Here is a 119,854-nt window from a genome sequence, read left to right on the forward strand (position 1 = left end):
CAATGCTATGAGACTAGATATCAATTGCAAGGAAAAAAACTGTAAAAAATACAAACTCATGGAGATTAAACAACAGTTTCTAAATAACCAACAGGTTACTAAGAAATCAAAAGGGAAATAAAACCGTTTCTAGAAACAAATGACAATGAAAACACGACAACTCAAAACCTATGGGAAGCAGCAAAAGCGGTTCTAATAGGGAAGTTTATAGCAATACAGTCCTAACTCAAGAAACAAGAAAAACATTGAAAAGACAATCTAACTTTACAACTAAAACAACTGGAAAAGAAGAACAACAAAAAACCCCAAAATTATACAAGGAAAGAAATCATAAAAATCCAAGCAGAAATAAATGAAAAAGAAGTGAAAGAAACAATAGTAAAGATTAATAAAACTAAAAGCTAGTTCTTTGAGAAGATAAACAAAATTGACAAATCTTTAGCCAGACTCATCAAGAAAAAACACCAGAAGAGTCAAATCAACAAAATTAGAAATGAAAAAGGAGAGATTACCAATAGACAACGCAGAAATACAAAGGATTATAAGAGACTATTATGAACAACTATATGGCAATATAATGGATAACCTGGAAGAAATGGACAGATTCTTAGAAAAGTTCAGTCTTCAAAGACTTAACCAGGAAGAAATAGAAATTATGAACAACCCAATTACAAGCACTGAAATTGAAGCTGTGATCAAAAATCTCCCAAAAAACAAAAGCCCAGGACCAGATGGCTTCACAGGAGAATTCTATCAAACATTTAGAGAAGAGTTAATGCCTATCCTTCTAAAACTCTTTCAAAAATTTCAGAGGAAGGAACACTTCCAAACTCATGCTATGAAGCCACCATCACCCTGATACCAAAACCAGACAAAAATAACACACAAAAAGAGAACTACAGGCCAATATCATTGATGAACATAGATGAAAAAATCCTCAACAAAATTTTAGTGAACAGAATTCAGCAACACATCAAAAAGCTCACACCATGATCAAGTTGGGTTTATTCCAGGGATGCAAGCATTCTTCAATATATGCAAATTGATCAATGTGATATACTGTATCAACAAATTGAAAGATAAAAGCCATATGATAATCTCAATCACTTCAGTGCAGTTCAGTCGCTCAGTCGTGTCCGACTCTTTGTGAACCCATGAATCACAGCACGCCAGGCCTCCTTGTCCATCACCAACTCCCGCAGTGTACCAAAACTCATGTCCATTGAGTCGGTGATGCCATCCAGCCATCTCATCCTCTGTCAACCCCTTCTCCTCCTGCCCTCAATCCTTCCCAGCATTAGGGTCTTTTCCAGTGAGTCAACTCTTTGCATGAGGTGGCCAAAGTACTGGAGTTTCAGCTTCAACATCAGTCCTTCCAATGAACATCCAGGACTGATCTCCTTTAGGATGGACTGGTTGGATCTCCTTGCTGTCCAAGGGACTCCCAAGAGTCTTCTCCAGCACCACAGTTCAAAAGCATCAATGCTTCAGCGCTCAGCTTTCTTCACAGTCCAACTCTCACATCCATACATGACCACTGGAAAAACCATAGCCTTGACTAGACGGACCTTTGTTGGCAAAGTAATGTCTCTGCTTTTCAATATGCTATCTAGGTTGGTCATGAATTTCCTTCCAAGGAGTAAGCGTCTTTTAATTTCATGGTGCAATCACCATCTGCAGTGATTTTGGAGCCCGAAAGAATAAAGTCTGACACTGTTTCCATTGTTTCCCCATCTATTTCCCACGAAGTGATGGGACCAGATGCCGTGATCTTAGTTTTCTGAATGTTGAGCTTTAAGCCAGCTTTTTCACTCTCCTCTTTCACTTTCATCAAGAGGCTTTTTAGTTTCTCTTCACTTTCTGCCATAAGGGTGGTGTCATCTCCATATCTGAACTTATTGATATTTCTTGTGGCAATCTTGATTCCAGCTCGTGCTTCTTCCAGCCCAGCATTTCTCATGATGTACTCTGCATATAAGTTAAACAAGCAGGGTGACAATATATAGCCTTGAGGTACTCCTTTTCCTATTTGGAACCAGTCTGTTATTCCATGTCCAGTTCGAACTGTTGCTTCCTGATCTGCAAAAAGGTTTCTCAAGAGACAGGTCAGGTGGTCTGGTATTCCCATCTTTTTCAGAATTTCCCACAGTTTATTGTGATCCACACAGTCAAAGGCTTTGGCAGAGTCAATAAAGCAGAAATAGATGTTTTTCTGGAACTCTCTTCCTTTTTCAATGATCCAAGGGATGTTGGCAATTTGATCTCTGGTTCCTCTGCCTTTTCTAAAACCAGCTTGAACATCTGGAAGTTCACGGTTCACGTATTGCTGAAGCCTGGCTTGGAGAATTTTGAGCATTACTTTACTAGCGTGTGAGATGAGTGCAATTGTGCAGTATTCTCAGTGTTCTTTGGCATTGCCTTTCTTTGGGGTTGGAATGAAAACTGACATTTTCCAGTCCTGTGGCCACTGCTGAGTTTTCCAAATTTGCTGGCATGTCGAGTGCAGCACTCTCACAGCATTATCTTTCAGAATTTGAAATAGCTCAACTGGAATTCCATTACCTCCACTAGCTTTGTTCATAGTGATGCTTTCTAAGGCCCACTTGACTTCACATACCAGGATGTCTGGCTCTAGGTGAGTGATCACACCATCGTGATTATCTGGGTCATGAAGATCTTTTTTGTATAGTTCTTCTGTGTATTCTTGCCACCTTTCCTTAATATCTTCTACTTCTGTTAGGTATACACCATTTCTGTCCTTTATCGAGCCCATCTTTGCATGAAATGTTCCCTTGGTATCCCTAATTTTCTTGAAGAGATCTCTAGTCTTTCCCATTCTGTTGTTTTCCTCTATTTCTTTGCATTGATCACTGAGGAAGGCTTTCTTATCTCTCCTTGCTATTCTTTGGAACTCTGCATTCAAATGGGAATATCTTTCCTTTTCTCCCTTGCTTTTCGCTTCTCTTCTTTTCACAGCTATTTGTAAGGCCTCCTCAGACAGCCATTTTGCTTTTTTAAATTTCTTTTCCATGGGGATGGTCTTGATCCCTGTTTCCTGTACAATGTCACGAACCTCTGTCCATAGTTCATCAGGCACTCTGTCTATCAGATCTAGCCCCTTAAATCTATTTCTCACTTCCACTGAATAATCATAAGGGATTTGCGGCTGTGACAGATGGCGAAGAAGCGCAGCGGAGAGGAGCTACCCCACACCCAAGGTCAGGGGCGGTGGCTGAGAGCGCCAGGTTGCAACGGCGCAGGAGCGGCCAGAGGAACTACCCCTCGTCCGAGGTCAGGGGCGGCAGCTGGGAGGAGCAACCCCATGTCCAAGGAGCGGCGGCTGCATGGTTGCAGGTGGGCAGATAGGAGCTACTCTAGGTTCAAGGTCAGGAGGGGTGGTGGTGAGAAGATACCCGTCATCTAAGGTAAGAAGCAGAGACTGCACTTTGCTGGAGCAGCCATGAAGAGATAATTTCAATAGATGCAGAAAAAAGCCTTTGGAAAAATTCAGCATCCATTTATGATTAAAACTCTTCAAAAAATGGGCATAGAAGGAACTTACCTCAATATAGTAAAGGCCATATATGATAAGCCAACAGCAAACATTATTCTCAATGGTGAAAAACTGAAAGCATTGCTCCTAAGATTAGGAACAAGACAAGGGTGTCCACTTTCACCACTATTATTCAACAAAGTTTTAGAAGTCCTATCTATAGCAATCAGAGAAGAAAAAGAAATAAAATGAATCCAGATCAGAAAAGAAGAAGTAAAGCTCTTACTGTTTGCAGATGACATGATACTGTACATAGAAAACCCTAAAAATACTATCAGAAAATTACTCGAGCTAATCAGTGAATTTAGCAAAGTTGAAGAATACAAAATCAATACACAGAAATCATTTGCATTTCCATATACTAACAATGAAAAATCAGAAAGAGAAATTAAGGAATCAATCCCATTCTCCATTGCAACAAAAAGAATTAAATATCTAGGAATAAACTTACCTAAGGAGACAAAAGAAATGTACACAGAAAATTGTAAGACACTAATGAAAGAAATCAAAGACAACATAAACAGATGGAGAGATATTCCATGTTCCTGGGTAGGAAGAAACAACATTGTGAAAATGACAATACTACCAAATGTAATCTACAGATTCAATGTGATCCCTTTCAAATGACCAATGGCATTTTTCACAGAAATAGAACAAAAATTTCACAATTCATATGGAAACTCAAAAGACCCTGAATAGCCAAAGCATTTTTGAGAAAGAAGAATGGAGCTGGAGAAATCATCCTTTCTGACTTCAGCTTATACTACAAAGCTACGGTAATCAAGACAGTATGGCACTGGCACAAAAACAGAAATATAGACCAATGGAACAAGAGAGAAAGCCCAGAAATAAGCCCAAACACCTATGGGTACCTAATTTTTGAGAAAGGAGGCAAGAATATACAATGGGGCAAAGACAGCCTCTCAATAACTGTTGCTGGGAAAACTGGACAGCTACATATAAAACAATGAAATTTGAACACTTCCTAACACCATATGGTAAAAGCACCTGTTTGCAATGCAGGAGACCCAGGTTCGATCCCTGGGTCAGGAAGATCCCCTGGAGAAAAGAATGGCAACCCACTCCAGTACTCTTGCCTGGAAAATTCCATGGATGGAGGAACCTCGTAGGCTACAGTCCATGGGGTCGCAAACAGTCAGACACGATTGAGCAACTTCACTTTCACTTCATACAAGAAGATAAATTCAAAATGGATTAAAGACATAAATGTAAGACCAGAGACTGTAAAACTCTTAGAGGAAAATATAGGCAGAACACTCGATGACATAAATCAAAGCAAGATCCTCTATGACCCACCTTCTAGAGTAAGCGAAATAAAAACAAAAGTAAACAAGTGGGACCTGATTAAACTTAAAAGCTTTTGCATAGCAAAGGAAACTATAAGCAAAATGAAAAGACAATCCTCAGAATGGGAGAAAATAATAGCAAATGAAACAACTGACAAAGGATTAATTTCCAAAATATACAAGCAGCTCATACAGCTCAATACCAGAAAAACAAACAACCCAATCAAAAAGTGGGAAAAAGACTTAAACAGATATTTCTCCGAAAGAAGATGTACAGATGGCTAACAAATATATGAAAAGATGCTCAACATCACTCATTATGAGAGAAATGCAAATCAAAACTATAATGAGATATCACCTCACACCAGTCAGAATGGCCATCATCAAAATGTCTACAAAAAATAAATGCTGGAGAGGGTGTGGAGAAAAGGGAATGTTCTTGCACTGTTGGTGGGAATGTAAACTGATATAGCCACTATGGAAGACGGTGTGAAGATTCCTTTAAAAGCTAGGAATAAAACCACGATATGACCCAGCAATCCCACTCCTAGGCATATACCCTGAAGAAACCAAAATTGAAAAAGACACATGTATCCCACTGTTCACTGCAGCACTATTTACAATAGCTACAACATGGAAGCAACCTAGATGTCCACCGGCAGATGAATGGACCAAGAATTTGTGGTATATATATACAATGGAATATTGCTGCTAAGTCACCTCAGTCGTGTCCTACTCTGTGCGACCCCATAGACGGCAGCCCACCAGGCTCCCCCGTCCCTGGGATTCTCCAGGCAAGAACACTGGAGTGGGTCACCATTTCCTTCTCCAATGCATGAAGTGAAAAGTGAAAGTGAAGTTGCTCAGTCGTGTCCGACTCTTAGCGACTCCATGGACCGCAACCCTCCAGGCTCCTCTGTCCATGGGATTTTCCAGGCAAGAGGACTGGAGTGGGGTGCCATTGCCTTCTCCGAATGGAATATTACTCAGCCATAAAAAGGAATGCATTTGAGTCAGTTCTAATGATGTAGATGAACCTAAAACCTATTATATAGAGTGAAGTAAGTCAGAAAGAGAAAGATAAATATCGTATTCTAATCCATATATATGGAATTTAGAAAAATGGTACTGAAGAATTTATTTACAGGGCAGCAGTGAAGAAACAGACATAGAGAATAGACTTATGGACATGGGGAGAGGGGAGGAGAGGGTGCAATGTATGGAAAGAGTAACATGGAAACTTACATTACCATATTTAAAATAGATAGCCAACGGGAATTTGCTGTATGGCTCAGGAAACTCAAGCAGGGGCTCTGTGTCAACCAAGAGGGGTGGGATGAGGAGGGAGATGGGAGGGAGGTTCAAAAGGGAGGGGATATATGTATATCTATGGCTGATTCATGTCGAGGTTTGACAGAAAATAACAAAATTCTGTAAAGCCATTATCTTTCAATTAAAATATAAATACAATTTTTAAAAAAGTGTTTGCAAACCAAACAATTCTAAACACAAGAGAAATTAAGCTAAATGAACTAGGAAATAATAATACCAGGTATTAATGTTTGTTTATTGATAGAAATTTGTCAACAAGAAAAATAACTTGATGTGAAGAAACTTTTAATGAAAGAAAATGCAAATGAGATAAGAGATTCAGGTGAACTTTTAGAAATAATTAAATTTTGGGATCTCGCCAGATATTCAACAATTTGAAAGTTAGAATTGTGCTAAAGTAAGTTAAATGATGGAAAGTTTATGGATATTGGACCTCAAAAAAAGAGTTTTGTACATGATCAATCAGGATTGACTAAGTTTAAAATAAGTTTAGTTGAGTAAATGAACTTTAAAAGTAAACTGCTGTAAAACTTGAATTTGGCTTTTCTCTCTGTTAAAAAGACAAGTTTTCTTAAGATGTTGAACTGCCTTTGATAACAGTTTTTAAATTTCTTTTCCTTTTAAGTTATCTCTTCTGTATTTGCCTTTGAAATCTTTACTATCACTTTGGCTAAGTAAATAAACATTGTTTCACAGTCACTTATGATTCAATTGTGTTTTAAAACCCTTTTGATTTTTTTGAAGTCAAATTATAATGAAGTTCCTTTGACCTCTAGCTATCTTTAGGATGCTTCAAAGAGCCCCTAAAACACCCACAAAGGGAGATATTAAACTAATTAGGTCTACCTGGTATGTTAGATTACATACCAAGTGTTGTCAAATGAGTAATAAATCTTTTTAGATTATATTGTATGGTAAATGATACAGATATTCTTGAGATTATACGGAGCTCCTAAAATCTGATATGTCCTAGTAAAATAATATTTGAAGTGTGTTGTATGTAACAGCAGTAACTGAGTTATTAATACTTTGTTAGTTGCATTGTAATTAGATTTAAATATGACTTCTTAAGTCTTTTATCATTATAGACAGATATGGTTTCACTTTGATGCCTTTGTAAAAATGCCTCCTCTTCAAGAAGATTTATAAAAAGGACTTTTGGATAATACAAGTTTCTGACTTTGAGATCATAATGCTGAACTGGGTAAGAAATTGAAGAATTCTAATAGAAAAATCTGATGGCTTCATAAAGCTGTTAACTAAAGGATCAGTTACATAGCACTTAGTCAATCGGTAAACATGGTTATAATTTTTATGATTTCTATCTAAAAAAAATTTACTGGTTTAAATCTGTTTTCCAAGTGTAAGGAAAACCTTCCCCTTTAATTATGACTTAACAGTAATTGAGTAAATTATACCTTCATAAGCAGAATTGAAACATTTATACTTTTCTCTCTACCTGGTTGATTCTGCCAGTAGCACATGTTTGTCTCAAAGATTAAGCCATACATGTCTAAGTATGCACAGTGAAACTGTGGATAACTCATTAAATCAGTTATGGCTCCTTTGGTCCTCGATTATTGCAACTGGATTACTACTAGCCACACTAATCATTGTCTTAATTTATTCTTTGTTTTCAAATTGTCTGTGCTTTTGTGTCTCCCTGCTGTACTGTCTTTGTCAATGTTACTAGCTGCATTACTTATATCCTCTTAATTTATGAGATCATTGTCTCTTATAGTACCCAGTATGTAATAAGGCCTCCAACAAAACTTTTATAGCTAAGCATTTTGAGGAAATGGATCACATTTATAACATAAAATAATGGTAATAGTGTGATTCTATGTATAGGAAGAAGCAACAAGAGAAAATGTTTCCTGGGTCATAATTAGACATAGGATCCAGAAGATCTCTATCATCAGAAGTGAAAGTGAAGTTGCTCAGTCACGTCTGACTCTTTGCAACCCCATGGACCGTAGCCTACCAGGCTCCTCCGTCCATGGAATTTTCCAGGCAAGAGTACTGGAGTGGGGTGCCATTTTCTTCTCCAAATCCAAAAATTAACACTTGGATTAATATATCAAGAATTTTCACCTGATCTGGGGTGAGCCTCCCACTGCCACGGGACAAAATTTGATCACACAATGTCTTCCAAATATTGGTCAAATTCCTTATCAAGAGAGGAGGATCTGAGAAATGGAATGTTTTCTGACACTATAAGCCATCAGCGATTGCAGCCCTCCAATGTGAGCTGGTAAAACCTGAGGAAACTCAGGAAGGAGAATAATACCTGCCATCTAGCAGCCATCAGACTGCAGCCACTACCTATAGTGAACTCTGAGGAAACTCGGGATATGAGAATACCGGCCCCTAGATAGCTGAGGTGCATATCAAGGGGATGATTTCAGTGATCCCTGACACTTGCTTCTGTATGGGATACTGAAAAGTGCTAAATTCTTTAACTGAAATGCTGCCTCCTGGGTCTAAAGTCCTCAAAATTCCCACTGAATAAAACATAACTCTTAACTTTTAGGTTGTGAATATTTTTAAAGTCTACAGATGTAAAGTACACACTCTCCATACAGGAGCAAAAGAAGCAACATTTGGAACACTGGCACGGATGGCGGGACATTCCCAGAGAGATCCATCTGACAAGATACAACAGGAAGCAATTAGAACGGTCATCTCCCCCTTTTCCACAAGACTGTCAAATGGACACTGACAGTGGGGGATTGTTACAGGGAAGGGCTGACTCGGTGTTGAGTCTGTTTCTCTTGCCTTAACTTTTGCCTCCCATTGGTTTTGTTCAATGAAAAGATACTGTCCATACATAATGGCCTGCCTTGAGGAACCCTGCCTCTCTGCCTTAAAAGTTAAACAAAAGTGTGTTTGTTTAGGACTCTGTCTTCTAGTAGATGGCTATAGGGTGGAAGAAATTAACACATTCCCTCCCCAAGGCTGGTCATTCCCGGAGATATCTGCAAGACTTATGACCTTTTTACTTTCTCATCTCCTCTCCCTCTCTATTCTATAAAAGAACCTGGCATCCACACCGTGATGAGATGGTTTTCTGGAAACACTAGTATGCCATCTTCTAGGTCTGCTAGCTTTCCAAATAAAGTTAGATTCCTCGCCTCAACATCTTGTGTCTGATTCACTGACCTGTTGTGTGGTAAGCAGAGTGAACTTGGATTCAGTAACAGTTCAGTCCCTGGTCCAGGAAGATTCCACATCCTTCGGGGCAACTAAGTCCATGCTCCACAACTACTGAAGCCTCTACACCCTAGAGCCCATGCTCTGCAACAAGAGAAGCCACCACACGAGAAGCCCACACACCACAACTAGGGAGTAGCCCCTGCTCGTTGCAACAAAGACCCAGCACAACCAGAAATAAATAAAATAAATAAAAGAAAAATAATTTGATATACAAAAAGAAAGAATGGATAATCTAAGCCATATGCAGATGGGTCTTTCTTGGTAGTAAGCTGTCTCTGGAAAACAAAGTTTGGTAGGGGGATTACCTGCCACTGTTTTCTAGGAGCACAGGGCTCATGTAAAGATCAACAGTGTCAGTATGTTATACTTGAGATATTTGTGAGATCCCAAGTAGAGAGGACAAGCATGTGACTGGATATATGAGCCAGGAATCCAGGAGAGAGGTTCAAGTCTGGAAATACATATTTGAAAGTTCTCAGTGTTACAGATGATATTTAATATTAGGGGACTTGGTATGATCACTAAAGGAGAAATTGTATATAGAGAAAAGAGGGACCAAGATAGAGCTCCAAAGAACTATAACAATAAAGGTTAAGTAGAGGAGAAGGGCACAAAATGAAAGAGACATAACCATAATGTAGGAAACAGCAGAGTTTGGTATCACGGTGGCCAAGAGAGGAAAGTGTTTCAGGAAAGGGCAAGTGGAAAACTGCACTAAAAGATGCTGAGAATTAAAATCAGGGCAGTGATAACTAGAATTGATGAGGGAGTTAAAGGAAGGATTCTTTTCTTTGGAGATGAAAGATGCTTCTGAACTTTTAAAAAATATATATAAGAATGAAATACAATAGGAGAGAGGGGGAAAAAACTGGTAATACAAAAAAGGTGAGGGATGGATGTTTCTTGAGATAGGATCCTGGATACAAGTAGAAGTACTGGGCTGGAGGGGGCCCCTGGCCAATAGCACAGTAAGAGAAAGGGATTAAAAGCTGGAAGGACAGAAGTTTTGACCTTGGAGAGACAGCAGTGAGCAGTGGTTTGAAGTGAGATCTTAGTTCTTCCCTGCCCAGGAGTAGGACCTAGGTAGCCTGGATAAAAACCAGGAATCCTAACTGCCAGTCCAGCAGAGGCTAGAGACTGGAAGTAAAATTCCTCTGGCTCTTGCCTCTATTGAAAAATGCATTTCTCAAGGAGGCAAGACTGTAAAAGTAGGTACAAAGGCTATTGCTAGAGACACAGCACAAGTGGGAAAGCACACAGAGAAACAGTTAAGACAGAAGCAAGGCAAAGATAAGGATGGGGCATCCTCCCTAAGGAGAAGGGCAACAAACAGGCAGTTAAACCACTTTTATAGGGCAATTCTTCTGGGTCTTTACCTTTGGCCAGTTGTCTGTTTCTTTTTTCCACACCTGACCCACCCTAGAACCCTCCCCAACATGCGTGCACAAATTTTTTCCAAGGATTCCAGCCCGGAGGTCTACTATGGGGTCATGCCCCCTCCTTTTTGACCCTCAGGGGGCCTTCCTGGGCACATGAAACGTCTCTCTTGCCTCAAGGAAGGGAAATATGTGACCTCTTGATCTTTTACTCAAACAGGGATTAGCCCCTTTCTGTCCCCGCCAAAACTATTATCTCAAAGCGTCCGAAGGAAACAAAGCCTGGTTTTTTACCCTGTTTCTGCTGTTATTTCTACTTCACAGTGCAAACAGGAGGCTGACTCTAAATGCCAAACCTGGAGCTCACCTACCTCCTGTCTCAGGAAATGCAAACAGGGGCTAGTTTTAAGCATCTTGCCTAAAGCCCATCTATCTTCTGCCTCAGATTGAAGATTTCATGGGAGAAGAAAAGAAAGATGCCATTTATATTTGCAATGAAGTAGAGATGGAGGTAATTCACTGCGGAGGAGGAAGGGGAGTAAGTGCTTATAAAATGAAGTAGGTGTACTAGGAAATGGAATGGAAGAGCAAGCCCACTAGAGAAAAATAGGACGGGATTGTTGGGTAGTGTTAAGTTCCCATTTGAGCTCTGAGTTTCAGTCTAAAGTAAAATTACTCAACTCAGTTTTGAGCTTTTCTCTAGCAATGTTCAGCTACTTGGGTGCAGGCATGAAGAAGGTAGAGAGGATTTATTGAAAGGTTCTGTTTTTATTACTTACATATGACAGAGGAGAAAAGGGACTAGGCTGTTGCAGATATTTTTAAGAAAGTGATTATTTAACATATATAAATTAGACGGTGGGAATTTCACTCCTGACCATTGTCACGTGGGTGAAAATCTTAGGATGGTTCTCTTCAGTTTCATAAGTTGCTAGTAGGAAATAGGAATGGAGCTTAGGAATGTCTAGGGCCATGGAAGAGGAAGTCATCCAAATAGAGTAGTCCTGTGGGCTGAGCAGACTTACGGTACAGGTGATTGCCAACAGGCAATATGGAGAAGGCAGCTGCCTCTGAGACAGTCTCCCCCAACAAAGACAACTAATATACCTGTCCACACTGGCAACGTGTGGCATCCTCTGGTGCAGCAAAGAAGGAGTTTCTGCTTTAGGAATAAGGATAGAAATTGATATAGGAATACAGTTAAGGTTCCAGTTACTGTTAGGCTTACGGTTGGCGTTAGGGTTGGCTTTGTGGGTCTTCCTGGTGCCAGGCGGTCATACAGTTTTTTGGGGTAAACTCTTCTTTTTCTCCATGTAGTATCCAGAGGTCTAGGAAGCCCCAGGAGCTATCTTCCTGCCTCTCCCACTCCAAAATCTTGAAAACCCTTGATGCTCCATCTAGTGTTTTGCCAGTTATTTAATTAATAGTTTTTTTAAAATAATTATTTATTTCTTTTTGGTTGTGTTGGATCCTAGTTGTGGCACGCAGGATCCTCTTTGTGGCATGAGAGGTTCTCTCTAGTTGTGGCTCGTGAGCTCCAAAGCAAGTGCACTCAGCAGTTGCAGCATGAGGGCTTAGGTGCCAGGCAGTATGTGTGATCTTAGTTCCCCAACTGGGGATTGAACCTACATCGTCTGCACTGGAAGGTGGACTCAACTGCTGGACCACTGGGGAAGTCCTTAACTAACAGTTTATTGATTAAGCTTCATACACCACCTTTATATGTACAAAGCTTTGTTTTGTCTTCTTACAAATGAAAAGCTTTGAATTTATTATTGTGCTAAAAATGGACTTCAAGAGCCTGTTTTGGAAGTAACAATCCCAGACTTCCTGGTAGTAACAGGTGCTTTATGGTCTGCCAGTCTCGCTTGGATTTCTATAAGGAAGTGTGAAAAAATAAACACAAATAAATTTTTCAGATTTATATCATACAGCTGAGTGGGAAAAAAGATGTTAAGTGTATAAGTGGTATGCCATCGTTTGTGGGAAGAGAAAAGAAAACATATATGAATGTTTATATATGCAGCAAATGTCCTAGGGATTCACAAGAAATTTATAATTGTTATTTCTGAGTAAGGGTCAATGGTTACCTGAGGGACTGAGGAAGGGAGGTCTATTAAAAAAAATTTCCCACAACATTTAATTATGAAAAATGTTAAACATATAGACAAACTGAAAGATTTTACATAGAGGACACTAGTTAATCCATTCCAGATTCTGCCATTGACATTTTTTACTATAATTGCTTTGTCAACGTTTCTATGCAACCTTCAATCCATTTAATTTTTTGATACATTTCAAAGCAAATGGTAGACATAACTTCAGTTATCCTTACATTTTTCAGCCTGCATATCATTAACTAAACTCAAATGTTATTTATTGCTTTTTCTTTTGAATGAGATGCAAAAATCTTAATGGTACATTGGCTGGGTTTTGACAAATAAACAGTGGCAAAAATCTGCCTGCCAAGCAGGAGACATGGGGTTGATCCCTGGGTTGGGAAGATCCCCTGGCAGAGGAGGTGGCAATCCACTCCAGTATTCTTGCTTGGGAAATCCCACGGACAGAGGACCCTAACAGGCTACAGACCATGGAGTCACAAAGAGTCAGACATGGCTTAGTGCTTAAACAACAACACAATAACAATACACCTGAATAAACCAAATATCTACCACAATATAGAACATTACCCTAGGAAAGGGAAGGAAGCTTACTTTTAACTGCATTCCTTTTAGTACCGCCTGAATTTTATGTTATGTGATTGTGTTCTCTATCTTTAAATAAATTAAATATTCTAATATTTTAATAATGATAGTTTACAGAAGCTAAACTGGGTGAGGAAGAAAGTGAAAAAGGAGGGAATGATAGAAAACAAGGAGGTAGTGGGGTCAATGGAATGAAGCATTCATTTGAGGTCAGTCTGTAGCAGTGGGGTTGGCAGAGCAAGCAAGTTTGGAGAAAGGAATGTCTTGTTAGACAGTGGGATATTTGAAACTGAAAATTCAGAAGTAGTCAGAAGGTTCAGAGCATGATCACAGGAATAGTACAGGATAGTAGTCCCTTCCAAACCATACACTCGGAACTGCACATTGTATTTTACCCTTGTGGTATTTATCACAACTCCATTTCAGCAACATTTGATTTGTGTAACTATGCTTAATATCTAGCTCCCTTATTAGACTATAAGCTCCAAGAGGACAGAGGTCTTATCTGTCTCATTTAATCCTAGACTTCCACTGCTTAGTACATAAAAAGACACTTGAACAGGCATGCGATACTTAATTACTTAATAATGAATTCTTTAAGAAGGATCATTAATTCATGAACAAATTCTACTGTTATATTACAGTTTGTTGCCTAACGTTTTAATGGTACATAGTTATAATTTAATCAACTTACACTTTATAAGTAAACCAGTAGAGTTGGACTAGGGTTGAAGGCAACATCGTTTCACTGGAAAAGGGATCCACAATTATACAGAGTTTATTCTGGACCAGCCTTCTTGTCCGACCCAGTTGTGACCTTGACCAGAAAGAAGTTTCCATTTTCTCATCTGTAGAACAAAAATGATCTCTAAGAGTCATCTCTGTGTTGACAGGACATTACAGGCCTAGTGGCTCTAAATTCTTGTTCTACCATGTAGTCATCGTTTAATCATGCCTAAATTACTCTCTAATAAATCACTGTAAAACGTAGGCCACCTAGGTGGCATGATTGTGTTAATCTAATGACATAATACTAAAGCTTTCTAAATTACCCTTCTCATTCTATTCACTACAGAGTAGTCAGACCAATCATGTTGAAATGGGAGTCTGATCATACCACTCCTCTGTTCAAAAACCTGCAATGATTGCCCATCTCACTGAGAATAACAGCCAGTCTTGACTGTGGTCTACAAGGCCGTATAAGGCCTTATGCTCTTCTTACTCTCTCTACTCTAAACACACTAACCTTCTAACTGTTCCTCTGAAACTCTGGGCAACTTGCCACCTGTGCTCCCCCCTTTTGGGAATGCTCTCCTCCCAGATACATCCTGGCATTCTCCCTCACCGCTTTCAAGTCTTTTTGCTCAAATGCCATCTTCTCAGTGAGACCTGCTTGGATCCCTCTGTTTAAAACTGCAAACTGCATCCCTCTTCTCTGCTTTATTTTACTCTATAGCTCTAACTTATTTCTCACATATTATGTACGAATGAACAGTTTGGAAACGTGTAGGCTACAATACTAAGTATATTGTAGGTTCTACATATAAATTATATTCCCTTTATTTGGCCAGTGGTTTGAAGTCTGAAAGGATAAAGCTTAGGGGGCTTATGGTATAGGATCTTCTGGTATACCTGATCAACCTCTTAGAGGTTATTTCAGTGCCAGGCCCTCTTGAGTAGAAATAGTAATAGTTAACACGTTCGTGCATGGATTCATTGATTCAAGCAAACAAATATTTCTTGGGTCCCTTCTATGCGCCAGTTCCTGAAGGCAGCTATTACAAGCATTTCATTCCGGATCATGTCTTCTCCGCAAGCTCCCCCCAGCCCGCGGCGGCGGAGGGAGGAAGACACATACTCCTGCCAGCAGAGGGCGTCCCCCGCCCTCGCGGCGAGATCTCGGCCCGCGAGGCTTTCAGGCTCCCACGCTCGCTCCCGAGCGCGGCCCCGCCCGCCGCGTCACGTGACCCGGCCGCCGACCCAGAGCCGCCGGTCCCAAACCGAGCTAAATTCGCTGCCAGTGGCCTCTGCGGGTGCCACCACAGAGGCTCATCTGAAGGAGTGGGGAGGCTCGTGGAGCCGATGCTTCCTCTTCCGATTTCAGGTCGGCTCCTGTTCCCTCTCACCTTTCGCCGCTGCCGGCTCCCTGAGTGTTTGCATGAGCTCTCTCGTATGGGGAGGCCCCGGTGACCATGTAGGGAGGGAAGAGCGAGGAAGCTCCGGGAGTGAGGGACGAGGTCAGCGCTGTGTGTTCCCCGGCGCCCACCACATCTACAGTGCGGGCCCGGGTGCCCCTCGGCCCAGTTGGGAAACTCGGGCCTGCAGTAGTGGCCTGGCACGGAGCGCCACGAAATCTCGCGCGGTCTCGCGAGAGTCTAAGTTGAAGGAACATGGCGACGTCTAATCTGTTAAAGGTAAGACCCTCAGTCCGGCTTGGATTTCTACTCCGGGAGCGGTGGGTTCAGCTCTTAGAGAATGGCTCGGTCTTGGTTCAGCGGCGAAATGGGGGAGTGTTCAGGGGTTGTCTACCGGCAGGGAAGCCGGAGAGGCAGCCGCCGAGGAGCGGAACGCGGTTCTCCGGCCTTGGGGGTCGAGAGGCCCTGGTTGTCCCTGCTGCCGGTTGCCCGGCGTATGAAAGGCCCGGCCGAGGGCTGACGGCGGGCAGTGGTCTCGAGGGGCCGGCGCTGGCCCGGGAATCCAGAAGAAAGGTGGTGCCGCGTCCTGACGGATCGGTCAGTTAGTGTCCTTAGGGTCTCAGTTTCTTCTGAAGCGCGAGTCTTGAGACGCATCAAAAGAAAATCCCAGCAAATGTTGCTAACGGGTTTTAATGACTGGACCCCCACCTCCTCAGTTTCTCTTCTCGTTCTGTCCGCGCGGAATTCCAAGTCAGACAGCAGCGCCTGTCGCCCCCCTCCCTCTCTTAACTGCATGCTACACCTTCCCTTCTGTTCTTCCTTTCTTGAGTTCGTATTTTTACCCTTTTTAATTTAGGAAACTGTTGCTCAACCCCATTACAGCACACAACCAGATGACTACAGTGGAAGCACTGCCGTTGTTTTAGGGCTTAGGAAAGTTGCCGTATCAAAGAAAACGGTTAAAGTTAGTTTTATGTATTTGGGATAGCAAGGGGGACCTCGGCCCAGAGAGGCAGATTCTCTACCATCAGTTACAAAGTTTAGACAAGGAGGAAGACATGGCACTAGTTCTTCTAAGGTATGTCTGTCGTAGGCATCACTTCATACCTTAAAAAGTATTGACTGAAATGGGGGTAGTGGGTGAACTACTCCTCCCTCAAAAACCCTGTCAATTAAGCCTTCAGACAGTGTTGATAGAGAATAGAAACTATAGTAAAATATACTGTAACCTCACTCTTGTCTTCTTTAGACCATTGATACTCGAATTAAGTCCCTCTAATTTTTACTAATTTTAGAGGCAATATGTTTTCTTTTGGAGAAGGGAATGGCCACCCACTGCAGTGTTCTTGCCTGGAGAATTCCATGGATAGAGGAGCCTGGTGGGCTACAGTCGATGGGGTCGCAGAGTCTGACGCGACTGAGCAACTAACTCCTCCCCGCTCCCCCCGGTCTTTTAAAAGAGGGAGAGACCTAGAACTAGACCGGATTTCTGGTCCTTTGAATTTCTGCTCCATGACTTTGGGCAAGTTTCTAAATCTCTCCGTTCCTGAGTTTCCTCATCAATATAATTAAATTATCAATAGCGCTTATTTCATAGGAGCTTTGTGAAGATTGAGTTAATATATATATAATCTTAAAACAGCGACTGGATCTTAACTCGTATGCAATACACATAAATTACTACAGTTACTACTACTATTTCTCTAAGAAAACAAGTTCATGGGAGTTGAGTAACTCACTCTTCTTTTATGGCAGTATAGCAAAGTTCTAATATATTAATTCAGAAAGAAAACTTTAACTTGCAAAGACTCCTGTTAATGTATCCATGCATTTACATAACCAATAGTGTATGTTATTAATTGAAATGTGTTTTAAGAAGTAATTGTGAATTTTTGACTTATTGATAACGTGGATATAAAGCAAAGTCTTTTTTCCTCCCAGATTTGTGTTTCAGAAAAAAGTGAGTCACTTTATTCTACTCCATACAAAGCATTGTTTGGAGGAGATATAAGTCTGAAGCTCCTTCATTCAATACTCGTAAGTTGTTACCTTGTAGAGATTATGAATCTATATGTATAGCACACACCCACCTATAAAATGAAAAAGATACCTGAATGTATAGAAATAGGTGTTTAAGACTTAGGTTAAAAAGATCATAATTCGAACAGTTCTGTAACTCAAATAACTTTTATAAATAAAAGGAAAGTGATAATGTTTTGACAAAACTGGTAAAAGTCACAGTCTCTAGTGAATATGAAAAGATGACAGATACACTGGAAAATTTTCAATAAAGTTATTTAATGAAATGTTGAAAAGGGGGAAAAAAAATTTCTGAATATTTTATGTAGTATGTGATTTTAAATACATGCAACTAACAAAATGGATATTATAAGTAGACATTTGATTCTTTTATCCGTATCACCAAAAGTTTCCTTATTCACGTTGATCAGAAGACTTTTTTCCTTTTTTTCTCAGGGAATTCCCTGGTGGTCCAGTGGTTAGAACCCTGTGCTTCCACTGGTGGGGGCCTGGATTTAACACCTGGTCAGAGAACTAAGATTCCATAAGGCTAATAATGTGGCCAAAAAAAAAAAAAAGTACTGTTTAGTCTGAATTAAAATTTCATTCTCATAGCCAATCAAAGTGGCTGTTTTGCTGGCTTTAGATCTTGGCTATGGATTTGCCGAAAGGAAAAGGGAAGGGCATTTTCCTTAGGTTGGCTTGAGACAGCCTCTCTGAGGTGACACTGATCTTGAGACTTGAATGATCTGCTTTCTAGGCAAAGGTGTGAGGTGCAGTGGTGAGCTTGGCACATTTAAGTAACGCCCTTAAAACTGTGGTGTGGCTGAAACATAGAGAGAATTGCCAGTATTCAAATATATACTGTGGTTTTGCGGTTCTTTTGGTTAATGGGGATTGCAAACGTGGTTTTAAATCACATAACTGAGAGCAGTAGTGGCTTGTAGACGTTATGGGAACCCACACATTCAAATAGCTAGCCTCATAATTTACCCAAAAGCCCTAAAATATACAAATTTGTTTCCTTTTGAAAGTTATTAGAATGCCATCATTGGATATAATCCACATTCAGTAAACTAGGAACTTTTTTTTTTTGGCCACACTGCGTGGCATGCAGGATCTTAGTTCCCTGACCCGGGATCCAATCCATTGCCTTTTACAGTGGAAGCAGCGGGTCCTAACCACTGGACTACCAAGGAATTCTCAACTAGGAACTTCAAAGAGGAAACAAATACAAACCTTAAACAACTAAACTCCTTGTGTTGTGGTAAAAATGTTATAGGCATGAAAGAATACAGGTGACAAAAAATAATTGCTATCAATTGTGTGAATGTTATTATTTCTTGTCTGGCTTACAACTTCTCCTTAACTTTTGTTATATTTTTGTCATCCATGAAGATGTAGCAAGAAGACCTATAGCAATAATAATTACATTTTTTGTTTCCTTCTAAATATGCAACATTTGACATCATTATAAAATATTGTAACATTGTTTGCACAATTTGGTCGGGTTATGTATGTTTTGTCCTATATGTTGTATAGGGATTTTTGGACATTTTCAGGGCAAACTAATAGGTCAATGTTTGTATTATTTTGTTGGAAAGTGAGTGAGTAATTTAAAAATGACTGTTGGGGCTTCCCTGGTGATCCAGTGACTAAGACTGTGCTTCCAGGGCAGGGGGCTTGAATTCAGTCCCTGGTTAGGGAACTAAAACCCATATGCTGCAGCTAAGAGTTCACATGCTACAACTAAGGAACCTGCATGCCACCACGAAGATGGAAGATCCTGTGTGCCACAACTAAAAACCTGGCACAGCCAACTAAATTTTTAAAAAAATGACTCTGTTACTTTTAAAACATTTTGCAAGCCAGTCGGGTTTTCTGTTTTTCTTGTGTTTACTGAAGCACTCCTACTTCTTAGCATGATACAAATTTTATATTTGTACATAAGCAGTTATACATCTACTCTTTGTTGGGATTAAATAACATGGGATTGTAGTTGAACTCATTGCTTGAAAAGCAGTTGTGAATTTCAGTGGGAGGTGTGCAGATTTTTAAAGCGATGATATATTCTAGACGGATCTATAAAGCATCTTTCATTTCTGGCCTGTAACACCTCCACCCACTCCAGTGCATTACAAAAATTTATTTTTTCTGTAATTTATTTTCTGATGCTTGTTTGTTTGTTTGAAACAACCAGCAGGGCTATAAATAAGAGATTGTGGAACTTCATTGTCAATCTGTTTTAGAACTGATTTTTCTACTAGGCAGTATTTTTCAGGTAAAGCTAAATGTATTTAATTTGAGTCTGGGCAGCGAACATGCTGTATTGAGAGATCCTGATTTCTTTGTACTGATTAGAGCAGGGAAAGAGAGCTGAACCTTTGTTCACCTGTTTTTCTTTTCATCTTTCTTTTAGTGTTTTAATCCTCTGTCTTCTAATTGTTTGTGAGAAAGTTTGCACTGATTTTTTCCCCCCTCAGCCCTCAGGGAGAGATCTTAAGTAAAAAGCAGTTCAGTAGTAGATAAGCTTTTATCTTATTTAAAATAAAGAAGGGAGAACACAGGAAAAAGGAACACTAAGAGTTATAACTTCAGCATTTGCTTTTATTGGACAACATCCAAAATGGATCGCCACTTACAAACCTTCCAACTCAAATGCATTATTCTCCTGCCATTTCTTCTGTGGTCAGTGATCCCTCCAGCCATTCATTAAAGTCAGAGACACTGTACTAGAAAGTGAATTACTTGAGAACCTTTCATTTATGTGTCCCAGTGACTAGCATAATTCTTCATGTACAGTAGGCACTCAGATGTTTGTTGAATGAATTAAGTGTAATAATAAATTATGAAGAACCCCAATAAGTTCAAATTCTTTCATTAGTAGTTATCTTTTCCTCCTTAAAATTAGTTGTTTGGCTTTTTAAAAATATAGGCATCATCAGAATTTGTGTAAAATTTTTTTTTTGGCCTCTAAAAGAAACCTAAAAGCCTTTTTTCTTTTTTTGACTCCCCATTTATGGGTCAAAAGAAATGTAAAAGTTTTAAAGGGAAGCATAATGTGAAATTTTTCATTTCAATGGAAAAAAATTTTTAACTTTTTGGAAAATAGTGTCCTACTCCCCCACCAGGTTTAAAGAGAAATATGTCTTTTATGTTTTTATTTCATATGTTTTTATTTCCTAATTTATCCTCCCTGATACTTGTTTTAAAACATCTTTTGTTTCTGTGATGTTCATGCTTTCTACTATCTTTTTGTAAATGTGTGGAGTACATGTATAATAGCTGGTTTAACATCACTGTCTACTAAAACTGTCATCCATGTCATTTCTGGATCAGGTTCTGTGGTTTGGTTTTTCTCCTGATCGTGGGTTTATATTTTCCTGCTTCTTTGTCTGCTTGATAATTTTTTTTTTAACTTTTTTTTTTATATCGTAGCAGTGGTAAAGAATCACCTGCCAGTGCAGGAGACATAGGAGATGCAGGTTCAGTCCCTGAGTTGGGAAGATGCCCTGGAGGAGGAAATGGCAACCCACTCCAGTATTCTTGCCTGGACAATTCCCTGGACAGAGGAGCCTGGTAGGCTACAGTCCATGCATAGCCAGTTAATGATGTTGTGACAGTTACAGCAGCAAAGGGACTCAGCCATATGTATACATGTATCCATTCCCCCCTAAACTCCCCTCCCATCCAGGCTGCCACATAACATTGACCTGCTTAATTATTTTTGATTGGATGCCAGACATTGTGAGTTTTATGTTTTAGGAACTGGAGTTTTAAATTTTCCTTTAAATATTTTTAGATTTGGCTGTGACACAGTTAAGTTACTTGAAATCAGTTTGATCTTTCTGAAGCTTGCTTTTATTGGTGAGTTTTGTTAGAGTGGGTCTGAACAACACTGAAGGTAGGGGTACGTTGGTATTATAGATGCAGTACTTTTCTGAAGAGTGCTGGATACCTAGCATGTTAAGGAGTGTTTCCACTCTGGCTGGTGGAAATGTGACCTATTACTAGGCCTGTGTGGACTCTGGCGATTGTTCTGTTTCTTTCAAACAATTGTTTCCCCAGACTCCCATAGTTTTCTCACTCACACGTGTAGGTCAGTATGTAATAGTCAGAGGCTTGAAGGGACTCTACATATCTCCAGAGCTCCCTATCTGAACAGTTCCTTTTTCTGATACTCTGTGCCACACATTTTCATCCCTTTGGCCTCCCCAAACTCTGAACTCTTGTCTCCTAATCTTAGTAAAACCACCAGGCTATTTGGGTTCCCTCTGGTTATGCTCAGTCCTGAAAACTCTACTCATGGGTGGCATGCTTGGGCATTTGTAGGGCTCACCCCCGTTTGTTTCTCTTTTCAGGAAGTACTGTCCTGTAGTGCCCTTTGGCTTTCTGGTCGTTTAGGCAGGAGGGGAAGTCTGGCATTTGTTATTGCATCCTGGTTGGAAGCACAGGTCTCTGTCTTTCATCATCTTGTCCTTTCTCTTCCCCTTACCTACCCAGCCCAAGTTTTCTATTCAGTCATTATAATCACTCCCTGAAATACACTTTGACTCCTTTGCTCCTCTCCTGTTTCACTGGGGAAACCCACACCCTGGTTCAATCCATCTCTTTACCTTTCAGTGCCAGCCTCTATGCAGTTGAATGTTGCAGGACAAAAAGATCCACACCTGCTACTTTCACTTTAAATTCATAACCACAAATTATAATAGAGCCCAATCACACTACACTTCCACAGTCATTTATTCTTCCACTTCCCTAGATGTCTATTTCATATCTTTCCTGTCAAACTTTTGGCACCTCCCCCATCTTTCGAATTGTGGTGCTGGAAAAGAGTCTTGAGAGTTCCTTGGACTGCAAGGAGATCAAAACTGTCCATCCTAAAGGAAGCCAGCCCTGAATATTTATTGGAAGGACTGTTGCTGAAGCTGAAGCTCCAGTACTTTGGCTACCTGCTGCAAAGAAGTGACTCATTGGAAAAGACCCTGATGCTGGGAAAGATGCAAGGCAAAAGGAGAAGGGGGCGGCAGAGGATGAGATGGTTATATAGCATCACTGACTCAGTGGACAAGAATTTGAGCAAACTCCGGGAGATAGTAGAGGACAGAGGAGCCTGGCGTGCTGCAGTCCATGGGATCGCAGTCAGACACAGCTTAGTGACTGAACAACAAGAAGTCGGTTTCCAGAATACTACCCTCTTTATTTTCTTGCCACCTCTCTTTTCACCTCTCTTGCTTTCTTTTTCCTTTCCTAGGTCTTACCCTTCTCCCCAACTCTTAATATTAGGTACGTAAGGACTCAGGCCTGGTTCTTTATATTTACTCCCTTTGTAATCTCATCCAGTAGCAAATTTTAAAAACCTTCTGTTCTTAAATGTACTCTGATAACTTTCAAATTTTTGTTTGCTGGTCTGATCTTTCTTTTAAATTCTAGATTTACTTATTGAGCTGCCTAGTCAACATCTTCAAAAGACTGTTTGATACACACGTCAAATGTAACTCTGAAACTGAACCCCTGAGCTTTCCTTCTTAAGCCTGTTATATCTGCAGTTGATGACAATGCCGTACTTCTTGGACATGTCAAATCACAAAACTGAAACAGTTTAGTTTGACATCCTTCAGCCAAAGGAAAATAATCAGTGGATTAAAATAGTACAGTGCCTAACAAGCCGTGGAGTACTCTTCCTGAAGGATTTTTATGGAAGAGCGAGTTTTATGTAACGTTAGAAGAGGCAATACAGAAACAAGGCTGATTGACTAGGAGGTCAGGGATTTCCTTTTGAGGTAGGCTGGTGCTATTTTTTTAGATAAGATTAGCTAGATAAAGCTGAGTTGAAGGATTGTGATTGGCATTGTATTTTCTTGACTGTGAGATGTTTACAATTTGTGCAGGCTGATTTAGGTTTAGATTTGTGATGTGGTCTGGGCCAGTAGGGTGGCCTCCCATTTTGTGGGTCCCAATATACAAGTTTATCAGACAAAAACCTGAGTCGTGCTTTATTTCTTTCTCTCATCTCAGATACCTGCGGTCAGGAAATCTTGTTATCACTACCTTTAAAACATATACAAATCTAACTACTACTCCCCGCCTCCACTGCTGCCACCCTGGTCCATATCACTGATATTTCTAACTTTGCCCCCTATACACAGTTGTTAATACTTGTCCCTTATAATGTGTTCTCAACATAGCAATCAGGAGATTAAAAAATATAAATCAGTTCGTGTCACTTCTTGCTCAGAATCTTTAATGGTTCCCCATCTCACTTACAATAGAAGCCAGACTTTTTACAATGACCTTCAAGACCCTATAAGATCCAGCTCTGTGTTGGATCTCTCTGACCTCATCCATTCTCTCCTCTGTCCTTCCTTTTCTCTACCTTGAATATATCAGACATGTTTCTACTGTGGAATCTTTGCAATGATTGCTTCCTCTGCCTGGAAAATTCTTCTAGTTATCTCCCATCGGCTTCTCCATGACCCATCTGTCTGTTTGAGAAGAAGAGTGCCTCTGAGGGAGTTAGTTGTGTTGTAAGAAATGAAGGATAGAGGGATGCGGTTTTGGCAAATGTTGAAATCCTGTTGCTGAAAAGGAGCCAGTGGGTGAGAGAATCCTAGACTTAATAGCTATTCTGACTGTAATGAAAGAATTAAAACAGAAGAGACTTGTTGCACATCAGTAAAGGTGAGGCAGCCTTTAGTTAGCCATTGGAAACATTCATAAATCAGAGTTCATAGCTTGAAGGTGTCTTTGCTTATTAATATCTTTCGTAGATACTAGGTTTGGTGTCTGATGCTTAGCTATGATTTAATGATGTGCTCTTCAGTTTGACAGAGAATAGGTCAAGGAACTACTTGAGCATCATTTTTGGAATCTACTATAAAAGCTTGATAGGCAAATTCAATTATATAATTCCTCCTTTAACTGAGTATTAGAGGAAAATGTTTCTGTAGTTAATCTTGTATGTTTCATCAACTAGGAGACTGTTTCCTGTCTTTTTGCTGATAGATTTTCCTGTCATTTTGTCATAGCTGATAGATTTCAGAGCCTAACCAGTGTTTATCTTAGATACCTGTTTAGTCTTCTGTACCTTTTTGACTTTTAATTGCAGAATTTGTACTATGTTTAATTTTATAAGTTGCCAGAATTGCCTATGGAAATAGACTTAGTTGACATTATAAAATACTCTCTTATTAAGAGGGTATTATGAGTCTTCATGTCATAGTCAAGAAAAGATTTACATGTCCTTTCTGTGATTCTTCCATATTTGTTTATTTGCCCACCCTTCCCTTAAAGGGAAGAGTAAATGAAGAAATGATGGTTATAGGAAACTAATAACAGAAAAAATGAAGCCAGCCATAAGATTAGTACACCAAGTATATACCATAGGATCACAAATCTGACTGAATTTCTCATTAACCAGTACTAAGGAGAGCAAATAGCTGTGAAAAGAAGAGAAGCAAACAGCAAAGGAGAAAAGGAAAGATATTCCCATTTGAATGCAGAGTTCCAAACAATCAAGGAGAGATAAGAAAGCCTTCCTCAGCAATCAATGCAAAGAAATAGAGGGAAACAACAGAATGGGAAAGACTAGAGATCTCTTCAAGAAAATTAGAGATACCATGGGAACATTTCATGCAAAGATGGGCTTGATAAAGGACAGAAATGGTATGGACTTAACAGAAGCAGAAGATATTAAGAAGAGTTGGCAAGAATACACAGAAGAACTGTACAAAAAAGATCTTCATGACCCAGATAATCACAATGGTGTGATCACTCACCTAGAGCCAGACATCCTGGAATGTGAAGTCAAGTGGGCCTTGGGAAGCATCACTATGAACAAAGCTAGTGGAGGTAATGGAATTCCAGTTGAGCTATTTCAAATCCTAAAAGATGATGCTGTGAAAGTGCTGCATTCAATATGCCAGCAAATTTGGAAAACTCAGCAGTGGCCACAGGACTGGAAAAGGTCAGTTTTCCTTCCAATCCCAAAGAAAGGCAATGCCAAACAATGCTCAAACTACTGCACAGTTGCACTCATCTCACACGCTAGTAAAGTAATGCTCAAAATTCTCCAAGCCAGGCTTCAGCAATACGTGAACCGTGAACTTCCAGATGTTCAAGCTGGTTTTGGAAAAGGCAGAGGAACCAGAGATCAAATTGCCAGCATCCACTGGATCATCGAAAAAGGGAGAGAGTTCCAGAAAAACATCTATTTCTGCTTTATTGACTATGCAAAAGCCTTTGACTGTGTGGATCACAATAAACTGTGGAAAATTCTGAAAGAGATGGGAATACCAGACCATCTGACCTGCCTCTTGAGAAACCTGTATGCAGGTCAGGAAGCAACAGTTCGAACTGGACATGGAACAACAGACTGGTTCCAAATAGGAAAAGGAGTATGTCAAGGCTGTATATTGTCACCCTGCTTATTTAACTTATATGCAGAGTACATCATGAGAAATGCTGGGCTGGCAGAAACACAAGCTGGAATTAAGATTGCAGATGACACCACCCTTATGGCAGAAAGTGAAGAGGAACTAAAAAGCCTCTTAATGAAAGTGAAAGAGGAGAGTGAAAAAGTTGGCTTAAAGCTCAACATTCAGAAAACTAAGATCATGGCCTCTGGTCCTATTACTTCATGGGAAATGGATGGGGAAACAGTGGAAACAGTGTCAGACTTTATTTTGGGGGGCTCCAAAATCACTGTAGATGGTGATTGCAGCCATGAAATTAAAAGACACTTACTCCTTGGAAGGAAAGTTATGACCAACCTAGGTAGCCTATTAAAAAGCAGAGACATTACTTTGTCAACAAAGATCTATCTAGTCAAGGCTATGGCTTTTCCAGTAGTCATGTATGGAGTGAGAGTTGGACTTTGAAGAAAGCTGAGCACCAAAGAATTGATGCTTTCGTACTGTGGTGTTGGAGAAGACTCTTGAGAGTCCCTTGGACTTCCAGGAGATCCAACCAGTCCATCCTAAAGGAGATCAGTCCTGGGTGTTCACTGGAAGGACTGATGTTGAAGCTGAAACTCCAATACTTCGGCCACTTCATGCAAAGAGTTGACTTATTGGAAAAGACCCTGTTGCTGGGAAGAATTGTGGTGGGAGAAGAAGGGAACAACAGAGGATGAGATGGTTGGATGACATCACCGACTCAATGAACATGAGCTTGGGTGGACTCGGTGTTGGTGATGGACTGGGAGGCCTGGCGTGCTGCGGTTCATGGGGTCACAGAGTCAGACACGACTGAGCGACTGAACTGAACTGAAGGAGAGCAAAGTCACCTGCATGATTCACTTAAGTCCATAAGGTAAAAACAAAGTAGTTATTCAGGGAAGCACAGCTAATCCCAGTACTAATTTTTGAGTATCTCCCATAGGTCTTTATAATAAGGTTACTGTGATAAAAGTAGGTACCTGGGGTGAGACAGTACAGTTACTTTTAGGATCAACTGTTTAGATGTAAGAAGTATCATTTGCTTTCACAAGAGTTAAATGTTAGTTTTAGTTCTTAATCTTCTTGGGGTCATATACTTTGTAACATTTTTATGTAGTTTTATCATGAATTTGCTAAACATGTAAATTCTCAACTCAAGAGATTTCTGATCCAGCAAGTCTGTAATAGGTTTTATAAATATTTGTGTAATTAACACTGTAGGTGATTCTGGTGTAGGTTTTTGTTAGACCAGATGTTTAAAAACTGCTTCTGAAATATAATTTCAGGGAGTTCGAGGATTCCATTCAGTGCATCGATCTTATCTGATACAAGAGAGCAACACTCTTAACAAATGTATAATAAATTCAGTAGTGAAATTCATAAGGGTGTTTGGTGCTGCCATATTAGAAAAGTAATGATTTTTGCTGAAATTTATTGATTAAATTATATGGCCATAGTTAACTTGAAAATGAAAAGTATTCATGACTAACACAGGTGGGGTGTCCCCCCCTCATTTTAATAATGTATTGATTTTTTTCCCCTTAATATCAAACCATTTTCACATTACTGGAATAAACGTATGATTATGAGGTGTTATTTTTTTGATATGCCACTTATTTAATATAGTAATATTTTTATGAGTTTTGCATCTATATTTTTAAATTAGATTGGTCTAGAATTACCATTTCTTGTTGTTGTCTCACCAGTTTAATATCAAAGTTTTGTAAGCATTATAGAATGAGATGGGTATCTTTCTGGCTCTTTTTTCCTTTCTCAACTTTTAGAGTTTATTTGGATTTTCAGTGTACTTTTGTGAGGACTTAGGGCACAGTCTCTAAACACAAGATCACCCTCACTTCTGACACTAGCTGCGAATTTGGGAGGTTCCCAAAATACTGAGACTCAATAATTTGTTAGAAATATTCATAAATCTGTGAAAATACTCAGTAAGATTTTACTGAAAACTGCTCTGCTGATGGTTTATCAAGGGCCTTTTTTCAGCTAAAGGAAGAAACATATAGGTTGGTGTCCAGGAGGGTCAGAAACAGCTTTCATGGTCCTCTCCGGCGTTGTCAGGTCACATCTCTCTCCTCCCCTCAGTAAATGACAGGGCATATGAGTACTGCCAGCCAGAGAAGCTCACCCAAACTTTGGTGTCCAGAATTTTTATTAAGGCTTCATCATGTAGGCATTGCTCATGTGGGTAATCTCAGTCTCCAGGTTGATTGACCCCAAAATCACATTGTTGGTGTTTCTGGATTGACCAGCTCCCACCCTAAAACTGTATGGGTTTACCAGTCCCCTCCCTGAATCACATTGTTAGATTATCCAGTATGACTCAAGGCCCCCAGGGACTCTCTTATCACAACATTCCCAGGACTCAAGGATACTACTTACTAGAAGCCAAGGGCAAAGGCCAGATGTGCTCTTTGGAAAAGGCCAAATTCTTCACTATACCCTTTCATGTAACCTTTTTTTTTTTCCTCTTATGGTGAGTTCTTCCTGTGATTCCTTGATACCGGATTAAGTTATAGGGATTCCATTATGGAAATCTGATTCTTTTAAATTTCTCTGGTTGTCTCTTATGAGATAAAATAACACACTTTTGATTTAACTGCCCTTGAACTACTTTTTTTTTTTTTTTTTAGAATAAAGGTTCTCTTCAGTTTGAAGACAAATGGGATTTCATGCGTCCAATTGTTCTGAAGCTTTTACGCCAGGAATCTGTTACAAAACAGCAGTGGTTTGATCTGTTTACGTAAGTAATCGATTCATTCTAACTTTTTGCTAACATAAAGGAAATTTTGGTGGCTATATTCAAATGGAATATTGGCTCCAGATTGGACTGCTTACCTGTTTGAAGTAATTACTGGTATTGAAAATGAAAATGTTAGTCACTCAGTCGAGTTCAACTCTTTGTGAGCCGTGGACTGTGGCCCACCAGACTCCTCTGTCCATGGGACTTCCCAGGCAAGGATACTGGAGTGGGTTGCCATTTCCTTCTCCAAAGGATCTTCCTGACCCAGGGATCAAACCTGCGTCTCCTGCCTTGCAAGCAGATTCTTTATTGTCTGAGCCATTAGGGAAGCCCATTACTGGTATTGGGGTACCCCCAATCACTGAACCATTCCTAGGCTTCCCTGATAGCTCAGCTGGTAAAGAATCCACCTGCAATGCAGGAGACCCCGGTTCAATTCCTGGTTTGGGAAGATCCCCTGGAGAAGGGAAAGACTACCCACTCCAGTATTCTGGCCTGCAGAATTCCATGGACTGTATAGTCCATGGGGTCGCAAAGAGTCAGACTCTACTGAGTGACTTCCATTCATTAATATTTCATTGTATATATGAACCACAACTTCTTTATTCATTCATCTGTCAGTGGACGTCTAGGTTGCTTCTGTTTCCTGGCTGATGTAAATAGTGCTAGTGCTGCTTTGAAGGTTGGGGTACATGTGTCTTTTTGAATTACTGTTTTCTCAGGGTATATACCTAGAGTTGCTGGGTTGTATCTTATCTGATACAAGGGAGCAACATTCTTAACAAATGGGGTTGCTGGGTCATTTGGTGGTGGTTTTACTCCTAGTTTTTAAAGGAATCTCCATACTGTTTTTCATCATGGCTATATCAATTTATATTCCCACAAACAGTGCAAGAAGGTTTCCTTCTCTCCACATCCTCTGCAGCACTTATTCTTTGTAGATTTTTTGATGATGGCCGTTCTGACTTGTATGAGGTGGTGCCTCATTGTAGTTTAATTTGCATTTCTCTAATAATGAGAGATGTTGAGTATCTTTTCATGTATTTGTTGGCCATCTGTGTGTCGTCTTTGGAGAAATATTTCTTTCGATCTTCCACCCATTTTTTTCATTAGGTTGTTTGTTTTTCTGATATTGGCTACGTGAACTACTTGTATATTTTGGAGATTAAACTTTTGACAGTTGCTTCTTTTTTGATTATTTTCCCCCATTCTGAGGGTTGTTTTTTCATCTTGTTTAAAGTTTCCTTTGCTGTGCAAAAGCTTTTAAATTTAATTAGGTCCCATTTCTTTATTTTTGTTTTTATTTTCATTACTCAAGGAGGTGGGTAAAAGAGGATCTTGCTGGCATTTATGTCAAAGAGTGTTTTGCCTGTATTTTCCTCTAAGAGTTTTATAGTTTCTGGCCTTACATTTATCTTGAGTTTATTTTTGTGTATGGTATTAGGAAGTGTTCTAATTTCATTCTTTTACCCATAGCTGTCCAGTTTTCCCAGCACTGCTTATTGAAATGATTGTCTTCTCCATTGCCCCCTTTGTCAAAGATAAGGCATCCATAGATATGTGGGTTTATCTTTGGGCTTTCTGTCTTGTTCCATTGGTCTATATTTCTGTTTTTTGTACCAGTACCATACTCTCTTGATTACTGCAGCTTTGTAGCGTAGTCTGAAGTCAGGAACATTGATTTCTTCCAGTTTCATTTTTCTTTCTCAAGATAGCATTGGTTATTTGACGTCTTTGATGTTTCCATACAAATTGTAAAGTTTTTTGTTCTAGTTCTGTGAAAAATGCCTTTGGTAATTTGATAGGGATTGCACTGAATCTGTAGATTGCTTTAGGTGGTGTAGTAATTTTCACAATATTGATTCACCCAGTCCAGCTTTTATTTGCTTCATCAGTGTTCTGTAGTTTTCTACATACCGGTCTTTTGTGTCTTTAGATAGGTTTACTACTAGGTATTTTATTCTTTTTGTTTCAGTGGTGAGTGGGATTGTCCCCTGAATTTCTCTTTCTGATTTTTCACTATTACTGTGTAGGAATGCAAAGTATTTCTGTGTATTGATTTTGTATACTGTGACTTTACTAAATTCACTGATGAGCTCCAGTAATTTTCTGAGGTTATCTTTCAGTTCAGTTCAGTCGCTCCATCATGTCCAACTCTTTGTGACCCCATGAATCGCAACATGCCAGGCCTCCATGTCCATCACCAAATCCCAGAATCTACCCAAACCCATGTCCCTCGAGTTAGTGATGCCATCCAGCCATCTCATCCTCTATCATCCCCTTCTCCTCCTGCCCCCATCCTTCCCAGCATCAGGGTCTTTTCCAGTGAGTCGACTCTTTGCATGAGGTGGCCAAAGTATTGGAGTTTCAGCTTCAACATCAGTCCTTCCAGTGAAACCTAGGACTGATCTCCTTTAGGATGGACTGGTTGGATCTTCTTGCAGTCCAAGGGACTCTCAAGAGTCTTCTCCAACACCACAGTTCAAAAGCATCAATTCGTTGGCACTGAGCTTTCTTCACAGTCCAACTCTCACATCTATACATGACTACTGGAAAAACCATAGCCTTGACTAGATGGACCTTTGTTGGCAAAGTAACGTCTCTGCTTTTAACTGTGCTGTCTAGGTTGGTCATAACCTTCCTTCCAAGGAGTAAGCGTCTTTTAATTTAATGGCTGCAATCACCATCAGCAGTGATTTTGGAGCCCCCCAAAATAAAGTCTGACACTGTTTCCACTGTTTCCTCATCTATTTCTCATGAAGTGATGGGACCGGATGCCATGATCTTAGTTTTCTGAACGTTGAGCTTTAAGCCAACTTTTTCACTGTCCTCTTTCACTTTCATCAAGAGGCACTCTAGTTCTTCTTTGCTTTCTGTCATAAGGGTGGTGTCATCTGCATATCTGAGGTTATTGATATTTCTCCTGGCAATCTTGATTCCAGCTTGTGTTTCTTCCAGCCCAGCATTTCTCATGATGTACTCTGCATATAAGTTATAATGGTATCTTTAGGGTTTCCTATGTATAGTATCATGTCATCTGCAGACAGTGATGAGTTTTATGACTTCTTTTCCATTCTTGATTCCTTTTATTTCTTTTTCTTTGATTGCCATGGCTAGGACTTCCAAAACTGTGTTGAAATAATAGTAGTGAGTGTTATCTTGTTCCTGATCTTAGAGGAAATGCTTTCAGTTTTTCACCATTAAGAAAACTGTTTGTTGTGAGTTTGTCATATGTGACCTTTCTTCTGTTGATAGGTTCCTTCTATGCCTATTTTTCAGAGAGGTTGTCATCATAAATCAGTGTTGAATTTTTTCAAAAGCCTTTTCTGCATCTATTGAGATTATCATATGATTTTTATTTTTTACTTTGTTAATGTGGTGTAACACCAAAAAAAGATGTCCTTTTCATCATAGGGGGCTGGAATGCAAAAGTAGGAAGTCCAGAGATACCTGAAGTAACAGTCAAGTTTGGCCATGGAGTACGAAATGAAGCAGGGCTAAGGTTAACACTTCTGCCAACAGAATACCCTGGTGATAGTATACACCCTCTTCCAACAACACAAGAGGCAACTCTGCATGTGGACATCACCGGATGGTAAATACTGGAATCAGATGAATTATATTCTTTGTAACCAAAGATGGAGAAACTCTATACAGTCACCAAAAACAAGACCTAGAGCTGACTGTGGCTTAGATCATCACCTCCTTATTGCAAAATTTAGACTTAAATTGAAAGTAGGGAAAACCACTAGGCTATTCAGGTATGACCTAAATCAACTCCCTTATGGTTATACAGTGGAAGTGACAAATAGCTTCAAGGGATTAGATCTGATAAATGCCTGAAGAACCATGGACAGAGGTGTGTGACATTGTTGAGCAGTTAGTGATCAAAACCATCCTCAAGAAAAAAAAATGCAGCAAGGCAAAATGGTTGTCTGAGGAGGCCTTACAAATAGCTGAGAAAAGAAGAAAAGAGGCAAAGGAGAAAAGGAAAGATACACCCATGTGAATGCAGAGTTCCAAAGAATAGCAAGGAGAGAAAAGATGCCTCCTTAGGTGAACAATACAAGGAAATAGATGAAAACAATGGGAAGAAGAGAGGAAGAATGGAAAAGACCAGCGATCTCTTCAAGGAAATTAGAGATACCAAGGGAACATTTCATGCAAAGATGGGCACAGTAAAGGACAGAAACAGTGAGGCCCTAACAGAAGCAGAAAAGATTAAGAAGTGGCAAGAATACACAGAAGAACTATACAAAAAGGCCCTGGATAACCACAATGGTGTGATCACTCACCTAGAGCCAGACATCCTGGAGTGTGAAGTCAAGTGGGGCTTCAGAAGCGTTAGTATGAACAAAGGTAGTGGAGATGATGAAATTCCAGCTGAACTATTTCAAATCCTAAAAGATGATGCTGTTAAAGTACTGCACTCAATATGCCAGCAAATTTGGAAAACTCAACAGTAGCCACAGGACTGAAAAAGGTTAGTTTTCTTTCTTTTTTTTTTTTTAAAAGGTTAGTTTTCATTCCAATCCCCAAGAAAGGAAGTGCCAAAGAATGTTCAGACTACTGCATAATAGCGCTCATTTCACATGCTAGCAAGGTAGTTCTCAAATTCCTTCATGTTAGGCCTTAACAGTACATGAACTGAGAACGTGCAGATGTGCAAGCTGGATTTAGAAAAGGCAGAGGAACCAGAGATCAAATTGCCAACAGTCAGTGGACCATCAAAAAAGCAAGAGAGTTCCAGAGAAACATCTACTCTCTGCTTCGTTGACTATGCTAAAGCCTTAGTGTAGATCACAACAAACCATAGAAAATTCTGAAAGAGATGGAATTACCAGATCACCTAACCTGCCTCCTGAGAAACCTGTATGCAGGCCAAGAAGCAGCAGTTAGAACCAGATATGAACAATGGACTTGTTCAGAATTGGGAAATGAGTACTTCAAGGCTGTATGTTATCACCCTGATTATTTAATTTATATATAGAGTACATCATGTGAACTATTGGGCTGGATGAATCACAAGCTGGAATCAAGACTGTCAGGAAAAAGATCAGTAACCTCAGATATGCAGATGACATCACCCTAATGGCAGAAAGTGAAGAGGAACTAAAGAGCCTGTTGATGAAGGTGAAAGAGGAGAGTGAAAAAGCTGGCTTAAAACTCAACATTCAGAAAACTAAGATCATGGCATTTGGTCCCATCACTTCAGGACAAATCGATGGGATAAAATATGGAAATAGCGACAGACTTTATTTTCTTGGGCTCCAAAATCACTGTGTACAGTGACTGCAGCCATAAAATTAAAAGATGCCTGGTCCTTGAAAGAAATGTTTTGACAAACCTAGATAGCCTATTAAAGAGCAGAGACATTACTTTGCCAACAAAGGTCTGTATAGTTAAAGGTATGGTTTTTCCTATAGTCATGTATGAATGTGAGAGTGGGACCATACAGAATGCTGAGTGTGGAAGAACTGATGCTTTCAATTGTGGTGCTGGAAGAAGACTCTTGGGAGTCCCTTGGACAGCAAGGAGATCAAACTAGTCATTTGTAAAGGAAGATTCATTGGAAGGACTGATGCTGAAGCTGAAACTCCAATACTTTGGGCACCTCATGCGAAGGGTTGACTCATTGGAAAAGACCCTAATGCTGGGTAGGATTGGGGGCGGGAGGAAAAGGGGATGACAGAGGATGAGATGGTTGGATGGCATCACCGACTCGATGGACATGGGTTTGGGTAGACTCCGGGAGTTGGTGATGGACAGAGAGGCCTGGCGTGCTGCAATTCATGGGGTCGCAAAGAGTCGGACACGACTGAGCGACTGAACTGAACTGTTGGAGAAGACTCTTGAGAGTCCCTTGGACTGCAAGAAGATCCAACCAGTCCATCCTAAAGGAGATCAGTCCTGGATGTTCATTGGCAGGACTGATGTTGAAGCTGAAACTCCAATACTTTGGCCACTTCATGTGAAGAGTTGACTCACTGGAAAAGACCCTGATGCTGGGAAGGATGGGGGCAGGAGGAGAAGGGGACGACAGAGGATGAGATGGCTGGATGGCATCACCAACTCGATGGACATGGTTTTTGATAGACTCCGGGCATTGGTGATAGACATGGAGGCCTGGCATGTTGCTATTCATCACGTCTCAAAGAGTCGCACACAACTGAGCAACTAAACTGAACTGAACTGATCATGTGGCCTGTTATTTCCTGCATGTGTCTGTCCCTTAAGTTGTATAAGTACTCCAGATATAGAATGATGAAAATCTGTCATTTGTAGTCTGAAATAAAGAATCTGGAAGCTTCTGTCAACCTCCTCTGTTACTTCTTCTTACTCCTTCATTTCCACCTGATTACTAGATTTCATAGATTTTTACTAGCTCTTGACTTTCATTCCATCCCATTTGTCTTTTTCCCCCACTGACTTGCCTAAATGATTACAGTAGTTCTTGCCTTCATTGTTGTTTCTATTAGTTATCTACTGCCACAAAACAAATTGCCGTGAGGTGTTCAGTTCAGTTGCCCAGTCGTGTCTGACTCTTTGCGACCCCATGAACTGCAGCACGCCAGGCCTCCCTGTCCATCACCAACTGCCGGAGTTTACTCAAACTCATGTCCATTGAGTCGGTGATGCCATCCCATCATCTCATCCTCTGATGTCCCCTTCTCCTTCTGCCCTCAATCTTTCTCAGCATCAGGTGGCCAAAGTATTGAAGCTTCAGCTTCAGTATCAGTCCTTCCAATGAATATTCAGGACTGATTTCCTTTAGGATGGACTGGTTGTATCTCCTTGCAGTCCAAGGAACTCTCAAGAGTCTTCTCCAACACCACAGTTCAAAAGCATCAATTCTTCAGCGCTCAGCTTTCTTTATAGTCCAGCTCTCACATGCATACATGACTACTGGAAAAACAACAGCCTTGACTAGATGGACCTTTGTTGACAAAGTAATGTCTCTGCTTTTTAATATGCTGTCTAGGTTGGTCATAACTTTCCTTCCAAGGAGTAAGCGTCTTTTAATTTCATAACTGCAGTCACCATCTGCAGTGATTTTGGAGTCCAAAAAAATAAAGTCAGCCAGTTTCCCCATCTATTTACTATGAAATGATGGGACCGGATGCCATGATCTTAGTTTTCTGAATGTTGAGCTTTAAGCCAACTTTTTCACTCTCCTCTTTTACTTTCATCAAGAGGCTATTTAGTTCTTCACTTTCTGCCATAAGTTGGTGTCATCTGCATATCTGAGGTTATTGGTATTTCTCCCAGCAATCTTGATTACAGCTTGTGCTTCCTCCAGCCCAGTGTTTCTCATGATGTACTCTGCATATAAGGTAAATAAGCACGGTGACAATATTCGGCCTTGACGTACTCCTTTTCCTATTTGGAACCAGTCTGTTGTTTCATGTCCAGTTCTAACTCTTGCTTCCTGTAAGGCCTCCTCAGGCAGCCATTTTGCTCTTTTGCATTTCTTTTCTTTGGGGGTGATCTTGATCCTTGCCTCCTGTATTTTTTTCTTAATACTACTTTTATGGTCAGCATAGGTTTTGTGGTATGAAATGTTTTTCTTTTTCTTTCTTGATTGTTTTTAATTTTTGTTTTTTCTTTAATCCATGCATTATCTAGGGACTGAAATTTCTGTATAGTGAAGTTTTAGTTATTTATGAATTATAATCAGTGTAACAGCCTATAAAATTGTTTTTTAAAATTTTTGTGTGTATGCCTGTGCTCTTAGGAAGAATTTATCTTTTTGTGAGTTGCAAGAATCTCTACCTAATAAATCATAGACATTAACTTTTGTTTTTTTGGTCTCTGCCCCTTGGTTTATGGGATTAAGTTCCCCAACCAGGGATTGAACCTCAGGCTTCAGTAGTGAGAGCACAGAGACTGCCAGGGAATTCCCCCATTAATTATATTTTTAAACTCCTGTATGTCTTTAATTTTTTTCTTCTAGATTTTAAATGTTGAGAGATTCTCTGAGAGACACTGTTGATTGGCTAGGACTTATGCCTTTGCCTTGTGTTCTTCCCACTATAGAGGCTGGATAATTTAATATTCACTTCTTGCTGCTAAGGTGTCTGGGCACATTACACATTCTGGCAAATACACCTATTAGAGGGCATCTAGGAAGTTTTTTGCTTTCCAGATGAATTTAACTAATATGCCTGGCAGCCTCCTCCCTTTCCGCCTTTGACCAGTCATAGACTAACATGCTGAAGTGACAAAGTGGAGAGAGAAAGGTCTTGATGAGTCTCTGAACAAAACACCAGCCTTTTCCTACTTCTAGACTTCTTGTTAAATAAGAAAAAGAATCTAGTAATCTAAGCCATTGTTGATTGAACTTAATGTTTTCATCCTCCTGATATAAGGATGTTTTAAAGTATTCAAATATGTCAAGTTTTTACATTTCTATTTGTTTTGCATTTTGAGAGTTGACTCATTGGAAAAGACCCTGATGCTGGAAAGAATTGGGAACAGGAGGAGAAGGGGACGACAGAGGATGAGATGGCTGGATGGCATCACCGACTTGATGGACATGAGTTTGGGTAAACTCCGGGAGTTGGTGATGGACAGGGAGGCCTGGCGTGCTGCGACTCATGGGGTCGCAAAGAGTCAGACACGACTGAGCAACTGAACTGATGTATATTTTTGGTGTAAATAAATGGACATACATTAATAAATGGTGCTTTTTTATCATCACATGATGTTCCTATCACTAATCCTTGTAACTTTAAATTCTTCTTTGAATGATACTAATATTGCCACTCTGCTTTCTTTTGAGTTATACTTGCCTAGTATCTCTTAAGCCATTAAATTTTTTTTTTGGTAAAATTGTACGTTGCATGAAATTTATCATTTTAGCCATTTTCAAGTGTATGATTCAGTGGCATTGAGTTCATTCATAATGTTGTGCAAACACCAGCACTCTCCTTTTTTAGAACATTGACATCCCAAGCAGAGGCTCTGTACCAATTAAACAATACCTGTACCTCCTTCCCCTAGCCTCTGGTAACCTTCATTCTGCTTTTTGTCCCTGTGAATTTATCTATTCTAGGTGCCTCATAAAGTAGAATCATAGTATCTGTCCTTGTGAAAGGTATATTCTCTTCTAATGGAATGGTTTATTTAGGTTTAATATTATAACTGATATACTTTTTAACTCAGCTCAGGAGCCTCGTTAGGCATTACTGACACTATTGTTTCTTCTTTTTTCCTTTTCCTTTTTTCGTTAATCTGAAAGTTGACTTCTGTTAGTGGTTCCTTTCTGCTTTTCACTTTCAATTAGAAGTATATGGTATTGGACCTTCCCTCGTGGTTAAGAATCCATGCTTTCACTACAGAAGGCGCCAGTTCAGTGGTTCAGTCCCTGGTCAGAGAAGTAAGATCCCACATGTCCTGCCGTGTGGCAAAAAAAAAAAAAGTAGTATATGTACTACTGTTAATTAAAAGCAGAATACCTATTTTTTGCATCAGGATCACACTATTTTTCTTTTCTTTTTAACCTAAGGAAGCTGAAACCTTTGAAATACTTCTTACCTCTTGCTTCTATTCTCATCCTTTCTGTCTCTCCACTTACAACCTTAAAGTTTTTACTTCGTCATTCTCCCATTTCCCAGCTCCTTGACTTTTTTAATACACTTAAGTATTTAAAAAGAATTTCCTTTACTTTAAAAAAAATATTTATTTTTTGGTTGCATTGGGTCTTTGTTGCTGTGCATGAGCTTTCTCTAATTGCGGCAAGTGGAGGATACTTTGTTGTGGTGCGGTGGCTTCTCTTGTTGTGGAGCAAGGGCTCTAGGCACGCAGGCTCATTAGTTACAGATCAAGGGATCATTCGTTGTGGATTGTGGGCTCTAGAGAACAGGCTCAGTGGTTGTGGTACACGGACTTCGTTGCTCCACATCATGTGGGATCTTCCCAAATCAGAGATTGAACCCGTGTCTCCTGCATTGGCAGGCAGATTCTTAACCGTTGGACCACCTGGGAAGTCCAGCAGATCCCTTTTTAAAAGCACTTTGATTATATGTTACAAAAGAGTGTGTTCTTATTCATTCAGACTTAATTTCAGATATTTATTGCTCATCCATAATTCCTTCCCTTTTATTTTGAAGTGCCATTTGATGTAACAGACAAACCAGAACTATATGCACTTATGTGGGTAAATATCAAAAACGTGTTGACTAAAAAAAAATATTTGAAAATATTATTATTTGATATATTTCTGTAATCAGAAACCCTCATAGTATGTTGTAAAACTTGAAAACCCAAAACAGCAAATTCAGACTTAGTTACTCTTGGGGAGGAATGGGAGAGTAGGATTAGAGAGAGGAACATAAGGGGCTTTAAGGGTATTATCATATACTTCTCAAGAATTGGATTAGCCAAAAATTCTTCCGGGTTTTTCCATAACATCTTACAGAAAAACCCGAATGAACTTCTTGGCCAGCACAATATATATTATATTCCCCAAAATGTGTATGAGAATTGGCCAGGAGCCTCGACATGTTCTGTCATGTGGTGGTGAGAAGTATTGTGTTTCAAATAGGAAAGAGTATATTGACGATCTTCTTCCATGATGTAACAACATACAGAAGTACCTGGAAGTTGAGGAAAGGGAGCTGGAGAAGACATGTGGATCACAAGTGTGGCTTTTTCTTGGGTAACGAATGCCACACCATTCTCTCTTGCCCTTACGAGACTCAAGTCACATTTGAACCTTTCCAGCATGTGCCACAGTGGGTCTGAGCCAGCGGGGATGCTAAGGTAGTCCTGTTTTAGAGAGCTAGGGGACTCCACTGATGGGTGACTTGTGCTCCAGAACTCTTCAAACTTTCTTTACAAAATTTTCTTGAAACCGTAGTCTTAAGACTCTTGCTACTCAACCTCCTTTTCTTCCTACTCTTTCCCACAGGGATCAGACTGGCATTGTGGGCTTCTCTCTTGCCCAGCTTCATGTAACTCACTTCCCATTGTCCCTTACAAACACTGCACGTGTGCTCGGTCACTCAGCCGTGTCCTACTCTTTGTGACCCCATGGACTGTAGCCACTTCTGTCCATGGTAGTGTCCAGGCAAGAATACTGGAGTGAATTGTGATTTCTTTCTCCAGGGGATTCTGCCAAGCTAGGGATCAAATCTGTGTCTCCTGCATTGGTAGGCGGATTGTTTACCACTAAGCCACCTGGTAAGCCCACATAGGCATTACCCTCAATAAATCTCTTGCTATGTCTAATCCCAGCTGTTTCTCAGAAGACCTAAACTAATACATAGGTCAGTATGTGTAAAGTCATTGGCAGTCAATACGTGCAAGTTTGTGTTACAGTAAATTAAGTAAGAGAAGATGGTAGTTTTGATTGTGGTAGTGGTGATGGATGGAAATGTCCAAATTGCAGAGACACTCAGGTGATGGATACAATAAGACTGATTGAATAAAAAAAAAAGTTTGCCCAGTTTTTTGCTTCACACTTGACATGCACTTTGAGTGGTTAATAGTTTTAGTGTGTACACCCTAGTGATCTACAGTTCTTGACTCACATTGTGACTTTTTCATAAAATAGCCTTCCTTCACCCTCTTACACATTTGTCTGGCAAAATCCCACTTGTTCTTTGAGATAAACATAGAAATCAACTCTTCAGGGAGTCTGCCTCTTTTCTCTTTATCTTTCATTTCCACCCTTTCCTTTGCCTTGGCTTCCTAAACCATCTTGTGTTTATAGGCTTAGTAGTTGTAAACTTATTGAAATATAATCAATCTATTTTTGTATCAGTTTTTTCTTTTAAACTAGATTTCTTTAGCCATGAGGTGAGATTGCAGAGGTATTACAGAGGTCAGTTAACTATTTTGTACTTTATTCAAAGAACAATAGGAAGCCATTGGAAGATTTTAAATATAGAGGTGGGCATGCGTGCTAAGCCGCTTCAGTGTGTCTGACTCTTTGTGACCCCATGGACCATAGCTTGACAGGCTCCTCTGTCCATGAAATTTTCCAGGCAAGAATACTGGAGTTGAGTTGCCATTTCCTCCTGCAGGGGATCTTCCTGACCTAGGGATCGAATCCTGAGTCTCTTAAGTCTCTTGCATTGGCAGGCAGGTTCTTTACCTCTGGTGCCTCCTGAAAAGCCACAAATATAGAGGCAATAAGATGTAATTTGAATTTTACGAAGATCATTTTAGCTACTGTTGGATGGATTGGAGAGGTACAAGAGTAAATTAAGAGAAACAGTTTGATGTGGACTCTGGAGCTCAGTTGCCTGTGTTTACTGTATACTAGCTGTGTAATCTTGGGAATGTTACATAACCTTTCTTTGCCTCAGTTTCCCCATCTCTAAGATAGCAATAAAATTGTACTATATCACCAACTAAAATAAATAAATTTATTAAAAAAAATTGTACTATATCAGAGTTGCTGTGAAGGTTGAGTTAAAACAGCTTAGAATAGTATTTAGCATATAGTAAGCAGTTGGAGGGCTTTCCCTGGTGGTTCAGATGGTAAAGAATCTGCCTGCAATGCAGGAGACCTGTGTTTGATTGGGAAGATCCCCTGGAAAAGGGAATGGCAAACTACTCAAGTATTCTTGCCTGGAAATCCCATGGACAGAGGAGCCTGGCAGGCCCCAATCCATGGAATTGCAAAGAATCTGACACAGCTGAGCAACTGACACACAAGCAGTTGGATGAGACTTTCCAGGTGGTGCTAGTGATAAAGAACCTATCTGCCAATGCTAGAGATGTAAGAGATGTGGATTTGATCCTTGGGTTGGGAAGATCCCCTGGAGGAGGGCATGGCAACCCACTCCAGTGTTCTTGCCTGGAGAGTTCCATGGAAGAGGAGCCTGAGCAGCTACAGTCCATAGGGTCGAAAAGAGTCAGACATGACTGAAGCGATTTAGCACAGCTCGAGCAGTTGGATGTTACCTATTATGTTGTTATTTAACAAATATTTGTGTGCTTAACTACATCTACTCTGGGCCAGATGCCACTATTAAGCTGAATTTGACAAATGATGAAAGCAAGTTCAAATTAATATATAGACAAAACTTTGGGTTATGATTATGCCCCTAAGAATCTGAATATAAAACAATTTGGCCATTATTATATGTTAGACTTTAGAGATATTTTTTTTGGCCTTTTTTTCCTGCATTTTTTAAAATCATAATGTAGATTTTATAATGTATATAGGGCTCTATAAAGTACTGGGGAACATTTTTTGAGTAAGAGAATCCCCAGTATGAGACTATATTCCCTGGTGGCTCAGCTGGTAAAGAACCTGCCTGCCAATGCAGGAGACACAAGAGACTGGGGTTCAGTCCCTGGGTGGGGAAGATCCCTGAAGAAGGAAATGGCAACTTGCTCCAGTATTTTTTCCTAGAAAGTTCTGCAGAGGAGACTGTGGGGCCCCAGTGCATGGGGTTGCAAAGACTAGACTGAGTGCTTGTGTGTGAGTGCACACGCGCACACACAGTGTAAGACTCGAGCTTTTGTTACGTTTCCCTGCTCTACTAGGTAGTAATTAAAAAACTCGTTCTGTGAACATGTATTAATATTAAATATGTTTCTATAATGAATGATCTTTTGGGTAAAATATGTCAGCTTTAGAGTTTAAAGAGCTTTTGTTTCTGTTTATTTTGTTGTTGTTTAGTCGCTAAGTCATGTTTGACTCTTTTGCGACCCCACCGACTGTAGCCCATCAGGCTGCTGTGTCCATGGGATTTCCCAGGCAAAAATACTGAAGTGGGTTGCCATTTCCTTCTCCAGGGGATCTTCCCGACCCAGTGATTGGACACAGGCAGATTCTTTACCACCAAGCTGCCAGAGAAGCCCTCTATTTATTTATTTGAATCGATTATAGGGTTTTTTTTTCAAAAAGTTAAATTTTGTATTTTATTGTATTAGAAAGTTGAAATAGTCACTCTTTTCTTTTTTTCTTCTTAATTTTTTTTAGATTTATCTTTTAAATGCACTATAATTGCTTTACAATGTTGTGTTAGTTTCTTCTGTATAATAACGTGAATCAGCAGTGAGTATATGTATATTCTAAGAAAAGGAGGCACAGTGATAATTGATGTGTAAATGTGATGAATATTTGGGAGAAATTTGGAGTTTTGTTGTAATAGTATTTAAATTACTAACTTTCTAAAAACGGATAGCTTATATGTGTGTGTATATATATATACAGTGCTATATATTAAAGGATTTATACTTTGTACAAGAAAATTTGGTAGTATTTAACTTTGGAAGTCTGATTGGGAGATGCTTTTGTAATTTATAAATTTAATCAATAAAGTGGCAAAGATTTAAGGAAAACAGTAACAAAGGAAAATAGAAGCAAGTGTACATGTATGAGAAAGCTAACGAAGAATGCTTGGTCCATATGAATGGATTCAAACCCCCTTAGCGTGGTCCATGGAAACCACATTGAAACAAAACAGTTTTTGTTTGTTCTTGTTCCAGTGTTAATGTTTGTTTACCTGCTTTATTTTTTACAGGGATGTACATGCAGTCTGTCTCTGGGATGATAAAGGCCCAGCAAAAATTCATCAGGCTTTAAAAGAAGATATTCTTGAATTTATTAAGCAAGCACAGGCAGTAAGTTTTGCGTCTATATATTGTTTAAGACTTTATGCAGAGAGTATCATCCTGAAGTAATTTTAAAATATCACATAAATTTTTGACATATTTGCTAGTTAAATTTTTTAATGATAGTCATTTATTGTTTTCTCTTCCCACAGTGGCATTTCTTTCAAACAAATATTTAATTACCTGAATTAAAAGATGCTATAAAGAATTTCATTCTTCTACATTCTTTAGAATCCCTCCACCATTATTTTGGAGAAGGCAATGCCATGTTGATCAGTGATTTTTTAAAAATTAGAATTTTATAAGAAAATTATAAAATTATAAGAAAGTTATCTTTTAATGAAAATAAATCATCTCAAGTTTGCTTAGAAAAATTAAATGTTTCAATATCACAATTTAATCGAAACATGTTTTTCTAGAACTGTTTAAGGAAAAACGGTTTCTGCTTGCATTGGAAAGCATATCAGCTTATCTCTTTGTGACTTTTGATGAAGATAAATTACATTTATTTCAAATCGATGAAGTATTATTCTTTAGTTTCTGGAAATGGGTCAGAAAGAATCATCTTAGAAATATTGAGAAATATATTTCATACTAAAAAACAAAATATGTTCAGTGTTTCACTGTAACTTGATCTGAAAAAGTTTGGAATGTAGGCCTTAGCAAGAACTTGAAGCTAGGATTTAGCACCAGTAGTTCAGCGCAGTTAAATTTCAGGACCAGCAGTGCCAGACACAAGTATATAATTTTAAAACATTTTAAAAACTTTAAAGAAGATCTGGCTTTGTGAGTTTAGTAAACTCAATTACTAGACTAATTGAGCTTATCTTGTTAGGAAGGACCAAATCTCCCAAATGGGATAGGCAGTGAGCATTAAAATGTCTATTAGAACATTATTTTAAATGACAAAAAAGGGAAGTAAAAATAAATGTGCAGTGCTTAGAAAGTTATTAGGATATTGAATTTTTTTCTTTTTAAAGATTAACATAACTCTTCTATTTGTACATAATTCTGTGGCTTAGCATTTTCAGCTAGGCTCACCTGATTTTACCTGAGCTTATTAAGGTGGCAGCAGTAAGGTGGTGGCTCTGCAGGGATTGGATGGTCTAAGAGAGCTTTTTTTGTATTTCTGGTGTTTGGCACAGAACTGGCTTCCTTCTGGGGCTTTTTCCCCCTCATGTGGTTTCTCGTTCTCAAGGAAACCAGTCTTTGAGGTGACAGTGGAGTCTTGGAAACCTCTTGAGATCTTGGCTCAGAAGTATCAGAGTCACATCTGCAGTATTCGGTTGGTCGTAGTTAATCATAGGACCTGCTAAAGTCCAGTGGTGGAGAAATAGATTAGGATCTTTTTTTAAAAAAAATTTGGGTAAATTTGCATAGCAGAAAATTCCTTTTAAAACTTACATAATTTTGTGTGTTTTAGTATATTTATTAAGTTAGTTCAGTTCACTTCAGTGGCTCAGTCATGTCCGACTCTTTGCAACCCCATGAATGTCAGCACACCAGGCCTTCCTGTCCATCAGCAACTCCCGGAGTTTACCCAAACCCATGTCCATCGAGTCGGTGATGCCATCCAACCATCTCATCGTCTGTCATCCCCTTCTCCTCTTGCCCACAATCCTTCCCAGCATTAGGGTCTTTTCCAATGAGTCAACTCTTCACATGAGGTGGCCAGAGTATTGGAGTTTCAGCTTCAACATCAGTCCTTCCAATGAACATCCAGGACTGATCTCCTTTAGGATGGACTGGTTGGATCTTCTTGCAGTCCAAGGGACTCTCAAGAGTCTTCTCCAACACCACAGTTCAAAAGCATCAATTCTGTGGCACTCAGCTTTCTTCATCGTCCAACTCTCACATCCATACATGACCACTGGAAAAACCATAGCCTTGACTAGACGGACCTTTGTTGGCAAAGTCATGTCTCTGCTTTTAAATATGCTATCTAGGTTGGTCATAACCTTCCTTCCAAGGAGTAAGCGTCATTTAATCTCATGGCTGCAGTCACCATCAGCAGTGATTTTGGAGCGCAAAAAAATAAAGTCTGACACTGTTTCCACTGTTTTCCCATCTACTTCCCATGAAGTGATGGGACCAGATGCCATGATCTTAGTTTTCTGAACGTTGAGCTTTAAGCCAACTTTTTCGCTCTCCTCTTTCACTTTCATCAAGAGGCTCTTTAGTTCTTTTTTGCTTTCTGCCATAAGGGTGGTGTCATCTGCATATCTGAGGTTATTGATTCCAGCTTGTGCTTCTTCCAGCCCAGCGTTTCTCACGATCTCCTCTGCATGTAAGTTAAATAAGCAGGGTGACAGTATACAGCTTTGATGTACTCCTTTTCCTATTTGGAACCAGTCTGTTGTTCCATGTCCAGTTCGAACTGTTGCTTCCTGACCTGCATACAGGTTTCTCAAGAGACAGGTCAGATGGTCTGGTATTCCCATCTCTTTCAGAATTTCCCACAGTTTATTGTGATCCACACAGTCAAAGGCTTTGGCATAGTCAATAAAGCAGAAATAGATGTTTTTCTGAAACTCTCTTGCTTTTTCGATGATCCAGTGGATGTTGGCAATCTGATCTCTGGTTCCTCTGCCTTTTCTAAAACCAGCTTGAACATCTGGAAGTTCATGGTTCACATATTGCTGAAGCCTGGCTTGGAGAATTTTGAGCATTACTTTACTAGCGTGTGAGATGAGTGCAATTGTGTGATAGTTTGAGCATTGTTTGGCATTGCCTTTCTTTGGGATTGGAATGAAAACTGACCTTTTCCAGTCCTGTGGCCACTGCTGAGTTTTCCAGATTTGTTGGCATATTGAGTGCAGCACTTTCACAGCATCATCTTTGAGGATTTGAAATAGCTCAACTGGAATTCCATCACCTTCACTAGCTTTGTTCGTAGTGATGCTTTCTAAGGCCCACTTGACTTCACATTCCAGGATGTCTGGCTCTAGGTGAGTGGTCACACCATTGTGATTATCTGGGTCGTGAAGATCTTTTTTGTATAGTTCTTCTGTGTATTCTTGTCACCTCTCCTTAATATCTTCTGCTTCTGTTAGTTCCATACCATTTCTGTCCCTTATCGAGCCATCTTTGCATGAAATGTTCCCTTGGGATCTCTAATTTTCTTGAAGAGATCTCTAGTCTTTCCCATTCTGTTGTTTTCCTCTATTTCTCTGCATTGATCGCTGAGGAAGGCTTTCTTATCTCTCCTTGTTATAACTATCGCCTAATTTTAGAATATTTTAATTAGCCCAGATTGGAGAAGCAAAGGCAACCCACTCCAGTATTCTTGCCTGGAAAATTCCATGGACAGAAGAGCCTGGTGGGCTACAGTCCATGGGGTCACAAAGAGTCCGGCAGGACTGAGTGCCTAACACATACATCAGCCCAGATATTAATAGAGACTCTGTACCCATTAACAGCTACTCCTCCATAAACTCCCCCTTCCCTTTGGCAAACAGTAATCTACTTTTTGTTCCTGTGGATTTATTTATTCTAGACATTTCCTATAAATGGAATCCTATAATATGTGGCCTTTTATAACTGGCATCTTCCACTTGGAGTAGTGTTTTTCAAGTTTCATCTATGTTGTACCATTTAGCACTATTTCATTCCTTCTTATGGGTGAGTAATACTCCATTGTATGAAAGTGAAAGTGTTAGTCACTTAGTTGTGTCTGACTCTTTGTGATCCCATGGACTGTAGCCCACCAGGTTCCTCTGTCCATGGAATTCTCTAAGCAAGAATACTGGAGTGGGTTGCCATTTCCTTCTCCAGGGGATCTTCCCGACCCAGGGGTTGTACTCAGGTCTCCCACGTTGCAGGCAGACTTTTTACCAACTGAGTCACCAGAAAGACCTATTCCATCGTATGACTATGTTGTATTTTGTTTACCTATTTGTCATCGATAGACATTGGAGTGTTCCTATTTTTTGTCTATTTTGAATATTGGTGCTGTGAATATTTGTGCACAAGTTTTGTTTTAGGCGTAATTGACATATAACATTATGCTAGTTTCAGATATACAACATAGTTATTTGATATTTGTATATTTTGTAAAATGATATGTATGTATTGCAAGATGATCACCACAATAAGTCTACTTCATATCCATCACCACACATAGTTAAAAATTTTTTTCTTATGATGAGAACTTTTAAGATTTACTTTTCTTAGCAGCTTTCAAATGTGCACTGCTCTGTTACTAACTGTAGTCGCCATGCTGTATTGAGTTGGCCAAAAGTTTCCTTTGGTTTTTAAGCAAAAGTAAGAGACACATTTTTCATTTTCACCAAAAACTTTATTGAACAGTGTATTCACTTTGTTCCATTTGTTGTTGTTGTTGTTTAGTTGCTAAGTCATGTTCAACTCTTTGCACTGTGGATTGGCAGGAGAATTTTTTATTGCTGAGCCACCAGGGAAGACCCTTTTATGCCAGTACCATACTGTTTTAATTACTAGCTTTGTAAAATAATTTGCAGTCAGGAAGCATGATGCCTCCAGCTTTGTTATTTCTCAGGACTACTTTGGCTATTCAGGGTCTTTTATAGTTCCATACAAATTTTAGTATTCTTGGTTCTATTTCTGTGAAAAATCTCATTAGAATTCTGATAGGTATTATACCAAACCTATACTGCTTTGAGTAGTGTGGACATTTTAACAATAGAATTTTAATAGTCTGTAAGCACAGAATGTCTTTTCATTTGTTTGTCTTAGTTTCTTTTATCAGTGTTTCAGTGTAGGTCTTTTACCTCTTAAATTTATTAATATTCTTGGATATTTTGTTCTTTCAGATGAGATTTTAACTGAGATATTTTCCCCCAATATCTTTTTGATAGTTTGTTATTAGTGTATAAAAACTCAGGAGATTTTTATATATTGATTTTTCTATCCTGCAACTCTACTGAATTTATTACTTTTTAATGGAGTCTCTAGTGTTTTCTATATATAGTATCATGTCATCTACAAGTAGTGACAGTTTTACTTCTTTCTTTCCAATTAGGGTGCCTTTTATTTCTTTTTCCTAACTAATTGGCTCTGGATAAGACTTCCAGTAGTGTTGGATAGGAAAGGTAAGAGTAGGCATCCTTGTCTTATTCCTGATCTTAGAAGAATAGCTTTCAACTTTTCACAGTTGAATATAATGTTAGCTGTGGGCTTGTCTTATATAGCCTTTATTAAGTTGAGGTACATTCCCTCTATACCCACTTTGTTGAAAGTTTCTAATCATAAATATGTGTTGAGTTTTGTCAAATGCTTTTTTCTGCATCCATTGAGATGATCGTGGTTTTAATTCATTTTGTTAATGTTGTGTATCACATTCATTAATTTTTAAGTGTGGACACATTCTTGAGTGCCTGAAATAAAATCCTACTTGATAATGGTGTGTGATGCTGTGGAATTTGGCTTGCTGATTTTTTTTCAGAATTCCTTATATCAACATTCATCAGCAATTCTGATTTGTAATTTTCTTTTGGCGTCCTTGTCTGATTTTGGCATTAGGGTAATGCTAACCTAATAAATGAGTTTGGAAGTGTTCCCTCCTATTCTATTTTTGAAAGAGTTTGAGAAGGATTAGTATTAGTTCTTCTTTAAATGTTTGATAAATTCAGCAGTGAAACCGTCTGATCCTGGACTTTATTTGTTGGGAATATTTTTTTCTACAAAATGCATTTGTAATTCGTAGATTAGAATGAAAACTAAGTTTCCTTCTCCATTTGGATCTGTGTGTATGTGAGGTTTTTTTTTTTTAACTTTTTATTTTGTGTTGGGATATAGCCAGTTAACACTGTTATGATAGTTTCAGGGGAACAGCAGAGGGACTCAGCTGTACATATTCATGTATCTGTCTCCTGCAGAGTCCCCTTCCATCCAGGCTGCCACATAACATTGAGGAGAATTATACAGTGCTTTTTAGTAGGCTGTTGTTGGTTATCCATTTTATTACTTTTTTAAATGTATTTATTTTTAACTGAAGGATAATTGCTTTATAATATTATATGGGTTTCTACCATACATCAATGCCATTTTAAATATAGCAGTGTGTATGCAGTGTGTATATATCAATCCCGAACTACCTACTTATCCCTTCCCCATATTCTTCCCCTACCCCATTGCAACTTTAAGTTTGTTCTCTAAGTCTGTGAGTCTGTTTCTGTTTTGTAAGTAAGTTTATTTGTATAATTTCTTTTTTTTTTAAACATTTAGATTCTAAATCTTTATCAATCTTTTTAAAAGTATCTTCCATGTTTCTTGTTTCGTTTGTAATAGATTTCTCCATCCAGAAACTGATTAGCCAGTTCTTTTTATTTTGGACACTTAGTTTATTTAGAATTTATTTTGAATTATACTTTTGGAGTAAGGATGTAACTTCATTCCTTTTCCAAAGAGCTAACCAGTTTTCTCCAGATCATTTTTTTAAACTTTTAATTTTGTATTGGAGTGTAGCTGATTAACAGTGTTGTGGTAGATTCAGGTGAACAGTAAAGGGACTCAGCCATATATATACATGTACCTGTTCTTCTCCAAACTCCCCTCCCATCCAGACTGCCACTTAATATTGAACAGAGTTCCATGTGTTACATCGTAGGTATTTTTTGCTTATCCATTTTAAATATAGCAGTGTGTACAGGTAACCATAAGTTTGTTCTTTTAAGTCTATGGGTCTTTCTGTTTTGTAAGTAAGTTCATTTGTATCATTTCTTTTTAGAGTCCATATAGAAGGGACGTGCTATGATATTTCTCCTTCTCTGTCTTCTTCACTCGGTGTGACAATCTCTCGGTCACATCTCGGTAGCGTTGATGTTGCTACAAATGGCATTATTTCACTCTTTCTAATGGCTGAGTAATATTCCGTTGTGTATATGTCCACATCTTCTTTACCCATTCCTCTGTTGACTGGCAATTAGGTTGGTTCCATGTCCTGGCTGTTGTAAACGGTGCCACAGTGAACACCGGTGCATGTAGCTGTTTGGATCATGTTTTTCTCCAGATACATGCTCAGGAATAGGACTGCAGGGTCACATGGTAGCTTTATTTTTATTCTTTTTAAGGAACCTCCATACTGGTCTCTATAGTAGTCTACCTGTTTACATTCCCACCAACAGTGTAGGAGGGTTACCTTCTCTCCACACCCTTTCCAGCATCTATGTTTATGGATTTTTTGATGATAGCCATTTTGACTGGTGTGAAGTGATATTTCATTGTACTTCTGGTTTGCATTTCTCTGTAAATTAGCAGTGTTGAACATCTTTTATGTTCTCTTGGCCATCAGTATGTCTTCTTTGGAGAAATGCCTATTTAACTCTTCTGCCCAATATTTGATTGGGTTGTTTGTTATGATATTGTTAAGCATCATGAGCTATTTGTAAATTCTGGAGACTAATCCCTTGTTTTCCACATCATTTGCAAATATTTTCTCCCAGTTTGTGAGCTCTCTTCGTTTTTCTATGGTTTCCTTTGCTGTGCAAACCCTTTTGATTTAAGTACATCCTGTTTGTTTATTTTTGCTTTTATTTCCATTATTCTGTGAAATGGATCAAAAAAGATACTGCTGCCATTTATGTCAGAGAGTGTTCTGCCTGTTTTCCTCCAGGAGTTTTATAGTGTCCACTCTCACATTTAGGTCTCTGATCCATTTTGAGCTTATTTTTGTGTATGGTGTTAAAGAATTACCTTTTTTTTTTTTTTTTTTTTTTAACATGTAGCTGTCCAGTTTTCCCAGCACCATTTGTTGAATGGTGTCTTTCCAACATTGTGTAGTCTTGCCTCCTTTGCCATAGATTAATTGACCGTAAGTGCATGGATTTATTTCTGGGTTTTCTATACTGTTCCATTGATTTCTATTTCTATTTTTTGTGCCAGTACCATACTGTTTTGATGACTGTAGCTTGTAGTATAGTCTGAAGTTAGGGAGTCTGATTTCCTCTAGCTCTGTTTTTCTTTTCCAAGGTTGCTTGGCTGTTCGGTATCTTGTGTGTCTTTGTATAGATTTTAAGATTTTTTGTTGTAGTTCTTTGAAAAATATCATTGGTAATTTGATAGGGATTGCATTGGATCTGTAGATTGCCTTAGACACTATAGTTATTTTCACAATATTGATTCTTCCAACACATGAGCATGGTATGACTTTCCATCTGTTTGTCTTTCTCTTTCACAGTGTCTTGCATTTTTGGGGGTACAAGTCTTTTGTCCCTTTAGGTAGGTTTATTCGTAGGTATTTTATTCTTTTTGATGTGATGGTAAATGTAATTGTTACTTGAATTTCTCTTTCCAATCTTTCATTGTTAGTGTATAGAAATGCAACAGATTACTGTGTATTAATTTTGTAACCTGCACCTTTACTAAACTCAGTGATGAGCGCTAGTTGTTTTTTGTTGGCATCTTTAGGATCTTCTATGTATAGTATTACGTCATTTGCAAACAGTGACAGTTTAACTTCTTCTTTTCCAATTTAAATTCCCTTTGTTTTCTTTTCTTCTCTGATTGCTGTAGCAAGGACTTTGAAAACTATGTTGAATAAAGGTAAGAGTGGACATCCTTGTCTTTTTCCTGATCTTAGAGGAAATACTTTCAGCTTTTCACCATTGAATACGATGTTACTTATAGGTTTGTCGTATATGGCATTTATTCTGTTCAGGTAATGTACCCTCTGTGCCCACTCTCTGGATTATCATAAATGGGTTCTGAATTTTGTGAAAAATTTTCTGCATCTATTGAGATGATCATGCTGTTTTTATTCCTCAACTTGTTGATGAGACGTGTCGTATAGAATGTATTGTTGGATGCAAATTGCTAGTGTTTTGTTGAGGGTTTTTGAATCTGTGTTCATCAGTGATATTGGCCTGTAATTTTCTTTTTTGTGTTTGATATCTTTATCTGATTTTGTATCAGGGCGATGGAGGCCTCATAGAATGAGTTTGGAAGTTTTCCTTCCTTAGCAATTTTTAGAACAGTTTCAAAAGCATAGATGTGAACTCTTCTCTAAATGTTAATCTTCTCTAAATGATAGTCACAGTTGCAGTTTAAGTGCTCGTGATTGGTCTGTTCATATTTTCTGTTTCTTCCTGGTTCAGTCTAGGGAGACTGTACCTTTCTAAGAACTTGCCCATTCCTCCCAGGTTGTCCGTTTTGTTCGCATACGGTTGCTCATAGTAGTCTCATATGATCCTTGGTGTTTCTTGGGAGTCAGTTGTAACTTCTTTTTCATTTATAATATTATTACTTTGGATCTTCACCCGTTTTATATTGCTGAGTCTGGCTAAAGGTTTATCAGTTTTGTTTATTTTTTTCAAAGAGCCAGCTTTTAGTTTCATTGATCTTTGTGATTGTTTTGTCTCTATTTTATTTATTTCTGTCCAGATCTTTATAATTTGTTTCCTTCTGCTAACTTTAGGTTTTGTTTGTTCTTTTTTCTCTAGTTTCTTTAGGTGTAAGCTTAGGTTCTTTATTTGAGATTTTTCTTGTTTCTTGATTGTATTGTTGTAAACTTCTTTCTTAGAACTGCTTTTGCTTCATCTCATAGGTTTTGGACCGTTGTGCTTTCATTATTATTGTCCCTAGATGTTTTTTAATTTTCTCTTTGATTTCTTCAGTGATCAGTTGTTTGTTTAGTAACATATTGTTTAGCTGGCACATGTTTGTGGTTTGTTTTACAGTTTTTTTCCCCTTGTTTATTTCTAATCTCAGTGTTATGAGCAGAATAGATACTGGATATGATTTTAGTTTTCATAAATTTACCAAGGTTCACCTTGTGGCTCAGCATGATCAGTTCTGGAGTGAGTATGTTCTGTGTGCACTGGGAAGAATGTATGCTGCTGCTTTTCGGTGGAATGCTCTATAAATATCACTTAAGTCTATCAGGTCTAATGTGTCATTTATTTAAGGCTCGTGTTTCCTTATAAATTTTCTGTGGATGATCTGTGCATTGATGAAAGTGGGATATTTAAGCCCCCCACTATTATTGTGTTGCTGTCAATTTTTTCCTTTATGATTATTAGTATTTGCCTTATATGTTGAGTGCTCCTGTATTGGGAGCATATTTACTTATAATTGTTATATCTTCTTGGATTGATCCCTTGATCATTATGTACTATCCTACTTTGTCTCTTATAACAGTCTGTGTTTTCAAGTCTGTTTTGTCTGATATGAATATTGCTACTCTGGCTTTCTTTTGATTTCCATTTGTATGGTCTACCTTCTCCCATTTGTTTACTTTCTGTCTGTAATATCCCTAGATCTGAGGTAGGTCTCTTGTAGATGGGTCTTATTTTTCTATTCACCCAGCCAGTCTATGTCTTTTGCTTATGCGTTTAATACATTTACATTTAATGTAATTGTGAATATGTATGATCCTATTGGGCTTCCTTGTTAGCACCACTTTCTTAATTGTTTTGGGCTTATTTTTGTATGTTTTTTCTTTCTCTTGTGTTTCCTTCCTAGAGAAGTTCCTTTAGCATTTGTTGTAAAGCTGGTTTTGTGGTGCTGAATTCTCTTAACTTTTGCTTGTCTGTAAAGCTTTGGATTTTTCCATGAAATCTAAACAAGATCCTTGCTGGGTAGGGTTTTCTTGGTTATAGGTTCTTTCCTTCCATCACTTTTAATATACCGTTCCACTCCCTTCTGACTTGCAGAGTTTCTGTTGAGAAATCAGCTGATAATCATATGGGAGTTCCTTTGTATGTCTTTTGTGTGTGTATCATTTTTCCCTTATTGCTTTTAATATTTTATGTTTGTCTTTAATTTTTGGCAGTTTGATTGCTGTGTGTCTCAGTGTCTTCATCCTTGGGTTTATCCTGTCTGGGACTCTGTGCTTCCTAGACTTTGTTGACTATTTCTTTTCCCATGTTAGGGAAATTTTCATCTATTATCTCTTCAAATACTTTCCTGAGTCCTTGCTCTCTCTCTTCTCCTTCTGGGACCCCTATAATACAAATATTGGTGTGTTTAAGGTTGTCCTAGAGGTCTTTTAGGCTGTCCTTTTTGTTGTTGTTCTTCTTCTTTGTATATTCTGTTTTGCAGCAGTGATTTCAGCCATTCGATCTTCCAGGTCATTTATCCATTCTCTTAGCACAGTTATTTTGTTATTCTTTCTAGTGTGTTGTCTGTCTCTGTTGGTTCTTACTTTAGTTCTTCTAGGTCTTTGGTAAACATTTCTTGCATCCTCTCCATTCTTTTTCCAAGATCCTGGATCATCTTCACTGTCATTATTCTGAATTCTTTTTCTGGAAGGTTGCTTATCTCCATATCATTTAGTTGCTTTTCTGGGGTTTTATCTTGTTCCTTCACCTGGGATGTAATCCTCTGCCTTTTCATTTTATTTAACTTTTCGTGATTGTTGTTCTTACTCTGGAGGCTGCAGGATTGTAGATCTTCTTGCTTCTTCTGTCTGCCCTCTGGTGGATGAGGCTGTCTAAGAGGCTTGTGCAAGCTTCCTCATGGGAGGGACTGTCAGTGGGAAAAACTGGGTCTTGCTCTGGTGGGCAGCACCATGATCAATAAAACTTGAGTCCCATTTTCTGCTAATGAATGGGCTGTGCTCCCTCCTTGTTAGTTGTTTGGCCTGAAGCAACCCAGCCCTGGGGTCTACAGGCTCTGTGGTGGGGCAGACGGCATCCTCCCGTGTCAGTGGCACTTCCTAGAATTGCTGCTGTCAGTGCCAGGGTGAGCCACTGCCACCTCACCCCTCTGCAGGAGACCCTCCAACAGTAGCAGGTAAGTCTGGTTCAGTCTCCTGTGAGATCACTACTCCTTTCTTGTAGTTCTTTAGGCACACAAGATTTTGTGTATGCCCTCCAGGAGCGCAGAGTCTGTTTTCCACAGTCCTGTGGAAGTTCTGTAATCAAATCCCACTGGCCTTCAGTTTCCCTGGGAATTCCTTGTCCCTTTGCCAGAATCTCCAGGCTGGGAAGCTTGATGTGGGGCTCAGAACCTTTACAACAGTGGGAAAACTTTTTTGGTTTTCCAGTTTGTGGGCTGCCCACCTCGTAGGTATGGGGTTTGATTTTACTGTGATTGTGCCCCTCCTGCCATCTCATTGCGACTTTTCCTTTGTCTTTTGTATCTTTTTTTGGTGGGTTCCAGCATCCTCCTGTTGATGGTTGTTCAACAGGTAGTTGTGATTTCAGTGCCCTTGCAGGAGGAGATGAGCACACGTCCTTCTACTCTACCATCTTGAATTAATCTCCTTTGTTGGGAATGTTTAAATTGTGAATGAAATATTAATAACTTACCAGTAATCTGTCTGTTTAGATTTCTTTTTTTGACAAAAAGGTTTTGGTTGATTGTATGTTTCTAGGAATTTATCCATTTCTAGTAGGTTTTCAAATTTGTTGGAATTCAGTAGTTCACAGTAGTCTCTTATGATCCTTTTTATATCTGTGGTATCAGTTGTAGTGTCTCCTCTTTCATCTCTGAATTGAGTTATTTGAATCCTCTCTCCTTTTTTGGTAAGTGTGCACAAGTTTTTTGTGAACATTTTCTTCTTTTGGTAGACAGACATTTATAGTAGCATTATACATGATAGCCAAAAGTTGGAAATGATCCACATGTTCACCAGTGAACAAGTAGATAAATAAAATATGTTATGTCCATAAAATGGAATAGTATTTAGGAATAAAGTACTGACCTATAATACTACTTGGATGAGCCCTGAAAACACTGTGGTGTGTAAAAGAAGTCAGTCATAAAAGTCTACATATTACATAGTTTCATCCATATGAAAGCCCAGAACAGGCAAATATATAGACACAGAAAATAAATTAGTGATTACTTAGGGCTAGGTGAGGAGGGTGCAACCAGGAAAGGAGGAGGGTAGGCAGGTAATAGCTAAAGGATATAGGATTTTTTTTTAATTAAAATATAATTGACACATAACATTTTAATAGTTTCGGGTATACAGTGTAGTGATTCAACATCTGTATATATTGTGAAATGCTCATTAGAGTAATGAACATTGCTATATGTTCACTGTAGCTATATGTTCACTATATCTATATACACTATATGTGAACATGTTTTTTTTTCTTGTATATATACATATGTTTTAATTTCTTTTAGGTTTAATTTAGAGTATACAATAACTTAAATTTATGGCATGAATATGTTTTCTTTAAGCACTTGTATTTATTTAAAATTGATATGATTCTTTTTATTTCAGCGGGTACTGAGCCATCAAGATGATACAGCTTTGCTAAAAGCTTATATTGTTGAATGGCGAAAATTCTTTACACAGTGTGATATTTTACCGAAGCCTTTCTGTCAACTAGAGATTACTTTAATGGGTAAACAGGGCAGCAATAAAAAGTCAAATGTAGAAGACAGTATTGTTCGAAAGGTAAGTCAGTTTCCTCCGTTTTCCCCTAATATTCTTCAGAAATAGGGTGAGTTGAAGACTTCCAAATAAATTTGCACTGAAATGGGTTTTTCTGCTTCACATATAAACTCTTGTTCAGCTTTTGCTATGCTTTATTGAATAATATTGCTTTCCTGTCATCTACTTTTAGTTTTAGTTCTCTCTTCTATGTGGTCTTAAGTTGTAAATCTGTGTTCAGACATTACTTCCTTTGCTTTTCCTTTTCACGTTCTCCTTTTCCTAGTTTTATCTTCAGAATTTTATTTCCTTCTTTTTTATACATTTACTGTTTTATAAATTAAATTACTTTTTTCTGTTCAAAAAGTCCTTCTATTAATATGTTACGTTCTGGAATTTTTGTGTTTAATTGTGGCTAAACTGCTGTAAAAACTCTGTGCCCGGTGACAACTCATAAATTAATAGAAAGAACTCAGCTCTGAAGCTGAAGAGTCCCAGATTTCCTTTTAGTTCAATCAGTTACAACCTAACTTTGCTGTCCTTGTTTTTCATATGTATTTAATACATATGTATTTTTTACTTGTGAGCATCAAATGGAGCCACAGATTTTAAAAGTAAAAAATTCCATTTGAACTTTGAACAACTCACTGGTTATAGCAACCAACATAGGCATTCAAATAGTGGGCTATACTTTGTGGCCTTTTCCCAGCCTTAAAGTTTGTGCTAATGCTGACAACATATTCATGAGTATGTATGTGCTCTTTCCATAAATAGAAAATTTATAAAGTGAATTTGTATATTCTTTTGAGATTTATTATCAAACATATTTTCAATTTATCCTTTTCCCATTTATCATGTATTTATACAGATATGCATATGAACATCCCAAACACGTATCATTATTTCTGAAATTCAACCTTCAAACTATATAGAGAAAGTAACATTTTCCATGTTTAATTTTGCAACAACCACTTGAAATTTGTGCTTTATTTTCACTATTTTCCAGTTGAGAAAGCAGATATGTAAGTAACAGCTGGAATTCAAATCCAGTTGTGTTTGACTCTAACAAACACTTGTTCTTTGCTGTTGTTTACCAGATGATATTTACCAAATTTAAATATATTGGTTTCCTATAGTTTTCAAGTGAATGTAGGACTAAGAGTTTGCTTTCCTTTTTTAGCATTAGTATTTAAAATTTTTGTGTGTATATATGGTACTTGGTATATTAATAATTGAAATGATTGCCTGTTTTGTTCTTTTTTTCCTAGCTTATGCTTGATACATGGAATGAATCAATCTTTTCAAATATAAAAAACAGACTTCAAGATAGTGCAATGAAGCTGGTCCATGCTGAAAGATTAGGAGAAGCTTTTGATTCTCAGCTTGTCATTGGAGTAAGAGAATCCTATGGTATGTTCTGAACTTTATGATCAAATATCCTTTTCATGGAAATTCGAAGACAATTATAGAATAGTACTATCACAGTTATGTTTGTTAGCATATAGTGACATCTGCTTTTAGTGCCCTATGCTTTAAGAGTACAGAAAAGATATTCTGCTTCGATGAAACCTAGAAAAATTCATATCCGTGTAGTTAATATTTATTTTCTCCATTTCACTCATCTCTTAGCTAGTAAATCTTTTTAGCTACGTAAATTAGAGAAACATAGTCTTGAAACTCTAGCTTATAAAAGGCAACCATTTTTTTAACTTATATTTTTAAGGCATCAGTTAATTTCATGTGTGTACATTCCTTTCCAGACTTTTCTTATTCATTCAGTCAAATCCTCTGTTTCCTCATGGAGATCTTTCCTAATTCCCAGACTAGGTTAGGTGCTTCATAGTACCTGTGCTTTCCTGTCATAATGCTTCAGCATTTTTAACTGTGTTCTTGACACTGTATCTTTACTGATCATAGAATGTCTGACACAAAATAGTTGTCAGTAAGATTTTATATTAATGAACCTTTGGTTATCTTTGGCTTGCTTTCTATGTTGCCCTTGTATGTCTTTAGATATAAAGTCTAGACTTTCTTTAGCCATGTCCCTGAAATTTCTTCCTTTTTATTTCAATTGCCACCAGCTTAGATTTCTTTAATTTCTACTTCTAGACTTTTGAAACAGTCTTCTTATAGTGATACTGTTGCTATCATTTAACCCATATACTTTCACAAGATTAATTGTTAAGTACTGTTGTATTGGTATTCTTACCCATTTAGTGGTATGCCATGCTAAATTTAGGTTACTTAGCCAGAGAGTTGAGGTTCTCGATAACCATTCCCAGCTTGCCATTCTGCCTTGTCTTCTATTAACCTTACAATCCATTCAGACAACCTCATTGTTGTATCTTGATTTGATCTTGTATTGTTCTGCTTGTGAGTATTTACTAACCAGTGTAAATCCTAATTTGTTCCGAAAGACTGAATTCAAATCCCATCTTTTCTGTGAATGGTTTCTTGATCATCCAGTTATTCATCAGTCTCTGTTCCTATTCAAAAATCAAACAGTTCACGTTTTCTGTACTATATGTCACTTTACTCCTTTGTTTTCAAGTTTTTCATAGAGAAGGATTTTGTCTTATATGACCGTATGTTCTTATGGGCATTTGTCACAGTCCCTTGAACATGACTCCTCAATATTTGTTTTTCATTTATTGTACTCAAAGTACTGATTTGAATCATAATTAGAGTAAAATTTTATTTTCTGTTTTTCAGTTAACCTTTGTTCTAATCCAGAGGATAAGCTCCAAATTTATAGGGACAATTTTGAGAAGGCATACTTGGATTCAACAGAGAGATTTTATAGAACACAGGCACCCTCGTATTTACAACAAAATGGTGTACAGAATTATATGAAATATGTAAGTCAGAACCTAGTATATGTGATCATTTGAGCTGTTTTCTTGATGTTCTTAAAATGATTGCTATCTTGCTTCTGGACAGGCAGATGCTAAATTAAAAGAAGAAGAAAAACGAGCCCTACGTTATTTAGAAACAAGACGGGAATGTAACTCTGTTGAAGCAGTAAGTAATTTTGTAGTTGTTTGTTTTTTGAGATTATTTAAAGTGCAGTAGCACAAGAGTGGCAAATACATGGTGCAAGTAACATTATTTATCATTTCTCACTTCTGCAACCAGTATTACTAATTGATTATAATATTCTTTCCCAGTGAGCCAAAGCACAGCTTCAGAAGGCACCTTATTCAGAACTCATTGTTTTTCCACAGAGGTGATGTGCAAGATAAAATCTGTTTGCCATCCCTGCTCTAGACTTTTCTATATTTATTTAGTTTTTAATCAGTCACCTTTTATTATGTTTTGTGCATACCTAAAGTTAATCATATTATGGATTTTCAGGTGGCAAGTAAAATATGCTCCTGAGAGATACAGTTGAGTCTCACTATTCATGGTAATTACATTTTATAAAATAGTGGCTGCAAACATCAAATGAGTGAGCCTCAAATCCTTACTACAAGGGGATGTTTCTTCTTACTATGGGAAGGTGTTTTCATACTTCTCTTGTATGAAATAAAATATTAATTACTTGATAAGAGAACATCAATCTTTTATACTTTTTGTTTTATGTTGTAAGTTCCTCATTTTAAAAAAATGACCAGAGGTAGTTGCCATGACACAGTATATATTCTGGTGTTTTCTTTTACAGGGAGGGTGACAGTGTGCTTTGTTAAGGAATTTAAGAATCAAATTAATGTAGAAGTAATATTTCCTCCATTTCCTTTCAGTCTTTGGAGCCTACAAACTAGATTTAGATTTGCATTCAAAGATGTAACATTCAAGTTTCCTGACAACCAGACTTTTCAACTACAGTTGGGATTTCATTTTTCTTACTTCTGATTTTTCTTTGGCTTCTTCCATCTTGAGTGATAGTGATGTTTGTTTGTTCAGTAATTGGACTGAGTTGGACCTTTTTTCTCTTGTTTTTTTGTTTTGCTTTTTATTATGTGCAGTATATTTCCTCTTTCAAATAACTCTGATACTGGCAGAAAAGGGAGCAAATGTAATGGTTGTTTTTAGAAGTTCTCTATAGAGATTTACAACCAGTCTTGGTAGCTCCTGGTAGTTCAGCTGGTAAAGAATCCACCTGCAATGCAGGAGACCTTGGTTCGATTCCCAGATTGGGAAGATCCGCTGGAAAAAGGGATAGGCTACCCACTCCAGTATTCTGGCCTGGAGATTTCCAAGGGGTTACAGAGTGGGACATGACTGACTTTCATTTGAGCTTCATTCAGAAGGTAGGCAAGACCATTGAATATTTTTAAAACAAGTATGCCATGTTCAAAGTTATCCCGCAGAAAGATTAATCTAGTGACAGTATGAAAGATTAATTGGAGTGGGTAATAGCTTGGGTTAGAAGTGGGAGGTTTTTGCAGTAGTTCAAGCAGGGTATTTGGAGTACCAAATAGGGTTATAGCAATGGGAATGGAAAGAAAGAGGGTAGAAACAGACTTCCCAGAGGTGGAACATTATGTCTTAGGAATGGGGATGATACAGCAAAAGTAAACAATGTTTCTGAGGTTTTGGCTTAGGAGAATTGTGCTGCTGCATAGAGACTTGGTATAATACTATATCTTGGTAGTGAGGGAGAAAGATGAGCTTATTTAGGGGGATTTGAATATTTTGGGTTGATTGGTATGCATATATCACTTGATGGGGATGTTGTAATTTTGTAAGGTAGAATTGTTCTTACACGATAGTTTATACATCTTAGTTGTATCATATTTATAGTAAACTTAACAGAAATTCAACTATAGAGGTCCAACTAATAGGGTGAATAAGAGAGAGGAAGAAAAAGAGAATGAGAAAGATAGAGATAAACAAATACACATGAAAGCTTATATAGAGCAGTTAAGTCCCCCTCTCGACTTTAAAATACACATGTATACGTTTTGGGAAAAAACTTGAAATAGAAGATGTGAACTGGCTCTTTCAAGGAATCCAAGTAGTGTGAACATCTTATCACGCTGAATGATTCTAGAGTTTAAAGATAAGTTTTTGTTTTGTTTCAAGAAAGATCCTAAGTGCAATATAATATGCTTGCAAAGAAATGGTGCTTTACTGGGGAGTTGAGAAGTCTGTTTGTATGGTTTATTTTTATTTTCTGTTTATTTTTATAAATTAACTATTTTGACTGAAGTATAACATATATACAGAAGAGTGTACAAAAATCTCAAGTTAACAAGTGAATTATCACAAAGTGAACGTACCTGTGAAATCACCAGAACAAGAATTATCAGCAATTAAGAGCCTTCCATCATGCTCCTCCAAATTATTATTACCATCTTTTTTCCCCAAAGGTTATCACTTTTCTAACTTTTAAGAACATAGATTAATATTAATCAGTGACCACTATATAGTCTGTACAGCAAAATTTGGTGCAGAGAAGACATTAAGCATGAAAACCATGGACTTAACTGTAACATTGGGAATTTAAGGCTTAATGCAGCTACATGATTATATATCTCACTGAGCTAAGGCTGTTATACTACATACATAATATTTGTTATATATTTGTTAATTTACAGTTTCTGTTTCCAAGGAGAGATGATGTGTTAAGATGAAATAAGTTGTAATAGAAGGAACAGAAAACCAAAAAAATCACCAAGTCCTGGGTTCTAATTTAAAATTCCACAAAGTATGAACAGTATTATTTGAATAGTTACTAAGAAAAGAATTACTGCCATCTGTGAAAATTATTCAGACCAAATTTACTACCCTAAACTCTGTTTTAGAGGAATTATCAGCCATCAGAAAATGGTATGCTATATCTTAATGCTTTATTGATACTAGTTTTAATCAATACTTACCTGTTAGGCTATTCTTACTAGTGGAGGACAATTGCCTATCAGTTCATATGAGGATACACATATGCACGATGCATACACAACAGTGCACACCAAAGTTTAATTTTAAAGTATGTACATTTTTGACATTTGTGTTTTCTCTGAAAATTAGGAAATTAATATGATATATCAGTTACCTTGTTTGAAAGTTGTAAGACTTAATCTTCAAAACCTGATTACTTTCCAGTATATGCAAGAAAACAAATTTCTGGACTAGTATTCTATGTAATAGAGCAAGTCTTACCTAAGTAGTACCCAGTTATGAGACCAGGCCTAATAAAGACCAAATACACATTTCAAGTAATGTTCATATAGTGCTTAGGAGTTTACTGAATTCCTTCCTTGTTTATAAGTTTTATTTTGTTCTTTGGGGTATTCCAAGCATCTGATTGAAATCTTTCTAGTATAAATATCTTGTTTTTCCTTCAGTGGATTAAATCTGCTAATGGTTTATTTTAGAAAAATGTTAATAATATTGAGATCTTTGTCTTTCAGTCTTCGATAGGAGTGCTTCTAAATTTTCACCATTAAGCATGATGCTTCTTTTTGGCATGATGTATGCATTTTATGATGCTAATAAAGTATTCAGTTTATTTTTATTTTATTAAGAATATTATCAGGAATGTATCTACCTTAGCCCTAAAGCCAGTATCTTATTTTATGGAGAATCATATAAGAGGCATTTCCATGAAGATCACGAACAAGGCAACTATATCCATTATTTCTATTGCTGTTTAGCATTGCATTAGAAGTATTAGCCCATGCAACTAAATTACAGAAATCAATTAGAGGCAAAAGAATGGGTAAGCCAGGAGGAAAACTGTCTCACTTTGGAGATGATGTGATAGTACTTTGTCTGGAAAAACTTCAGTTGATGATAAAACTAATTCAAATTGTAAAGTAATTCAGGAAAGTGATAGGATATAAAATTAACATACAAATATCAGTCTTCATATACACAAATAATAAATGGAGGCTATAACATTAGGACAAACCTTACTTATAGCAACAACAAAGAAAATTAAATACTTGTGAAAAATGTAATAAATTTGTGAAACCTGTAAGAGGAAAAGCGTAGACACTCCGAAGACACAAAAATAGATATGGAAAAATGGAAAGATACCTCTTATTTTTAAATTCTGTTACTCAAAACTATAGATGTCAGTTCTTCCTTAAATTAATTTATATATTTCCTGTAATTCCAGTAGAATGCCACAACTATTTCATGAAATTAGACAAGATAAGAAAATTCACATGGAAAAATAAACATGTAAGAATCTCCAGGAAAACACTGAGAAAGAAAAACTTTGAAGAGAACTAGCAGTATCAGACATTAAAACAAATTCTCTGTAATTAAGTAGTGTGGTATTACAATGAAAGAAGCAAAAAGGGGAAGAGAGAAGAACTACAAAAACAACTGAAAAACAGGTAATAAAAGGTCAGTGGAGGAAGCACAAGCTGGAATCAAGATTGCCGGGAGAGATATCAGTAACCTCAGATATGCAGATGACACCACCCTTAATGGCAGAAAGTGAAGAAGAACTAAAGAGCCTCTTGATGAAAGTGAAAGAGCAGAGTGAAAAAGTTGGCTTAAAGCTCAACATTCAGAAAACTAAGATCATGGCATCCGGTCCCATCACTTCATGGCAGATAGATGGGGAATCACTGGAAACTGGCTGACTTTATTTTTTGGGGCTCCAAAATTACTGCAGATGGTGACTGCAGCCATGAAATTAAAAGATGCTTACTCCTTGGAAGGAAAGTTATGACCATAGACAGCATATTAAAAAGCAGAGACATTACTTTGTCAACAAAAGTCCATCTAGTCAAGGCTATGGTTTTTCCAGTAGGCATGTATGGATGTGAGAGTTAGACTATAAAGAAAGCTGAGCGCCGAAGAATTGATGCTTTTGAACTGTGGTATTGGAGAAGACTCTTGAGAGTCCGTTGGACTGCAAAGAGATCCAACCAGTCCATCCTAAGGGAGATCAGTCCTGGTGTTCATTGGTAGGACTGATGTTGAAGCTGAAACTCCAATACTTTGGCCACCTGATGTGAAGAGCTGACTCATTTGAAAAGACCCTGATGCTGGGAAAGATTGGGGGCAGGAGGAGAAGGGGACGACAGAGGATGAGATGGTTGGATGGCATCACCGACTCAACAGACATGGGTTTGGGTGGACTCTGGGAGATGGTGATGGACAGGGAGGCCTGGTGCGGTTCATGGGGTCTCAGAGTCGGACACGACTGAGCGACTGAACTGAACCGAACTGAAGTACATGAAAGTGTTAGTTGCTCAGTCGAGTCTAACTCTTTGCAGCCCCATGAACTATAGCCTTCCAGGCTCCTCTGTCTGTGGAATTCTCCAGGTAAGAATACTGGAATGGGTAGCCATTCCCTTCAGGGGATCTTCCTGACCTAGGGGTTGAACCCGGGTCTCCTGCATTACAGGCAGATTCTTTACCATATGAGCCACTAGAGAAGCCCCAATAAGTGTATACATATCAATAATTACTTTATATATCAGTGGACTAAATGCTCTGATCAAAAGACATAGGAGGCTGATAAAAAACAAGACCCATCAATATGTTGCCTACAAAAGACTCCCTTTAAAAGGGGACTGAAAGTGAAGGGTTGGGTAAAGTATATCAGGCAAACAGAAATGACAAGAAAGCAAGAGTAGCAATACTCATTTCAGAAAAAAGAAGCTTTATAACAAGGGCCATGATGAAAAACAAAGACAGACATTATATAATGATAAAAGGTATGATACAAAAAGAGGATATTGCACTTGTTAACATATATGCACCCAATCCAGGAACATCTATATATAAAGCAAATAATAACAGCTACAAAGGGGAAAATTGGCAGTAATACAGTAATAGTAGGAAACGGTAACACCCCACTGACATGGGTGTATATGTCATCCAGACAGAAAATCAGTAAGGCAACAGATCCTGAAAAAAGAACAGATGAGTTGGATTTGTTATCTATAGGACATTCCATGGAGGCGAGGGAGAGGCAGAATACATTTTTTTTAAGTGCACATGGAATATTCTCTAGAACAGATCACATACTAGGTTACAAGACAAACCTTAATTTGTAAGGATAGGAATTATACAAAGAGGTTTTTTGTTTGTTTGTTTTTGATGACAGTAGTATGTGACTAGTTTAACTATAGAAAGAAAAGTGGGAAAATAACAAATGTGAAGACTAAACAGCATGCTCCTAAAACTTCAGAGTAAATGATGAGAATCAAAGAGGAAATCATAAAAAACCTCTAGACAAATGAAAATGGAAACACAATTGTCCAGAATCTGTGGGATGCAGCAAAAGCAGTTCTAAGAGGGAAGCTGATGACAATTAAAGGCTTCCTCAAGAAATAAGAAAAATTTCAAACAGCCTAATCCATCACCTGAAAGAAATAAAAAAAGAGAAAACGAAGCCAAAAGTCAGCAGAAGGAGGGAAATGTAATAATAAAGATCATAGATGAAATAAACAAAGATCAAAAGATCATGGAATCCAAGAGCTAGTGTTTTGAAAAAATAAGCAAAATTGATAAATCTTTAACAAGGTTCACAAAGAAGAAAAGAGATAGGGCCCAAATAAAATAATAAAAGAGGAGAAAGAACAGCTAAAACCATGGAAATAAAATAAGTTGAACAGGAGGCAGTATTCCCACATTCATTCTGTGAGTCCTCATAGCAAAGACATTTCAAGAAAAGAGAATTACAGGCCAATGTCTTTGATGAATACAAATGCAGAAATCCTCCGCAAAATGTTAGCAAACCAAAGACAATAATTCATAAGAAGGATCATATACCATTATCAAGTTGGATTTATTCCAGGATCACAGTGATGGTTCAGTGTATGCAAGGGTATGCACATTAAAGAAAGGAAAGATAAAAATCACAGTATTATCTCCATACAGAGAAGACATTTGAAAAAAATGAACATTTGTTCATGGTAAAAACTCTTACCAAAGTGAGTATAGAGGGAGCATAAGAAATGCCATTTACAGTAAACCTGCAGACACCATAATAATTCATGGTTAAATCTTCCCATTAAATTAAGGAACAAGATAAGGATGGCCATTCTAACTGTTTCTGTTTGATATGGTATTGGAAGTCCTAGCCACAGCAGTAAGACAAGAAAAAACATAAGGGAAGAGGTAAAACTGTCACTATTTGTATATGACATGGTACTTGATATAGAGAACCCTGATGTCCCTCCCCCAAAACTATTAGAACTAAGAAATGAATTCAGCAAGGTTGCAGAATACAAGGTTAATGTATAGAAATCTGTTCCTTTCCATACAGTAATAATGAAATATCAGAAAGAGAAAGTAAAAACACACACACACACACACATTTGAAATTATCAAAAAAAATTTTAATTATTAGGAATAAACTTAACCAAGAAAGTGAAAGACATATACTCTGAAAACTATAAGCCATTGGTAAAGGAATTTGAAGATGATTCAAGGAAATGGAAAGATTGCTGGCTTGGATTGAAAGAATTAATATTATGAAAATGGCCACACTACCCAAAGAAATCTGTGCAATTGCTATCAAAATACCCATGACATTTTTCTCAGAATTAGAATAAATAATCCTAAAACTTATATGGAACTGCAAAAGACCCTGGATTTCCAAAGCAGTCTGACAGTCTCTTCAACAATTGATGTCTGGTGAAACTATATTACCATGTTAAACTAATGAGATTAGAACATTCCCTCACACCACATACAAAAATAAACTCAAAGTCATTTTCAAATATAAATGTAATACCTGAAACCATAAAACTCCTAGAAGAGAATATATTCAAGACATTTTGTCATAAATCATAGCAGTATTTTCTTGAATCAGTCTCCCAAGGCAAAAGAAAGCAAAAATAAACAAATAGGGCCTAATTAAACTTAAAAGCTTTTTGTACAGCAAAGGAAACCATCAACAAAACAAAAGCAACCTGGGAGAAAATATTTGCAAATGATGCAGCTGAGAATGTAATATCTGCAATGTCGGAACAGCTCATACAACTCAATATCAGAAAAACAACCAAGTCAAAAAAATGGGCAGAAGACATGAATAGACATTTCTCCAAAGAAGACATACAGATGGCTGAAAGGCACACAAAAAGATGTTCAACCTATCTAATTATTAGAGAAATGCAAATCAAAATTACAATGATGTACCACCTCACACCTATAAAAATGGCTATCATTAAAAGGTTTACAGGTCACACATGTTGGCGAGTGTGTAGAAAAAGGTACTCTAGTACACTGTTGGTGAGAATGCAAATTAGTGCAGTCACTATGGAGAACACATGGAGGTTCCTTAAAAAACTAAAAATAAAGTTACAGCACCATCTAGTAGCTCTACTCCTGAGCATATGTCTGGAAAAGACAAAAACTTTATTTGAAAACATACATGCATCCCAGTGTTCATTGTAGCATTATTTACAATAGCCAAGACATGGAAGTCATGCAGGTACCCATCAACAGATGACTGGATTAAGAAGATATGAGAGGGAGGGTGTGTGTGTCTGCAGACACGCACACACACACAGTGGAATATTACTCAGCCATAAAGGACAAAATATTGCTATTTGCAGCAACATGGATGGACTTAGAGAGTATTAAGTGTTTGGTAAGGGAAAAATAGTTACTATGATGGGCTTCCCTGGTGGCTTAGAAAGAATATGCCTGCAATGCAGGAGACCCAGGTTCAATCCCTGAATCAGGAAGATCTCCTAGAGAAGGGAATGGCTTAGCCACTCCAGTATTCTTGCCTGGAAACCCCATGGACAGAGGAGCCTGGTGTCCATGGGGTCACAATGAATCGGACATGACTGAGGGACTTTCTCTTACTCAAGATGGAGAAACCCAAAAAACACTATTTAATCAAGTGATCAAGATTAACATCACAAGTAATAGGACATAGTGATATTATGTACCCCTTGATATGATACATTTAAGAATAGTACAAAAATCATTTCTTTGGAATTCTTGTCAAATGTGAATAACTGAATAACTTATTCAAATGAGAAAATTCTAGACAATCCCTATTTGAGGGGCAATCTACAAATAACTGGCTGCTATTCTTTAAAAGTATCAAGATCATAATACACACAAACACATGCACAGACCAAGGAATTGTGATTGAAGGAGACTAGGAAAACTACCAACCAAAAACAGCATGGGCTTGTAGATAAGATCCTGAAACAGGAAAGAGACATTAGTGGAAAAACTGGTGAATTTCTAATAAGGTCTGTAGTTAATTCATAGCAGTAAATCAATATTATTTTCCTGGTTTTGATAGTTGTGCTATAGTTATGTAAAAAGTTACCATTATAGGAAATGGGGTGATGTATGTTTGGGCATGCTCTGTTATAAAATGAAAGTAAAATGTAAAAAACAAAGGATATTATGAAGAATGCCTTTTTTTTTTTTTTAATTTGGGAAACATCAATGGAGATGATTATATGGCATTTTCCTCTATTGAACTAATCAGGAAATCGAATTAACAGGGTTTCTAACATTATACCATTTTTTTCATTTTAGAAATGAACACAAAGTCCCATTTTTAATGGATAAAAATTTATATCCCAAAGGGATTTTGACATGTATAGCCAGTAAAAGTTACTATCAAGATTTTTCTCTAACAGTTTTTTTATATTAAAATGTTTAAATTTTAGGTTTAGTTCATAATCACAAAAATATTTTTAGGATCCCCTTATAGATTTATCCTAATGTAACTTTCATTTTAATCTCCTTGTTATCAGTACAGCAGATTCTAATAGATGAATGAAAGAAAAGTGACTTATGCTGTGAATTGTTTAAATAGTTGTTTTAGATATTTTGAACTGAAATCTCTAGGCTAAAAGTTTTCAGTAAAGGTAGTATCTACCTCCAGCAAGTGTGAATTTGTAGAGGCATTTTAATGTTCAGTGGTCCCACTGGCCACTCATGGAAGAGAAAATCTTCTTTATACTTATCTGAATCTAGAATTTTATTTTATTTATAAACCAAAACACTGTTGCATGATACTAGTAATACACTTCATTTTCTAGGTGTGATATTATTTTGTAAATTAAAGAATGGTAATATATTTTTTGTTTGAAATCTTAAATTTTTTTCACTGTTGGATATTTACTTCATCTATAGTAATAGTGCTCATGTTATTTGAGTCACCAATGCACCTGTGTTGAATTGAAGTCGGGGTCATGAATGCTGCCAGTTTGTCTCTCCCGTTTGTCACCTGAGAGGAGTCTTGCCCCACTGGTTTTAATTAGCCTCACTCTAATTGGCCTAGTTTGGGTTGAGTGCCCAAACTTGGATCATATGCTTTGTGTGTAAGTGTCTTTGTACACGTGTACACATGTTGCAAGCATGCTTGAGTCATCAGTATATATGTGTTTGTAATAGGTGTTATATAGTGATACTTGTCTCATCTAGAAGATAACCCATTTAGCAACTTTAGCTACTTGCAGTTCAGTGGAGACCTGAAAAGTAAGTTAGGCCAAGAGTTCTGAGCAACTGCATTGTATTAGATGTCTGATAGGCCTACTTCAACTTATAGGAGAGCAACTTAGTCCCACCTAGATCCAATTATACGTACAGCTCTAGTAAGATTGATTATCATTGAATGGGCCTGTGGCAGATGAGCAAAACCGGGTAAAAGGCTTCAGAGCTTGGCTGTTTGAAGAGGCACTATTGACCGCAAAAAGTGACACTTAACAGTAAGAAAAGAAAGAGAAAAAAACAGTCCCTCTAAACTGATGTTACCAATCTTTCAAAAAATTTTCACATTATTATGCATTAAAAAGTTGAGAAAATTAACACTGTTGGATTAAAAGTGTGGCTAATATTGTGACATTTTCCATTTTCTCCAAATTTAGAAATTTTATGGGAAATTTACTGATTATAAATAGATTAGAGGGCCTGGGACAAACTTTTAACAAAAGCATGGCATTTGCCTACATTGTAGCAAATGTAGCAGTGAGATTATTCTCCTTTTATGTAAACTATATAAAGTATTTCCTTTTATATATCAATGCCAAAAAAATGAGAAAAAATAGAAAATAACTTGAAAAAAATTTTTTCTGAGGCTATTAGTATTTTTTTTTTTTTATGTCCTTTTCATTATAGGGGACTGGAATGCAAAAGTAGGAAGTCAAGAAACACCTGGCGTAACAGGCAAATTTGGCCTTGGAGTACAGAATGAAGCAGGGCAAAGGCTAATAGAGTTTTGCCAAGAGAACGCACTGGTAATAGCAAACACCGTATTCCAACAACACAAGAGAAGACTCTACACGTGGACATCACCAGAGGGTCAACACTAAAATCAGATTGATTATATCCTTTGCAGCCAAAGATGGAGAAGCTCTATACAGTCAGCAAAAACAAGACCAGGAGCAGACTGTGGCTCAGATCATGAACTGCTTATTGCCAAATTCAGACTTAAATTGAAGAAAGTAGGGAAAACCACTAGTCCATTCAGGTATGACCTAGATCAAATCCCTTATGAGTATACAGTAGAAGTGACAAATAGATTTAAGGGACTAGATCTGATAGACAGAGTGCCTGATGAACTATGGACAGAGGTTCGTGACGTTGTACAGGAGACAGGGATCAAGACAATCCCCATGGAAAAGCAAAAAAGCAAAATGGCTGTCTGAGGAGGCCTTACAGATAGCTGGGAAGAGAAGAGAAGCAAAAAGCAAAGGAGAAAAGGAAAGATATTCCCATCTGAATGCAGAGTTCCAAAGAATAGCAAGGAGAGATAAGAAAGCCTTCCTCAGCAATCAATGCAAAGAAATAGAGGAAAACAACAGATTGGGAAAGACTAGAGATCTCTTCAAGAAAATTAGAGATACCAAAGGAACATTTCATGCAAAGATAGGCTCGATAAAGGACAGAAATGGTATGGACCTAACAGAAGCAGAAGATATTAAGAAGAGGTGGCAAGAATACACAGAAGAACTGTACAAAAAAGATCTTCACGACCCAGATAATCACGATAGCGTGATCACTTACCTAGAGCCAGACATCCTGGAATGGGAAGTCAAGTGGACCTTAGAAAGCATCACTACGAACAAAGCTAGTGGAGGTGATGGAATTCCAGTTGAGCTATTTCAGATCCTCAAAGGTGATGCTGTGAAAGTGCTGCACTCGATATGCCAGCAAATTTGGAAAACTCAACAGTGGCCATAGGACTGGAAAAGGTCAGTTTTCGTTCCAATCCCAAAGAAAGGCAATGCCAAAGAATGCTCAAACTACCGCACAATTGCACTCATCTCACACGCTAGTAAAGTAATGCTCAAAATTCTCCAAGCCAGGCTTCAGCAGTACGTGAACCGTGAACTTCCAAATGTTCAAGCTGGTTTTAGAAAAGGCAGAGGAACCAGAGATCAAATTGCCAATATCCGCTGGATCATCGAAAAAGCAAGAGAGTTCCAGAAAAACATCTATTTCTGCTTTATTGACTATGCCAAAGCCTTTGACTGTGTGGATCACAATAAACTGTGGGAAATTCTGAAAGAGATGGGAATACCAGACCATCTGACCTGTCTCTTGAGAAACCTGTATGCAGGTTAGGAAGCAACAGTTAGAACTGGACATGAAACAACAGACTGGTTCCAAATAGGAAAAGGAGTACGTCAAGGTTGTATATTGTCACCCTGCTTATTTAACTTATATGCAGAGTACATCATGAGAAACACTGGGCTGGACGAAACACAGGCTGGAATCAAGATTGCCGGGAGAAATATCAATAACCTCAGATATGCGGATGACACCACCCTTATGGCAGAAAGTGAAGAAGAACTAAAGAGCTTCTTGATGAATGTGAAAGAGGAGAGTGAAAAAGTTGGCTTCAAGCTCAACATTCAGAAAACTAAGATCATGGCATCTGGTCCCATCACTTCATTGGAAATAGATGGGGAAACAGTGGAAACAGTGTCAGACTTTATTTTTTTGGGCTCCCAAATCACTGCTGATGGTGACTGCAGCCATGAAATTAAAAGACGCTTACTCCTTGGAAAGAAGGTTATGACCAACCTAGATAGCATATTAAAAAGCAGAGACATTACTTTGCCAACAAAAGTCCGTCTAGTCAAGGCTATGGTTTTTCCAGTGGTCATGTATGGATGTGAGAGTTGGATGGTGAAGAAAGCTGAGCGCCGAAGAATTGATGGCTTTTGAACTGTGGTGCTGGAGAAGACTCTTGAGAGTCCCTTGGACTGCAAGAAGATCCAATCGCTCCATCCTAAAGGAGATCAGTCCTGGGTGTTCATTGGAATGACTGATGTTGAAGCTGAAACTCCAATACTTCAGCCACCTCACGTGAAGCGTTGACTCATTGGAAAAGACCTTGATGCTGGGTAGGATTGGGGGCAGGAGGAGAAGGGGCGACAGAGGATGAGATGTTTGGATGGCATCACCAGCTTGATGGACGTGGGTTTGGGTAGACTCCGGGAGTTGGTGATGGACAGAGAGGCCTTGCGTGCTGCAATTCATGGGGTCGCAAAGAGTCAGACAAGACAGAGCGACTGAACTGAACTGATTAGTATTTTAGGTGATAGTCTTATATACGTTGGTTTTGCCTGAAGGCATCTGTTTATTATCTATTATGTACCTGAACTATGTCAAGCATTGTGCTAGCCGGGATAAGAAGATAGAACTGATTCTTGTCTTCAAAGTAACACTAGGATTAAATGGAATGATGAAATAGAGAGAGTGAAATGATGATGGTTAGTCTTCATTTCTTCCAGTGACCAAAGCTCTCATAGGGAGGCAGTCTGTTATACTGATTAGGGGCATACATGTTGGAAGAAGATGAGGAGTTTAATTACATTGTCATTTTACCAGCTGTGTGCCCGTTATCAATTTCTTCAAATTGTAAAGGGGGAGTAATACCTACTTGTGTCTAATGCACTACCATATCAAAACATTTAAGTGCTGTGCCTAGCATGGTAGTTTTTACTATTAGGGCTATGGTTTACAGAAGTTGCTTACTTATTCTCAGACAGAAACTGTTTTACTACATACGCAAAACATTGAGTAAAAAACTGAATTAGCAACAAGGTCACAAGTTATAAGTTATTACATTAAAGTACTTATTAACCTTCAGGTATTTAAGTATATTAAGGGTGGTATTTAAAAAGTCAAGGTGAGTCTAGTTGGCTTCATTGGTCTATAGAGAGTTACTTGTATAACTAGTTTAGAAATGAAGCAACTTAACACTTGGTTATAAAGGTTTAAAAAAAAAAAGTTAATTTTGAGACTAGCCACACATGGAATAAATGAATTCTTGAATACATTATAGATACCTTTGTATGGTTAAAGACCTGATAATGATAAAGTAGAATCTTAATGTGGAGTAATCTAGAATGATTTTTAATTCGATGACTCTACTTTATCCTCAGGGAAAAGCAAATTATTATTTATATGGAATTACATAACAAAAATCAGAACTGTTCCTATTGCTTTCATTAAACTTCAGTGAAGTAGCATTAATTGTGCAAATTGAATACCACTAAAAGAGACTCTACTATGTCAGTTAGCCTACCTATCCAGACGTTCATCTTCACAGACCTATGCATTCATTCATTCAACAAATACTGAGTGCCTGCTGTGTTTTATGGCAGGCATCATCTTTGAAGAGTTTTGCTATAAAGGAAGGGAAAACATCAAGCACATTGATAGTTAAAGTGTTTCACCTTGCAGACCTCTGGGGAGATTGCTATGGATTTAGAAGTTGTGCTCATCTCAGGCAAAATACAGGAATTGATGACATATGGCAAAAAGTTTTTTTCTTCACGGAAGCTAGCAAAAGGAGACAGAAAGGGAATACAAGGTGAGAGAGATGGTTTATCACTATCCTTTCCATTCAAGATGTATTTTTCAAATAACCAGTATATACTCAGGGTTGACGCTGTTTGTAGGACTTTGGTAAATGATGGGGAGAAAAATACAAAAGAGCAATAACACGGTCCCTGCCCTCAAGGATCTGATCCTCTTGTGATGACAAGACTCTTTGGAAATAATCAACTGCCCTTTCTTCTTTTTGCCTATATAAAGTAGTTTTCTAAAGGATTTTTCAATACACAGGGATCTATACCATAATTCTTCTCTTCATTTTTTTCTTCATTTTTTTTTTTTAAAAAGTATTTGCTGTGAAATTTTTCAAATATTTACAAAAGTAGAGAAAATAGTGGAATGATCCCCACCCTCCAAACTCAGCCAGCAGATTCAACAATCATCATCGTTTTATAATACTTGCTTGGTTAAGATCCCTTTTTTCATTTCTTTCCTTTTCTTGTTTCCTTTTCCTCCTTTCTTACCCTTTCTTTTCCTTCCCTTTTTTTTTTTTTAAGCATGCAGAATCTTAGTTCCCTGACCAGGGATCAAACCCAGACCCTCACAGTGAAAGTGCCAAGTCCTAACCATTGGACCACCAGGGAATTCCCTTTTTTCTTTCTTCTCTTTTTTTCCAAAGTTTAAAAAAATTATGAGGTACATTGCTACGCTAAACATGTCTATATTATAACATTATGTATGTATTTCATCATATATATGCACTATAGAAACCAGTTCTCTACTGATGGGAATTTTCATTATTATTCACTATTATTATAGTTTATTTTTTATGAATAGTTCTTCCTGGAATATATTTACATGCTTATATCTTTATATCTTATATCCTTCTATATTTTTGACATCTTTATGCATACATTTTTCTTACATGTGGCATTCTCTTGGAATGGAATTTCCTGGAAATGAGATTGCTGAAGCAAAGAGTATGCACCTTTTACAGATTGCCATATAATGCCAAACTGATTTTCGGAAATATTGTTGTTAATCCTTATTTCCATTAACAGTATGCTTGTTTATCTTTGCTGATCTGAGTTTTGTCAGTCTATTAATTTTTCCAATTTCCTGGTATTATAGATTTTAAAAGATTTTTTTATGTGCATTTAAAAATTCCTGGGGGCCTTCCCTGCCAGTCCAGTGGTTAAGACTCTGTGCTTCCAGTGCAGAGGGCATGGGTTCCACCCCTGGTTGGGGAATTAAAATCCCACATGGTGTATGGCATGACCAAGAAAAGAAGAAGAAAAATCACTAATGAGGCTGAGTATGTTTATTCTTATTACGAACCATTTGTATTTCTTCTTTTGTGAGGTCAGGCTGCTCTTTTATAAGCATTACTTTTATTTTTTTCTTATTTATTCAGAAACCATAATATCATTATTTTCAAGGCCCTTCATAATTTGGTCCTAAGTTCTTTTTCTAACTTAATACTGTCCAATAAGAGTCATTCTACCCACTAAGAAATAATTCCCAATTCATATACTTCATTCTGTTCATTTATTTCTTGGATTCATGCTTTTAAGTATTGTTTTACTGTTCTTTCTGCCTATTCAAATCCTTCAGAATTCTTAAAGCCCATCTTGCAGTAGTCTTTCCAAATACTCTAGCCTTCATCCATTTTCTCTTATTTGAGTTCCCACTATATCTGTTGTTTCTACAACTTGATTTAGTAGCAGATTATAGGCTGCTTTATGTTATTTATCAAGCACTGTGTTGAGTCCATGAGTATATAGCTGGACAGAGCACAATCTATCCTTGTGAAGTTTATAGTGTAGTAGTAGTGTGTTTATTTCCACTTCTTTGCTTTACTGTAATTGAACTTTTCATATACCTCTGTTATGTATGAAGAATACATACATTTTTAGATATACTATAGTTGCATAACCCCAACTATATTGTGAGAGTATTGAGCATATAAACCATGTTTTATCTTCTCTATTTCTTACAACACTTAACTAATTTCTGAGCACATAGCCATTATTAAGTATATACGTGCTCTCTTAATATAGTATCAAAAGTCATAGACTTGGAGTCACATACCTGACCTCATATTACAGCTCAAGACCTTATGAACTGTATAACAGTTGAAAGTAACTTAGCCTCTCTAAGTTTATTTGCTCATATGTTAAATACCTGCTTCATAAGGTTGTCATGGGTTAAATGACATATTGGTATTAATCAGATAATGTATGTAAAGGATTTAGCACAATGTTTGGTACAACATAGGTTCTCATTAAAAGATATTAGTTATTGTAATAATTTGCTTAACCTTTCAAGCTAAAAAGTACTTCAGTAACCTTTCTTTTTTTTCTCAGTAACCTGTTATATCCCTAACTCCTTTCATCTAAGCAGTTACCAAATTCTGCTCAATTTACTTCATCTATCTTGTCAAAGTAGCCTCTCCTTTATTTTATTTATTTATTCATTTATTTTTTTGGTTGTACCACATGGCCTGCAGGATCTTGGTTTCCTGATTAGGAACTGAACCCAGGCCCTTGGCAATGAATGGCTGAGTCTTAACCATTGGACCACCTAGCCTCCCTGGCCTCTCCTTTTAATCCTCACTGAAACCCATAATAAGAACTATATTTTTTATTGTAGCTTAGTATGTTCTTTGTTTATTTACTCATATCTGGAACAGAATTCTATGAAACAATATTCATTGTTATTGTATGTGAAGCACTCTGATATTTTTGTTGTAGTTCTGTTCTATATTAAAAAGAAAAGCTGGTCACAGCCATTAAAACATTTCACAACAAACAAGTTGAAACACACAACTATAGAGTTTTTGGAGTCTGCAGAATTTGGACTACTCCTGAGCTAGATTATGTTCAAGTGTAAATTTTCAGTGAAATAGAAAACAAATGATTTTAGAAAATAGAGCTTATTTTAGAAAATAGAGCTTATTCTGGTTGCACTTTCTTATTCGTTAATTATACATAGTTAGATTTACCTATTCTGATTTACCTATTCTCTGTTGAAGGTGGGAGTGTTCTGTTGTGCATATTCCAGAGCTGGTATAGAATGAAATTACTCAGTAATTGGGTCAGAGCTTCCCACCTTGGCAGAAATTTCTCAACAACTTCATATATCTATAGCTTTTCGTAGGACAGAATTGACATACATGGACTTTAAAGTCATTAGCATAATTCTCAAAGAGGGAGGGACCTAAAAACTTTTATTGCAGAAATTTTTTTAACATTTTAAAAAATAGAAACAGTGGTATAATGAATCTCCATTCCTAAATTCAACTTCAGTAATTAGCAACATTAAGTCAGTTCTAAGAAGAATTTTTAGCAGAGAGCTTGTAACGCACATACAATTCCCTGTCCTTAATACAGATAGCTGATCTGTTTTAAGAAGAGAGATGTCAGCCTTAGTGTACCTTGTGTAGGTAATCACAACCTGTTCACTTTGATACCTGCAAGGAGAGTGAAAATATATGACACAGAGGAACAGTGATGGAGTGGGGTAGATTTTCCTGAGACCCAGCCAGAACGTTAGATCCTGACCATTTTACTTAGAATCTTTCAACAGCCTTGTTTGTCAGTCTCCCTACTACCACTCAGTACTACCTACCTTGCTGCCGTTAGACTGATCTTTTAAAAATGACTTGGCGAGGGAATAGAAGTTCATTACATTTATCTTCTGTTTAAAACCTTTCCTACCTATAGAAGGGGCTTCCCTGGTGCCTCAGCGGTAAAGAATCTGCCTGGCAATGCAGGAGACGTTGGTTCAATCCCTGGGTTAGGAAGATCCCCTGGAGAAGGAAATTCACTCCAGTATTCTTGCCTGGAAAATCCCGTGGACAGAGGTGCCTGGCGGGCTACAGTCCAAGGGGTTGCAGAAGAGTCAGATAGATAGAGCTTAGCAACTAAGCAGCAACAACAACCTTTAAAGTCCCAAACCTTAGATCTTTATTCGTAATCTCGCTCCAGTCTACCTTTCTAGCTTTCTCTCCTGTTGTCTCTTCACTGCCATATTCAGTTTCATATTCTTAGAATAACCAATCCGTTTTAAGACTTGTATTCACTTTTCAAGATCCAATTTAAATTTCATCAGGTGGATGAGACCTTTTTAACTACCCAGAAAAAAAATGGTAGTTCCTTTGTTTGTGTGTGTGTGTTTTGCCACTTAACTGAGTTTATTTATTAAAGTTTGCCCTTTATAAGATACCGATCTTCTCCAAAGCCGAGGTGATAGCTTTCTCTTCTTGGTACCCTAACACTTTTTGATGCCCACAGCAGTGATACCTACTATGAGTTGAATTGCATGTTCATACTTTTAGAATTTTAGCATCTAACTCCAACACAGATTCTCTCCAGATAAGAGTTCATTAAAGTTTGTTTGTTTGTTTGTTTTTAATTTGATTTTGTAGATTAAAAATTTTTTTCCTTCCCTCACTGGGGACTTCTACTGAAATTTCTATAGAGAACCTGAGTTCCTAGGCTTTTCCTTAGGGGGGAGTATATTTGGTAAACTAATATAGAGTATCCATCTTCATCAATCCTCTAATAAAGGTAAGTAAAATCAACTTTCAGTATACTTAGTTTTTTGCTGTTGTTGAACAATGTGGTTTTATGAAACTGTGAAGCAAAATGGAGTGGAGTAGATTTGTGCCTTATTTGTGCTTATAATAGCCTTGACCAATTTTGATATATTTCAGCTCATGGAATGCTGTGTAAATGCCCTGGTGACATCCTTTAAAGAGACTATCTTAGCAGAGTGCCAAGGCATGATCAAGCGAAACGAAACTGAAAGTAGGTAAAACACTACATAAAGTTATCATACTCTTTTAATAGGATATCTTTGAAGCACATCACTTCTAATAAATTTCTGTTAGATCATTGTTTTATACATAGGTATTTTCATTATGGCAAACTGTGTAAAGAAAAGGGTCAAAATATTTAGCATAGTTAGAAATGCTGTAAAAAGATTATGAACTTGTATTTTAAGCATTTTTTCTCCTTGGGTATCAGTATGTTTGTATGTGCTCATGTAAATTTCAATTTGTTCTCAAAAGTAAGACTCTGCTTTTAAAGGCCAATTTAAATGATAAACGTACAGTATAGAATAGAACTAGGTAATTTGACTTTTGTGTGGAACTTTATGACAAATATTTTTAGAAAGCAATAAAACTCTCTGTGTTGGTAATCTTGATCCCTCTCCCCCATAAAGTTATATTTGGGGAAGTAGAAAGTACATTAATATCAAAAGAAATACATACCAAAAAGAAAAATTACCCATATCCTTACTACTCAGAGACAACCACTTTTAACATTTTGATGTGTTGCTCTCTAGATTTCATGTTATAAAATTGCAAGGTCCTATTTAATTTCTAGTTGCATTTCAAGTATATATTTCAGTTCACTTAAATCTCTACATTCTTCAGAAGTACTTTTGTAGTAAAAGAAAGTTTCTCACTTGGTACAAATGAAGTATTTGAATTTCTGTATGCCAAACTAAGTAGAGTCCACTAATCCAAGGTGGGGGTTAACGGGAGAAAGATTTGTAAACTGAAAAATTCTTTATGAATACAGTTTTATATTATCTCATTACTCTGAATAATCTGAGGACATGATTATTTTACCCCTTGATGGTGCTGTGCATCGTGTGTTTAATATTGCATCTACCTTACGAAATATACTTACCTTTTGGATAAACTTTTGTGTTTCTTAAATATTTTCCATTTCATTGAAACTCAGATGACTCACCTTTTAAGAGGAGTTGGGTTTTACAGTATGTGATCACTTTATTTAGAGTTTCTTTTAAAAATAATTTTTGTCAGATTGAGAAGGTGGATCAGGCAGTTACAGTATTATGCTTATCCTTATTATTAACAACACCTAAACTAATTGTACTCGCAGAATACTGTTAAAGCTGTCAACTTCCAACTAATATTTCCCCACACTCTTATTATCATAGGCATTCTAGATCCATGATACAAATCAAAGAGAAAATCTATTCTGATGGATGAAATGATTACATGAGTATGTCCTATCCTTTCAGAATTACATTTAATGTTTTCATTGATGGACAAAGTTCCTAATGGGATAGAGCCAATGTTAAAAGACTTGGAGGAGCATATCATCAGTGCAGGCCTGGCAGATATGGTAGCAGCTGCTGAAACTATTACTACTGTAAGTTTTCCTCAATGACAATAATAGGTGTATATCAAGGTTATTTTGTAAATGCAGGATCAGGTATTTAAACTAGTAATTGATGCTAAAACAGTGATGTTGGAACACCTTTCCTAAGAAAAAAATATTTCAGAAAATTTTCCAAATGTTAAAGCTATAATGATTTTTTAAAATTATGTTTATATTTTCTTATTTTTTGGGTATTAGTCCTTTTTTCAAACTCAACTTAATATAAAACACTTTATTTTTTAGGACTCTGAGAAGTATGTTGAGCAGTTACTTACACTATTTAATAGATTCAGTAAACTTGTCAAAGAAGCTTTTCAAGATGACCCACGATTTCTTACTGCAAGAGACAAGGTAATATTCCTGTATGTTAACACTGTTGTCATAATTTAATTGTAGTAAGAAACTTGCATCATTATGCTTTTAAATTACAAAGTAAAAAACCTAGCAACTCTTATTTTCAACAGTGGAGGGCAACCATATTACATATGATTTCTTGTATGCTTTTGTAAGGATTGGGTATGCCTGTGAACCAGAATTTAGGTAGAAATTAGCTCTCTTCCTCATTTTTTCAAGAATGTTTTCCTCTTTAGAATATTACTGATTATTATTGAATATTCAATACTATTGAATTCCTACTCATACTTCCTTAAGACTCAGCTCAAAGTATTCTTCTCTTGGAATTTCCTTGGTACTCTGCCTCCTCCCATATCCTATCCCAAGCAGAGTTGATTTTTGTCCTATTTCCTTTCCTACGGCTCTTATGAGAGTTATATCACATTTATCCCTGTTTTCCATATCTTATTTCCCATCATTATAGTCTAGGATAATGATAATGAAACATAATATTATCCTTAAAGTTGTATCTTTTTAAATGTCATAAACCTATCACTAGAAATTACCATTAGTTTTCCCACTATTAAACTCCTCTCCTTACTTCCCAAGTGAAATATTTTTCTAGACTCTAAAAAGACAATTAGCCTTCTCCAGTAGCTTTTTAAAAATCACTATTTTTAGATAGATAAATGGATAGAAAGGTACACAGGTACATAGGTAAATAAAATATGAAAGAGATTTAAGGGAGTATGGAAGTAATAAGGTGGTTTGAAATATTAAATTGAGTGACTTGCAAAGGCTTTATTGAGGTGACATTCAGATTAAGATTGAAGTTGATTAAGAAATAAGTCATCTGGCTGTCTGTGGGAATAATGCTTTAGCCAGAAGGGACAGCACTTGTAAAGACTCTAAGGCAAGACTATACCTGGTTCCAGAACCAGAGAAGAGAGAGATCATTGTGGCCAGAGTGGATTGAGTGAGGGGGAGAATAGTAAGAAATCAGAAATGGGTAGTCACGGATAACAGGAGACCAGATCATTGTAAGACTGTGACAGCCATGGTAAGGAGTTTTGTTTCTACTCTGAGTAGGATAGAAACTCATAGAAAGATCTTAAACTAAATGACAGAATCTGACTTAACGTTTTACCAGAATCACCTGTCTTGCTACAAAAAGAATAGGCTGAAGGAGGCAAGAGAGGAAGCAAGAATATGGGTTAAGAATCTATTTAAGTAATTCAGTTAAGTAATGATGGAAGCCCAGCCCAGAAGGATAGTAGGTGGAGACAGTCAAAAGTTGTTGGATTTTTATTGTGTTGTGAAAATAGAGTATATAGGACTTGATACTGGAATCAGATGTGTAATGTCATCAAAAGAGATCAGTCAAGGATGACACTCAGATTTTCTGATCAGTTAAAAGTATATGCTTGCTGAGGTGAGGGAAGATGAAGACTTTGAAAGAAGCAGGTTTGGGGCAGATGGTTAAAGAGAGACTAGGAACTCGGTTCTGGACAAGTTAACTTTGAAATGTTTATTCAACATCCATATGGCAACATCAGATCTGGAGCTTAATGGAGGGGGTGGGCCTGCAAAAATAAGTTTGAGACCTTCAGCATATAGATGGTTTTTAAAGCTCTGACACTGGCTATATATGGTCTTCAAATTAAGAGTGAGGGTAGCAAAGAGAAGAAACCCAAGGATTGATCTGGGGCATTTTAAAGTTAGTTATTGGAAAAATAGGAACCATCTTTCCTAAGGAGAGAGGAGAATGCTGTGCTAGAAAACAAGTGGGAAACACTCTTTGCAGGAGGAGGGCATGGTTTGCTGTTTTAAAATCCTGCTGACAGGTCAGGCAAGATGAGGGTCTAACTGACTGTGGTCTTCAGCTACATGGAGGTTGTGAGTGACTTTGACAAGAATGATTGATTGGAGTAGAAGTGTGAAAGCCTGGTTAAAACAGTTTCAAATAAGAATGGTAGTAGTGAAATTAGTGACAGTGAGTTAGATAATTCTTCTACAAGTTTAGCTTAATGAGAGACAGAGAAATATTGGGCAGTAGCTGAAGGTGGACAAAGCCAAGAGAGAATCTTTAAGATTTAAAATAATACATACGCATACTGAGGCTATAAAAATAATGGAGAAAGGGAAAAGTGATGATACTGGAGAAAGAGGAGGGAATTCGGATTACTTTGGTTTTCTCAATGAAATAGGAAGTCATATCATCAGCTGAGAATATGCATGAGGGAGGAAAACTGGAGATTTGAAGAGAAAGGAGCTGATATGAAAATATTTTCTAGGAGACTGTGTGGACAAGAGAAAATGTTATGGTTATCAGGCAGCATTAAGACCTCACTTGAGAATAATGATAATTGTAACATGACAAGAGCATGTTGAATTCATTAACTTGAAAAATTCTATCAGGCCAAATAAATCATTAAAAAAAAAAGCTAATTTGTATTTTTTAGAATTACAATAATTCCTCTAACTGTATTTTAAGTATTAAAAATAATATTCATATGTTATTTTACATTATTTGCAGGCATATAAAGCAGTTGTTAATGATGCTACCATATTTAAACTTGAATTACCTTTGAAGCAGAAAGGGTAAGTGCTTTAAATCATATGTTTACAGTTCTTGCATTTTACAGGGTGTGTTACATGTTATTGGATATGCATACGCGAAGTGCCCTATTTCCCTAACCCTATGAGGTTTATATTTGTTTTTATAATTCTTATGATTTTGCTGCCTTTGATTATTAAAAACTCTGTCTTGATTTTTAAATTTTATATTATCTCCTCTTGTGACCAAAGAATATTGACCTCATTTTTTTAAGTTAAAAAAAAAGGCTGTGTTCTAAATCTTTCAGAATCTTTGCTTGTTTTTTCTTCCTCATTATTCACCAGTTACTTTATAACGTACAATAGCATAGAATATGACTCTCTTCACCATGATGGTTAAAAAAGAGAAATTGGAACTATGCTGGTAGTCCAGTGGCTAAGTCTCCACACTCCCAATGCAGGGGACTCAGGTTTGATCCCCTGGTCAGGGAGCTAGATTCCACATGCTGAAACTGAGAGTCCGCACGCCACAACTAAAGATCCTGCATGCTGCAGCTAAGACCTGGCACATCCAAATAAATAGATAAATTTTTTCCAAAGGGATATAAATTTTAATGTAAATGTTTATGTTACTATTTTTTTAATTGATCTCTTGTTGGTGAGTTCTCATCTCAAGTAAGATGGATTTATTCATGCTAACTACTATTATAAAAAATCTGAAAATTTAATGATCTATTAATTAATCTGAGCTAGTTATAGTATCTTCAGAGTAGTACTGAGTAGCTCTAAAAGTTAATTGGAAAAATGCTCTTTTGTCATTTAAAATAAATTGTACATAATGTTACAATACTTGACAATAGGGCTTTGTTTTTTGTTTTGTTTAAATCATTTTCATTTTGTCTTTTTTGAGCCATATAAGTTATTTGAGTGCTAGTACAGTGGAAGACACCTGGGTCATACACTTTTATAGTAATTGGTATTGTTTAGAAGGGCATTTGTTGTGTTTTCTTTATAAATATGAAACATACAACACTGCATCTTGGAGATTTCTTCATATGAATACATAAAGGTCTTCCTTATTCTCCTCTTTCCACCTTTTTTCAATGAATATATTCAGACTTAAGAGTAAAGTCACCTCTGTTGCTTTATTAAATAATGTATCTCCCTGTATATCCATCAGTTAACTTTTTAAGTGCATGTCAAAAGAAGTTGCAAGCATCAGTAACCGTTACTCCCTAAACATTTTATCGTGCAGTCATTAATTGAACATTGTGTTTGTTTTGAGGTAAAATTGACCTACAGTCATATCCATAAATCTTCTGTTTAATTTTGTGAGATCTGACAAATGCCTACATCCCTATTAAGATAAACATTATTTTCATCATCCTTGAGAGTTAATTCATGTCCATTCCCAATCAGTCCCACCCCTATCCCCACCTTCTTCCAGAAGGCAACTGTTGTTCTGATTATTTCAACATAGGTCAGGTTTGCCTGATCTAAGACTACATATAAATTGAATTCATACAATACTGTATTATTTGTGTAAAACTTTTTTTCAACTCAGCATAGTGTTATAGTGTTTTTAAGATTTATCCATGTTTTTGTATATCACAGTGGTTTGTTTCCCAAAGTGGTTGTACTGTTTTACACTCCCACTAGCATATGATTTTTTCATGTATTTCCCACCAGTTTTTCATGTATTTTTTTGATATTCTTATATTTGTTGAGAATGAGGATTAAATAGTATTCTCATATATCCAGAATGACTGGATGTATGTTCTGTTATCTCAATATAGTTTTGTTTTGTTTTGTTTTATTAACTGTTTTATTAACTGGGTCTTAGTTGCGGCCTGCAGAATTTTGTGTTGCAACACACAGACTCAGTTGTGTGTGTGGCTCCAGAGCGCACAGCCTTCAGTAGTTGCGGCCCATGGGCTTAGGTGCTCCGAGGCTTGTGGGAACTTAGTTCCCTGACCAAGGTTCAAACCCAGGTTCCCTGCATTGCAAGGCAGATTCTTAACAACTGGACCACCAAGGAAGTCCCCTAAGTATATTTTTGATTCCCATTTCCCTCATGACTATTTATATTGAGCAGTTTTTCATATATTTTTTTTTGGTATTCTTACATTTTTCTTTATAAAATGTTCAGATTTTTTGCCTGCTGATTAGTGAGCTATGAGTTCTTACATATTCTGTATATCAGTCCTTTGTTATATGTGTGCTTTCCTTTCATGGATTTTGCTGTTTTATCTAGGAAACCTCTGTCTGCCTCTACCACTAGGACAAGAAGATAATCTTCTGTTTTCTTTTAGAAGCTTTATAATTTGTAGCTTTCACATTTGAGTCTAAGAGCCACCTTAAATTGATAATTGTATATTGTGTAAGTTAGAGGTTAAATTTCATTTTTTTCTGCTCTGTGTGGTGGCCAGTGGTTTCATCACCATTTATTGGAAATACTTTCCATTCCCCACTGCATTGTTTTGGTGCCTTTTATGGAGAATCAAGTGACTTAAAAATATGTATGTTTTTCTGGACTTTCTATTCTACTCCAGTGAATTAAATGAATATCCTTAGGCCATTACAAATAGTTATGATTAATAAAGTTCTGCAAGCAGTCTAAGTCAGCTGGTGTAACTTTGTTCTTTTTTTTTTCTTGAGTGCTTTTGATACTCTAGTATTTTGCTAGTATATAGAAATATGGTTGTTTTTTGTATACTGATCTTATATTCTGTTCTCTTGTTAAAGTTATTAGTTCTAGTAGTTCTTTTATAGATTTCCTAACATTTTCTATGTAACAAATCTTGTAATCTCTGAATAAAAGAGTTATTTCTTTCTATGGCATGACCCACTGGCTAGGATCATAAGTACAGTGTTGAATGGAAATAGTGAGAGTGGGCATCCTTACCTTTTTTGGCAAGCTTTGAGGAAAAGGCTTAATATTTTGTCTTTAAGTACAAAGTTAGGTAAGGGTTTTTCATAGGGTTGCTTTTTATTCGTAATTTGCAGAGAAGTTTTGATGATGAATGGGTGTTGATTTACTATATGCTTTTTCTGTGTTAAATGACCGTAAGGTTTTTCTTCCTTATTCTTTTTTCTTTTAAGTATTTTTATTTATTTATTTGGCTGTGTCAGGTCTTCGTTACAGCATGCGAGATCTTTCATTGCAGCATGCGGGCTTAGTAGTTGTAGCACATAGGCTTAGCTCCTCGCAGCATGTGGGATCTTAGATCCCCGAGCAGGGATCGAACCGGAGTCCCTGCATTGGAAGGCAGATTCTTAACCACCGGACTGCCAGGAAAGTCTCTTTCCTTATGCTTTTGATGTGGTGACATACAGTGACGGGGGTTGAGTTGCTGAGGGTTGTTGAAGAGAGATTTATTTAAAGGAATTGGCTTATGTAACTGTGTTGTCTTGTGCTTAGTCGCTCAGTCATGACCAACTCTTTGCAACCCCATGGACTACAGCTCGACAGGCTCCTTTGTCAATGGGGATTCTCCAGGCAAGAATAGTGGAGTGGATTGCCTTGCCCTCCTCCAGGGGATCTTCCCAACCCAGGGATCAAACCCAGGTCTGCCACATTGCAGGCAGATTCTTTACCATCTGAACCACCAGGGAAGCCCCTCATTACTGTATAATTGTAAAAGTAAAGTATTAGTTGCTCAGTCATGTCCAACTCTTTGAGACCCCATCGACTATAGTCCACCAGGCTCCTCCGTCCATGGGATTTTCCAGGCAAGAATACTGGAGTGGGTCACCATTTCCTCCTCCAGGGGATCTTCCCGACCCAGGGATTGAACCTGGGTCTCCTGCCTTGTGGGCAGACTCTTTATCTTCTGGTAGTTGTGGGAGTTGGCAAATCTGAAGTTTGTTGGGCAGGCTAGCAGGCTGGAAATTCTTGGGCAGGAGTTGATTCTACACTTGGGGCAGAATTTCTTCTTAGAAAGATACCATAATTCTGCTTTTTATTTTTTTTTAATTTTTATATATATTGGACTATAGTTGATGTACAATGTTGTGTTAGTTTCAGATGTACAGCAAACTGATTAACTTATGCATATATATATATATCCATTCTTTCTCAGACTTTTTTCCCACTTTGATTATTACAGAATATTGAGTAGAATTCCCTGTGCTTTAGAGTAGGTCCGTGTTGATTATTTATTTTATATATGCATGTGTGCATGCTAAGTCATAACCAACTCTTTGTGACCCTATGGACTGTAGCCTGCCAGGCTTCTCTATCCATGGGATTCTCCAGGCAAGTGGGTTGCCATTTCCTCCTCTAGACAATCTTCCCAACCCAGGGATCAAATCCACACTCTTACGTCTGTTGCATTGGCTGACGGGTTCTTTACCGCTGTCACCACCTGGGAAGCCCCATTTTATATATCGTAGAGTGTGTATGTTTGTTTGTGTGTTTTATAATTTTGTCTAGTTATTTTGGGCTGTGCTGGGTCTTCGTTGCTCTGTGGGCTTTTCTCTAGTTGCAGTGAGCGGAGGCTACTCTCTGGTTGTGGTGCATGGGCTTCTCATTGCAATGGCTTCTCTTGCTGGGAGGACGGGCTCTAAAGCGTGTGGGCTTCAGGAGTTGTGGCTCTCAGGCTGTAGAGCACCTGCTCAGTAGTGGTGGTGCATGTGCTTAGTTGTTTTATGGCATGTGGGATCTTACCAGACCAGGAATCAAACCCATGTCTTCTGCATTGGCAGGCAGATTCTTTACCCCTGAGCCACTAGGGAAGCCCACTAGTGTATATATGTTAATCCTAAACTCCTGATTTATCCTTCCCCATCCACTTTCCCCTTTCATAACCATGTTTGTTTTCAAAGTGTGAGTCTGTTTCTGCTTTGTGAATAAGTTCATTTGTATCTTTTTTTTTTTTTTTTTTTAGATTTTGCTTGTAAGTGGAATCATATATTTGTCTTTGTCTGACTTACTTCACTTAATATGATAGATTCTAGGTCCATCCATGCTGCTGCAAATGGCATTGTTTTGTTCTTTTTATGGTTGCATAATATTCCGTTGTATACATGTACCACATCTTTTTCCATTCCTCTGTCAGTTCACTTCATTTCAGTCACTCAGTCATGTCGGACTCTTTGAGACCCCATGGACTGTAGTATGCCAGGCCTCCCTGTCCATCACCAACTCCCGGAGTTTACCCAAACTCATGTCCATTGAGTCAGTGATGCCATCCCACCACCTCATCCTCTGTCGTCCCCTTCTCCTCCCGCCTTCAATCTTTCTCAGCATCAGGGTCTTTTCAAATGAGTCAGCTGTTAGCATCAGATGGCCAAAGTATTGGAGTTTCAGCTTCATCAGTCTTTCCAATGAATATTCAGGACTGATTTCCTTTAGGATGGACTGGTTGGATCTCCTTGCAGTCCATTCCTCTGTCAGTGACCATTTACTTAGGTTCCTTCCCTATCCTAGCTATTGTAAATAATGCTGCAGTGAATGTTGGGTTGCTTGTATCTTTTTGAATTATGTTTTTTTTATGGATATATGCCCAGGAGTGGGATTACTGGATCAGATAGTAGTTTTATTTTTAGTTTTTCAAGGACCCTCCTTAACAGTTGTACCAATTTATATTCTCACCAACAGTGTAGGAGGGTTCTCCACACCCTCTCCAGTATTTATTGTTTATAGACATTTTAGACATTTTTAAAAAAATCATTTTATTTATTTATTTGCTGTGCTGGATCTTCGTTGCTCCACAGGCTTTCTCTGGTTGCAGCAAGCAGGGGCTACTCTCTAGTTGCGGTGGCTTCTCACTGCGATGGCTTCTCGTTGTGGAGCATGGACTCTAGGGTGCATGGGCTTCAGTTGTTGCAGTTTGTGGGTTCAGTAGTTGCGGCTTCCAGGCTCTAGGACACAGACTCAAAAGTTGTGGCCCATGGGCTTAGTTGCTCCATGGGATGTGGGATCTTCCCAGATCAGGGGTTGAATCCATGTCTCCTACAGTGGCAGACAGATTCTTTACCACTGAGCCGCCAGGAAAGCCCTATTTGTAGACTTTTTGATGCTAGCCATTCTCACTGGTGGTGTGATACCTCATTGTATTTTGATTTGCATTTCTCTAATAATTAGCCATATTAAGCATCTTTTCATGTGCTTTTTGGCCATCTGTTGTCTTTTGAGAAGTGTCTGTTTAGATCTTCTGCCCATTATTTGGGCTTCCTTGGTGGCTCAGACAGTAAAGAACCTGCCTGAAGTGCAGGAGACGCAAGTTCGATCCCTGGATCAGGAGGATCCTCTGGAAAAGGGCATGGCTACCCACTCCAGTATTCTTGCCTGTGAAATCCCATGGACAGAGGAGCCTGGTGGGCTACAGTCAGTCCATAGGGTCACAAAGAGTCAGACACGACTGAATGACTTTCATTTCACTACAGTTCACTTCACTTCACTTCACTCTTTGGCTTCCCAGGTGGTGCTAGTGGTGAAGAACCCGCCTGCCAATACAGGAGACATAAGAACGTGGGTTTGATCCCTGGGTCGGGAAGATCCCATGGAGAGGGCATGGCAACCTACTCCAGTATTCTTGCCTGGAGAATCTCATGGACAGAGGAGCCTGGTGGGCTGTAGTCCATAGGGTCACAAAAAGTCAGACACGACTGAAGCAACTTAGTACACACACATGTCCTTCATTTGATTATGTTGTTTGCTGTTTTGATATTGAGCTGCATGAGCTATTTGTAGATTTTGGAGATTAATCCTTTGTCAGTCACTTCATTTGCAAACATTTTCTCCCATTTTGTAGGTTGTCTTCATTTTGTTTATAGTTTCCTTTACTATGTAAAAGCTTTTAGGTTTAATTAGGTCTCATTTTTTTTTCCACTATTCTGTGAGGTAGATAAAGATCTGATTGCAGCTTATGTCAAAGAGTGGTTCTGCCTATAATTACCTCTACGAGTTTTATAGTGTGCAGTCTTACATTTAGGTTTTTAATCCATTTGTGTTTATTTTTGTGTATAATGTTAGGAAGTGTTCTAATTTAATTCTTTCGCATGTAGCTGTCCAGTTTTTCCTGCATCATTAATTGAAGAGACTGTCTCTTCTCCATTGTATATTCTTGCCTCCTGTGTCATAGATTAATCGACCATAGATGCATAGGTATATTTCTAGGCTTTCTACCCTGTTCCATTGATATGTATTTCAGTGTGTGTTTTTTTTTATATCAATATCATGCCAGTACAATATTATTCGATGACTGAACTTTGTAGTATGATCAGAAGTTAGAGAGCAGGAAGCCTGATCCCTTCAGCTCCACTTTTCTTCCTCAGGAAACATTGAATTTTTTTAAGGAAACATTTAACCAAGGTTGAATTCTTGGCATAAATTCTACTTCGTGATGATATATTAATTCTTTTTGTATATTCCTGGATTTAATTTGCTTATGTTCTGTTAAATATTTTTGTTTATTTTGGGGAATGATTTACCTTTTTCTGGCCTTCGTGCCTTGTATAGTTTTCATTTTTGTGATATCTTTATTGTTTTCTGATTTTAGGATTATGTTGGCCTCATAAAAAGGGTTGAGAGTTATTCTCTCCTTTTGTATGGTTTTAAAAGAAGTAGGTTAATTGGTATTACTTCTCCCTTAAATGTTGGGTAGAATTCATTGGTAAAACCATTTGGGCTGGGAGTTTTCTCTGTGGGCAGATACTGATTACAAGTTCAATTTCTTTAATAGATACAGGGCTCTTCAAATTTTTAAATTTAATCTCATTTTAGTTTTGGTTAAGTTGTGCTTTTTAAGACATCTTTTTTTCTCAATTGTCAAAATAATATACACAAAGTTGGAAATTTCATTCTTTTTCTCTTTGAAAATATATTAAAACTTTTTCTAGAGCTATTTAAGAGTAAGTTGTTCATTATTCCAAGTACAGTTGTGTATATTTTCTACAAATATAATCCCAATACAACCATCAAAATCATTAAAATTGACTTTAAGCTTATTGACCACATTGTAGTCTTTGTAGCAGAAGGATCCAATACAGAATCGTGTTTTACATTTAGTTGTTATATACTTTTTTCTTTGGTCTGGAACCATCTCTTCGTTGACTCTTGTTACCTTGACATTTTTGAAGATTACAGTCCACATTTTTTGTGGGATGTTCCTTAGTTTGAGTTAATCTGATGGGTTTTGGTTTTTTTTTTTTTTTTGTAAGATTCAGGTTTGCATCTTTGGCAGAAGTGAAAGTCTATTATTCTTATTGCATTTTTTGTTTTTGTCTTGGCCATGCGACATGGCTTATGGAATCCTAGTTCCTCAACCAAGAATTGACCCTTGTCAGTGAAGGGGTGGAGTCCTAACCACTGGACCACAAGGGAATTCCCTTACTGCATCTTACCTAAATGAGGGTGCATGATTTTGATTTATTGCAGTATCAATTTTATTTAGTTTGGTCACTTGATTAAGTTGGTGCATGCCACACTTCTCCACTCAGTTATTCCTTTTGTTTTTGTAATTAGGTATTTGTTGACAGGTACTTTAAAACTATGTAAAGATTCCATCAGTTCGGTTCAGTTCAGTCACTCAGTTGTGTCCGACTGTTTGCGACCCCATGGATTGCAGCACGCCAGGCTCCCCTGTCCATCACCAACTCCTGGAGCTTGCTCAAACTCATGTCCATTGAGTCAGTGATACCATCCAACCATCTCATCCTCTGTCATCCCTTTCTCCTCCTGCCTTCAGTCTTTCCCAGCATCAGGGTCTTTTCAAATGAGTCAATTCGTCACATCAGGTGGCCAAAGTGTTTGAGCTTCAGCTTCAGCGTTAGTCCTTCCAATGAATATTCAGGACTGATTTCCTTTAGATCCCCTCATTGCTTGTTAAGTTTTCAGTTCATACGTTGATTATCATCTCAGTATGCATTCAGTTTACTATTACTGTGTTTATTCAGTGGATTCTCTGTTTTTTTTTGAGGCAGGGTGATGTGCCACACGGTTTACAGGATCTCAGTTCCCAGGCCATGGCAGTTAAAACACTGAATCCTAACCACTAGACCACCAAGGAACTCTCATTTTGTTGTTGTTGTTGTTCAGTTGCTAAGTCGTGTCAACTCTCTACAACTTCATTGACTGAAGGATGCCAGGTTCCTCTGTCTTCCACTATCTGCCAGAATTTGCTCAAATTCATGTCCATTGAGTTGGTGATGCAGCCTAACCATTTCATTCTCTGCCACCCTCTTCTTCTTTTGCCTTCAATCATTCCCAGCATCAGGGTCTTTTCTAGTGAGTCGACTCTTCACATCAGGTGGCCAAAGTATTGGGGCTTCAGCTTCAGCCTCAATCCCTTCAATGAATTATTCAGGTTTGATGTTCTTTAGGATTCACTGGTTTGGTCTCCTTGCAGTCCATGGGACTCTCAACAGTCTTCTCCACACTAATTCAAAAGCATCAATTCATCAGCAATCAGCCTTCTTTTTTGTGGTCCAACTCTCACATCTGTACATGACTACTGGAAAAACCATAGTCTTGACCATACTGACCTTTGTCAGCAGTGATGTCTCTGCTTTTTAATATGCTTTCTAGATTTGTCATAGCTTTACTCCCAGGCAGCAAGTGTCTTTTATATTCATGGCTAGAGACAGTGTCCGCAGTGATTTTGGGACCCAAGAAAACAAAATCTGTCACTGCTTCCGCTTTTTCTCCATCTATTTGCCATGAAGTGTTGGGACCATATGCTATGATCTTAATTTTATTTGTGTTGAGTTTCAGGCCAGCATTTTCACTCTCCTCTTTCACCTTCAACAAGAGACTCTTTAATTCCTCTTCCCTTTCTGTTTTTAGAGTGGTATCATCTGCGTATGTGAGGTTGTTGATATTTCTCCCAGCAGTCTTAATTCCAGCTTGTGATTCATCCAGCCTGACATTTTGCATGATGTACTCTGCATAGAAGTTAAATAAGTAGGGTGACAATATACAGCCTTGCCATACTCCTTTCCCAGTTTTGAACTAGTCAGTTGTTCTATATCTGGTTCTAACTGTTGCTTCTGACCCTTATACAGGTTTCTCAGAAGACAGGTAAGGTGCTCTGGTACTCCCATCTCTTTAAGAATTTTCAACAGTTTTTTGAGATCCACATAGTCAAAGGCTTTAGTCAGTGAATCAGAAGTAGATGTTTTTCTGGAACTCCCATAATTTACTTTTATTTTTTTATTTTCACTTTCAGATTATCCTAGGTTTCACAGTGGCAACTGGTTTCTGAGTCTTTTTGACAGTAAATTCTTCCTTCCTTTCTGGCATGTGAGGTTTCCAGATTGATTTTGCAATTTACCTTGCCTGGCCTCAGGATTAGCCATTTTGACAACTTTGACAAAGTCCTAGTTGATTTTAGTGGATGTTGGTATTTAGTGAGCAAAATCTGGTGCTGGGTGTATTCATTGGTATTGTGGCTTCACTGGTCTAGTCCCCTTCAGTTGGCAAACTATGGGGGGATAGATAAAAGCATTTAAATCTACAGTACCTGGCCTTGTTTCTTTGTGGATACACGCCCCACCCTGCTAAGGCTCTGAGTCCCCCCACTGAGCCGGCCCCTACATGAATGCCTTCCTCATCCAACTGGAGCCTTAACACTTCCCCTTTTACCTTCCCTTTGCATGGACACCCTCCTTACCTGTTTGTTCTCTTATACTCCATACCTGGCCACTCTTTCTCATCGACATACCCCTTGTCTGTTTGGTCTTTGACGCCTGGATGCTATTCCTTTCTAGTCGACGTCTAATTTGCCAAGCTTAGGCTCTGACACTCCATGCAAGGCTTTAAACCCTGCAAAGATGTCTCTTCTACTCTGCTTGGGCTTTCATGTTCTTGGTTAAGTTTATTTCTAGGTATGTTTTTCTTCTGGATGTTACTATAAATGAAATTGTTCATTTAATTTTCTTTGGATTGTTCACTGCTGGTGTATGAAAACACAACTAATTCTTGTGTGTCGACCTTGTACCCTGCAACTTTGCTAATAAATTCATTCATTGGCTTTAAGTAGCTTTTTTGTGGGTTCTTTAATAACTTTGTATATAGAAGATCATGACATCTGTTGCTAAAGATACTGTTATTTCTTTCTTTCTAATTTGGAAGACTTTATTTATTTATTTATTTTTGCCTAATTGCTGTAACTAGAACTTCTAGGTCTAGATAGTGATGAACAGCAGTGGTGAAAGTGAACATCCTTCTCAGTTTCGCTTAGCATGTTATCTGTAGTTTTCTTTTTTTATAATTTTGTTATTCTTAATAAAAAGCGTGGTGTTATGACTGGTAGATATAGCATGTGCATGCTAAGTTGCTTCAGTCATGTCTGACTCTGCAACCCTATAGAGCCTGCCAGACTCCTCTGTCCATGGGATTATCCAGACAAGGCTACTAGAGTGGGTTGCCATGCTCTTCTCCAGGGGGTCTTCCCAACCCAGGGATCGAACCCACGTCTCTTTTTTTCTCTGCATTGGCAGGCAGGTTCTTTACCACTAGCTCCACCTGGAAAGCCCAGATACAGCATAGTTTATTTAATTTGTCCTTTATTTCTACACTAAGTAGTTTCTGATACTTTGCTGTTTACTAATAGTGTTCCAGAGAATAATATTGTATATATGCCATTTTTTGTTTCTATACTCTAAATTCCCAGAAGTGGGAATTACTTGGTTCCTCTTTATTTTTGTTATTCTAAGGTGACCATGTCCTATCTTTAGCTCCACATTAAGTAGAAAATTTCTCTGAAATAAAATGAGTATTATTAGCTTATTCAGGCAGCAGAACGTGAGTGTTGGGACTATTGGAGGTGCTTGAAGTAATTAATGTTCTAGGAGAATAAAGCTGCTGAAAGCAACCAGGTTGTTTGGAAGACTCACTTCTGAGGGAGAGTATAGTAGTCATGGTGAGGCAGTGCTTCCACTGAGAACAAGCAGGAGAGTCAGGTAAACTTAGAAATAGTTATTTTAATAAAATATTATCAAAGAGATACAGAAGCAACTAGAACAAAATACTCAAAAGTTATAGAAATGCGGGATAACCTTTCAGAAATTAGCTGAGTCTTTGTCGCTGTGTTTCAAAGAAGCAACTGAGAATCTAGATTTGGCTTAGACTAAGCAGTACTGCTAGGGGACAGTAGAGCTTTTTTTGGTTGTCACACAGTATTGAATGACAAAACCCACTAGACTCTCAACTGAAAGCCCAGAAGGAACATTCCTTAGATTCATTGGCTTACCAAAGGTAGACCGATTCTTATCAAAACTACAAATCATCATCCTTGAACCAAAATAGTTTGATTGGGTTAAAGTCATCAGCCTCTTCCATAGCAGAATAAAGGGTGAACACACTCTTAATGGAAGATAAACATCATCTGGTGCCCTGGCGTGCTGCAGTCCATGGGGTCCCAAAGTGTTGGACATGACTGAGGGACTGTACTGAACTGCTGCCTCTGTGATTTTTTTTTTTTTAGTTGGAATACAGTTGATTTACAGTGTTGTGTAAATTTCAGGTGTACAGCAAAGTGATTGTTACACATATATATTTTTTTCAGATTCTTTTCCCTTATAGGTTACTACAAAATACTGTGTATAGTTCCCTGTGCTATACAGCAGGTCCTTGTTGGTTATCTGTTTCATATTAGTATGTATATGTTAATTCCAAACTCCTCATTTACCCCTCAGCCCCTCCCCCCAATGATTCTTTATATGCAGTGCCTAGTATTCAGTGTGACATTACTACTCCTATGATGGCAGAGAAATTTATGGTCAACTAAGAGAAAAATAATTTCAGATGCAGACTCTTAGATGACCCCGTATTAGAGTTAGCAGATAAGGATTTTAAAATAATTAAGATTAGGACTTCCAGGGTTGTCCAGTGATTGAGAGTTCACCTGCCATGTAGGCGACTTGGATTCAATTTCTGATCTGGGAAGATTTTACATGTCGTGGGGCAACTAAGCCTGTGTGCCATAACTACTGAGTCCCTTCTCTAGAGCCCAAAGGCCGCATCTACTGAAACCCATGCACCTAGAGCCTTTGCTCTGGAACAAGAGAAACCCCCCCTTTGAGTAGCCTGTATATTGCAACGGAGAAGGCAATGGCACCCCACTCCAGTACTCTTGCCTGGAAAATCCCATGGATGGAGGAGCCTGGTAGGCTGCAGTCCATGGTGTCGCGAAGAGTCAGACACGACTGAGCGACTTCACTTTCACTTTTCACTTTCATGCATTGAAGAAGGAAATGGCAACCCACTCCAGTGTTCTTGCCTGGAGAATCCCAGGGATGGCGGAGCCTGTTGGACTGCCATCTATGGGGTCGCACAGAGTCGGACACGACTGAGGTCACTTAGCAGTATATTGCAACTAGAGAGTAGCCCTAACTTGCTGCAACTAGAGAGTAGCCCTAACTTGCTGCAACTAGAGAAAGCCCCAGACAGCAACAAAAACTCAACGCAGCCAAAAATAGATAAATAGATAAATAAAAAATATTTTTAAAAAATAATTAAGATTGACAGCTTAACCACAGTGATATATACCACTAACACCCAAGAGGATGACTGAAGTTAAAAAGACATTAACAAGTGTTTGTGAAGATGTGGAGAGAAATTGGAATCATATATAGTTGGTGTGTAGCTACTATGGAAACAGTTTTGTAGTTCCTGAAGAAGTTTAACATAAAGTTAACATGTGACCCACAGTTCCACTCTTGGATATATACCCAAGAGAAAAGAAAACGTGCATCTGCTAGAAACCTTGGAGATAAATGTTCATAGCAGCATTATTCTTAATAGCCAAAAAAATGGAAAGAAACCAAGTGCTCATTATCTGATGAAAGGATAAGTAGAATGTGATTCGTCTATGCAATGGAAATATTATTTAGTTATAAAAGGAACGATATTCTGATATATGCTACAATATGAGTGAAACCTTGATAATATTGTACTAAGTGAAATGAGCCAGTCACAAAAAGGAAAATTTTGTATGATCCCACTTACCCAAGGTATTCAGGGTAGGAGAAGTTATTGATGGAGAAAGTAGAGTAGATGTTACCAGGGCCTGGGGATAGGAAGGAACGGAGGGTTATCATTTACAGGGTTTCTGTTTGGGACAATGAAAAAGTTCTGGACATAGTGATGATATTTGCATAACATTGTGACTATACTGAATGCCCCTAAATTGTACACTTAAAATGGCTAATACAGTAAATCCTTTGACCATGTTTAAAAGTAGAATTTTTCTGAAGGGACGAACGAATATGTGCTATCATCCGAATGAATCATAAAAACATCATCCTAAGTAAGAGATATCCGTCACAAAAGGGCACATATTATATGATTCCATTTATAGATGTCCAGAAGATACTGAAAGTAGATTAGTAATAACCAAGGGCTAAGAGGCAGGCATCGCTGGAGAATGAGATTTGACTACTAATAAGTATGAGGTTTCTTTTTGGAGTAATGAAAATATTTTAAAATTTTATTTTAATGATAGTTGTAGAACCTTGTGCATATACTTTAAAAAAACATTGGATTGCACACTTTAAATGGATAAATTGTATGGTATGTTAATTATATCTCAGTAATAATCTTAAATAGATCATAAATAATAAAGAGTAAATAATACATACAGATAATTAATAGACATATAGGTAGAAATTGTTACCTGAGTAAAGGTGAAATATCTATAACAATATGTAATTGGGATAATAGAGAATGGAAATGGAGGCTTGAGCTGTTGACCAAAATTTTTCCAAATTGAGAAAGATGCCACCTTTTATATTCAAACATCTCTTTGATTCACAAACATGATAGCTACCAATTAAACCATTCCTAGCTGCATCATACGAAAACAGCTAAAAACTGGAAACAGAACAAAACACTACAACATCTAGAGAGCAGGGAGAAGGACACGGTACTTTGAAAGGAACAGCAATAGAGGACGGACGGCTGCTTTCTCAACCTGTTGAAAGAAGGGAGATAGACCACTCGGCTATTATAGCAGTTCACACAAAAGCTAGGCATTGGCAGTGCAAATAGATCGGAGGAGATGAATAGATTCTTGTGAAGTAAGTTAGTGGCCTTCAGACTGGCTGTTTCGCCCTCAAGAAATACAGAAGGAATTCCCAAAAGTATGCCAGTGTAGATACTTTTCAGGAAATCACTTTCTGAAATTGAGCCCTCTGGTGGAGGTATCATTGCAGTTTCTCCTTTCCACTTCTTTCTAGAATTACTCTTCCCTGTTTTGGCAAGAAAGGAATATTTTGAAGTATTGGTATTATTGTACAGAAAATGAATTTCTGATGACTAGGTATTATATCCTCTTGCAAAATGACTTCTAATTGTTTGCTTTCAACACAATTGATGACTAATTTGATCCATTATTAAAAGTAACCTTTTTTGGTTAGATCAGTATGTGTTTTTTAACAGTAATTCAGGAAATGGTCAATGAATTGAGTAACATTGTAAGAAAAAATTCTTCTAGTACTATCTACTATCTTATGTAGTACTATCTACTTACTTATGTGAATATGATTTTTTTTAGGGAAAAGACATTAATTTATAAATAGAAGTAAGGAACTTCCCTAGTGGTCCAATGCTTAAGAATCTGCCTTGCAGTGCTGAGGAAGTGGGTTTGATCCCTGGTTGTAGAACTGAGGTCCTGCAAACAGAGCAGCTAAGCCCACATGCCATAACTAGAGTCTGTGTGCCACAAGGAAAGATCCCACATGATGCAACAAAAACCCCACATGCTTCAACTAGACTTGAAGCAACCAAATAAATATTAAATATTTATATATTTTTTAAAGTAGAAGTAGGACTTCCAGGTGGTCCATTGGTTAAGAATCTGCCTACCAATGCAAAGAGCACAGGTCCGATCCCTGGTCCAGGAAGATTTCCACATGCCATGGGGCAGCTAAGCCAATGCACAACAACTACTGAGCCCATACGCATTAGAGACCATGCTCCGCAACAAAAGAAGCCACCACAATGAGATGCTCTCACGCTGCAGCTAGATAGTAGCCCCCACTCCTTGCAACTAGAGAAAGCCTGTGTGCAGCAGCAAAGACCCAGCACAGCCATAAATAAATAATTTTTTTTAAGTAGAAGTAAAATTGATCATTCCTGAGTTTATAATTGGAAGGGGAAAAAAGTTTCATCTACTTCATTAGACAGAAGAATTTTGCACATGCATGTTTTATACACATACACAATATAATTATGTTGTTTTGTTATGTTGTATGCTTATAATTTCTGATAATGGTTGAATTTTATATATACACAATCTTAAAATGTTGAATTTTAATTTATTTACATATATAGCTTAGAGAAGTAAGGTAAAGAATGAAAGACTCTCAAGCATAAAATACAATATACTGGTTTTAAAGTTTTGTTGGGAAAGTGAAATAGTGATATAAGTTCATTGTTTAAGGAAAGTTTGTTTATAGTTTTTTTTTTTTAATGGATAATGATAGATATATCACTGTGAAATTTAGGTTACATTTGACGTTTCAAAGAGTGAAGTAACAGTTTTATTTTAACCTATTTTTAATTGATGTTCTGAATCAGGTCAATGAAAAACAGAAAAGGATGTTGTGTGACATCTTGCAAATAAATTGAACACTGAGTGCTTAAAAAAAAAAGTTTTAATTGTTAACTTATAAGTATACAAGGCTTCCCTGAAAGCTCAGTTGGTAAAGAATCCACCTGCAATGCAGGAGACCCCAGTTCTATTCCTGGGTCGGGAAGATCCCCTGGAGAAGGGATAGGCTACCCACTCCAGTCTTCTTGGGCTTCCCTTGTGGCTCAGCTGATAAAGAATCTGCCTGCAATGTGGGAGACCTGGGTTTGATCCCTGGGTTGGGAACATCCCCTGGAGAAGGGAAAGGCTACCCACTCCAGTATTCTGGCCTCAAGAATTCCATGGACTGTATAGTCCATGGGGTCGCAAAGAGTTGGACACGACTGAGCGACTTTTGCAGTAAGTATACAAGGATTTACACAGTTTTCAATACTATTTTAGCAGCATCTGAATAAAATCTTTTAAAGCATGAAGGTCACAAAGTTTAAGGAGGTCTCTCTCAGTGTTCTGTAAGTGTACTTAGAGGAACCCAAGAATGAGCGCCTTCTTGAGCTATGCAACCTCAGTGTAGACTTCCTCATCCTAGTCCCATTGGATTTATACAACATAACAAATCTGTGAAAAATTGGCTTTAGAAAAAAATGTGCAGATTCAATCATTTTTAATCAACTGCTTTTAATTTGTGTTTTAGGGTGGGATTAAAAACTCAGCCTGAATCAAAATGCCCTGAGCTGCTTGCCAATTACTGTGACATGTTGCTAAGAAAAACGCCATTAAGCAAAAAGCTAACCTCTGAAGAGATTGAAGCAAAGCTTAAAGAAGTGGTACGTAATTTTTTCTAACTTCAAATTTATAATTATCTTTGAATTTGTGTTTTGATTATAAAGCTTTCTGTGATAGCATCAGTTTTTCTTTAAAGTATATACCTATAAGCAACTAACATTAAGAAATTTTGCCAGTAAAGACCTCTTTGTTTTTTTTACTGAAAATTTTTACACTATAGCTGCCAGAAAAGGAAATAGCATTTAATTCTTCCCCTTTCTTGATTCTTTTTAAAAAGTCAATTAAATTCTAACTCCTGTTAAAGAACAGCAAAAGGAAAAACAGAGCTAGCTGGTGGTGTTTGGATTCCCAGTTGAGAGACATCTTTTTGTGAGGACCCAAAATAGATAACCATGGATAAATGAGTATAGATAAAAAGTTAGTTGCTTTCATATTTGTTTATCTCTGCTTGTTATTGTAATATGATATAAGCCAAGGACATCAAAGAGGAAAAAATTAGTAAGTAAAGATGTAGAGAAAGTATAGACAAAAAGGGTTGGAAAGGCAATACCCTGGTGGTTCAGTGGTTAGGACTTGCCGCTTTCACTGTCTGGGCCCAGGTTCAATCCCTGGTCAGGGAACTAAGACCTCCCAAGCTGCACAGCACAGCCAAAAAGTGGAGTGGAGTGGTGGTTAGAGGGAAGATTAGTGTCAGAATAAAATGAAGAAGAAACGTAGAAGAAAAAAAGATAGGGGGGAACCACTAATTTTCATATAAAGTTTTGTCACATTTTATATAAAATCTCAAAAATTGACGTTTCTAGGAACTAAAAGGTTGTTTGGTTATAGTCTCAAGTTTGCTAACTTCTTAAGTATTAAAGTAGTCTATCAGGACTGCTTGTTTTTCAGAGATGGGCAATTTAGTAGGCCTCTATCTGTATATGCTTATATAAATTTCTGAATTTTGCCAACAGGGGATATAGAAAGTTCCAAGTGAGAGGAATGGCTAAGAGTGTATGTAAATTGAAAATAACTTTGTTTTCTATACAGCTCTTGGTACTTAAATATGTACAAAACAAAGACGTTTTTATGAGATATCACAAAGCTCATTTGACACGACGTCTTATATTAGACATCTCTGCTGATAGTGAAATTGAAGAGAATATGGTAGAGTGGCTAAGAGTAAGTAAAATTTTTTAAACTATTTGATTTTCTTAAGGTAGCACATGGTTCATATGTATTCTTAAGTAATGAATTTTGGTGATATTGTTAATATTGAAGAAATACGGAACATTTTATAAGAATATAGCATCAATTATATAAAATAAAATACATTTTGTTAATAAATAGCAAAGTGCCTTTGCTCTTCCTTTGCTTTTGCTGTTTCACTCTTTTGTGTCTCCACCCTCATTGAACTGACCTTATTAAATAAGCCAAAGGACAAATCATTTCATTTTTAAGATGTGTTTAGTACTAAATATTTAGCCATAGAGATGTTTGTAAATAAATACACCCATAAAGGAAAAAGAACCAATACATAAAAAGTGATGGCTTATTTATGTTAATCAGTACTAATTATGGTCAAATTCCCATATTAAAATACTTTAAATCTGTTCCTTTCAGTTTGTTTTAGTGGAATTTGAGTTATATTAGCATACCATAAGTGAATGTCTTTCATTTATACACATGGTGTTATATAATATTATATTAATATATAATAATAAAATACGTGTATAATTGTATGTATTATATGTATATGCTTTTCATTTATATGTGTATTTCACATTAAAGATTTGCAGATAGCCCTGCTTTGCATGGTAGTGTGGGATAGTAAAAATTACTGTGCAGGTTATCTTAATATTAACAATCACTGAGGAATTATTGTTCCCAGTGTTTTATGACTTAGAAATTTTTGTCAAAATATTAGAAACTCTTACTATCTGTTATAAATTATAGGAAAAAGAAAAATTAGTAAAATTAACCTGTATTTAGTAAATATTTAAAACAAACTTTCAAATTTAAAGTGTTTTATTTCTTTGTAAAAGTCTTAAAGAGTAGTTAGGAAAGTATTTGAAATTCACATGTCTGATACTGTATCTAGAATATATAAAGAAGTCTTACAACCCAACAGTGAAGGCAACTCAGTTAAAAATGGACAAAGAATTAGAATAGACATTTCCTCAAAAAGATATGCAAATGTCTAATAAGTGCATGCAAAGATGTTCAGCATCATTAATCAGTAGAGAAATGCAAATCAAAGCCACAATAAGATGCCACTTTACTTCAACTGGGATAGCTGAAAATTCAGATCATAACAAATATTGGCGAGGAAGAGAAGAAATTGGAACCCTCATACATTGCTGATAGAAGTGTAAAATGGTGCAGCCGCTTTAGAAAACGGACAGTTCCTCAGAAAGCCAAACATAGTGTTGACCTGGCAATTCTACTCCTAGATAATTCCGCTTATGAGAAATAAAAACATATGAGCACATAAAAACTTGTACATGAATGTTCATAGCATCATTATTCATAATAGCTAAAAAGTGAAAATAACCCAAAGGTCAATCAGCTGATAAATAGATAAAATATAGTTTAGTATAATATAGTGGAATATCTTTGGCAATAAAAAGAAATTAAGTACTGATGTATGCAACATGGATGAACTTTGAAAATACTATGCTAAGCAAAAGAAGCCATTCACAAAACACCACATACAGTTACTGTTCCGTACCTAGTCATGTCTGACTCTTTGCAACACCATGGACTGCTGCATCCCAGGGTTCCAATGTCCCTCACTGTCTCCCAGAGTTTGACCAAGTTCGTGTCCACTGCATTGGTGATTCCATCCAGCCATCTCATCCTCTGTCACCCTCTTCTCCTTCTGCCTTTCCCAACATCAGAGTCTTTTCCAGTGAGTCTGCTGTTCACATGAGGTGGCCAAAGTGTTGGAACTTCAGCTTCAGTATCAGTCGTTCCAATGAGTGTTCAGGGTTGATTTCACATACAGTATGATTCCCCTAATACAAAATAGCCAAATCTGTAGAAACAAAAAATAAACAATTTCCAGAAATGGAAGAGTGGGGGAATATGGTAGTGATTGCTAGTAAGTACGGAGTTTCTTTTGGTGATGATGAAAATGTTCTAAAGTTAGATACTGGTGATAGTTGCATAACTCTGTCAGTATACTAAAACCTGATTAATTGTATAATTTAAAAGGGCAAATTTTGAGATAGATGATTTATATCTCAATAGCACTGTTACTAAAATGAAGAGTAGTTTGACTAAAGTTCCTTAGTGAGCACCTTTTGTTTATTTTGAAGAGTTGTCATATTCTTTGTAAGTTTGAGTCATCTTCCAAACTTTTGGTTTTACAAAGTTGTGAAAGTTTTTGCTGGCATCACTTCCTCATCTTTTTTTTTTTCATTCAATACCACTTTTCTCATTTATGTTGGTGGTTTGCCTTCATTAAGTTTCTATACCTGCATAGTTAGTGTCTTCGCATTGGCATTATCAACAGACATTACAGTCACCGTCAGCTCTTTCTTCTAAAACTCCATTTATGTTCTGCTTTATTTTCATTCCAACATTATTTTCTCTCTTTTTTGTCTGTATTTTTATCATCTTTCTTCTTTCAGTTACCCATTTTTGTAAAATGTCACATGATTTTTCAGTTGAGGACATGGATGCAACAAAGCTACATGCTTTGCTGTCTGTGGGTGAACTGAATAAACAGATGACTAGCAGATTTTGAAAGAAATACTGTGATTGGTCGTTGATGGATGTGCTCTGTTATTAGTGGTTTTATGATGAAGAGCTAGAAGTAAAGTTTGAGCTTTATGCATTACTCACATTTAATGTATAATGGTAATTGAAAGTTGAACAGTGTTGTTTAGGTACTGGTATTGTTTCGCTATTCCTGTGGTACCTGAAATTCATGCCTTTTAGAATGGTGCACAAAAAGCCAGAATTGCCTGCATAGTCTGTGTGGTTTCAAAGGATCAAATTTAATAGGTATTAGATTATAAACACTCTATAAATATAAGAGAAGAAGAATTTTCTATTAAAGCATATAAAATTTAATTTTCCATTAAAATTTTTCCTAATAGTATATCATTTATTACTTCTTCTGTCTTTGGTTTTCATAGGAAGTTGGTATGCCAGCAGATTATGTAAACAAGCTTGCTAGAATGTTTCAGGACATAAAAGTATCTGAAGATTTGAACCAAGCTTTTAAGGAAATGCACAAAAACAATAAATTGGCATTACCAGGTATTATTTGATAATTATATACATTTAGAAAAGATTTTTTTAAGCTTTGTTTTCTAGTAAATTAAAAATAAACCTAAGCAGTAATCGATACAAATATGTTTCAAAGTCCACATTCCTTGAAGATATCCTGCAAAGCAGAATTTAGATTGACTAACTCTTACTTTGAAACAAAAAGACACTTTTTAACAAAATCTTTAGAGTATTCTTTATTTTTCATCAACGTTTACTCACTGTCTATGTATTTTGAATTTTATCCATTGTTAAGATTATTTGCTTTATATTTTCTGACATACATTTGTATAGCTGATTCAGTTAATATAAAAATTCTGAATGCTGGTGCCTGGTCAAGAAGCTCTGAAAAAGTCTTTGTCTCGCTTCCTACTGAACTGGAGGATTTGATACCTGAAGTAGAAGAATTCTACAAAAAAAACCATAGTGGTAGAAAATTACATTGGCATCATCTCATGTCAAATGGAATTGTAAGTAGATGGTGTGTTAGTTCAGATATTGGTTTGGTTGTAGCAAGACTCCAAATAAGATTTGTTTAAACAAGGTAGATCTTTCCTTCTTTTACAAGTGAAAGTTTGATCAGGTATAGTGGATCTGTTCCATGAATTTGTTAGGGACATAAACTACTGGTTACAGCACCATCCTTAAGGTATTCCCTTGCCTGCAGAATCCAGTATGATCCTCTCACTATGTCTGTGTTCCAGCCCAACAGGAGAGGAAAGATATAATGGTATAATTTCCTTTAATAGCAACTTCTGGAAGATTCTCCTATTATTTCTACTCAAATCTCATTGGCCAGAGCTTAGTCACATGGCCACATTTTGCTCAGGAAAGCTGAGAGATGAGCCTTTATTTCGGATAATCATTAAGGTCTGCTGAAATTTTTATTACCATGTAAGAAAGGAAGAATGGATATTGGAAGATAACTACCAGTCTTTTATATATAATCTCATATAAGAGATATTATAGTAGATAAATGGTAATCCTCATAAAGAGATTCTTATTTTTAAAATTATTTTATCTATTATAGATAACATTTAAGAATGAAGTAGGCCAATATGATTTGGAGGTAACAACGTTTCAGCTGGCTGTATTGTTTGCATGGAACCAAAGACCCAGAGAGAAAATCAGCTTTGAAAATCTAAAACTTGCAACTGAACTCCCTGATGCTGAGCTTAGGAGGACTTTATGGGTTGGTTTGTTTTTATGTTTTCTTTTTTTTAATTGTGTCTTCTCACATAGCAGGAAATATTTGTTGGCTTGTGTTATAATAAATTTATGAATTCATAACCCTCAAATGACTTTTAACCAAGAAAAGCACACTAGTGAGGTACTTATGGAATAATAAGAAATTGAAAACATGAAAGTTACTGAGACAGAATGGCAAAAAAGAGAGAGAAAGATTCAGTTGTTATTTAAATGTTACCTGTGAAGAGCATGACCAGAGATTTCATATTGAGAATGTTGTCCAGTGATTTTTATGATAACCAAAACTCTAAGAATTAGAAAACTTTGGTTCTTTTGAGGCCCCGTAAAATGTACTTATTAGCCCTCCTGTTCAAAACTAAATTTTACCCCTACTCCATATGCCTCTTAATAGTTGCAAAATAAATTACTACCTAGAGGGAAACAGCTGGTTTATAACTGACAGTGGTGTTTGCTATGGTCACATATGATCAATCCCTTTAATTTTATTTTTGTTTTTGTCTGTCTTATTGTAAAGAGAGCATTTATTGTTTCCTCATAACCAGCTCTTTTTCTCCTCATTCTCTCTTTGCTGATTATGCATGTACATTGTTATGTTTATGAAGTAGCAAATAAAAGTTTGAATTCTGAATTTGTGCTCATAATTTTTCTCATCTATATTGGTCACGTTGGAGAATTGATCTTGGTATTCTATAGTGTTTATAGAAGCTAATTTTTTTTTCTTTATTCTTTACAGTCTTTAGTAGCTTTCCCAAAGCTCAAACGGCAAGTTTTATTGTATGAACCTCAAGTCAACTCACCCAAAGACTTTACAGAAGGTACCCTCTTCTCAGTGAACCAGGAGTTCAGTTTAATGTAAGGTTTATGTTGGTTGATCTGAAATAAAAATACCATGTTTGAATTTTGATATTTTATTGTTAGGAAAATAATTACTTTCTTTACATGATTTTTAAAGCATATCTGTGTGCTGCCATCACTTTAGATTTATGCCATTTAGTTGAATGAACTGGATACTTTTGGTGTCTGACTTTATATCATATTGCTTTTCATCTTTAAAATAAACATACTTTTGTACTCTAAAGCAACTTTATCCACACAGAGAACTGTTTCCTTGAGATCCCAATTAGAAGATAATGCTAAATTACAACCAACATATCTTCAATTATCTAATGACTTTCATGACAATACAAATTATATTTACTTTGTTGTTATAGGGAGTGTAGTCATACTTATGTATTAAAAGAGCTTTTATCATGTTTGAGGGAAAACCTAGGGTTCATTTTAATAAAGCTGTATGTTGTTATTTTTCCCTTAAGCAATGCTGAATATTAATTTTTAGAATATTTCTAAATATTTTCTCTTAGACATTGTTGCCATAAAATGATATTTAAAAGACCTTTCATTGTAAAGCTTGATTTAATTTTTTTATAGAAAAAATGCAAAAGTTCAGAAAAGGGGTAAAATCAACTTGATTGGACGCTTGCAGCTCACTACAGAAAGAATGAGAGAGGAAGAGAATGAAGGAATAGTTCAACTAAGAATACTGAGAACCCAGGTTTGTAATGTTAAGACATAATGTCTAAATTTTGAAAAAGTTGGTTGTTTTCTTTTTAATCATCAAATCTTTTTTTTGTAATTAAAGAAATATAGGTACTCAAACCTTTTGTAACAGAAAAACTACTTCATTTTCCAAAATTTAAAAATTATATTAATAGAATTCTCTCAGTTGCTGGTAGAGGTGTTTATATGACTTGATGGTCTATGGTAGATTCTGTTGGTTGGGCAAAAACCTTGGTTCTAGGTTATGCTTCTCTGACTGTATGTCAAAGAGAATATATGTATATATCAGTGACAGGTTACAATTCTAGGATTGAGTATTTTCATTTTTATTTAATCTTAAGATTTCTAATTCTGTTGTAATAGGGAATGAGGGATTATTTTAAACATATTTTAAAACTAGGATTATAATAACCTTCTGAACATGATAAGAATACCTATTGCAAACTAAAGAATGACTGTTTTAACTTTAGCACTAATTAAAACCAAGTTGTCCCACTTTTACTATTTTCATCTAATATTGTTTGAAACTGTTGGCCAATGTAAATCAAGCATGAAACAAAAAAGAAAAGATTAAAATTTTTCAGTACTTGTAGATTATATGATATAATAAAGAAGCAGAGAAAAAGATAAATAAAAATCAAATGCTTTTCTATTTAGTGATAAATAAATAAATTATTTTTAAGAAAATAAAAAAACCCCATAGAATTCACAGGCATTTCTTTAAAAAGTGGTTAGACCCATATGAAGAGAGGAGCCTTCACCTAAGAGATTAAAAAGGAGATTTAAATAAATCATGTTCCTTTTTCTTACTGTATATTTTTTATTGAGGTATAATTTACATGCAATAGAATACACATTTCATGGTTTTCGATGTGTTTTACTAAATGTGTATAACTGTATGACCATCACCTCAATTAAAATAGGGAACATTTCTATCACTCCAGTAATTTCCTCATGTCTCTCGTTCAGCCAGTCTCCCCCTTCAACCTACCTGATTCCTGTCACCATTGCTTAGTTTTGCTTGTTCTTGGTCTTCATATACATGGAAGCAGACAGCATACTCTTTGTATCTGGCTTTTGTTTAACATGAAATACTGTATTTTTTAATGATAAGGCTGAATAACCCCATACTAGTAATGAGTCTGCTGAATATCATATAAAAATTCAACTGGGGCTTTGCTGGTGGCTCAGTGGTAAAGAATACGCCTGCCAGTGCAGGAAACACAGATTTGATCTCTGGTCCAGGAAGATCCCACATGCCACGGGACAACTAAGTCTGTGTTCCACAACTACTGAGCCTGTGTCTAGAGCCTGGGAGCCACAACTGCTGAGCTCTTGTGCAACTACTGAGGCTCACATGCCTGGAGCCTGTGCTTGGCAGCATGAGAAGCCACTGCAGGGAGAAGTCTGCACGCTGCAATGGAGAGCAGCCCTAGCTCGCTGCAACTGGAGAAAACCTGCACAGTGATCCAGCAAACCCAAAAATAAATAGATCAATGAAATTTTTAAAATTTTCAATGAGGAATATTTTTGTAATTTTAAAAATTGATTCACAGTTTTACCAGAATAAATAGGTGAGAGTGATTAAGAACCTTACAATATAAAGTGTTGATGGTGGAACTTGCCTTGCCAAATATTAAAACTTATTAAAGTATCTACAAATATGAAACAGTATAACAAACAGATTAACTGAAGAAAATAACTCAGAATTAAACCTCCTATATAAGTGTAGATGAACTTTGCAATAAAGGAAATGATTTCTATGGCCCATGAAAAAGGAATGTATTATTCAGTAAGAGATTTTGGAAAATTTTACTTCTTCTGGGAGGAAAAAGCATGACATAGTCCTAGTTTGTGGCTACACCAGGATAAATCCAGACGGATTCTGTTGCGATATGAAACAGAATGGGCAGGTATAGTCATCCTGTTAATACAAGATGTCCAGAGAAAATGAAGGGTTTTTGTTTTGTCTAAAACTGATTCATAATTATGCTCAGTCTGCTAATCCGAGCTGTTCCTTAAGTTATGGTTGGGCTTTCTTATTTCTCCCTGATTCTGCTCCACCCATCCCCATTCTTTGCTGTTTTCACAGAGGCATCTGGATGTACTGAAGTTAAGAAATTCACTTGACCTCATAATGACAGTGAAGGGATTATCATATCTCTATGGCTGTGACAGTGTTCTGTCAGCTGTAGAGGGCTTTATCTGTCACCTTTGGAAATTTAACTTTTTGTTGCTATATATTGCTGATATCTGTAGCAAATGAACTATAGTTCATTTTTTTTTCCAGCAGTAAGACCACATGGCCTCTTTCTTGGTCTGGTTGCTCTTACTGAGCTCCTGAGCCCTCTAAGGCTCTGCTACACATTCTTTGTGGCCTTTGGCCTACATGGCACACTGTTATTATCATCTGCTGCTACAGGGGCATGTTTTCCTGCCACTGAAGGCCCTGTGGCAGGTCCATGAGCTCTAAACTCTATCTGCATCATACGAGAACTGAGAAATTCAGAATTGCAAATTATTTCCATCATATCATGCCACTTTTCAAGTGACCTCCAACGTATTAAATGAGACCAGGGCCAGAACCCCTGTGATCTCTGTTTTTCTCTTAACATCTCTAACACAGCCATCATTTTCATCTCTATCAAAGCTAGAATAAGAGAAATTGGAATATTTACAATTGTTCTTTCCTCCTTACTGGTTTCTGTAACGTACAAGTGCCTGAAAGAAGACACTTTTTCCCTCTTCCTTCTTTCTCTCTGGACCCTTGACACAAACCTCTGTGATCTAGAGTATGGATTTGGACATACTGTTAGGAGTAATTCTTCTGACCTGCTAGTGGCAGTATAGGAATTCTCATGTCTGTACAGAGGAAGTTGACTGTATACTTTTCTCATATGGAATAGTGCCTGACTCCCAAGCCTATTGCCTTGTAGCAAATCCCCATTTTCAGTGTTTAAAACCAAATATTAACACATTTTCTGTTTTCGCACTTCTTTTATAATGAATTCTAATCTCCAGTAAGGCAGATGGATGCCTTTTGTTGACTAAGAAGAGACTTGTACTGGAAAAAGACAAAAGAGAAAATATTTAGTAATTTTTCTAATTATCTATATTCTATAGATTAGTAGTAATTAAATCATCAAGGAAATTATTAATAAAATTGACTTAGATGAAAAGTGCTTACTCCTCCAGAAAGTTGAACCATTTAGTTGAGTCATTATAAACTGAAGATACTTGATAACAAGTACAGTTCATTAATATGATAAGTATATAAAGAGTAGTGATTATTAATTTTTAAAACAGCAACTGAAGCAACTGACTGCTAGTACTGTACAAAGAAGTAACTGTAAATACAAGGGGAAATGTATGTAAAAAGGAATATGAGTAATTTTGCTTTTCCTTATTTTTCAGAATATCTATAATATGCAGATTTTGTTTTTCAGAGTGAAAAGAAGATACTTTTGTTTGTTACAGGTCTCAAGGTTAATCTAGTGATTGCTAATCATTTGGATAGATGTTGGATAGAGGATAAAAAGCGTTAAAAGTCATTTTTTGTTTTGTTTTACTTAAAATAATTTAATACTTTATTTTTATTTTTTCTTTTAGGAAGCTATCATACAAATAATGAAGATGAGAAAGAAAATTAGTAATGCTCAGCTGCAGACTGAATTAGTAGAAATTCTGAAAAACATGTTCCTGCCACAAAAGAAAATGATAAAAGAGCAAATAGAATGGCTAATAGAGCACAAATACATCAGAAGAGATGAATCTGATATCAACACTTTCATATATATGGCATAATTTTGAATATCATGGACAATATTAAGAACCCAAATTTTGGAGTGCTTGGGCAGAAAGTTGTTACAGTTTGTGCTAGGGGAAGGTTTAGTTGGACTTTGATTACATAAATATTAAAATCTCTGCCTTACCTAACAAAACAACTATATTTTGCCAATCACATTAGTTAGCATGGTGGCATTCCTTTCATGTTGCACCACTCTGTTTTAACAGCATGCTGTTTTGTGGAGAAACTTGCATTCACAAAGAGCCCATTATGAGCTTTTAAAAACCTGATTTATACCCACCAGAAGAAATAACAGTTGGGAGGGTGAAAGTGGGGTTCTTGTTGCTTTTTTTTCCTTTATTTTCCTCTCTCTTAGAAAAATGTATTTGCACAAGGAAGGATCTTCAGATGTTTGTGCACTGAGAAATGCTGTTATGTTTTTTTTTTTTTTTAAATGCAATTAAAACAAGAAATAGCACTCTTGATTTCTTTTTATCAAAAGAGTGAGCTGGTCTACACAACATTGGGACAGGGCAGATATAGGTGAAAAGATAAGTATTTAGTATTATCATATGTTCAAAGACTGCTTCAGTATAACAACTGGATTTTAGTGGTGACTTCAAAGTGATAGTAAATTTTTCCAACTAAAAAATGTTGGCTTTCGTTAAGCAGGAGACTACTGTTTTAGTTGTTCATTGTTAAATGGAGTTTTTTTTTTTATCTTATATGGCCAGAGAGTTTGTTTTGAAAAAGTAAAGCTCATATTGTTATTTTAGTTGTTTAAAAAAATGTATGGAGATAGATCATTTCAACTGCAGAGTCAAAAATAGCAAAACTCGCATATTAAGTGTTTACTAAGACACTTAATATTATATACCTAATATTTATTATGCTACACTCAAATTCATTAAAAAACAAGGCAGAAATCTCCTGCTTTAATATAATACAATTATGTAACTGACCTCTTAATCTGTAGCATAGAAATACTTTGAAGTTTTAAAGTCTCATTATTAGGGATTTGTAGCCTCAGGTTTCTGGAAAGAAGACATTGTGTTTTAAAAAGTAATAATTATCAGTCACCTAGGAGGAAGAGAAAAACTACAACATAGACCTGAAAAGCATAAGCAGAATTGTTGGGATCTTAATATGAACAATAAACTTGCCAAATAATATGTATATATATATTTATATATTTTAAAAGTAAACATTTAAATAATGTTCAGAAGGCAACACTTATCCTTGTTTCTTTCAGTCAATCCAAAGTAGCAACTTATTACTTGCTAGCAACTGAATACCCAGAGTAATGGAGATTTTAGGACTTGAGGACGTGAACAACTTAAAAGAGGAAAACTTATTCCCCACTGGGAAAGAATGGCTCAACATGATTTTATTAATTGTGGTGCCCATTTCAAAACTTTTCTTGAAAATTATATTTTATTTGACATTAAGTAATATTTTAAATGATTTTGATGATAGTAGGAAATGGAGTGCCAGAGAGTTGAACAGCATACAGTATTATTGCAGAGTGCTTTGAACAGCATTTCATGGAATCTGTCCCCAGTCCCAAGAGGCTTTGTGAGATGGCCTGATGAAGCAAAGCAAATTTAAAACATTAAGGTTTTGCTGGTTATAGTCAAAGGCCTATTCTGAAATTCACAGGAAAATCTTACACTTGAGCTCTTAGGTAGCATATGGCAGTTATTAGAATAAGAATATTGTGAAGATTAGTCTAAATTAGTGCTTACTGTTTTCTTGAACTAGATGACTGTTAACAATGGAATAAATTTGAAATTAGAAAAAACTGATAATTTGGTAATAATTGTGGCCCTTATGTTTAACAAATAGTTTGGAATCGGCATATTTGCTTATCCAGTACAGGAACGCCAAAGGAGGAAGCAATGGAAAGAAAAATTATAGTCCATTTCTTAAAGTTTAAAATTTGTTGATGTTTTAAACCAGAATTGTTCTCAAAACTTGTTTGGAATTTCTAATCTTTTTCAGTCATTTAAGAATGAGAGCCATGATGTTTTGATTTATAAAGGTAAATTTAATGCAAAAGTGGATAACTAAATCCATAGCGAAGTTTTCTATAAAATTTTATAAATTTTTTAATAGCTTATTATGTCCTAGTTGTATACTGGGGAATAGAACAGCAGCAAATACTGTAGACTTAACAGTTTTCATCATTTTTTTCTTTATGTATACAAAAGTTTATCTAACTACAATTTGATGTTCATGAAAATCATTTAGTTGACAAGGTGCCTATTCCATTCTTGAATTTTCTTTACATATATTTTGACAATAAATTTGCTAATTAAAAATTAAAAAAAAAAAAGGATCTGGAAACAAAAACCTACCAGCAATTTGCGAAAGGTACAGAGTCACTGTTAGTATCCTTCATTAATAAGTCCCTTTTCTCTAACATGAACTAAAAATTAGTGCTATCTGAGCAGGGATGAAATCTGACATAGTCAAGGGAAAATGTATCCAAATGTATGTATATATTTTTTTCATGAGCAGTATGGCAATAGGACACTTCAGAGGTTAGTTTAAGATTTGAGCATTCATCTTCTGATATAAAGGTGAAGCCATCTGGCAAGTGCTAACCTTTGTTACCATCTCATTGCCAGAGTAAGCAGATATGAAGCAAGACTTTCAAAGTGAAAATATAGAAAAATTTTAATGCTTACAGTGAGTTAAATATTTAGAATATTACTGTTCCAGTGATTTAATGAGGATCTTGAAATAAATTCTGAAGTCTTCCAATTTTTACATTTATTGGAGGGATCCCTGCATTCTGGCAAACTTTATTTAAATCTCTTTACTCTTATTTTGTGCATAAATGTTAAAATTTCCAAAAAGGAAATGTTAGCTTTCTTAAATTACCTTTTATTAAATTTAATACAAAATATGACTGGAGTGGTTTGAAAGTATTTTGCATTATTTGCAGTAGGATGTCATTGGCTCTGCTCAAAGGGCAAATTTTAAAAATTCAATTTGTGTGAAAGATCTGCTAGTTTTCCAGAAAGATTTGCTATCAAACTCAAGCTTGTTTTTTCTATTTTCATGTAAATGACTGGGATGCTGTCTTATAAACTCTTCCAATGTTATGTTGGTGAAATAAACATTACAATGAGAGCTTTCCTGTCATCTACACTATATATGTTGTCTGGAGTGTTGAACAAATTTGAGTTCCTAAGTTGTAATCTATCCTCGTATGGTATATACGATTTCGAATGTGTGCCACTACATACTGAGATGATAATGCTGTACAATTTTAAATGGTAGCAGTTTCTGTATGTAGTAGGCTGAAATATTTTGATGAACTGCTTAATTTTTGGATTTTATTTTTTAAGTTGTATAATTTATTTTCTTGCAAAATAAAAATGTAATGTAAAAGCTTTCACCTATCAAGAAAATGTTGATGTTCTACTGTAGAGTAGTTTCTCAGAGTTTAATTAAAATTTTTATAATAGGTGTATTTATGTATTTCATGGTGAAATACTAAATTTTAGCAAGCCTTAGGAATCAGAAATACAAAAAGTAACCCACTTATTTCTTTTAAATTTCAAATTCAAGTTCAAAATGAAAGCTAACAGGAATATATCTTTTCTGTTGATGATACCATAGGGCTGTCATCCCTGGAAGAGGTCAGAATTTTAAACCTGAAAATGCATTCATTCCTCTGTTTAGATATGCCGTGTCATTACCAAAATTTAAATCTTATATCAAAGTAAAAAAATACAAAACAAATTATTTCATGTTTTGTATGTATTTGAAATTTTTGAAATATTTAAATTTCAAAGCTAGAGATAGTTTAGTAATAAGTTTATGAAGATGGACTGTGTCTTAAGTCTTGGTGGTTATAACAAAGTACCATAAACTGGATGACTTATAAATCAATACAGATGTATTTCTCATAGTTCTGGAGGTTCAAAGTCTGAGTTCAGGGTGCCAGCATGGTTGGTTCTGGTGAGGAACTGCTTTCCGGTTGCAGACTGCTGATATCACTGTGTCCTCACATGCAGAAAGAAAGTTTAAAGGGCTTTGGGTCTCCTTTATAAAGGCACTAATCCCAGTCATAAGGGTCCCACTCTCATGACCTAATTACCTCCTAAAGTTAAAAGGCCCCACCTCCCAGTAATGTCACATCGAGGGTTAAGTTTCAACATATGACCTTTGGAGAGAAGCAGGCATTCAGTCTTTAGCACTTCATAATGACCCTAAATGGAGAAGGAAATGGCAACTGACTCCAGTAATCTTGCCTAGAGAATCCTGTGGACAGAGGAGCCTGGTGGGCTGCTGTCCATAGGGTCGCACAGAGTTGGACACAACTGAAGTGACTTAGCATGCATGCATGCATTGGAGAAGGAAATGGCAACCCACTCCGATATTCTTGCCTGGAGAATCCCAGGGACAGAGGAGCCTGGTGGGCTGCCGTCTATGGGGTTGCACAGAGTCGGACACGACTGAAGTGACTTAACAGCAGCAGCAGCAATGAACCTAAGATCAACCTTGGACTTTTAACTGGGATTTGGGCAGTGAGGGGAAATTGACTTGGAAATGAAGGCAGTAAAAATTGTGGCCCCAGTTTAAGATTCACCAGAACCTATAAACAGATGAGGCATAAGCTTCTGGGATCCTTAGGCCTCTTAAGGCCCTGGGAAGGGCCTTAAGAATTTTGTTACTTGTAATTTATATTTTGTTACTTGTAATTTATATTTTTCTCAGAAAGAGATAACCCCTACATATCCAAAGTTGGATTCACTTGCTAAAACAATGCACAAACAGTCTGGCATTGAGATGTGAATTGAATGAATGAATGAGAGCATCTGTGCTTGAGAACAAAGAGTTCCAATACTTTTAAATGGGAAGACTTTATTTTCTAATTGCTTATTTTTAGACAATAAAATCAAATATGGCCTTTGCATGTTACTAAACTTCTATTTTTAACCAATGGACAGTCTGAAACAGGTGTCTTAAACTGTCAAGGAGCTACAGACTTTGGTGAGCATCTGATTAATGAAAAAGACATAAAGATACAATTCTGTGTAAATTTTCAGTATTCCAGATTAAAACATCTTTGATAGTGAGATCCATAGTGGGTAAAGAGAGTTAAGTAGCAGCTTGCTCTCCCAATTGGTAACATCCTAATGTCACAAGTGCTAATCCAAACTTAGGTCTACATTAGTTTTTGTCTGTTTTTATCTAAAGAATGACTCGACACATGGACATCACCAGATGGTTACTGCTGAAATCAGATTGATTATATTCTTGGCAGCTGAAGATGGAGAAGCTCTATACAGTCAGCAAAAACAAGACTGGGAGCTGACTGTGGCTCAGATTGTGAACTCTTTATTGCAAAACTCCGGCTTAAATTGCAAAGGGAAAACCACTGGGCCATTCGGGCATAACCCAAAACAAATTCAGATCCTTTATGATTATACAGTGGAGATGACCAATAGATTCAAGGGATTAGATCTGGTAGAGTGCCTGAACAACTATGGACTAATTGTCATGGATCTGGTGCCAACTCTATGAACTATAGACAGAGGTTCATAATACTGTACAGGAGGTGGTGACCAAAACCATTCACAAGAAAAATAAGGCAAAGTGGTTGTCTGAGGAGTCCTAGCAAATAGCTGAGGAAAGAGAAGTGAAAGGCAAAAGAAAAAGGGAAAGATCCAAATGAATGCAGAGTTCCAGAGAATAGCAAGGAGAGAGAAAGCCTTAAGTGAACAATACAAAGAAATAGAGGAAAACAATAGAATGGAAACGAACAGAGATCTCTTCAAGAAAATTGGAGATACCAAGGGAACATTTCATGCAAAGATGGGCACAATAAAGGAGAGAAATGGCAAGGACCTAACAGAAACAGAAGAGATTAAGGAGAGGTAGCAAGAATACACAGAACTGTGCAAAAACGGATGGCCCATGTAACAACAGTGGTGTGGTAACTGACCTAAAGCCAGACATCCTGGACCTTAGGAAGCATTACTATGAATGAAGCTAATGGAGGTGACAGAATTCCAGCTAAACTATTTCAAATCCTAAAAGATGATGCTGTTAAAGTGCTGCACTCAATATGCCAACAAATTTGGAAAACTCCACAGTGGCCATAGGACTGGAAAAGATTAGTTTTCATTCCATTCCCAAAGAAAGCAAATGACAAAGAATGTTCAAATTGCTCTCCAGTTGCACTCATTTCACATGCTATCGAGATTATGCTCAGAATCCTTCAAGCTAGGTTTCAGCAGTACGTGAACCAAGAACTTGCAGATGCACAAACTCGGTTCAGAAAAGGCAGAGGAACCAGAGATCAAATTGTCAACATCCACTGGATCATAGATAAAGCGAGGGAATTCCAAAAAATATCTGCTTCATTGACTACACTAAAGCCCACAACAACAAACACAACAAACTGGAAAATTCTGCAAGAGCTGGGAATACCAGACCACCTTACCTGTCTCCTGAGAAACCTGTATGCAAGTCAAGAAGCAACAGTTAGAACCTGACATGGAATAATGGACTGGTTCAAAATTGGGAAAGGAGTACGTCAAGACTGAATATTTTCACCCTGCTTATTTAACTTGTATGAAGAGTACATCATGCAAAATGTGGGGCTGATTGACTCACAAGCTGGAATCAAGATTGCCTAGAGAAATAACAACCTCCGATGTGCAGATGATACCACTTTAATGGCAGAAAGCGAAGAGACTCTAAAGAGCCTCTTGATGGAGGTGAAAGAAAAAAGAGTGTAAAAGCTGGCTTCAAACTCAACATTCAAACAGCTAAGAGGAGAGCATCCAGTCCCATCACTTCATGGTAAATAGATGGGGAAAAAATGGAAACTGTAACAGACATTTTCTTGGGCTCCAAAACTCTGGACAGTGAGTGCAGCCATGAAATTAAAGGGTGCTTTCTCCTCAGAAGAAAAGCTATGACAAACCTAGACAGGGTATGTTGGCAAAGGTCCATATTGTCAAGGCTATGGTTTTTCCAGTAGTCATATACAGATGTGAGAGTTGGACCATAAAGAAGGCTGAATGCTGAAGAATTGATGCTTTCGAACTGTGGTGCTGGGGAAGATTCTTGAGAGTCCCTTGGACAGCAAGGAAATCAGACCGGTCAGTCCTTAAGGAAATCAACCCTGAATATTCATTGGAAGGACTGATGTGAAGCTCCAATACTTTGGCCATCTGATGTAAAGTGCCAACTCCTTGGAAAAGACTCTGATGCTGAGAAAGATTGAGAGCAAGAGAAGAAGGAAGGATGAGAAGTTGGATGGCATCACTGACTCAATGGACGTGAATTTGAGCAAACTCTAGGAGATAGTGAAGGACAGGGAAGTCTGGCATACTGCAGTTCACGGGGTTGCAAAGAGTCAGACATGACTTAGAGACTGAATAACAACGACAATCTAAAAGGATGACAGGAAACTTCCCTGGGTGTACTGAGGTTTGCTATTTTCACTTAATGACAGATGAGGGTTTTTTTTTTATTCTTGTGGTTGCTGAAACAGACTGATACTACTTACATGTTTCTTCAACAGTGTTTGGTGTTTGAAGGGTAGCAGTGGGAACGAGGAAGGCAGAGAATAAAGAGCCAACTTTCAATGAGCCAGATTTGAAAATTAACACTCCTGGTTAAGAGACTGTAATTCTCGTACCTCTAAGAAAAGGTGGGGCGTGGGACTACTTTTACAAGCCCTTTTCCTGTGGCTGCTAAGTGTAATTATCCTTCCCCCTGCTGTACCTTGGCTCAGTGGTAAAGAATCCGCCTGCAATGCAGGAGACACAGGTTTGATCCCTGCATCGGGAAGATCACCTGGAGAAGGAAATGGCATCCCACTCCAATATTCTTACCTGGAGAATCCCATAGACAGAGGAGCTTGAGGGGCTGCAGTCCTTGGGATCACTAAGAGTCGGACATGACTGGGCGACTGAGCACACACACACACTCTACCTTACCTCCTCCATTCTCAGAAGATGACTTTGCTTTGAGAAAATAAGATTCTCAAACATGCACTTTCATAACCTGCTTCTCTACCTCTAAACTTTACCTCTGGTAATACACATCTTCATCGGCCTACCTATCTCAGAGGAAGGGCTGCCTCACTTCCTACTCAAGACCAACTGTTTTTATGCTTTCACTGAAGTGCTTCTGTGTTTTGCTCCAAAATGCTTAACATTGCCTATATCTTCCAAACATCCCTCTATTGATTATTTCCTCC

The 119,854-nt window shown here is 37.3% G+C and overlaps 1 protein-coding gene and 3 long non-coding RNA genes across 8 annotated transcripts; 2 read left to right on the forward strand and 2 right to left on the reverse strand.

The window, feature by feature from the left end:
* Positions 1–11,532: 11,532 nt before the first annotated feature.
* On the reverse strand, positions 11,533–16,433 carry LOC145527401 (uncharacterized). The gene is made up of 3 exons (XR_014069731.1): positions 15,122–16,433; positions 14,184–14,337; positions 11,533–12,660 (listed from the first exon to the last, which is right to left on the reverse strand). It is a non-coding gene; the product is annotated as an uncharacterized LOC145527401 (long non-coding RNA).
* CUL5 (cullin 5) lies at positions 15,472–112,099 on the forward strand. 5 transcript variants are annotated; one of them, XM_081545343.1, is made up of 20 exons: positions 15,472–15,903; positions 17,566–17,661; positions 28,730–28,839; positions 43,326–43,425; positions 56,570–56,746; positions 57,991–58,132; positions 59,435–59,580; positions 59,663–59,743; positions 79,119–79,212; positions 80,462–80,592; positions 80,845–80,952; positions 83,471–83,535; positions 100,720–100,852; positions 101,841–101,972; positions 104,936–105,059; positions 105,363–105,538; positions 106,099–106,260; positions 107,011–107,129; positions 107,706–107,829; positions 111,444–112,099. In XM_081545343.1, the coding sequence occupies exons 1-20, from the start codon at positions 15,880–15,882 to the stop codon at positions 111,636–111,638; spliced, it is 2,439 nt and encodes an 812-aa protein (XP_081401469.1). In that variant the 5' UTR covers positions 15,472–15,879; the 3' UTR covers positions 111,639–112,099. The 5 variants fall into 5 exon arrangements, 4 of the variants coding, with proteins under 4 accessions (XP_081401469.1, XP_081401470.1, XP_081401472.1 ...); XR_014069730.1 differs by lacking the exon at positions 17,566–17,661 and having other exon boundaries at positions 107,011–107,092; XM_081545344.1 differs by lacking the exon at positions 17,566–17,661.
* LOC145527402 (uncharacterized) lies at positions 28,860–32,812 on the forward strand. Its single transcript, XR_014069732.1, has 2 exons — positions 28,860–30,529; positions 31,782–32,812. It is a non-coding gene; the product is annotated as an uncharacterized LOC145527402 (long non-coding RNA).
* Positions 34,809–39,033, reverse strand: LOC145527403 (uncharacterized). Its single transcript, XR_014069733.1, has 2 exons — positions 37,461–39,033; positions 34,809–35,008 (listed from the first exon to the last, which is right to left on the reverse strand). It is a non-coding gene; the product is annotated as an uncharacterized LOC145527403 (long non-coding RNA).
* Positions 112,100–119,854: the final 7,755 nt, after the last annotated feature.

The sequence above is a fragment of the Giraffa tippelskirchi genome, chromosome 11 (genome assembly GCF_054371585.1).
Source record: "Giraffa tippelskirchi isolate mGirTip1 chromosome 11, T2T-mGirTip1v1.2.pri, whole genome shotgun sequence".
Lineage (NCBI taxonomy): Eukaryota > Metazoa > Chordata > Mammalia > Artiodactyla > Giraffidae > Giraffa > Giraffa tippelskirchi.

Coding starts and splice junctions, on each gene's coding strand:
- CUL5 (XM_081545343.1), top strand. CDS start 15,880: ATGGCGACGTCTAATCTGTTAAAG. Junction 15,904..17,565: donor CGACGTCTAATCTGTTAAAG/GTAAGACCCTCA, acceptor TTTTCCTCCCAG/ATTTGTGTTTCAGAAAAAAG. Junction 80,953..83,470: donor TTCTTACTGCAAGAGACAAG/GTAATATTCCTG, acceptor CATTATTTGCAG/GCATATAAAGCAGTTGTTAA.